This window comes from Octopus sinensis, linkage group LG10, assembly GCF_006345805.1.
Source record: "Octopus sinensis linkage group LG10, ASM634580v1, whole genome shotgun sequence".
In the NCBI taxonomy this organism is placed as follows: Eukaryota; Metazoa; Mollusca; class Cephalopoda; order Octopoda; family Octopodidae; genus Octopus; species Octopus sinensis.
In genome coordinates this window covers 51,622,141-51,766,319 of record NC_043006.1, presented here as the reverse complement: position 1 = coordinate 51,766,319, position 144,179 = coordinate 51,622,141, and the positions used below count along the sequence as shown (strand labels likewise).

General features: G+C 37.5%; 3 protein-coding genes and 1 long non-coding RNA gene across 7 annotated transcripts; 2 read left to right on the top strand and 2 right to left on the bottom strand.

Annotated features, from left to right (window-relative positions):
- Nucleotides 1–4,477: 4,477 nt before the first annotated feature.
- Nucleotides 4,478–25,311, bottom strand: LOC118765221 (coiled-coil domain-containing protein 189-like). Its single transcript, XM_036506953.1, has 8 exons — nt 25,196–25,311; nt 22,010–22,075; nt 20,571–20,740; nt 17,547–17,617; nt 13,380–13,496; nt 10,748–10,805; nt 6,777–6,881; nt 4,478–4,659 (listed from the first exon to the last, which is right to left on the bottom strand). The coding sequence occupies exons 1-8, from the start codon at nt 25,309–25,311 to the stop codon at nt 4,478–4,480; spliced, it is 885 nt and encodes a 294-aa protein (XP_036362846.1).
- A 33,414-nt stretch (nt 25,312–58,725) lies between these two features.
- LOC118765131 lies at nt 58,726–70,492 on the top strand. Its single transcript, XR_005000984.1, has 3 exons — nt 58,726–58,860; nt 65,362–65,567; nt 70,431–70,492. It is a non-coding gene; the product is annotated as an uncharacterized LOC118765131 (long non-coding RNA).
- Nucleotides 67,117–115,567, bottom strand: LOC115216806 (coiled-coil domain-containing protein 189-like). 3 transcript variants are annotated; one of them, XM_036506653.1, is made up of 9 exons: nt 115,511–115,567; nt 104,011–104,042; nt 101,665–101,730; nt 98,545–98,714; nt 91,068–91,138; nt 87,564–87,680; nt 77,591–77,648; nt 73,511–73,618; nt 67,117–68,005 (listed from the first exon to the last, which is right to left on the bottom strand). In XM_036506653.1, exons 1-9 carry the CDS (start codon nt 115,550–115,552, stop codon nt 67,794–67,796), a joined length of 876 nt encoding a protein of 291 aa, XP_036362546.1. In that variant the 5' UTR covers nt 115,553–115,567; the 3' UTR covers nt 67,117–67,793. The 3 variants fall into 3 exon arrangements, with proteins under 3 accessions (XP_036362546.1, XP_029642246.1, XP_036362547.1); XM_029786386.2 differs by lacking the exon at nt 115,511–115,567 and adding an exon at nt 105,094–105,237 and having other exon boundaries at nt 73,511–73,624; XM_036506654.1 differs by lacking the exons at nt 104,011–104,042; nt 115,511–115,567 and adding an exon at nt 105,094–105,234 and having other exon boundaries at nt 73,511–73,624.
- Nucleotides 105,220–137,305, top strand: LOC115216216 (coiled-coil domain-containing protein 189-like). 2 transcript variants are annotated; one of them, XM_036506651.1, is made up of 9 exons: nt 105,220–105,665; nt 116,476–116,507; nt 118,735–118,800; nt 121,079–121,248; nt 124,133–124,203; nt 127,457–127,573; nt 130,821–130,878; nt 132,987–133,097; nt 136,811–137,305. In XM_036506651.1, the coding sequence occupies exons 1-9, from the start codon at nt 105,603–105,605 to the stop codon at nt 137,059–137,061; spliced, it is 939 nt and encodes a 312-aa protein (XP_036362544.1). In that variant the 5' UTR covers nt 105,220–105,602; the 3' UTR covers nt 137,062–137,305. The 2 variants fall into 2 exon arrangements, with proteins under 2 accessions (XP_036362544.1, XP_036362545.1); XM_036506652.1 differs by lacking the exon at nt 116,476–116,507 and having other exon boundaries at nt 105,221–105,665.
- Nucleotides 137,306–144,179: the final 6,874 nt, after the last annotated feature.

The following is a 144,179-nucleotide window of genomic DNA, read 5'->3' as shown; positions in this document are numbered from 1 at the left end:
GTTTCTACCTACACCTTTCCTACAGATCGAGCAGGGCCACCTGCCCGATGGGGTGTGTGCTAAGTTTGCCTTTCTGCTTACTATAACTTTGGTCTTCGCTACATTTATTCTAAGGCCCTTTGATTCTAACCCTTGTTTCCACACCCGAAATTTCTTTTCTAGTTCCGGTAGTGATTCTGCTATGAGAGCCAGGTCATCAGCATAGAGGAGCTCCCAGGGGCATCCTGTTTTGAATTCCTCTGTTATTGCCTGGAGGAGTATGATGAATAAAAGGGGACCGAGGGCTGAGCCTTGGTGTACACCTACTTCTACCCGGAATTCTTCACTATATTCGTTGCCAATCCTAACCTTGCTGACAGCCTCTCTGTATAGAGCCTGTACAGCACTTATTAGCCATTCGTCAATCTCCAGTTTCCGCATCGACCACCAGATAAGGGATCGGGGAACCCTGTCAAAGGCTTTCTCCAAGTCCACAAAAGCTATGTAGAGGGGTTTATCTTTAGCTAGGTACTTCTCCTGCAGTTGTCGGACCAGAAATATAGCATCAGTGGTGCTTCTACCCGGCACAAAACCGAACTGCATCTCATCTAAGCAAATTCTCTCCCTAATGAGATGGGTTATGACTCTCTCTGTGACCTTCATCACCTGATCCAACAGTTTAATACCCCTGTAGTTATTTCTATCTAGAGCATCACCCTTACCCTTGTAGCAGTTGACTATGGTGCTGCTACGCCAGTCATTGGGTATGACTCCATTATAAACTACCTGGTTTACAATGCGGGTGACTAGGCCATAGCCCACATAACCAGCTGTTTTAAGCATCTCAGCAGTGATACTTGATGGGCTGGGGGCTTTACCTGGTTTCATACCCTTAATTGCCTTAACTACAAGGGAGCTGTCTATTTGGATAGCTGGTCCCTCTACTGGGTCAACATTTGGCAGACTCTCCTCCTCCCATTCATTCTCCACATTCACCAGTCTTTCATAATGGCTTCTCCAAGCCTCTTTCTTTTCACCAACATTAAAAGCAAGTGCCCCATCATCCATGCGGACACATTTCTCTCCTGTGACATCACTATTTTCTCTCACACACTGTCTAGCAATCCGAAATACCTCAGTTCTTTGGTCCTCACGTCGCTGGACATTGGCAAACTTCTTCTTTTCTGCTATATCTTTGGCTATGTATACCTGCCGCCCGGCCTCCCTTTTGGCTACTTGGTACGGTTCCCTGCTACCCCCATCCCTCCAGGCTCTCCAGGCCTGTTTCCTTGCACTAATGGCTTTGTCTACTGCACTATTCTACCACGACGTAACTCTAGGTCTGGAAGGGACTTTGCACCATCCACAGACTTGGTCTGTGGCACTCAGCAAGCTGTCCCGTAGGAATTTCCAGCTACCTTCTATGTCCGACGTCTGTAGCTCCTCCTCCCTCTCATCAAATTTCTTGATTACAAATCCGTTTTATCCTCAAAAATTGGGATTTCGAATAAGATGATGTGGATGATCGAAGAGGCAGTGGAGATAAATGTGGGATGACGTGGGCTTGCAAAATAACTCCGTCACTATTCTGTCTCCAGAAAACTTGACTTTTGTGTCCAAAAATTCAACGTTAGTTTTTGTAAAACTAGACGTAAATTTTATGTTGGACAAAAAAGTCAAGTTTTCTTGAGGCAGAATAGTGGCAGAGTTATTTTGCAAGCCCACGTCATAAAGTCCAACATAAAATTTACGTCTAGTTTTTCAAAAACTAGCGTTGATGATGATGTCATTCCATCAACGTGAGGACACTGGTTGCTCTCGTTCATACTTTACGTTTAAATTTCTGTAATTTTGAATTTTTATCACTTCTTATTTTGAACTTGACAAAGACAGACGTACTGTTGAAATATCATTCAACTAATAAAATATCTTACAATCGAATCGCGCTCTTCGTCTTGACTGTTTACCTTTGTGAAGAGTTACGTCAATCCTTTTTAAAATATAATAATAATAATAATAATAATAATAATAATAATAATAATAATAATAATAATAATAATAATAATAATGAAACCTGAAGACTAAAACAATACCTGTTGTCACAGGTGCCCTGGGAAGGATAGCAAACTCAGATACCAGGAAACCCCCAAAATGGCAGAAATTCAAAAGATAGTGCTCATGGGAACTGCTCATATCCTACGCAAAATACTTTCTATGTAATCTCAAGTTTTAAAACAAATATAATTTTCGTATGATTTTTTAGACTTTCAGTAGTACAACACTAAGTTTAAAACCAAATATATGGCACCCTAGGCATAACACCAACATGAACTTCTAACTTGTCTCTTGAGGTCTCTGGGTGAGACTTGGAGCCAATTTGTACAAATGTAAAGCAAAAGTCAAACATAGAATAATAATAATAATAATAATAATAATAATAATAATAATAATAATAATAATAATAATAATAATAATAATAATAATAATGAGCTACAGCAAATATTCTGCTCAATACCACAGATTTGCTTGTCAGTTGCTCGACCTTAACCAGCTGAGCATATACCTCAGTGGCTGACGATATGTGCATCTCTGCTCACAAGCAGAAGTAGTGGGGAAGCATCATAGTCATGTGTCTTTGGGGTTTGGATAATTCACCTTTAGAAACATGGGTGTTTCGTTCCCTAAACAACATTAATTCAGGGACCTTTTGAGTGGGATGGGCTACTCGACCTGAAGAAAATTCTAACTGGATCCCACTTGCAAAATCATGTGCTGCTTATCTTGATATGAGATAACCATGTCGCGCACATGTACCTGATGTACCCTAATCAGACAGATAGTCATGATAGGTACACTGGGCTTTGTATATTTTACCCCAGTGTCACTTTCATGGTATGCACTGCTCTCTCACTCAATAGTTGATGATCTTACTAGAGATGGTGTCTCGATAAAAATACTGGTTGGTGGCTAACCTTAAAGCACAAACCTCAATGTTGAATGAAAATGTCTAATACAAATGTATCAAATAATGGTGTTAATGAGGCTGGAACCAAAAGTGAAAGCCTTTCGCCCAGCAAGTGCCCTGTGGTTGAGCAGCGCAGGCCCGATCATCATCCAGAGACTGCTTATACACAAAGTCAGAGGCAGAGAAGAAGGTGGGATAAGGAGGCAAACCGAACAGGAATTGACTGCTGGATCAGGTATGAACCCAGTAGAAGGGGGTTTCAACAATGTATGACAGTAAAATGGAATGAAATAGGACCCTTCAAAATGGTTAGCCAACCAAGCAAGAGCAATAAGAGCAAAAGGGTGGTTAACAGACGTGGAAATTGAAGAGATAAAAAGGAAAGTTGAAAATAGAAATAATACTTCACCAACAGATAACGTGATCATCGAGGAAAGAGAAATGAACGGCAGCAGTGAAGGCGTAGAGCAAAGTGCAAATGTAAATTCATTCTCAGTAAATGAAGCAGAAGTAATGGGAAGAGCTGTATCACAAGAATATGATGATGACCAAGACACAGTGAGGATGCTGTGCCAATATATTAGAGAAGACCAGGATCAAGCACCCTCCCCACATCAATCTGAGGTACATTGATCGACGCATGCTCAAAGTTGAAACCCAAAAGATAGATTTGGTATTTGGGCTATACTAGATGAGAAATATAACTGCATCTAACAAGATTATTTGGGTTTCAGCTTTGGTTGCCACAGATAGAGTTAGATACAAAAGAAGAGAACAAACAGAACGTAAAAAACCATACTGACATAGGCGCATTTGTGAGAAACAGAGTTAAAAAGAAATTTAGGACATGTTGATCGACTGAGTAGAGGGGAATTGCAAAACGAAAGCATAAGAAAAATGCTAGAAAGTTCCGTCCTCCACTTTGCCATACTTTTTCCAAGCAATCGCTCAACATGCATCACAACCATCTGTGCACAACATAGTGATCTTATATCAACATGAACAGCACATAACCTTGCAGGTGAGGCCCAGTTAGAATTTCCTTCAGGTTGAGTAGCCCATCCTGCTCAAAAGGTCACTGAATAAAGATTGTTTAAAGATGAGGAGCAAAACACCAATGTTTCCAGAGATGAATTATTCAAACCCCAAAGAATTCTTCTCAACACATGGCTATGATGCTCCCCTACTACTTCTACTCATGATCAGAGATGCACATATCATCAGCCACTGAGGGACATGGTCAACTGGTTAAGGTTGAGCAACTGACAAGCAAATCTGTGGTATTGAGTAGAATATCTGCTCTAGCCCATCTTTTATACCAAGACAAAACAATGTACATAATAATACTTTCAATCAGTTAAGATCAAAAGCCATGAGAGCCACTGCCTGGTACTGCATATAATTATTATTATTATTATTATTACTATTATTATTATTATTATTATTATTATTATTATTATTTACTGTAGCAAAGAATAAAATGCCATCACATATTTCCATTTATATTGTTATGGTAATTTATTTAGATTTTTGCTAGTGTCTTGCAGATTTGCCTAATCTATGTCTTCCTCGTTTGAGGTAACCTGCTTCATCCAGTTTAGCATGCACCATTTTTTCAGAATCTTTCAACTTTCCTTGAACTGACAATTGTATTTCCTTGATCTTTCCTTGTAAGAATTCTGTAATCAGGTTTCTCAGGTATGCCCTGGCTTTTTCTAGAATGTGTATAGGAGAGACGGAGAGATGAAATGAGAAAGAAAGAAAGAAAGAAAGAAAGAAAGGATGGAGGGGCGGAGGGATGGAGGGAAGGATGGAGGGACGGATGGAGGTAGAAAGAAAGAAAGAAAGAAAGAAAGAAAGAAAGAAAGAAAGAAAGAAAGAAAGAAAGAAAGAAAGAAAGAAAGAAAGAAAGAAAGAAAGAAAGAAAGAAAGGGATGGAGGGACGGACGGACGGACGGAGGGAAGGATGGAGGGATGGATGGAGGGAAATATGAAGGGAGGAATGGATGGAGAAAGAAAGAAAGAAAGAAAGAAAAAAGAAAGAAATTAAAAGATGAAATGATAAGAAAAGAAATAATTGTTTAGTTATCATTAAGAGGCAGGTAATGTGATGATCTCAAACACTGACCACACAAATTTTTCTCCAGAAATCAACATTTAAACAGAACATCGACTGTATCAATCTCTGCAGTCTTTGAAGTTTGCAAAGATCAAGGGAAGTGCCTCTTCATTTTGACTAAGATATAAAATGCAGGGTGAGTACAAGTAGTAGCCACAAAAGTAGCACCCAGTTTCTGGGAAAATCATGCCTTTCTTTGTGTTGTCTTGCTGACAGTTTTGAATGTTACTAAATCTGGACCAAGTATCATGTTGTTAATACACTTTGATATCCCAAACAATAAAACAAGAATTATGAATCAAAAGTACCTCCCAACTGGGAAGTCATACATATCAACTCTAAAACAGGAATTGGGCACTACTTTCGACTCACCCAGTATGTTTAAATATCCCAGTCAATAAATAAGGATAAGTAGTCAGACAATCTTAACAACCAATGGGATATCAATAAGGAGCCAAATGAGCTCAGTATTCTGACTAAGATGCATGATCAAATGTTTTCAATAAGCTACCTGGGAAACATATTCACATTACATAACTCTATTTGCAATTCTTTTTTTACTCTATTGTATAATGTATGTACAACATAGCATAATACAAGGTAAGTGCACTCAACAGAAGAAAAACCCAGCAGCACCAGCAGAGAGCTCCTTGAAATGCAGTCACTGTATGCATGACTGCCACTCCATTTGTGGGCTTGTACAGCCACAGCAGATGAAATGCCAGCGAAATGTCGGTGCCAGTTAATCACTAAAAGAATTCTGTCATCTAATATATTGTTTGCTAAAATTATGCGTGTAGGTTTGACTATCTTTGCTAATCTTAGCTATTTCATTTGCTATTTTTTTTAATCTTGATTCACTGTAACCGGGTATGACATAATTACATACAAAAGCATTTGCATGTTTCCATGCTTTATTCAGGCACAGATCCATGGCCTCTCAAGACTGATTGATGCCAACTACAGCTAACAAGCTGACCTGTCAACTTTTTTTATATTCCAGATTGAAGGAGCTGGATTTAAGAGTATTTTGAACAGACCCCACTAAACACTGTTTGTCATAGTGGACTAGTTTGCAGAATGCAAACAAATCAGGATGTGAAGACAATTTAGAAGCTTGCTATGCAATAAAGTTTTGTTAAACTGAGCAAAACCACTACAAAAACTTATGAAATGCTTCACACTGCTTATAAATTAACTTCTTTGAGCTGAGCATCTATTTATTGCTGGCACAAGAATTTCAAGAATGGTGGAGAAGAGGTGAGAGATGATGAGAAATGACAAGTGATGTAGAAGGGAGAGGGATGTCGGAACATCAGAGAAATTTTATAATACAAAATTGTGTTATGTAACTTAACAGGAGACAAGATATAATGAGCAACTACATATAGGTTATTGCAATATTGTGTTATATAATGTAATAGATTGTACATGACCACAATATTACAAAGTAGTCCAACTACCACGTTTTTGACTGCATAGATAGAAACTTCAGTGGCTAGTCCCTCTGTTGAGTCTGTATGAAGAAGGCCCTCACTCTCATAAATTTCCTTATTAATTTCCTTGTACTAGCAGTTCCATGACTCTTTGTTTTGATACCAATCAAAAAATCAAAATCTAGTGTATATATAAATATTGTAGATATATAGTCTAACTATTAAGTTAAAAGTATGGAAAATTATCTCTATCTATTTAAAGTGTTAGCTAACAAACCTTTTTCAGAAATCCTTAACAATTCCATTTGTTTTTCAGGACTTAAAATTTCTTCTTTGGAACCTTCAGCTTCAGATTTATCTTCCTCCAATGAAACATCCGGGTCTTAAATTTGAAATTTAAAAAAGGAAAAAGAGAAGGTGTCTTGAAGAATTTTCCAAAACAATGTTTCAGAAAGATAGCCATTTTACATCTGATTCACAACTATTTACTATAAATAAACACCTTACAAACAAAATATTATTTAAACTACCCTCGATTTAGTTTTACTTATTTATGAGTGTCTTTTTGTTGTTATTTCTTTTTTTTTTATGTAGTACCATCATTACATTCTAGAAGAGATAACTTATAACTTATAACAATAGAATTATTGGTTTACATAGGCATACAGAAGTAAAATGTAGAAATTGTGAACAATCCTAGTCAACAGATGGAATAATTTAACTCAGTCACCAGAATGTAACATTATTAAATCACAAAATCATAAAGTCAAATATTATTAGTTAAATTCACATATACAAGTTTGGCTGTATAAATCCTCAGTCACTTAGTTACAAGCTTGATTTCAGTGCACAGCATCTTAGTCAAGTGTCTTCTAGCATAGCGTCATGTTCACCCAGTATTTTTGACAGAATCTAACAAAAACTGTGAGAAAACCTGGCAGACAGTACCTGATCTTATTCTGAATGCTTAATCCATCATCCAGTTTAAGATCACAGTTTAACCCTTGCATATTTTAAAAGAGTTCGTACTGGTGAAATTATTGGGTTGTCCAGAAAGTTTGTGCCGATTTTTAAAGGAAAGAAAAAGGTCAATAAATACTTGCCATTACATTTTTAATCAACCAAATATGAACCATCTTGTTGCACAATGTGTCTCCATCTTTCCTTTAACTTGAAAATAAACCTCTTCCCAGAATTGAGGTGATTTCATGGCAAAGAATTCATCACAGTATCTTTTTACGTCATCCTAGGAACTGAAATTTTTACTATTAAGACTATTCTGCAGAGACCTGAATAAATGGAAATCCGAAGGAGCAATATCTGGTAAATATGGAGTGTGGGGTAACACATCCCAGCCGAGCTGCAGCAGTTTTTGTCTGGTTCCCAAAGCATCAAGAGCCGAAAATGAACTTTCTTATCTTCCATTTTAAAAGGTTACAGAATTAACACAGGTTATAGGAACATAAACCTTCTTCCATGAAAAGATAGCTTAAACTGTACCCTAAATGGAGGTGTAGTCAAATCCTATTTTATGGACTCAACCATGTTCTAAAATAAGTCAAAACACAAGCTACTATAAATCAGCACGAACTTTCCGGACAACCCAATATTTAAAGTATGTCTTAATATATTGTTGCAATTCTTCCAACTGTTTCTACCTATAAGCCAGGATTTAGCAGAGTTCACGCAGAGTAAACATACAAGTCACAGTATTTATTATATATACACAGACAGACAGATAGATGGACAGACAGACACATGTGTGTGTGTGTGTGTGTGTAGAGTTGGATCTGTCTGGAGAAAGGAGCATTACCCATAATCTCAACAGTCTCTCTGAGAATGATGAGTTAGATATGGTTAAGGTTCTATTTAAACTTTAGCAGGTCAACTCCTATGGGAATGACACAAGCAAGGAGAAGATTCCAGAGAGTCAATATTCTTGGGAGAAAGGGCTGGACATAATGATTAGTGTAGAACTGAAGTGGTTGGGCACACCAAGCATGAGTGGTGATGGAAAAAAAAAGAATGAGTCAGAGGTGGAGCTGAGTGGTGGTGGTATACAAAATCAGGTAGCTCCAAGAAACAACATAGGCCATTGCAGTAGAGACAGAAAGCACAAAGAGAAAAGACAGTATATCTACCAGAGGCTGATGCATGTCCATAAGTGATTGAATGCCAACTAGTCAAAGTAGCACTTCACTGGTTACTGTCTGGTGCGCATAGTAGCAGCAAACATCATCCTGGACATAGGAGTAGCCCTCCATTGTGGACTTCACCAGCTATTGGGAGTTGAAATATTTTCTAGCCTTAAAGAGAAATGTGAGACTGTCCAAGCTATGCTAATGTATTTCCCCAGGAAAGATCCTCTGTGATAGTGAGACCCAGTATTTGCAGCAACTGTGAGGCCTGAAGCTGAGTATCATTCAAATTTAGTGGGTGGGGAAAGAGCAGTGGTATTTTCAGGATATGAGTAGTGCTTGAGTTTTTTGCTGTTAAAAGAAACAAGGTTGGCATCACCTCCCTGAAGGATTCTCTTACAGTGACTATTTACAGAATCAATACAGATTTGGTGTGTGATATCTAGGCTGCGTGGATGATAAATGGCTGCAGAAAATGAAGGAAGAATGAAGTGATGTCACCTACATAAAAGTGGCTATTGGTGGATGCAACAGCAAAAGGGTCATTGAAGTATAGAAAGAAGAGAGTTGGGAACAAAACAGAACTCTGAGCAACATCAGAGTTGATTGAGAGAAAGAAAGAAAGAGCTCCATCAAAACATGCTGTAATGGTGCAATCTAATAGGAAGTTGTTGATTCAAGATATGAGAGATGGGTGGAACCCGTAAGTAGGATGTTCTGATATGAGATTTTCATACCAGTTTCATGTCAGACATGTCTGAAGGCATTACTGATGTCTAGGACGACAACATTGCTTTTTCTAAACTTCTCCTCTAAACCGAGAAATCACTGATATGTGACATAAGAAAGTGGGTCACCACTAAGTCTGGGTCTGTGGGAGCTAAGCTGGTGGCCACTTAGGATGGGAAGATATTCAAGGTGTTGGAGAACATCAAAATTAATGGCAATCTCTGTTGCCTAAGTCGGCTGGATCGAAGGGGTTGCCTTTCTTTAAAATGGGACACGCTGAGTTGTGCTTCAAATGTCAGAGTATATCTACTTCTTTACTACCCACAAGGGACTAAACACAGAGGAGACAAACAAGGTTAGACAAACGGATTAAGTCGATTATATCGACCCCAGTGCGTAACTGGTACTTAATTTATCGACCTCAAAAAGATGAAAGGCAAAGTTGACCTCGGTGGAATTTAAACTCAGAACGTAACGGCAGACAAAATACCGCAAAGCATTTTGCCTGGTATACTAATGTTTCTGCCAGCTCGCCACCTTCACAAATGTCAGAGTATATCTTCATACAGAGTGAGAGATTGTATTGTAGAGTTTGGGGAGTATAAGAGATAAGTTTTGGGGTGCTACACTTAAGTGTAATGAAAGATAAGTTGTCCGGGTAAGTGACCTCGTTTGCTTCAAGCATCTGGAGAAGAATGGCTAAGGCATGTAGTGTGGAGTTAGATGCAAAGCAAGCACAAAAATAGAGGCTTTCTCCATAGTAGTACTGATTGTAAAGACATCATTGTTTAGAAGAGGAAGAAAAGAGAACACCACAAAGTTGGAGAAGAATCTTTTAGCAAGGACCAAAATTACTGACTGCAGTTTGAAAGGTGAGAATACTTGTTATACAAAATAATATCTTTTGCTCACTAGTTAACTAAATTTACAAAAGTTGCATTACTGAGTTAAGGCATATTAGTATAGCAACCCATGAGTTATTATTTATTCTTACACTTCCTACCAGTCTTAGAGGCTCTACAGCTTGTCATTTGTGCCATCCTTCCACTGATTAAGGCATAAAAGAGGAACCAACACATTGACCATTCTTAAATACACAACTCTGATATATTTCATGAAGGCTTATCATTTCATAGAGGAAACCAATGATAGGTTACATCAACAAAAACTAAATAAATAGTATTTATAAAATTATATAAACCACTATATCATGAGCTGAGGTGAGTTCTGAGGCTTCAGTCTGAGAAAAATTATCTATGCATATCAACATTTCATAGTTAACTACAAAGCATTATAAAGGTATAATTTCTATTGTTGTATAAATTTGTAGAATCATGCATCACATATGACTACGGAGAAAACATAAGCAATTGCCATTTACCTTGGGTTGCAGCAGAGGTAGTCTCCCCAACGTAGCTCAAAACTAAATCCAGCAATACCTAATATTGGTAAAGTGATCAACAAAATATTCATAAATTAACATCTGTGCTGTGGAAACAAATACATAAATCACAAATATATATATATACAGATATTTATTTGTATATTACGTGTTTTTATACATCATATATCATATATCATATATTAGCGCTTTCGTCCATTCTAGCGGAGTTGTCAAATTGAACTAAGTTCTTACAGTTCAATTTGACAACTCCACTAGAATGGACGAAAGTGCTAATATATGAGATATGATATATGATGTATAAAAACATTTAATATACAAATAAATATCTGTAAATATAAAACCATTCGAATTTCTGAGTATCTCATTTCTTCTAATATAAAATACCTGTACATTATCTCCAAACCTTCTAACATATATATATATATATATATATATATATATATATATATATGCTCACACAGGGTGTACAGGATAAATTTGACAGTTTGCATAGAAGGAAAGGAAAATACAATATCCCATCCAAATATAAAGGTGTTTTTAAAAAATCAAAAGATATCAGATAGATTATGGCAGGGAGATAACTGTTTACTCAAAATAGCTACCCTCAACTTCCATCACAGCCTCAAGACAGCTCTGGAACCTTGCACATGCATTTCTCATAGTGCCTCTGAGAAGGTCTTCGAAACATGTCATTGATCTGAGCCTTGCTGTTGCAGTCACAGTAGTTGATATCTTTCTCAACTGTGCCCCACACATAGTAATCAAGGGCATCATAATCCATATGATGGATTATATGAAGGAATTAGGAGGCCAGAAATTAGGGCTGAAGAAGTTATAGAAGTTCTCTGACAACCGCTTCTGACCCTTTCCAGAGCTACAGTAAGGTGGTGAATCCTGCTTCCATAGGCATACCTTCCAGCAGCAACCCCCTCCAACCAGGGTCTGACCACAGTCTCTAGCAGCTTCACATAGCCATCTGAATTGAGCCTAAGGCACTGTTCATCAGTTATTAGATGAGTTTCAACATACAGACAAAGTAAGAACACCAGCTGTGTCCCTTCTTGCAGACAATAGCTTTGTAGTCTCTGTTGCAGTTGTCCATGTCACATCTTACAACCTTTACAGTGTTCACAGAACATTGAGCAACAGTCATGATATCCAGCGCAGATTATCATGATACATTTTTCCATATTCAGATGGATTCCAGGCCTCCATGTCAGGTAACTTTTTCTCAACTACAATTTTAACCTTTATGCTCTCCAACACCATTGACTAGTTACCAATATATCAAGCTGTTCCTGAAACAAAGAGACATGAGTCATCAAATTTAGCTCAAATACTCTGTGTGCATGTGTATGTGTGTGCGTGTGTGTGTGTGCGTGCGTATGTGTGTGTGTATGTGTGTGTGTGCTGCCATCATCATCATCATTTAATGTCCATTTTCCATTCTGACAGGGTTTGACAGTTTGACAAGGGTTGGCTGGGCAGAAGACCGCATTAGGCTTCATTGTCTGTTTTGGCAAGGTTTTTATGGTTGGATGCCCTTTCTAACATCAACCTTGCAGAGTAAGCCACCTTACAGACTCTTCAACGTAATTCAAAACTATATCTACAGGAATCATACATGCATATATTTGTGTATACACAACAATATATAAGTATAAGGCAAAGAATATATATAAAAAGCACCATTATATATATTCTTTGCCATATGCCATATGGCAAACAACAACTAATAATACAAGCACAACAACAAAACAGGATAAGTTCACAATTAGTAATATTAGTTTGATGCTTATAGAAGAATTAACTGAAAAAACATTTCAGACATTTTCCTTCTTCAGATAGTGGTGAGAGAGAGAAGCTAAGATGTGGAGAAACTGTGTATGTATGCATTTGTATATATATATATATATATATATATATATATATGTGCATGTGTGTATGTATATGCATATATGTGTGAGTATATATATGTGTGAAGGTGCATGGCTCAGTGGTTAGAGCGTCAAGCTTACGATCGTGATGTTGTGAGCTCGAATCCCGGACTGGGCTGCGTGTTGTGTTCTTGAGCAAGACACTTTATTTCATGTTGCTCCAGTTCACTCAGCTGCAGAAATGAGTTGCGACGTCACAGGTGCCAAGCTGTATCAGCCATTGCCTTTCCCTTAGATAACACTGGTGGCGTGGAGAGGGGAGGCCGGTATGCATGGGCGACTGCTGGTCTTCTATAAACAACCTTGCCCGGACTTGTGCTTGGGAGGGTAACTTTCTAGGTGCAATTGCATGGTCTGTCATGACCGATGGGGCTCACAGCAGTACATGTGTGTATGTATATGTATATATGTGTGAGTATATAGATGTGTGTGCAGGTATATATATACATATACACTTTTAAATATGTATGCAGACTGAAACAGAATTATAAGCTTATATATATATATATATATATATATATATATATTCGAATCACTTTCAAAATGAAATTTGAATCTCTAGCCTGAAGTATATAGTAGGCCAAATAGACATATCTCTTCATATCTTGCCATAGTAGGGAACAAATTAGAGTGATTTAGAAGAGATCAATACATAAAGAGAACAGACTTACCTGAGGAGTGAATGCATACTTGTAAAGTTTAAAGTGTCTAAAATATGTGTCAACCATGTGGAAGGCTATTTTTTTTGCTTCTGGTATTGAAAACAGTTCCATGCTAAATGCTGGACGCTAGAAATACAAACCAATAAATAAATAGCAGTCAGTTATTGCTGTTTAGTAAAACCTGATCCTCTTTATGCTCAGATGGGGTCGGATTGCAGTCATCCTGTTTCTTAAAACAGATAGGGTGTGCCAAGGGTTATGTAATCCAATCAATTTATACAATGACTGTGATATGTCTCAGAAAGAAAGTGTTATATGTAATTTATATATTATGTGTAATTAATATATTAGAGGACACTCATAAATAGTAAAACATATACATCAGCAGAAAAATTGCCAAATTAGCTATTTTCCAACATCCAGCTAATCTACATCTAATATACTCTGTTAGCTAAGTAGCAAGCAACCACCAGATAAGATCCAACAAGTTCAAGCACTTTTCTATAGATCATACACTATACACAATGCAACTCACACAAATAGAAATGATAATGCAAACACAGGTAACAAAAAGGTATTTGATAACCATCATTATAAAATACAACCAAGAAGTTATGGACATAATTGGAACACTCATTGAAAAGGAATTTACAGTGTTCCATAAAGGACCAGCATTCATAATATTTTACAGGTACACAGAATATAGGATCACCATCTTGATAATAGCCTATAATATGCTGTGGATATAATATCACTGATGAGAAACCAATACCTTTCTTGTATGATAGGCATGTCAGGTTAAGGGGCTAATTTTGCTAAAACATTCTGAAAGCTGCATAGTTGATATATAAGCAATCCAACAACCAGTTAACCAAGGAATCCATTAACCAATTATGAAAGAATAAAAACATTATACACACACACATATATATATATATATATATATATATAATAAATAAATAAATGCGGCCTTTTTAAAGTCTAGCCATGCTCATGGGCCCGGTTTCCTGGTTTCTATGGCGTATGTGTTCCCCAGCTGGACGGGACGCCAGTCCATCACAGCGTTACTCATTTTTGCCGTCTGAGTGGACTGGAGCAATGTGAAATGAAATGTTTTGCTCAAGAACACAATGCATTGCCCGCTCCAGGAATTGAAACCGCAATCTTACGATCATGGTTCTGACACCCTAACCACTAAGCCACATGCCTCCACACACACACATATATATATACATATTATGTCTGGGGAGAGTCATTTCATTCTGTTTTAAAGCCTTATTAATTAACACACTCACCAGTTCGATTTCCATTCATATATATTTATTTTGGCTAAAAAATTTTCATTGCTTCTTGCAACCTCTTCAATAGTTGTTTTGTGAAATATGCCTCAACACAAATTCACATAAAAATCTCGCAAACCAATTACAAAAACGAAATATATATATATATATATATATATGTATATATATGTGTATATGTATATATATGTGTATATGTATATGTGTGTATATATATATATAAAGCCCCATTTGAGCATGACCGTTGCCAGTACTGCCTGACTGACCCTCATGCTGGTGGAATGTAAAAGCACCCACTACACTCTCAGAGTGGTTGGCATTAGGAAGGGCATCCAGCTGTAGAAACTCTGCCAGATCAGATTGGAGTCTGGTACAGTCATCTGGTTCACTAGTCCTCAGTCAAATTGTCTAACCCATGCAAGCATGGAAAGCAGACGTTAAATGATGATGATGATATATGCATACACTTACTAACATTGTGAGGAACCAGAATAATGACCTGTAGGGAGGCAAACAGGCAACTCAACAGTAACATATACAAAAGCTTCCTGGCACATTATTCATCTATCTTAAGATTTTATAGCGTATAACCCTTCCTCCCTCTCCACCACAAAATATCCCTCATTATCTAGGATGACTCAAAATACACCTGATCATCACATGCTACAAATCCTCACACTGAAAATCAGAGTAGTTCCTTACATGGCTACTCAAAACTCTCTTTAAAATCACAACAGTACCTCTGGAAAGTGTTGACAACTGATAGTTCTCCACAAGAGGCATTAACTCCATGTAAACTAGAATATCACCAACAGAAGATATAAAATTGTCCAGCCACAGCTGGAAAGAGAACACAGATTTGCAGTAGACTTCCCCTCAACAAGCCACATCTTCATTCTGGAGTTCTGTGCTGCTAACATGTTCTTTACATCTGCTAACAATCCAGTAGCCTTCCAATTGGATACAAATTCTGTGAGATCTTAGATCCCTTGCACTGAACAATATGGAACATGCAGCATTGCAACTACAGATGGTTCCTCACACTGCACTGAAAAAACATAGGCAACACCCTTGTGATGACCAAGTATTGAGATGTGATTATAAAAGTTCACAAGACATTTAATCCCTGCAACAACAACTTCAAATTTATGCAACAGCCTATTCGACTTCACCAGGTCAGAGTAAACCAATCTTTAATTCTGCAAGAAAGAAGCAAAAAGGGGTATCAGATTCTAAATGTTCACAAAGTCTGAAATACCATATAAGGATGAAAGAACTTGTCTGCTGTCTGAACAGAGGTGACACAATTACTCAAGCAGGATCAGTATCGAAAATCTTTAGAGAAATTTTGTCTGCCAAAGACTATACACCATGTTTTGAGAAATGTGTGTTTATCACAAGAAAAACACAAATACACAAGACAAAGTACAAGACTACAAAGACAAGTAGCAAAGATAGTGGTAGAAAGAAAGAAAATGAAGAGAGATACAAAGAAAACTAGGATTATTTCAGCCAAACGATATTAAGTGAACAAATGGAAGATCAATGGAACTTGTCTAATGAAGACTAATTTTCCTGACAAAATAACAATGCACAGTTTGACTCAGATACAACACCTGTCATTAAACCAGGACAAAACACAAGAAACATGTCATTTTAGTTGATTTTTAATCAAATCAGAGAATGAATAATCCAGGCAGTATCTAATTAATATGTTAAAAGGAAAAGTCACTTATTATTTAATATTCTTTAATATTCCAATATATAGAGACATACATAAAATAGATCAGCAAAGCAGCAGTTACGTCTCAGAATATATAAACATTTTAGAAGGCAGTACAGAGTAACATAGTAAAAACATATACAAATGCAGGTGTTAATTGGACACATCATCATCATCACTATGATCATTTTATTCTTTTATCCTTTTACTTGTTTCAGTCATTTGCTGAAGCACCACCTTTAGTTGAGCAAATTGACTCCAGGACTTATTCTTTGTAAGTCTAGTGCTTATTCTATCAGTCTCTTTTTGCCAAACCACAAAGTTACAGGGACATAAACACACCAGCATTGGTTGTCAAACAATGTTGGTGAGACACAGACACACAGTCATACATGCACACATACATATATGTGTGTGTGGGCCTTGTATTAGAGAAGTCACAGATAATGCAAAATATATTATTTTCTACGTATACTGTGACATATATAAGGGACATGTCATAAACAATGTGCAACTGACATCGGTAGTGTGGCATACAGTAAGGAGAGTGTAACTAATCGGACACTGTGACATATAGTAGAGAGTGTGTCATAGGGAATATAAGCGACATGAGAAGAAGTTTGTGGTAAGTAGCTTGCTTACGAACCACATGGTTCCGGGTTCAGTCTGCGTGGCACCTTGGGCAAGTGTCTTCTACTATAGCCTCGGGCCGACCAAAGCCTTGTGAGTGGATTTGGTAGATGGAAACTGAAAGGAGCCCATTGTATATATGTGTGTGTGTGTGTGTGTGTGTGTGTGTCTGTGTCTGTGTTTGTCCCCCCAACATTGCTTGACAACCGATGCTGGTGTGTTTATATCCCCATAATTTAGCGGTTCGGCAAAAGAGACCAATAGAATAAGTAATAAGCTTACAAAGAATAAGTCCTGGGGTCGATTTGCTTGACTAAAGGCAGTGCTGCAGCATGGCCACAGTCAAATGACTGAAAAAGTAAAAGAGTAAAAGAGAGTAACATATGTTAAAGAGTGTGTTAGAAGTATTTAAGCTATGAGGAGTGTCATAGATAAAGTGACATAATTGAGGAGTGTCATAGACTGTATGATTTGTATTAGAGGAAATGTTATAGTATGACAGATATTAGTGGGAGCTTAACTTACGAGGATACAATGACGGATGAGGAGATCTTCAAAATAGTCGAACGTTTCTTCGATTCTAACAAAGGAGTTTTCTGAAAAGGATAAAATAGATTTTGGATGAAGTGCAATGTCTTGACATATTAAAATGATTTGTTGCTATGAAATTAAATAGTAAATGACATTGTATTGTTTAACTTAAAATTTAATAATTGGTTGTTCTTGTTTAAACTATATAAAATAAACATTTTTGGTGCAATTTTTTCTTTAGATTAGACTCTAAATGCTGGATGTGTTTCACTAAACGTTATTAGTGAAATTATACTTAGTTTAAATGTTAAGTGTTGGTAGTTTTGTTTTATGTAGACCAAATGAACATGGTTAGAAAAATTGTATTGGTTGACTTAAAATATAAATATTAAGTGTTGGAGGTTGTTTTTTCTAAATTAGACGTAGACCAGATAGGCTGATTTCACCTTTGAAGAAATTTTAAAATCCTGTTTTCACTTGACATTTGTAACTATTCCCCACAATCAACTTATTTCAAAATTCACATCATTAGGAAATCCTATTTCCAAAAAAAAAAAAATTAACTCCTTTAATATATTTTTTATTGAAATACACCAATATGTGTAAGTCAATTAAATTCTGAAACAATCATTAATCTAGATTGATTTCATAAAAACATTTATTTAATGATAGTTATCTTTTATTTATTGATAGCTGGAATTTTTGTCTCAAAAGTACTCTAATTACGAGTAAAAGTAAAATTTAAAATATAAAGTTACTTTAATTTTATATAAATATCACCATTTTAAATTAATTGTTAACCAGCATTGTATAACATTACATTATGTCATATTATACTAGATTAGGTGTCTTATATCATCAAATTAGAATGACTATTCAACCAAAAGCAGTCTGTTTGTATCAATTAAATAAACGTTATACTGAAGGCACATAGCCTAATGGTTTGGGTGTTGCAATCACAATTGCTAGATCATGGTTTCAATTCCTGGACTAAGCGGTGCATTGTACTCTTGAGCTAAAACACTTCATTTCACATTGCTCTGCAATCATTTCAACACCTGACACATAACGCACTTATGTACCTGTACAGGCAATGGGTATTTGATGGAGAGAATGAGCTAATGTACAGCAAAAACATTTAATCACTATAAACATATCATTTGTGCAGGTTGTTCAGTAAACACTGAACACTCATACGTCATCTTTGACAGGAGAGTCCATCACACTTTTACTCTTTTACTTGTTTCAGTCATTTGACTATGGCCATGCTGGAGCACGGCCTTTAGTCAAGCAAAGTGACACCAGGACTTATTCTTTGTAAGCCTAGTACTTATCCTATCAGTCTCTTTTGCTGAACTGCTAAGTTAAAGGGACGTAAACACACCAGCATCAGTTGTCAAGCAATGTTGGGGGGACAAACACAGACACACAAACATATACACACACACATACATATACATATATATATATAAACTGAAAGAGGCCCATCGTATATACACATATATACAACAGGCCACTTTCAGTTTCCATCTACCAAATCCACTCACAAGGCTTTGGTTGGCCCGAGGCTATAGAAGACACTTGCCCAAGGTGCCACGCAGTGGGACTGAACCCGGACCCATGTGGTTGGTAAGCAAGCTACTTACCACACAGCCACTCTTACACTGAAAATTTAATTTTTATTAAGGTGCTTTACCTCAATAGTTGTTGGTTTCAAATGAATGCAACACAGTATAACAAACATGAGACATGGTGTTTAGTATACAACTGATTGCTATGTTAATGTATATGGTCAAGTATTGCGGTATAATTTTCCATCTGACAGATATCATTCATACGAAGTGCTATTGCTACATGTTGTTACCTTGTAAAAAACCTAGTAACAATTCTAGAAAACAGTTTTGTAAAAAAGATGTTTGCAGCACCTAAACCACCACTTATCAGAAATCCAAACCATGACCTAGTGTTTATTGTTGACTCTCTGAAACAATTACTTTAAGCGTGGGTTATAAGCCATCAAATATGGGACATACAGTATTCTATACTATATCGATATAGTGTCCTATATTGTGTACACATAGTCCTATACTATACAAATAAGCATCCTGTTGTTATGTTAACTAATACTGCAGCAGGCAAGGGATTTTGATACTGTCCTACACTGTGTATACATAATATAATGAGATTGACTAGACATATATTGACAGATTGTGAGTTCAATAACTATGTAGTTTATGTAGGAAAATACCTCAGGCAAATATCTAATTATCAAAGCAATTATCATCAACATCATCGTTTAACATCCGCTTTCCATGCTAGCATGGGTCGGACAATTTGTCTGAGGACTGGCGAACTAGATGGCTGCACCAGGCTCCAATCTGATCTGGCAGAGTTTCTCCAGCTGGATGCCCTTCCTAATGCCAACTACTCTGAGAGAATGTAGTGGGTGATGCCACCGGCACGCGGGCCAGTCAGGCAGTACTGGCAACAGCCATGCTCAAATGGTGCTTTTTACAAGAGCCAGTCCAGTGGCACTGCAGTTGATTTATGATGATCATCTACTCAGAAGGTAGCAACATGATATTAGAACTTATACATGTAAACAGTGAAGAGTAAAATTGCCAGATCATATACTATGGATTATATGATATGGTATCAGATAAAACCGAAACATATCTGTAATGTAGGGACCCTGCATGTGTTGTGTGCATGCGCACACACATGCACATGTGCATGTTACTTCCTAACATATTTGTGATACTGAATCTGGTGACCCCTAATATATTTGTGGTACTGAGACTGTGTATGATGGTCCCTAATATATTCTCTAGTACTGGAACTAAGTATGTGGTATCCCTAACATATCTTTGATACAAGAACTATCGTTTCCATAATATATAATTGACCAACTTTGTCATACATTAATATCCAACAGAATCTCTGTCTAGAAATTGTCGATAACAACATCAAAACCAAAGTGACTAAAAGACATAAACAGATAAAATAAAATAGACTTACCCACACAGAATTCATGAACATCTTTCACAATTGAAAAATAAACAGACAACTGTCTAGTTGAGAATTCTTTATCCCTTGCATATTGTATAGCATATACATACAAGTGAAGCAGAATCTCTTCTTGGAGATCTTCCTCATAATTAGTGAGATCGAAGATTTCAGCAAGGATACTAAAGAACAACAAAAAGAATTGAAAGAGAAAATATTAAAACTGTTTTTTTTTTTTAATGTTTTATGTATTTGTTTGGCAAGATTGAAACAGATATTGCTATATTTAGGAATGGTAATCTTTTGCCAATTAAACACACACCATTTTTTGATCTTCTCTTTAGTTTCTTCATCATCATCATCATCATCATCATCATTTTCAGTTTATTTGCCTGTTAAATTTCTTTTATCATATTCTGCAACATCCTCAATGACTCTCTGTGCCATGTGTCCCCTCTTGCTCTGTCTATTCAATGTTGTCCTTAGGAGTTGCTTAAGAGATCACAGAATGTGTGACAAAAGACCTTTGACAGACAAATAAGCTAAAAATAATAATACTAAAGCTAAAATGAAGATCAACTAAGTAGTGTGTGTGTGTTTAATTGGCAAAAGATGACCATCCTCAAGTACAACAATATTAAAAATGTTAAAAGAGATTCAAGTACCACTAATTTTATTGCTAAAACTGTTTTGATGTTTCTGGTAGGGCACCTTGGCATGTTTACCCATTACCTAATCCTAGGGTATGCATAAAAGCTAAGAATTTTAAGGAAGGAGGAACAGTCACAAGAACATTTCTGAGTAAATTTTATAGCAATGATATAAAATGTAAACAATGTATAAAAGTATTTTATAGACTCAGTTTTGTTCTTTTCCTGCATCAGCCTTCATGAAACTGACATGTTCTATTCCTGAACATCCTATCTATTTTTTTGTTTGTTTCAGATCTTCAGATACTGGGGCTCACTGAGGAAATAACAAGGGATGGAAGATGTGGCAATTTGCTATGTCAAGCTAAGTAAAATTGCTGTCTTACACACATACAGGCTTGTCCTTACAGGTACTGGTGCCACACAAAAAGCAACCATGCCAGTGCTGTATTGACACACCCATGCTGGTGTTGCATGAACATACCTGTGCCAGTGGCACATAAAAAACACCCAGAGCACACTCTGTTAAGTGGGTGGCATGAGGAAGGGCATCCAGTCATTGAAACCATGCCTCAACAGACGGCTCCATATATATATACATATATACGACGGGCTTCTTTCAGTTTCCATCTACCAAATCCACTGACAAGGCTTTGGACAGCCTGAGGCTATAGTAGAAGACACGTAGGTGCCACGCAGTGGGACTGAACCCGGAACCATCTGGTTCATAAGCAAGCTACTTGCCACATAGCCACTCCTATGCCTTTATGATGAAATGTAATATTTAAAATAAATACTTACTCTCTCACATCAATCAGTGTTGGAGCATCTAAGAGTTCTTGTGCTTGGTCAGCATTCAAGTCATTCCTGTGGTTATTTCAACATAAACAACAAAAGATAAAATTATATATACTATTCAAGAAATCCCAAAACATTCCATTTATTGGGTTGTCCGGAAAATTTGTGCCGATTTATAGTAGCTTACCTTTCGACTTATTTTAAAACATGGTTGAGTCCATAAAATAGGATTTGACTACACCTCCATTTAGAGCACAGTTTAAGCTATCTTTTCGTGGAAGAAGGTTTATGTTCCTATAACCTGTGTTAATTCTGTAACCCTTTAAAATGGAAGATAAGTTCATTTTCAGCACTTGATGCTTTGGGAACCAGACAAAAATTGCTGCAGTTCGGCTGGGATGTGTTACCCCACCCTCCATATTCACCAGATATTGCTCCTTCAGATTTCCACTTATTCAGGTCTCTGCAGAATAGTCTTAACGGTAAGAATTTCAATTCCTTGGATGACATAAAAAGGTACCTTGATGTATTCTTTGCCATGAAATCACCTCAATTCTGGGAAGAGGGTATTTTCAAGTTAAAGGAAAGATGGAGATGCATTGTGCAACAAAATGGTTCATATTTGGTTGATTAAAAATGTAATGGTAAGTATTTATTGATCTTTTTCTTTCCTTTAAAAATCGGCACAAACTTTCCGGACAACCCAATATATGCAGAACTTTTTCTATACTAATAAATTCTCTTTTCTAAAATATTATTTAAATAAATTGCAAAAAGTAAAAATGTCTTTCTCTAAATATAATTATAAATGTATATATATTTCTTCAGTGCAATAGTATCCAAATGGAGTTAACTATTTGATACTGCATGATTAAAGATAACTATTAACTGGTCATAATAGGATTTTGTAGTGTTCATTCATTTACCAAAAAATATTGGTTTCAAATTTTGGCACAAGGCCAGCAATTTCAAGGGAATTGGTAAGTTGGTTACATTGTCCCGTGCTCAGCTGGTACTTATTTTATTGACTCTGAAAGGATGAAAAGCAGAGTCAACTTTGGTGGAATTTGAACTCAGAATGTTCGAAGATGGACAAATTGCTGCTAAGCATTTTGCCCGGCATGCTAATGATTCTGTGTTGTATAGTGAAACTGTACACCCCTCCTGGTAAAAAGTGGTAGCAACCAACCATTATAAATATACCAGTAGCCAGTCGACAGGAGAAGGTTGGAAGGTCAAAAGTATGTGTAGACTGTGTTGATAGTCATGTCTGTGCTGAAAAAGTAATTATACTGTGATACTGAGTGGACGTTATATCAATCCAACATTTTGAGGATAATAACACTGTATGACTGGAGGCCATGCAGTGGCAGATAGAACCATTCTATCGACGACTTTCGAATATAACAATATCTGTCAGAACGACAACCATCGTTAAAAGACAGATACAACAGTGGCAAAAGGCCACTTTACAACAGTGGTGACGAGGAAAAACAAATTTACATGGAATAAAAAAAAAAACATTCACACAGAGAGTTTGAACTAATTGATGCTATAGTAATGTTCTGCTGTGTTGTTAGTTTCTTTAGCTGAGAATGAAAGTTAGAGTGCTGCTAGCAATAGATACAAAATACTTCAATTAGATGTAGTTAACAATAGACTTACCAAATAACAACTTTGCCAGTGAAAGAAGATAGCTAGAGAAAATGAAGCAGTTAATGTATAGCTAATTAATTCAAGATTTAAGCACAGTTAAAAATTACTTCTTTTTAATTATTTAGTCAGTGTAGGAGTTATCTAAATATTACAAAACTAATTGTTACATGATTTAAGCAAAGTTACAAAATGATCTTTTAAAATCATTTAGTCAGAAAAGAATGTATAGCACCTGTGTCCACTCTTGACTGTCTCCGATTGATACAGACTTAGATTTCTGCATTTTTATAAGAAAAATGCTGACAAAGGAGGAGTTCCAAAGGGATGTATCTATGAGGCAACAGGATTAGCTGAAAACATTTAGTGCAATTAGATACACCATACAGATGATCATAGAAAGAAATAGGTGGGCATACCAGTTGGGTTAAGGGACATAAAAACCTTTGTGACCAACTTTTATGTTAGAGATAAGCATAAGGCAACACACACCCTCCAAGTGGCTAGAAAGAAATGATGCAAGGGCTATTTCAGTATGGGTGGTAGATAGAGATGGAGGAAACAACCCATCTATGGATTATTTGCTATAGCCTGCAGGGGTAACAGTCTTCCTTAACCTGTCAGATGGCTTAATATGATGATAGCATTTATATAAGTGTTTATAGACAGTCGACCTATAGAATTCACAGTATTTACAGTTATATCATGACTCACAGAGCCTTGAACAAGGTTTACTATCATCATCAAGAATCAAAACATACCATTCATAATATCAATACTCCAAAATTAATATATCCATCACCATCATTATCATTTAACGTCCATTTTCCATGCTGGCATGGGTTGGATGGTTTGACACGAGCAGGCCAGCTGAAGAGCTTCCCAGGCTCCAAGTCAGTTTTGGCATGGTTTCTAAAGCTGAATGTCCTTCCTAATGTCAACCACTTTACAGAGTGTACTGGGTGCTTTTACACAACACCAGTATGGGTGCATTCATATGGCACCAGAACAGGTGCTTTTTACATGGCACCAGCACCTATGAGCCTACAAGATTAGGAATGCTCAGCTAGAGAAGGATTCAGGGGACAAGTCTGTAATCAAGTCACCTTCATAGTTCTTGATTTGATGGGCATTAATCATCACCTTATTTTAAATGTGTGCAAACGCAAAAAAAAAAACACAAAACAAAAACAGGAAAAGAAAAGAAAACTTATCTAACAACAAACCTTTTTAGGTGATAACTTTGATTTAATTAACTTCCAAAAGAAATCTTTATTTTCTTCCTAAATGAAAATAACTCCCAAAAATTATTCTTGTGCAATTAAACTTCTTCATATCATACCAAGAAGAAGAAGAATATTAAACTATGTCTGAACACATGAACATATAATAATAATAATAATTAAAAAACATTAAAAAAAAAACAAAAAACATCATATAAATATGTCTATGGCTTGGATTGACTTTTAGAAGGCATATGATATGATGCCTCATTCTTGGATCGTTGAGTGCCTGCAGATATTTGGTGTTGCTGACAACATCACAAATTTTCTGACGCATAGCATGAGAGTGGAAAACCAAATTGTACTCAAGTAATGTATTCCTTGGAGAATTTCAATGGGGAATCTTCCAAGGTGACTCATTTTCTCCATTACTATTTGTAATTTCACTAATACCCATAACAATGACACTTAGGGAAAGTTAAGATGGGTTACCGATGTGGGAAGAAAGGCCCATCATTGAACCATCTTCTGTTTATGGGTGATCTGAAATTGTTTCGGAAATCTGAAAAACAGATAGATTCCTTAACCAAAACAGTCCAGAGGTGTGGTAGGGACATTGGCATGGAATTTGGGATTACCAAATGCTCAGTACTTAATATGAAAAGAGGGAAGAAAGCAACCTGCAGAGAATTGCAGTTACCATCAGGAGAGACCATGAGTGAACCCGACAGTAGTGGGTATAGATATTTAGGGATTTGGGAGCTGGATGACATTCTACACAGAGAAATGAAAGTCAAAGTCAGCGGGGCATATCAAAAAAGGGTGAAGACGGTGTTGAAATCCAAATTGAATGCCAAAAATTTGATTACCACAATGAATATCTAGGCAGTTGCAGTGGTCAGATATAGTGCGTCCACCCTCAAAGGGACTAAGGAGGAAATATCAATACTGGATAGAAGGACGAGAAAGTTGATGACGCTGTATGGGGCACTACACCCTAAAGCAAACGTAATGAGACTGTATATGAAAAGAAAGAATGGTGGCAGAGGACTAATTAGTATAGACAATTGTATAAGGAGTGAAAGGAGACCGCTTGCCAAGTATTTATATTATATAATAGTGATGAAGATCTGCTGCAATACACCGCAAAAGATATGGGTGTAAATGCAGATGAAATGATAGGCAAGGAAGAGTTTAACCAAGAGCTGAGGAGAAGAGAAAAGAAGACCTTCCTGAAATGACAATGCATAGACAGTTTGAAAGGAATAGACAGGACGTTAAGGATAATACAGCATCGTGAGCATGGCTTGAGGGAGGTGATTTGAAGCATACCACCGAAAGCCTGATCATTGCTGCACAAGGCTAGGCTCTTGCTACCAATTCATGAAGTATAACATCTATAAAACTTCTGACACCCAGAAATGCAAACTCTGTGGAAAGTGTGTGGAAAATGTGACCCATATGGTAAGTGGATGTGAGAGCCTCACACAAAAAGAATACAAGTGCCGCCACAATAAAATGTGTGTGTATCTTCATTGGCTCTTATGCCATAAATACCAATACGAAGTAACAGAGAACTGGTATGAGCATGTACCAAGTAAAGTTATGCAGGAGGATGGAAAAGTAACGATACTCAGTGACTATGATTTTCAAAGGGATTGTGTAATCAAACACTGTCAGCTGGATATTGTTGTATTGAATAAGAGAGACAAATACTGTCAGATCATTGATGTAGCCATACCAAATGACATGAATGTTGTGAATAAAGAGGTTAAAAAAATCACCAAGTACTCCGAACTGAAAGTGGAAATGGCAAGACTGTATGGAATGTGACAAGGTAATGTAAAAGTGATACCAGTGATGATCGAAGCATTGGGCTCAATCCCATTGAAAATTCAAGACTTCTTAAGGCAACTGGAAATTCTATGCAAGATTGATGTCTTGCAAAATGCAGCCTTATTGGACACGGCACACATCTTAAGGAAATTATTATCTGCCTAATGTCCTTGTTGTGATTTGACACATGACTAAAAACTCTGGTGCATTTTTACTTACACTGTGTTACGAAGGAATAATAATAATAATAATAATAATAATAATAATAATAATAATAATAATAATAATAATAATAAACCTACAAAAACCCAAAAATTACTGAAAAAATACAATATGAAAACTATACTTGATATTGATGCCACCATAGAAACCATCAAACAAAAGGTATCTGCCAAAGCTGCCCGCATAGCGAGGTATGAAAAGCGTGTTAGATTTTTCAAGGACAACAACATGTTCAAAAATAACACCAAGAATTTTTACAGGAAGATAGGAAAAACAGCGTTTACTGCAGGGTCTGTACCATCAAAAGAAGAAGTGCAGAGATTTTGGAATAAAATCTGGGCAGAAGAAAAAACACACAACGAAAAGGCCCCCTGGATTGACAGAATATCTACAGAACTGGACCCCTTAGAAGAGCAAAAGTGGAGGGTGTCAAGGTAGAAGATATAAGATCTGCTCTCAGGAGGTCAAGCAAATGGAAGTCTCCAGGAAAGGATAAAATTCCTAACTTCTGGCTGAATGCCTTCCCAGAGAGCCATGAACTGCTAACAGAACTGTACAATGATGTTTTGCAACACCCTAGTAGGATGCCTCCTTGGCTAGTTAATGGGTTAACATTCCTGCTTCCAAAAAGTGAAGAAACAAATGAACCAAAAAACTATAGACCCATAACCTGCTTAACAACTATGTACAAAACACTAACATCTGTCCTGACGGAATATACCTATAGTTTTTTAACAGACAGCAGCATATTCCCTAATGAACAGAAAGGATGTAAACGTGGATCCTACGGCTGTAAAGACCAACTACTCATCAATAAGATGATCTTAGAAGATTGTCACAAACGACACAAAAACTTATCAATAGCCTGGATAGACTATAAAAAGGCTTTTGATAGCCTACCACATAGCTGGATTAGGAAATGCCTTGAAATGTATAAGATAGCACCAACTCTGCGAAACTTCTTGACTGTAAGTATGAGATCATGGAGAACCACACTAACTCTGAACAGTGACAGTGAATCCCTAAATGCTGGTGATGTAAAAATTTCGTGTGGCATTTTCCAGGGTGACTCACTGTCACCACTCCTCTTTTGTTTATCCTTAATACCTCTCTCAAAGCTGCTCAATGATGCGCAGTACGGGTATAAAATGTTTGATAAAAATATAAATCATCTCGTTTACATGGATGATTTAAAGCTTTTTGCAAAAAATGATCAACAACTCAAGGGCTTACTAGCGATAGTCAAACAATTCAGTGACGACATCAGAATGCAATTTGGCCTCGATAAATGTGCAAAGGCTACCTTTATCAAAGGAAAAATGACAGAAACATCTAACGTTAACCTTGACCAACAGAATGTCATAAAAGAACTAGACCCAGCGGAGAGCTACAAGTACCTAGGGATAATTGAAGGGAACGGAATAAGGCATTCAGAGATGAAGGAAAGGATCAGGAGAGAATGCTATCGAAGAGTGAGAGCAATACTCAAGACAGAGCTGAATGCAAGAAACAGGATCGAAGCAATCAATGCATTAGCTATACCAGTCGTGACTTACAGTTTCAATATTGTTAACTGGTCAATTACTGAAATATGTCAGCTCGACAGAAAAATAAGGAAACTGTTGACAATGCATAGAATGCACCACCCTAAGGCAGATACAGAACGACTCTATCTGCCAAGAAAAGAGGGAGGCCGTGGTCTTTTGCAACTGGCAATAACAATGAAGATTGCTACAATTGGCCTAGACACCTACCTGAAAAACTCTGAGGACTGGATGCTAAAACTTGTCTCAAAACATGAAAACAAGAAAGCATCATACTCAGTCACAAAACAGGCAAAGGAATATCTAAGTGAATTCCGAATACAACCAATTTCGGAATTAGAGATAGATATACAAGAAACAAGCACAGAAAAAGCTAGGCGCATGAAAACCCGTGCCAAAACTGCGGCCTTAGATATTCTGAATAATAAATGGCAAGAAAAACCTCTCTATGGCAAATACCCAAAGAGAGCGAATAATGCAGATATCGACAAAGCCCTGACCCATCAATGGCTAATGGCCTCTGGCTTAAAATCTGAAACAGAGGGGTTTATCATAGCAGCTCAAGATCAATGCCTACCAACAAGAAACTACCAGGCCAACATATTAAAGATCAGAAGCAGTCCAACGTGTCGTGTATGCAAGCAACAAAATGAAACCATTGACCATGTGGTCTCCAAGTGCAGTCTTCTAGCGCCTACAGAGTATCTCAACAGGCACGATAGAGCTGCACAATATATTCACTGGGTAATCTGTAAAAACCTGGATTTGCCCCATGAAAAAAACTGGTAGGAACACAAACCACCCGCAGTGCTTGAAAATGACCACATCTCACTCCTCTGGAACTTCACCATTCAAACTGACAGGAAGATAGATGCAAATAGGCCAGACATCATATTGAAAAACTTCAAACAAAGAACATGCCTCCTCATTGATATGACTGTCCCAATCGATATAAACGTATCTGTCAAGACCTACCAAAAACTGAGCAAATATAAAGATCTTGAAATAGAAATCAGCAAAATGTGGAAGCTGAAGACTAAAACAATACCTGTTGTCATAGGTGCCCTGGGAATGATAGCAAAAGGGGCTGATAGCTACCTAACTCAGATACCAGGAAACCCAAAAATGGCAGAAGTTCAAAAGATAGTGCTCATGGGAACTGCTCATATCCTACGCAAAATACTCTCTATGTAATCTCAAGGTTTAAAACAAACATAATTTTCGGTTTAAAAAAAAAAAAAAAACCTTTTTTTTTAGACATTCATTAGTACAACATCCCCACCCCCCAAATATATGGCACACTAGGCATAACAACAACATGAACTTCCAACCCTGTTGTCTCTTGAGGTCTCTGGGTGAGATTTGGAGCCAACTTGTACAAATATAAAGCAAAAGTCAAACATATAATAATAATAATAATAATAATAATAATAATAATAATAATAATAATAATAATAATTACACCGGGGACGTTAAACATGTGAGAGCGTTAAAACAGCGCTCCAAAATCTATCCACAAACATCGAATACAAAGACATCGTATGGAGCCAAAAATTTACTGACAAAGGATTGGACTATATCTGAGTAAGTGATACCCATTGAAATTAATTACTATTTTCGAAACGAAATGATGTATTTTAACTCGATATCATCTCCACCTCGAACACAACACATGTAAACATGCACGAAACATTATGACCCATCAACACCAGATCATCTCCGACCCCAAACACTATGTACAAAAAAACTACGAAGAAATTAAATAACACCGATATTATTCAACCCAAGAAAAGCAATCGGGAAGTACATACATTAAACTTACAACATAAAATGTATGAAAAACTACACGTGCAAAACAATGTGACAACAGAAATGAATGGACCAGTACTCTACGAAAATGACGACCGTCAAAATAATGGGCCGGACGTTGTTCCTCATGTTCCGCAAATAAAACCCAAAAGACATAAATGGACACGTGAGGAATACATTTCTATCCTACATACCTATTTTACAGCAGTGCTCTACCCAAAGAATAAAAACACAACAACACATACATATAAAATATGGAAGGAAAACAACATAAATATAGACTTGGATATAGCAATGAACCCTAACAAACTAGCAAATATACGGAGATATATTCTCAACGCAAAAAAAATATCAGAAATAGAAATAGAACATCTAAAAGAAAAAATACATCAGGAAAATGTAGATAGAAGCCAGACAACAATGCCCAATAATATAAACACTGAAACAGTAAAACACGAAGACAAACGTAACACGACAAACAAACATACAAATAAGAAAGAAAACGACACAAATCTAAAACCTGGAAACAATGAAGGGGAGCCTAATGAATATGATAATATAAAAAGTAGAATAATCAAAGAACTAAAAACCACAGAGCTCAAAATGGACCATCGACCATACCTCCCAAAAATCAGAATAGACGAAACAACAACACCAATTATAAACAGCATTAACCTAGCTGTCACGGAACTAATAGCCACTGAAACAAAAAGCGATATCACTGAGCTAAATAACTTAGTATACGCAGCAGCCACTGCAGCCACAAAAGAAGCTGGATACTCACTCAAACCCGTCCAAACAGGAGTACCACCACCCAAACAAACCCTGTGGATAAATAACATCCAAAACAAAATACAAAAAATAAGAAAAGATCTGTCGATTCTTAATGAAATCAGTAGACAATCAACGCTACTGAGCAACAAAAAGAAAACAAAAATACTCCGCAAATACAACATCACACAAAAAGATTTACCTGAGATAAAAGAAAAGCTAAAGCAAGATATCCTTGCCAAAGCTCAAAGGATCCGCCGGTACGAGAAATGCCAGCGCTTCATTGAACAAAACAAAAAGTTCAACTCCAACCCCAAAAAGTTCAACCAAGAACTTGGCAAAAATAAAATAGAAATCACTGCAGCACCAACAGCAGAAGAAGTGGAAGAATTCTGGAGAGAAATATGATCGGCGAACGAACAACCAAAAAAAAGGAGTATTGAAATAACAAACTCAGCATCTGAGCAACTTTGGACCCCCATAACAACTGAAGAGGCCACCCAGGCACTGCAAAGACTAAGCAACTGGAAGGCATCTGGGCATGACAAGATCCCCAACTTCTGGTTGAAATATCTAACAGGAATGCACAAAAAGCTGGCTGAAAATTTTAACAACATACTAGCAGAGCCAGAGACAATGCCTGAATAGGCTCACGAAGGGGAAAACCATCTTAATTCCCAAATCAAATGAGATAGCAAAACCAGAAAACTACAGACCAATAACCTGTCTCCCTACGATGTACAAGGCATTTACTGCAGTGATATCGCAAAGGTTGAACAAGCACCTAGACGAAAACAACATGTTTCCAGAAGAGCAGAAAGGATGCCGCAAAGGCTCATACGGCTGTAAAGATCAACTAATGATCAATAAAGCCATAACTGAAGACAGCCACAGAAAGAAGAAAGGCCTCAGTATGGCCTGGATTGACTAAAAAAAGGCGTTTGATAGCATCCCCCACACATGGATCCTCGAAACACTAGCCATTAACAAAGTAGCACCAACAATTATAAAATTCATTGGGCACTCTATGAATAAATGGCAAACAGTGCTACAGCTCCAAACAAAAGAGGAACTCATGAAAACCAAAGCCATCCCCATTAGAAGAGGAATATTCCAGGGAGACACGCTCTCTCCACTCCTTTTCTGCTTGGCACTGTCACCTCTATCTGATATGCTAAATAGAACTGGATGCGGATATAAATGTTACGGCAAAACGATCAGCCACGTTTTATATATGGATGACCTAAAACTATATGCTGCAAATGACAAACAGCTGGAAACACTATTAAAGACAGTTCATGGATTTACCAAAGAAATAGATATGAAATTTGGATTAGAAAAATGCGCCAAAGTAACCATGAAAAGAGGAAAACTAGTTAAGAGTAGCAACATCACACTAGATAAAACCAATGAAATAAAAGAATTAGACCAAAGCCAAACTTACAAATACTTAGGAATCCATGAACTAGATAAGACACAACACACACAAATGAAAGAGAAAATAAAAAAAGAATATTATAGATGAGTTACATCAATATTAAAAACAGAGCTCAATGCTAAAAACAAGATAATAGGTATTAACACTTTAGCTGTCCCAGTTATAAGTTACAGCTACAATATCCTTAACTGGACACTAAATGAACTGACCAAAATAGATAGGAAAACAAGAAAAATAATGACAGGGTCTAGGATGCATCACCCAAAATCTGACATAGAAAGACTATATATACAACGTATAGAAGGTGGTAGAGGCCTTCTACAGCTGGAAAACTACTATAAAATAACCACCATAGGACTGCAAAAATATCTACTTCAGAAGGAAGGAAAACTGATACAAATAGCGGCAAAACACGAGCAAAACAAAAAACTGTTCTCAGTATTTAAGGAAGCTGACAAATACAAACAAGAAATCATACCACCTAACAAATATAAAGAAGAAGAAGATGAAGAAACAACAAAAGCTATAAAACAAATGAAATCCAAACTAAAACTAGAACAGCAAAGAACCATGATAAAACGATGGCAAGAAAAACCCCTCCACGGTAAATACTGGACTAAACTAAATGCAAAAGAAATAGACAAAGAAAAATCCCAGCAACAATTCTTGAGAAGCTCAGGACTCAAAGCAGAGACAGAGGGATTTTTAATTGCAGCACAAGACCAAAGCCTCCCCACCAGAAATTACCAAAAACATGTAATGAAAAGAAATATAACAAGTAACTGCAGAATATGTGGAGATGGACAAGAAACAATAAATCATATTATCTCTGGCTGCCCAGTCCTGGCTAAGAAGGAATATATTCACAGACATGACAGAGTTGGAACCTACATACACTGGAAGCTATGCCAACATTATGGAATAACAACAGAAAAAAGATGGTATAGGCACACACCAGAAAAGGTCACAGAAAACGAGAAAGCAACCATACTCTGGGATATGCCGATACACACAGATAGAGAAATTAAGGCCAACAGACCAGATATAGTTGTCAGAGATCATGAAGGAAAAAAATGCTTTCTAATTGATGTATCAATACCGGCAGATGACAACATGTCTCTAAAAGAAATGGAGAAACTTTCAAAATACAAAGACCTTGAAATGGAGGTAACCAGAATGTGGAATCTAAAAACAGAAACAATTCCTATCATAGTAGGTGCATTAGGCATGATAAAAAAATATTCAGACAAATACGTAACAAAAACACCAGGACTTACAAACACATATAACATACAGAAAATTGCACTACTAGGCACTGCACACATCCTACGCAGAACACTTTCCATACAATAACCATAAGAGCATCACAAAAATCACAGCACATACCCAAGACACACAGAGCTGCACTCGGTAGTAAAGTGAAAGCACGCTATAAAAAAATAAAACTACTGAATAATGATAATAATAATAATATGCATTACCAGGCAGTGGCTTTCATGGCTCTCAGGTAGTCATGATGGGCATACTGGGCTTCGTATATTTTACCCCAGTTTCACTTTGGTGGCATGCACTGCTCTTTCAAGAAGAAGGAGGGGGAGGAGAATATGCAGTGCCAAGCAGTGGCTCTCATGGCTTTTGATCTTAACTGCTTGGAGATGTTATCATGTACATTGTTTTGTCTTGGTATAAAAAATGGGCTACAGCAAATATTCTGCTCAGTACCACAGATTTGCTTGTCAGTTGCTTGACCTTAACCAGTTGGGCATGGCCTTTGTGGCTGATGATATGTGCATCTCTGATCATGAGCAGAAGTAGTGGGGGAGCATCGTAGCCATGTGTTGAGAGGAATTCTTTGGTGTTTGAATAATTCACCTCTGGAAACATGGGTGTTTTGTTTGACATCCTTAAATCACCATGACATGCACATATGGTTGTGATGCATGTGCCTGGTGTACCCTTATCAGGTGGGTATATTGGGTTTTGTATATTTGTACCCCATTGTCACCTTGATGGCATGCACTGCTCTCTCGCATAATAATAATAATAATAATAATAATAATAATAATAATAACAACCCTTTCTACTATGGGCACAAGGTCTGAAATTACATCAACACCTCTGTTCAACTGGTTCTCATTTTATCGCCCTGAAAGGATGAAAGGCAAAGTCAGGTTTGGCAGAATTTGAACTCAGAACAGAAAGATGGACAAAATATCACTAAGCATTTTTTCCAGCATGCTAAGACCAGAGGAGATCTTATAACAAAATAAATAGTGGAGAACAAAGTACTGAAGATGAAAAACCTAATGCAGAAGAAGTTAGAAAGTTCTGGAGTAATATTAACAAATAAGCCAGCCAATCATAATGGAGATGCAGTATGGTTAAAGAAAGTGAGGGAAGAATTAGTGAGTGAGAAGCAACCAGATCTAAGACTAACTAGTGCATTAATGAGTAAAGTGCTAGAAAAATGCCAATTTGGAAAGGCCCAGGACCAGATTTAGTTCAAGGGTACTACATAAATAAATTTAATAGTTTACATGGAAGGCTGCGGGAACAACTTCAAGATTGCCTTAATGAAGGAATAATACCAGATTGGATGACTAGAGGGAGGACAATACTCATCATGAAAGATAAAAGCAAAGGTAAGACAGGTAGAATCTATAGACCAATCCTTTGCTTAGCATTAGTGTGGAAGCTGTTAACAGGAATGCTTTCAGAAAGCATTTACAAGCACTTTGACAATCAGAATTTACCGCCAGAACAGAAAGGTTGCAGGAAGAAGGCTAGAGAAACGCATAATCTATTATACATAGACAAAGCAGTTCTAAATGAAAGAAAAGCTAGAAAGAAAAATCTAACAACAGCATGGATAGATTATAGGAAAGCCTATGACATGATCCCACACTCATGGATAAGTGAATATCTGAGTATATTCAGTATAGCAGACAACATAAGAGAATTGATTACCTTTAGCATGAAGAAATGGAAAGTATATCTCTACTCAGGAGACACACACTTAGGGAAAGTTAATATCAAAAGAGGAATTTTCCAGGGGAACTCGTTGTCCTCTTTAATATTTGTCTTATGTTTGTTCCCTCTCAGTTTAGTATTAAGGAAGGCAAAGGCAGGGTATTGGTTCAGAAACAGTAATGGAAAAAATAACCATTTGCTCTACATGGATGATCTGAAGCTTTTTAATAAGAATGAAGAGATCAATTCCTTAATACAGACTGTAAGACTCTTCAGCAAAGATGTAGGCAAGGAATTTGGCATAGATAAGTGTGCAATACTAGTCATGCGAAGGGGACAGGTATCAACAGCGAAGGCATTTAATTACCAGATGGCCAAACATTAAAATCATTGAAAGGAGGAGAGAGTTATAAGTATCTAGGAGTATTAGAATCTGACAGGGTACTAACTACAGAAATGAAAACGAAAATTGAGAGAGAGTGCATCAGGAAGGTGAGGAAGCTAATGAAGTCAAATCTAACTGGTCCGAATCTAGTGAAGGTTGTAAATACTTGGGCAATATCATTACTTAGATACTCAGCAGCTTTTGTATATTGGACAAAAACTGGATTAACAAAGCTAGACAGAAGAACTAGGAGGGAATTCAATATGGTGGACTCTATCCAAGGGCAGGAGTAGCAAGATTATCTACAATACATTAAAAGTGAGCTTGAATCTTGCTGGCTTGCTTGCTTGCAGTGTTGCCCAGCCAAACTGGAGCATAATGCGAAAATACAATGAATTTGGTGTCCCATGAAATGTGAATACGAACGGAATAAAAAAAGTTTCGCTTAAATTGGACTAGTGGTTGTTGAGATATTAGCAGTTTTTAGGGTATAAATACCCAAAACAGTGCATTGGTCATACATATGTTGCTGGTATCCCCTAAGATGAACACCATTTTTGTCTACAGGGTTGCTCAGGTAGTAACACTTCATGATCACAGCATTAACTTGTTTGTTCCATCTGCGCTGTGTGTGCTGGTCCCTTGCTGGATAACGACAGGCTAACTTAACCCTGGAAGGGAAGAAACTCTTACCTTTAGATTAGATACAGTGACTTGACCACGAAAACATACAATCTGGTTCTTACAGTAAATGTTTCTATTTTCGCTTTTGTTAAAAACAATATTTTAATCATTAAGAAATATTTTTAAGTGAATGTGATTTCAAAAATGTAAGTTGTTTGTACAGTAAGTATTATATTTTAGCTTTTAAACAGACAATATTTTAATGTCTTTTTATTATTATTTTCAAGTAAATACCATTACAAAAATTTGGGGGCGGGGGGGCATATTTAGAGAATATTTTAAAGTCAAAATGACCCGTTTGTAATAAATAATTGTTTTCCATAGGTTTTTTCGAGTGCATTCAACGTATCTCACCTCCAAATATTTGGCTGCTATTTCTAGCACGTCCTTCTACCATGTAACAGCTATGTGCGATAAAGCATGCAAAATACCTGTTACGTGGTAAAAGGGCGTGCAAGAAATAGCAGCCAAATTTTTCCTTTTCTGGGGAAAGGAGCTGTTTACGCATGATTTCGATGTCACATTCGCTGAAAGTATGTGAAATAACCTGGAAACAGTGTTATTAGGGACAGCTAAGATACTTAGGAAGGTTCTTAGCATCTAAGATTACTTGTTTTAGCCTGATAGAAGGGTTATTGGCATTGAAGGTTATTTGATGTAGTCTGATGTTAAGATTTTTTCTTTTCAACAGTTTAATCTATTGAGTGTATATGACAACAACAACAAAAACATAATAATGATAATAATAATAATAATAAATGATGATGATGATGGTGGTGGTAATAATAGTGATAATAATAATGATAATAATAATTTAACCCAAACTTATGTCAGATCAGAGGAAATATTAACAATGGCAAATAGTAAAAAAATGAAAATAATATCAGTGATGATAATAATAATTATGAAAGGAAGCGGTTGGAATCTCCCTATGCTCTGATTGGTGATACATCTAGTGATGGTGTCATAATAAAAACACTGGTAATTGCGCAACCTGATAATCACTACCTCAAGTGAGTGACTATGAAAAAACAAAATATTGTGAATAACGATGGTAATGAAACTGAAGCCCTTGATGATGATAGTTTTACACCTGGCAGGCTCGGAGAAACTGGTCCGACTCCAGCCTGTCGTTATCCAGCAAGGGACCAGCACACACAGCGCAGATGGAACAAACAAGTTAATGCTGTGATCATGAAGTATTACTACCTGAGCAACCCTGTAGACGAAAATGGTGTTCATCTTAGGGGATACCAGCAACATATGTATGACCAATGGAGAGAAAAAGGATTGTTTCAACTCACGGAACATAGATTATTTGATCAAGCTGGAACAATAAGAAAAAAATCATTGGTTCACAGAAGTAGAGCTCAAAGCTATCAAAAAACGAGTACTGGAAAACAATAGTAGAGGAGACAATGAAAATACAGTTCCTACTGATAAAAGTAATCTCATAGCAGAAAACAGGGCTGTAATCTCTAATAAACCACAGGAAAGGAACAGTGATAGTTTTCTTGATGAGAGACATGTAACTGTTTGGAAGAGGACAATAAAACTAATGGTGTAATGACAGATGGGCATAGGGCAATGTAGACAGAATAAAGACAAGCCTACAAGAAAACGATAGCGACATTATTTGCAACCTTAAAAATGTTGATCAGTGGAAATTGAACCAAGAAACGAGAAATATGCATGAAATTCTGAAATACATCAGAACAAGCAACAACACAGAAACAAACAATTTGATCCAGGCAGCAAGTATTGTTGTAGTAGAAAATGTGGGTGTTGACGTCAAGAAAAGGCAATATAATGGGAGTGACAAAAGAAAGGATCCATGGCGGAAAGGAAGAATACAGGCGGAGTTAAATATGCACTCAAAAGAATTTCTGTGTTAGACGGAAAAGAGAAGGGGAAGCTTAAAAGCGAACAAAAATACAGGGCACTAAATAGGAAGTATGGTATTGAAAGAAAGGGCCTGAAATTGGTAATGGAGTAACTGAAACAGCGCCTTGTTACAAAGAAGTCAAAGATGGTAAGATACGACCAAAGAATGAAGGGATACCAGCAGAATAGGTTATTCAGAGTAGATAAGAAGAGATGCTACAAAGAAATAAATGGAGAGTGTACAGATGAAAAGTTGATGCCAGGTAACATTGAAACATCAATGCTAAATGTTTGCAAGAACTAAAAGAAACAGTAATCTGTCCGAAACAGGCAGAACTAGTCATTTCAGTTAGGGAAGTGAAGGAAATCAGCAAAGAAACGGGCAACTGGAAGGCCCCAGGACCAGATGGAGTTCAAGGCTACTGGTTCAAAAGATTTGGTGAATGTCATGCACGAATAGCTGCGCACCTCAACACCTTGTTAAATGCTAACCAAGTAACAACAGAGTAGTTGATGATGGGTAGGACTGTGCTGTGCTTAAAAAACATCGAAAAAGGCAATACGGTAGACAATTACATGCCAATATCCTGCTTGCCAATTATGTAAAAGTTATTGACTGGAATAGTCGCACTGTCAATGTACGGATATCTAGAAAAAATGGAGTCCTGCCACATGAGCAGAAGTGTTGCAAACATAAGTACAGAAGTACCAAGGAACAAACCCTGGTAGACAAAACTGTACTTAGAGACTGCAAGAGGACGAAAACTAACTTAGCCACACAGGGATCGATTATTGTAAGGCGTACGATATGATCGTACATTCTTGGATTATGGAATGTATGGACCTATTTCGTATTGCACTTAATATTGAGCGGTTGCTTGGAAAAAGTATGGTGATGTGGAGGATGGAACTGACAGCATACGGAAGAAGTTTAGGGACAACAGAAATCAGGAGAGGCATTTTCCAAGGGGACTGCCTATCCCCACTGGTCTTTGTACAGTGTATGATGCCATTAACACTGATTCTGGGTATGTATTCAAAAGCCACCCAGAAAAAAGTCAACCACTTATTATTTATGGATGACCTCAAACTTTATGGTGAAGATGAATAGCAGGTTAGTTTCCTCGTTGATACAGTGTATACTTTCAGTGCTGATATCAGAATGGAGTTCAGACTGAAAAAGTGTGGTGTGTTAGTCTTGAAGAGAGGGAAAATCGAATGTATGGATGGGCTAACGATATCGTCGGGAGAGGGGTGTTATGAAGCAGATAGAAAAGACGAGCTATAAGTACTTGTGGATATTGGAAATGGATAAATTGATGGAGAAAGAAATGACAGAAAAATTTAAGGTGGAGCACTTGAGCAGGCTGAGACTGATCTTTAAGTCGAAATTAAACGGACGGAATAAGATCGAAGTTATCAACACCTGGGCGGTTTCACTACTTAGATATGAAGCAGGGGTAATCACATGGATAGTATACGAACTAAACAGCTTAGACAGAAAGACAAGAGAGTTGCTGACTAGATATGGGATTCTCCACCCAAAAAGTGACACTGACAGACTGTATGTACCAAGAAAAAGAGGGGGAAGAGGACTGAGTTGATGTGAACACAACACAGCATTAGAGCAGAAGAAAACAACATAACATGGTATGTAAAATATGCCACAGGACTGCTATTATTAGAAGTAAGAAGGTCAGGATTGTGTAGGATGGAAGATTGCAAAGATAAATCACTGTACAAGCACTTGAGAATGAATGAAACTGAAAATAGGTGGGTAAAGAAAAGAATGCATGGACAATTTCATAGCGATGTTGAAGATAAGACAGACAGAAAAAAGATGGCTATGGATGACTAAAAGTGCTTTAAAACCAGAAACGGAGGCTCTAATCTGTGATGCTCAAGAGCAAGCATTAAGAACCAATTACATCAAATACAGAATAGACAACACATTTGAAAGTGATAAGTGCAGAATTTGTAGACAAAATGGTGAAACCATATGACATATTACCAGTCAATGTATGCCACTAGCTCAGAAAGAATATAAGAGACATCGTGACAACATAGCAAGGATTGTCCATTGGACACTTTGCAACAAGTATGGACATGACAGCAAAAAAGTGATACGAACATAAACCCAAAGGCATCATTGAAAATGATAATGCAAAGATCCTTTGGGATTTTATAATTCAGTGTGACCATGAGATAGAAAATAGGAAACCAGGCATAGTGTTAATTGAGAAAGAAAGCAAACGATGCTGGATCAGAGATATAGCATGCCCAGCTGACAACAAGGTATTCAATAAGGAAGAAAAAAAAACTCGATAGATATCACAGGTTAGCTTGGGAAGTTAAGCAGCTGTGGTTGCTGAAAAGGTGGTAGTAGTACCAATAATTGTCGGATCCCTGGGAACAGTGAGTAAAACTCTTGAGAAGCACATGGAACAAATAGGGGCTGCAATAAGGGTGGAGCATTTGCAGAAAATAGTACTGCTTGGAACCGCTCAAATACTCTGGATGGTGCTCGAAAAATAAGAGGTGTTACCTTAGTTCACTGGTAGTGAACAGCTGGTACCGTAGTACATCTCCAGCGTTAGAAGCTGTGCAAAGACAATAATAATAGAGAAGAAGAAGAAGAAGAAGAAGAAGAAGAAGAATATTTGAAGCGCCTCAAACTTCTCTTGAAAACAAAACTCCAGGAAACTTGTGATTGCCATCAACATATGGACTATTGCTGTAGTCCGTTATAGCGCACCCCTCATGAAATGGACACGAGCTGAGATTAACCAACTCAATCACACTACCCGAAAGACAAGGACAATGCATGGTACCCTCCACCTTAAGGCAAATGTACACAGGCTCTACATGAAGAGGTGCAACGGTGGATGTGAGTTGATTAGCGTACAGTAGTGCATCAACAGTGACAGAAGAAACATGACAGAATATTTGGTAAACAGCCAACAAGACTTGCTACAGTAGGCTGCTAATACAGAACGATTTACCAAAAATGGACTTGAGAGTGCAAATGAATTCCAATCATGAATAGCCAACGAGAAAGAAGAAACTCTACTCCGAGTGGAATTACATAGTCAGTTCCACTGTGAAACTAACAACTTAAATGACCAGGAAGCATCATGGAGATGGCTCAGCAAGGGTGACCTAGAAAAGAAGATTGAAAGCCTAACTATCGTTGCCCAGGATCAAGTATTGAATAACAACTCAGTGAAAAAGGATATATACTACATAAGTGCAACGAACCTCTGCAGAATGTGTAGGAAAAAGGTCGAAAGAGTGACTCACACTGCTAGTGCTTGTGAAAGTCTTGAGCAGAAAGAGTACACACGCAGACACGACAAAGTAGCCCAAAACCTTCACTCGTTACTATGCCGGAAGTATTATAAGGTAATGGGTGCTTGGTACCAAAATACACAGGAAAAGGTAATGGACAAAAAGGGGAAGGCAAAAATCCTCTGGGACTTTAACTTCGAAACAGACAAGGTGTTAGAGCACCGAAGGCCAGATATAGTAACCTTTAGGAGGGACAAACGTGAGTACCTAATAATCGACATGGCAGTGCTAGAAGATCAACATATCATCATGAAAGAAAGAGAAAATATTGATAAATATGAAGACTTGAGAATTGAGATCACCAAGATGTGACAGCTATGAGAGTCAAATATAAAGGGTGTCCCTATTGTCATTGGAGCATTGGGTTTAATACCACCCAACTTGAAGAAACATCTGGAGGCTTTAGAAATACCCTATAATCTAGATGTATTGCAAACATTGGCATTACTTGGAACTGCATGCATATTGCGTAAAGTATTGCCTGTCTCAGGTGCTTGTTGTAACTTGACAGGCAGTACAAATCCCTGGTAGACACAATATCTTCAACCAACAACATCACAATATTGGATATTGTGGGACATATTAAATAATAGTAAAAATATTGAATTGACAATGAAGATTGCTGCAATTGGCCAAGACACTTACCTGAAAAACTCTGAGGACTAGATACTAAAATTTGTCTTGAAGCATAAAAACAAGAAAACTACATACTCAGTAACAAATGAAAAAATAGAAAAAAAAAAGGAAAAAGTAACAACAAACCTTTTGATTATATTCAATTACTGTTTCACTATCTTCTTCCTGTGTGAAAATAAGTCCCGAAAATTATTCTTATACAGTTAAACTTATCCATATTGTACCATGGAGAACAATATTAAAACTGTTTCAATACATAAACAGTTAATAATAATAATAATAATAATAATAATAATAATAATAATATACCAGGCAGTGGCTCTCATGGCTTCTGATCTTAACTGATTGGAAGTGTTATCATGTACATTGTTTTGTCTTGGTATAAAAGATGGGCTACAGCAAATATTCTGCTCAATACCACAGATTTGCTTGTCACTTGTTTGACCTTAACCAGTTGACCATGTCCCTTAGTGGCTGACGATATGTGCATCTCTGATCACGAGCAGAAGTAGTGGGGGAGCATCATAGCCATGTGTTGAGAGGAATTCTTTGAGGTTTGATAATTCACCTCTGGAAACATGGGTGGTTCTTTCAGCATCCTTAAACAACCCTTATTCAGGGACCTTTTGAGCGGGATGGGCTACTCAACCTGAAGAAAATTCTAACTGGGCCCCACCTGCAAGGTCATGTGCTGTTTATCTTGATATGAGATCACCATGTCGCGCACATATGGTTGTGATGCATGTGCCTGGTGTACCTTTATCAGACGGGTAGTCATGATGGGTATATTGGGCTTCGTATATTTTACCCCAGTTTCACTTTGATGGCATGAACTGCTCTCTCACTCAATAATAATAATAATAATAATAATGATGATGATGATGATGATACTCGTTGAAAACCATGAAAGATACAAGAAGCTTCATTCTGTTATGAAGAAGAGCAAAAAATTTTCAAATGAATTTATGCATAATACCCAGGTTGAACAGCATGATGGAAGTGCAGCAATTGTAGTTGCAAAGAAGGTGAAAACAATAGCAAAGCAAAATGCTTTTCAACAATTGAATGATAGGTGAGAACAAAAACCTCTGCCTGGCAAATATGTGGCCCGTAGCAAACAAGCTAGTGTCCAGAAGTACACCCATCAGGAGCTCAGGACTAAAGGCAGAGACTGAAGGCTTTATCTTGGCTGCCCATGATCAGAGCTTATTAACCCGGAGCTATGAAGCCAATGTGATAAAAAATTATGTAGACTTAAAGCACTGATACTGCAATGATGGGATTGAAACAATGGACCACCTAATCTCTGGATGTAAGGTTTTAGCACCTGTAGAGTACAAATCAAGACATAACAGAGTTGGCCAATATCTTCATTGGACAATGTGTCGGCATTATAAAATCAAAACTGCTGACAAATGGTAAAAGCATCACCCTGAGGCTGTAACTAAGGGAGAAAATGTAACTATTCTTTGGGACTTCCCAGTATGTACAGATTGGTCCATCAAAACAAATAAACCAGATATTGTTGTGGAAGACCAAAACAATAAAGTTTGTTTATTGATTGACATGAGCATAGCCTGGAGACCATAATATCTCAGCAAAAGAATTTGATAAGCTCAGAAAATATAAAGTTGTTAATCGAAATCGAAAAGATGTGGCATCTCAAGACGGTTACGATACCAATGATTGTAGGAGCACTTGGAATGATCAAAAAAGGGATCTGAAAATTATTTAAGAATGATCCCTGGCTTACCATCTATGCAGGAAGTGCAAAGGATTGTTTTAACTGGTACGTCACACGTACTGAGAAGAGCATTGTTGCTGTGAGTTTTCTTTTTTTTTTTCCATTTTATTTTCTTTGTCTACCTTTTTATATTTTATTTTTATTTTTTCTCTGTCTTTCTTCCCCTTTTTTTTCTATCACATGACTTTGTAAATGAACAATCTGGTGTTTATTTTAATGGCCTACATATGTATACAGTGCGTTTTTCTGCCCTAGGTGTCAAGAAGACACTCAGCAAGAAATGGAAATAGAACTGAAAGATTATAATGAAAATAACAGTAATAATAATTGTTGTGTGGGAAACAGTAAGCAAAGATATAGACAAATGGCTGAAGGAGACTGGAATAGAATGCCCAGTAGAGCTCCTGCAGAAAGTTTGTCACTTAGAGACATCAAGGATTGTCAGGAGAATAGAATGAACCACCATAAGACAGATGTAGAACGACTTTACTTACTAAGAAAAGAGGGTGGCCGTGGACTTTTACAACTTGAATTGACAATGAAGATTGCCACAATTGGCCTAAACACTTACCTGAAAAACTCTGATGACTGGATTCTAAAACTTGTCTTAAAGCATGAAACAGATGAAAAAATAGATGAAAATCAGAAAAAAGAGGAAAAACTAACAACAAACCTTTTCTTTTTCTGAATTTTCTATTTCACTGTTTTCTTCCTGTATGAAAATATGCCCCAAAATTTATTCTTATACAGTTAAACTTCTTCATATTGTACCAAGGAGAACAACAACAGCAACAACAACAATAACAATAACCATAATAATAATAATAATAATAATAATAATGATAATATTCTGCTCAATACCACAGATTTGCTTGTCACTTGTTTGACCTTAACCAGCTGAGCATGTCCCTTAGTGGCTGATGATATGTCTATCTCTGATCACGAACAGAAGTAGTGGGGAAGCATCATAGCCATAGTTGAGAGGAATTCTTTGGGATTTGGATAATTCACCTTTGGAAATATGGGTTTTTCGTTCAACATCCTTAAACAAACCTTATTCAGGGACCATTTGAGCGGGTTAGACTACTCAACCTAAAGAAAATTCTAACTGGGCCCCACTTGCAAGGTCATGTGCTGTTTATCTTGACATGATATCACCATGTCGCGCACATATGGTTGTAATGCATGTGCCTGGTGTATCATTATCAGACGGGTAGTCACCATGGGTATACTGGGCTTTGTATATTTTAACCCAGTGTCACTTTGATGGCATGCACTGTTCTCTCACTCAATAATAATAATAATAATAAACAAAAAAATGAAATGAGAGTGTAGTGACGCTATACAGCGGCGCATGCGCGAAGCCCCGGAAGAAGGACCATTTGCCTACGTGGCAGTTAGCCGAGGCAAGGGGATCGTAGGACGTTGACCAGCAGCAGTCATCGACTTGAGACATGGCTATCGAAGGTACAACACGTATATTCTCTCTGTCCATTTTTGATAGCAGTCGGCCGAAGGCTTTAACCAAATTGTTGCCGACCACATCATCTTCCTTTCTCCGGACGTCATCTTTGACAAGTGTCGTTTTGCATTTGAACACTTTCTTATTCTACAACGATAAGGTTCAGCTGAGACACATCTATACCAAAGGGATGCCAGATACACCAATTATCTGTTACCACATAAGAGAATAAAGTAGATATATATATTTTACGTCTGCGTCTTGTTGTTTCTGACTGGTAGAGAATCTGGATTATTAAAGCAACGGATAGTGATTGCTTCTCGCACCCCCAAAAGGTCCAGAGAAGATATTCACACTAGTTCGTTACACTGGTGACCCCCGACGTGATTCTGGTCTAAACCCAGAGATCACTTAACAACAAAGAAATCCAGTTTTCTGCAAGTCGGAACACGATTAACTCTACGCATTCATCTTTCGACGATTTGTTTTCCTGTCACCACAAACAGTTATAGAAGGAGCCTCTTTTTTATTCTTCAACATAATGACGGACGCCATCATATCATCGATGCTTTTTCTCTGCCTTCGTCATCATCATCGTCGTCTTAGAACTTCACGTCGTCGTTATCTTCGTCGCCATCAACACTAAGAACAATGTTGTCTCAAGTCCACACCACAGTCGCCTCCACCACCGTCGCCTTTCAACACCGTCGACCAAGATGTACATAGCAACTCGCGGAACTTTAGCTTTCACGCTGTTCGTGCATAGCGCGCCAAGGATTTACAGCACAGTCTATCTGCGAGATTCTTCTGTAACGATTTAACCTGTCACAGCATCGAAGCTACAACCGCTACACATTGTGTTCAACCGGCATCTGCATTTGTGATTTCAACATTCTGTTACAGAACGAACTGCTATTGTGCATCAGGCTATTACGGACTGGTAAATTAACTCCATTGTCTGAGATAGCCCTGAGAGACTTTTTCTATGCGCTGTATTTTTATTTTTGCTCGCATTCACCTTGTATGTATTTCTGTCGCACACACGTACACACACATAAATGCTATCTCTCTCACATACATACGTCACACATGCTTTTCTCGCTTGTTTTTTCCATGCTAAATTTGCCTTTTGTGGACACACCTCATTTCTATAGACCCTAGGGGTCACGTATACATAGAGAGGGTTGTTTGTCCATTATAACGCGCCGACATGCCATACTTTTGTTCCTGTACGAACGAGGCATATAATCGCTCAACCACTGGCATATTCATTGCTGTTTTTTCGGTCTGGCAAGCCCTATTGCATTTCATGCGCCTTTGCTTCGCACGTGTATTGCCTTGTTTTTGCAACACGTTTGCGTTAGCTTAATTCTTTTCCCTGTTAGACCCCTGTTGGTCACGTAATTAACAGAGAAAATTATCTGTGTCGCGCATCACACCAGCATGCTTGCACTTTTGCCTTTGTGTTACTAGCGATCTATCTGTCGATTCCATTTCCTCTCCTGCAGCAATTGATTTAACTGCTATTTCGCAGGACCAACCACCTTTAGAGGAGTTGGATTTAATTTCGCCTAGGTACATTAACTGTGAGTTTTGCTTTCCTTCCGCTGGTCAGCGGAAGGCTTTTTACTTTGTGACGTATCCACTTTCATGCATGCACTTTTGAATTTTGCTCATTTTGAGTATTTTTTCCTTTTGGTGAATTTCTTATGTATGATGTAAAATTTTGCCATTTTTATTATATTGTGTGCTATTTGGTTATCTGGTGTCCACCTTGAGTTTTATAGTCACTACAGGGAATTTTGTGTCGTGCTTCGCACTGGGGTGGAGCTCTGTAGTGACGCTATACAGCGGCGCATGCGCGAAGCCCCGGAAGAAGGACCATTTGCCTACGTGGCAGTTAGCCGAGGCAAGGGGATCGTAGGACGTTGACCAGCAGCAGTCATCGACTTGAGACATGGCTATCGAAGGTACAACACGTATATTCTCTCTGTCCATTTTTGATAGCAGTCGGCCGAAGGCTTTAACCAAATTGTTGCCGACCACATCATCTTCCTTTCTCCGGACGCCATCTTTGACAAGTGTCGTTTTGCATTTGAACACTTTCTTATTCTACAGCGATAAGGTTCAGCTGAGACACATCTATACCAAAGGGATGCCAGATACACCAATTATCTGTTACCACATAAGAGAATAAAGTAGATATATATTATTTACGTCTGCGTTTTGTGTTTCTTTGACTGGTAGAATCTGGATTATTAAAGCAACGGAAAGTGATTGCTTCTCGCACCCCCAAAAGGTCCAGAGAAGATATTCACATTTCGTTACAAGAGTGTCCCAAATAGTACAAGAAAAGTATTCGAAAGGTTCTTGAAAGAAAACTGAATGGGGATAGGGAGGGTGAGAAAGGTTTCATCAGTTGCCAGGATTGTATAGAAACAGAGGAAAACAGCTTAGGGTGGTATATAAAAAATACCGTGGAACCATTGTTGAAGCATGTGAAGAAGTCTGGTGTCACTGCAAGAATTCTTCATAGGGTTCTTGAAGCATGGCCAGTAAGCAAGCGTCACCTTAGTCTGCTGGCTGTGAACAGCTAACATTTTCCATCATACCCAGCAAAATGAGCTGAGAGTTTTCATCATATAATAATATAAAAAAAATAGCTTCCTTCATATGCGCCGCCACAGCAAGACATGCGTGGAAATGTAAACATGTGGGCTACAATATCTCTGTACCAAAATTGCAAAACTGTGAGTAAACATTTTATGATGTATGCAACCATATCTCTACAAATCCTCTATACATATGCATATTGCTGTTTCTCGGATTCTCGCTTATACATCAACGATAATTATAAAGTTTATATAACCCACACACGGATGCGTGCAGGGAAGGATAGTGAGCTGTCTGGGAAGATATATCAAATCTGAAACCATCACGAAGCAGGAATGAAGAAGCCACAAGAACAATGAAAGAAGATCATGTTTTAATACAAGGCATCTCAGTAAACCGAAAGATTTTTCTTATATGGAGTATATATATATGTAGTGCATCTTGCAGGTATGAAGTGGATTCGATCCACCATAGCCAGATTTAAATTAACATTCAATAGGACTCTTCTCACGGTGGAACAATGTTTTGTTTTGTTTTTTTTCAGTGACAGCAGTTTTACATATGCCAGATGCCTTTAGCTAGGCCGAAATAATGCCTTCACCATTTCTACTTCACCAAAAGCTAGAATAGAGATATCGCAGTACCACCAACGAAGCCCATTTTTCTCAACGATATGTCTATCCTTCTGGATAGTTATAAAAGCAAGACCCACAAGCAAAAACCAGTTAGTGACTTGGAGACAACTGAGTTAGTCACCTTGGGGACAAACTCTTGAGTTTAGAGAGAGCTAACATCAGTTAGTGAACCGACCACTAGAATCATGGAAGCAGGCAGACAAACGACCAGAGGGGAAAAGAAAGACACTAGCTCTAATTCTGTTCTCTTACAACCTCATTCTCTCTCTCTCTCTGTAATTGCTACTAAACAATGACGAGAACGCAAACACAAATTATGCAAGGAAAATCTATATCTATCTTTACTTCGCATGCTTTACGATTTTATCACCTGCCCGTCGAGGCAAGGTATTGTATAATGTAACCGGTAAAAATAAATATTTCCTTAAAACTTCATGCATTGTTCATCTTTCACATCTTACAATATGCTGTTACACTAATTAAGTCCACCGTTACATATAATAATAATAATAATATAATAATAATGAAATTATTGTATACAGTGCTCAGGTGCACCACAACTTGTCAGAAAGTGCATATAAAGTACATGCAGTAGTGTAGAAATGTCTGGGTGTATGGAGGGGAGAAAATCAAGTGTAGTGTTGGCGAATCTCAGGAAGCATGGAAGTCTTGAAGGAAGCAGTGCTCCGACAACTAACAACCGATGTCGGCAGTTTGTTCCACGCTTCAGCAACTCTCAGCGTGAAAAAATGTTTCCTGAAGTCATGGGAGCTGTGCTGTTTTCTTACTTTGTAAATATGTCCACGGGTGTTAGATGGGTGGAGTTTGAAGAGGTGCTCAGAGTTATTGTTTGTGCGATGGTTGATAATTTTATGGGTGTCTGCCAAGTCAGCTGCCAGACGTCGGAGTTTCAATGTGTCCATGCCCAGGGAGGTAAGGCGTTCAGGATATGGCAAATGCCTGATGGAGGGTATTCTTTTGGTTGCACGTCGCTGAACGGCTTCCAGACGATTGATGTCCTGGGCAAGATAGGGGCTCCAGACCGGCGATGCAAACTCCAGGTGAGGTCTTACCATAGCTATATACAGCCGCAGATAGATAGCCGGAGAGCGGCTCACAAAGGATTTGGTGAGTGATGCCAAGACACCCTCAGCCTTCTTGACAATTTTACCGATGTGTTTTGTCCAACGCAAATCGCTGTCGACAATAACACCCAGGTCACGTTCACTTGAAGACTTTTTGAGACTAGTGTTGTGGAGGGAGTAGGTGGACGCTGGGTTTCTCCTCCCAAAATGCATGGTGGTACATTTGTCCACAGCCAGCTTGAGTTGCCAGTCCATGATCCACTGCTGCATTGTGTCCAGGTCTGCTTGCAATAGAGATCCATAGTGTATAGGATTTGACCTCTTTATTTCGAGGTACAGCTTGATGTCATCTGCATATTTCAGCACTGTGGCATTCTTTAAGTTGGCATCTATGTCATTAACATATGCAACAAATAAAAGGGGGCCAAGAACAGATCCCTGCGGCACACCAGATGTCATCTCATAGGGCGAAGAGTGCTGTCCTAGAACTGTGACAACCTCTTTTCGGCCGAAAATAAAGGACTTTAACCAGTTATAGAGTTCGTCTCTTACACCCAACGCAGAAAGCTTCACCATAAGTCTTTTGTGTGGCACAGAGTTAAAAGCCTTAGCAAAGTCCAGGTAAACAACATCCACCCAGGATCCGCGATCAGTGATTTGGGTAACATCTTCAAGAAACTCGATGAGTTGATTACAGCAGCTGGAGTTAGGAATAAATCCGAATTGTGACGGCTGGATGAGGCTGTGAGACTTCCAGAAGTTCCAGGGGGTTTCTCTGATACAGGATTCCATCAGTTTGGCGATGCAGCTGGTATATATATATATATATATATATATATATATATATAATAGTTTCACTCGGGTACGCTGCCACAGCAAAACGTGCATGAAAATGTAAACACGTGGACTGCAATACCTCTATACAAAAACTGTGAGTAAACTTATAGTCACATATGCATCCATATTTCTACAAATCCTCTGTACATATGCACACTGTTGTTTCCCAGTTTCTTGCTTATGCACTAATAATAATTATAAAGTTTATTCTACCCACACATGGACACATACATTATTTAAATGTCTTCAACCAAAGAGGCAACGAGCCTCATTCCTCTGAACTATAAAGGAACAACTATGATCAGTGTTAGGGGGGAAAATCTAGAAATAGAGAACAATGAATAAAGGAGAAAGTAATAGTACTGAATCTCGTCCAGTGAGCCCCGGGTAATCACAATTCGAAAGAAACTTCAACACATGTCCAGATGCGGTGTTTTGTCAAAATAAACCCTGTAAAGGCCGACCCATCTTTTAATGTCACTGTCCAAATGAATAATAAAACCAAAAACGAGCGAGAGACGGATAACCATGACTACAGTAAAGTGGTTAACGCATGCTACAGTACAACACTTCCCCCAAAATCATACAGGAATAAACTCATACAATAAGTACTCAATAAAGTGAACAAACCCCATAATATGTACCATAGAAGCCCGATACCCAATAGAAGAACACAACCTGTACTGCACAAGCAACACACAATGCAAACACTAATACAACAGAATAGTGAAACTAAACCCCATGACAAAAGTTACTGATACAATACAATACAATATTCCCCAAACGTAACAAAAGAAAAATGCTGCACACACCTCTCCCGCAGAAAAGTGCAGCAAGTGATGCAATAGAAGTTACTTGAAACTACCAGATGTCAAATAAAAAATATATAAACTTTTGCAAATTAGAATAAACATAAAACGATGTTTTATGGGGTGTCTATTTACTTCTGTCATGTCTGTGTACACACACACACACACACACACACACACACACACACACACACACACACACACACACACACACACACACATACATACATACATACATACATATGTGATACTCTGTGATGGAGTTTTCAACATCACGGGGTACAACCTCTTCCGTAAGGACCGCATTAACCGCCGTGGTGGTGGTGTGATGGTCTACGTTCGTTCAAATTTTTCGGTAATTCCTTGTGCCGATTTGAACGAATCACAAGAAGTTTTTTTCTGTGACGTACGTATGACCATGTCAACACTCCTGCTTGGCGTTGTTTATCGTCCCCCAAATTACCATCAGGACACACAGCTTTGCAATATCCTCCGAGCTGCTGCCAGGAAAACAGCCACTTATGTTTTTATTGCAGGCGATTTCAATCATCCTGAGATCAATTGGGAAACCTTCCATTGGCCACAGAGTGCAAACGATTTTGTTGAGCTTGTGCTGGACTCAAACTGGTCACAAGTAGTCACCTCTCCAACAAGAGGCGACAACACCTTGGACCTGCTCTTCACCACAACTCCTGAAGCGGTTATCAATTGCACTACGGAGGAACCTCTAGGTGACTCTGATCATGCTATGATCATCGCCAATCTGGCTCTTGCGGGCAACAAAAACCTGAACCATCTCCAATCTGCTTCCTTCGATTGGAAGAGAGCAGATTGGAACCTGTACCACACTGAACTACAGCACCCAAACTGGCGTGAATTCTACAACTCTGGAGATGTGAATGCTATACTCCAGAGTATCCTGGACTCAATATGGGCAGCATGTGCAGCATCAGTGCCACGTAAACAGAAAAAGAAGAACCGCCCCAAAAGGGCAATTTGGGAAACTTCAGCGGTCCGACTTGCCAGGAAGGAACGTCGGACTGCTGAACGGGAATACAAGTTGCATAAATCAGACGCCAACAGGAAGAAGCGGAATAAATCCTCCAACCATCTCAAGCAAGTAACAAAAAAAGCAGTGCTTGAATTTGAACAGTGCATAGCAGCCAATCCTGACAGCAAGGTTTTCTGGAAATATGTGCATTCAAAGCATAGACCTCACTCTCCAGTGGGCCTTCTTCGCAACCCTCACACAAACCAGATCACTGACGACCCCAAGGAATGCGCAGAACTCATTGCCGAGTGCTATGCAAACATATTCACTGTTGAAAGTCAAAATGTACCATCTTCACCATCACTAACAGCAAATTCCATAACAACTATGGAATTTACACCTGCAATGCTGCGACGTCACCTTCAAAATAAGCGCAACTATGCCTCCCCTGGTCTCGATGGAGTTACATACCTGCTTCTCAAACGTGGCAGGTACTTCCTTTTACACCAGCTTTCTATTTTCTTCCAGTACTGTCTCAACAATGGTGCTAGTCCGGAGCAGTGGAAAACTGCCAGTGTCATTCCTCTGTTCAAAAAGGGCGACCGCACATCACCTGTCAACTATCGCCCAGTCAGTCTCACTAGCTGTATTGCAAAACTGATGGAATCGTGTGTCAGAGAAACACTCTGGAACTTCTGGAACTCTCACAGTCTCATCCGACCCTCACAATATGGATTTGTCCCTAACTCCAGCTGCAGTGATCAGCTTGTCGAGTTCCTTGAGGACATTACTCAGATCACTGACAGTGGCTCATGGGTGGATGTTGTCTACCTTGACTTTGCTAAAGCTTTCAACTCTGTGCCACACAAAAGGATTATGGTGAAACTCTCTGCAATGGGTGTGAGGGATGACCTTTTTAACTGGTTGAAATCCTTCATCCTCAGCCGAAAGGAGGTAGTCACAGTTCTAGGACAGCACTCTACACCATATGAGATGTCATCGGGTGTACCACAGGGATCTGTTCTTGGTCCCCTCTTGTTTGTGGCATACATTAATGACATAGATGCCAATCTAAAGAATGCCACAGTATTGAAATATGCAGACGACATCAAGTTGTACCTTGAAATCAAGAGGACAGATCCTGATGTCTACAACTCTTTCCTGCAATCAGACCTAGACACAATGCAGCAATGGATCACAGACTGGCAACTGTACCACCATACATTTTAGGAGAAAAAACCCTGCGTTCACATACTCCCTCCACAACACTGATATCAAGAAATCCTCTTGCGAGCGTGACCTAGGCATCACTGTCAGCAGTGATTTGCGTTGGACAAAGCATATCTCTAAAATTGTCAAGAAGGCCGAGGGTGTCTTGGCATCACTCAGCAAGACTTTTGTTAGCCGCTCTCCAGCCATCTATTTAAAACTATATACAGCTATGGTACGACCACACTTGGAATTCGCATCATCGGTTTGGAACCCCTATCTTGCTCAGAACATTGACCTCCTGGAATCTGTCCAGAGACGTGCAACCAAACGCATACCCTCCATCAGACACCTACCATATTCTGAGCGCCTTGTTTCCCTGGGCATGGATTCACTGAAGCTCCGGCGTCTGGCGACGGACTTGGTAAACACCCACAAAGTTATCAACCACCTCACCAACAACAACACTGAACACCTTTTTGATCTCCATGTGTCTAACACACGTGGACATGCCTACAAAGTCAGAAAACAACACAGCTCCCATGACTTTCGGAAACATTTTTCACGCTCAGAGTTGCTGAAGCATGGAATAAACTGCCTGCGTCAGTTGTTGACTGCCATGACACTGCATCCTTTAAGGCCCTCATGCTTTCCGAAATCCGCCGATTATATATACACTTTAGATTAGTTGTAATGCACCTGAGCACTGTACACAATTATTATTATTATTATATATATGAGTTCTATTTCATCCTTTACTTTGCAGGGTTCCAAAGATTTCTAATGATTCTTCATCGGTAGCTTACTATTGTAAGTATTATTTTTAAATATGAAAATGCTACAAGTATAAGGTTTGTTATGAGCATTTATAGAGCACGTATCCCATATAAACTCAACAAACAGTTAAAGAAGGAGAAGAGAGGGCGTTAGAAGTCTTATAAAATTTTAATCCATGCATACGATCGTTTCCAATGGTAATATTAACATGTAATAAACATGGAAAAAAATCAAAAATTAATTTAATTAAAATCATAATTAAATTATTTACATATTACTGTTCTCCTCAGTGCGAAAGAAGAATACATCAAAAAGAATAAATCAGAAGGATATTATATTGTTACAGAAGTCTAGGTGGAGTGAGTGTCATATAACATATTCAGATATTCATAATATTATGAAAGATGAAATATAAAAACATGCTTAGGTAGTGTTGAGTCTAGTTGTGCATGAACTATAACTGACGCGGCTAACGGATATTATGAAATATAAGTGAACTAGCAAACGCACCCGTCCTTTGGACAGTTTAAGTTGCTTTCGTGGTATTTTTTTCACCAAATAATTGAACTACCGAGAAGGTTTATGTGTAGCACGGCAATCTGTTTCCGATTAACCTAGGAACGGAAAATCAAACTGAAGGCTGGTTATTATGGAGGTCGTTGCACTCTTAATGATCATTGAACATATAAGTTTGCAAGCGATGTAAAGTAGAGCTACTGAAGTGTTTTGGGAGTAGATTACGGATAATGACTACAAAATATAGTTGTTCTACACGAAAGCGAAATTTCTTGTCAGAAACAGCCACATAAATGGTGTAAGGAAATTGAACGAAAATGTTGAAACTTCCCCTCTGCGAGTTTCTTTTTTTTTCTTTTTCGGAGAGAAAAGCTAACAAAAGCCCCTTCATTCTATCTTCCCACATAGCGTGCACATAAACTAACAATGAATGCTGCATAAAGTTAAACTGTTATGGAGCTTCCTGAAAGATACGTATAGCTTTCGCTAGTGGAAGCAAAACTCTTATTTAAAGGTTGATTCGTTGGGACGAATCATATGTGAGTTTTTAAAAAAGGCTAGAATGACAATGCTAAAACGTATTTGAAACAATGGATAGTAGTCGAAATATCATAATGGATGGGTAAATAAGCATACTTAAAGTGAAACAACGATATCAAAGTTTTAAAAAAAAGGTATCAACAAACAGAAGAGAGGGAAAGGGACATCACCTTTCAAGTAACTCAGAATAGGTAAAGTTTAATGCAGTTTAAATATGTAGATTAAGATAGTTTGGTATTGGATATTCATCATGTATACGTAGTTTTCCTAGTCAATTGAATTACCGTCGTAAGTGGACAGCAGAAATAAACAGACAAAATCCTTTCACTTTTATAAAAAGAAAGATTAGTTATCGGCAGCTTGCATGAGCTTGCTAGCGCTTTTGGTTTCATAAGTTTATGCAGCCGTGAAAAAAATCGATAATGCTTTTGCAGCAAAGTTGCATCTCACAACGATGACGTCATTTGAAGTATTACGTGCCAGGAAAAATTCAACATTTTTGTTTAATTTTCAAACTTTTTTCGAGCTTAAAAGCAAAATTTCACAGCGACTAAAAATGTGAATTATAGCCCTTCTCAAGGGCTACATGCAGATGTAATTTCTTTTCCTGAAGAGGCTTACAATGTGATCAGAAAAAAAAATTAAAAGAAAACTCGTTTTTTCAACAATGAAAAATCTTTGCTTAGTAGCCTGAATTTCGCGACAAAATTCATGATTATAAAGCACAACAGCCCAAAGTGCATGCTGTTGAGCGTTAGATACCAATCTGGAGGGGCTTAGAGCCCCCTTGAATCGATAAAAAATCACTCTTTTCACCATAGCAACAGCATATTTCCAGATGGCGAGTTTAACCTACTCAACTCTCTGCCTCATCACGCCTTCTATGCCTGTGTCAATTTTCAGCTCGATCCGACCACTGGTCTGGCTGCCAACCTCTGACGTAGCAAAATGTGCACACAATTTTGACCCAAAGCCTCTTTTATATATATATAGAAAATGTTTTAAAAAATAATCTCTCTATATGAAGATAAGCAATATAGTGATTTACATTCCATATAAAGCATGGTATACAATGAAAAAAAATGAAAATAAATTATGGTGTATATTAAAAAGAAATTTTTTTTTAATTTCTAGAATAAGAAATATAAGTAGTTAGTATAATTTTATATAAGTTACTTGAAATTTAAAAGACAAAAATATTTAGGGTTGTTGGGGAGTGATTATTAAGTTAATATAATGGGGAAAAAAGTTTTATTATTAGTTAAAAAGCATTATATTCGTTTGTGTGAAATAAGTCTAAGCGGAAGGATTAAAAAAAAAAGAATAGTTGTTAATATTACAGAATTGAGAGAGAAAATACGTGCTGTGGTTAAAAATATTGAAAAAAAACGTACAGTGATAAAAGAGTTTATTTGAAATGTTGAATAAGGTAACAATGAAGGGGAGATAAGGCTAAGGTAACTTCGTAAGAAAGATTTTTCGAAAAAATACGTTTCTATATTTTAATATTAACTATGTTAGATATTTTTAAAACATTACAATATGAATTGAGAATCGTACTGTAGAGTTATTATATACCCTACAAGAGCAACCTGCCTCCTCCTTTGCATAACATAAAAAATACTTTATCAAGTATCCACAATGCAAGGGAAGAGGCAGGTTGCCTCTTGAAGGGTATGTAATAACTGTCCAATGCGATACCTAGACCTAATATCTGTAATAACAGTAATGAAACATCGGACAGCAGATTAACCACGTCTCACACCAATCCAGTTGCCACGCCCAGAGATAATAACCAAACCGGGACCAGCATCTCAGAGAGCGTCACCGAAGATCTCGATACCACCGCCACAGATAATGAACAAACAATAGATGCAGATAGAGTGACCAGTATAGACGCCGCACCTGGAAATAATGATCTATCAAGAATCAACGACTTGGAGGGGGTATCTGCCATTCCCAGTTCCGCCACCTCAGTTGAGGACCAAACATTCATCTTCGACACCGATGAGATGACCAGCCCCGAGCCGTATGTTGCCAGGAGTGCGAATAGGGCCACATCGATGTTTATAAATATATTGGTTCGGCGAGTACTTCGTTCAAGAAACGTTTTTTTAACCACTAGTCCTCCTTCAGAGTTCCAGAAAGACGGTTTGTCACGTCCCTGGCCCGCCATGAGTGGTACCTCAAAGATCAAAGGACTTCGAGTGATGTCAAGTGGAAATTAATTGATTTTCCGGGCCCGTGTAATAATAATAATGAAATTATTGTATACAGAGCTCAGGTGCACCACAACTTGTCAAAAGTACGTATAAAGCATGTGCAGTAATGTACAAATGTCTGGAAAGTGAACAGTGTATGAGTCAGATACGTGCTTGCGTGTGCATGGAGGGGAGAAAATCAGGTGCAGTGTTGGCGAATCACCTGATTTTGTATTAATGGAAAATCTGTATCGCGGACAGAGCCAAAATTCTTAAATATTTTAAGAAGCCTGGCGCATTAAACAGCCGTAAAGAAGTATTTTCTAAATGTATCCACTTCAAATGCTACTTACTAGAAAATTGGATCTCCCCGTTTGATCATTAGGCCATTTAAAAAAATTTTTATTATCTCTCAGTTTAAGGGAGATAACCCGTACTCATTAACGTTTTTTCGTATTCCCCAAGCTCTGAGCGTTTCCTCACGTCTGCGATGTAGACATTTTAAAATTTTGTATTCATATAGAGCCTAAAGAGCTGTCCACAAAGCTTTAGTTTTGTGGGTGTGAAACCTTGGGTAACTCTATGTCCAAGATATAAAATTTTGTTGTAATAATTCCTGCTCTATATTTTTAGAGTGTGCTTTTATTAACTGTGTGTGTGTATAAGCTATAGTTTGTGACTTACCGTCGAGTCCGTTGAAGTTTTTTTTGTGAAAGAGTGCATGGCGGAAAGACAGTGGTAGTAGTTATAAAGTGGTTCTATAAAGTACTAAAAAGGAAGCGAGAGGATAGATATTTCTGACGTGTTTATAACCTGAAATATTTTTTTTAAATGCTTTGTTGTTAATGACAACAAATATAAGGGAGATAACTTGACGTATTTAAATGAAATTGTCCAACGCTTTTGTACGATGTCGGAAGCTATCCAGCTTGATAAGTTACGTTGAACACCTGCTATCGCATCTGGAACGAGTACAGCTATCAGCTGGATCTATAATAAAGATGATACCACCAACTGGACTCTCAAAGGAAGGTAAGGCATATTTTTACTGTACGGTTGCAGTACTGAAAGCGTGTGTTTGGAGGACTAGAATGGAAGGTTCTGTGACAGGGTCCTTCATCTCTGGCTCCGGTTTGCTGTCTTACTTCAGATACCATCTGAAGAGCAAGATGGGGTTGGAGAGGAAGACCCTGCCACCGAGTGAATACGAGAAACGATGGAAGGATGTGATGAGAAAGGTGGGTGTTAGTAACCCAGCTTAATCATTGATGAAAGGAAAAGATAGTCGCTGGGCCTTATAGGCTGCCGGGTTCGATCTTTTTGAACTTTTATTCGTTTTCTTTCTTTGTTTTTGTTTTTTAAAAAAAGTTCTAGTTTAAGGTAAAAATTAATCGTTATATAAAATATTTTCTGAGCAAATTTTTAACATAATGCCCAATCGAACTCATTTAACATATTTGTATTTGTTTGTCTTGTAATGCCCTTTTCTATGTACGATCTGTTTGATCATAATAAAGATTTTATGTCATATGGCCTCTCGTGTATAGGTACATTTGTGAGTATTTGAGGTATCATTCTGAGGGAATGATTTACCATAAAATACTGCAAAGATGTACACTCTCTCTTGTGTAAATTTCTGCTTAGTTAAGGTAGTTCCTTTATAGAATGATTTATTGCATATATGACAGTGAAATGGCTTCTCTCCTGTATGAATGTGTTTGTGTCAAGTTTCGGATCAGGACTCTCACATAACTTGGATTTTCTCCGTTGTGACGAGGATTTTCCCATTTTGTTTTATTTATATATATATATATATATATATATATATATTATATATATATATATATATATATATATATACACACACACACACACAATGGCTTCGAGATGAGTAGGGGAAGCATCTTTTTAAACAAAAGCCCTTTGGAAAAACGTTTAATTTATTTTTCACTTCATCCTTCTTATTGTCCCACTCCAGATCGATTTTAGCCAATTTTTTTGGCACTACGCACTCAAAAACCACGGGGAAAAGCCTTTACAGGTAAGAAAAAAATTGTAAATATTTTCAAACGAAAATGTGTGATTTAAGGGAGAGTTTGCTGTTGTTTCTCGTACATCCCACGACCACCTTCCTCGTCTTTCTATGTATTGATGTTTTTCAATATTTTTCTCCCTATAAACCCATTTACGCTATAAAAACAATTTTTGAAAAATTACGATTTTTTTCAAACCCTTCCTTCCCGGCTTGTTTCTGTTTATAATATTAGAGAGCCTGATAAAGTTAATGATAATAATAATGAAATTATTGTATACGGTGCTCATTTGCACCACAACTTGTCAAAAGTGCATAAAGCATATGCAGTAATGTAGAAATGTCTGGAAAGTGAACAGTGTATGAGTCAAATACATGCTTGCGTTGTATGGAGGGGAGAAAATCAGGTGTAGTGTTGGCGAATCACCTGATTTTGGAAGTTCTGAAGGATGCGGTGCTTCGACAACTAACAACTGATGCCGGCAGTTTGTTCCATACTTCAGCAACTCTTAGCGTGAAAAAGTGTTTCAGAATGTCATGGGAGCTGTGCTGTTTTCTGACTTTGTAAACATGTCCACGGGTGTTAGACAGGTGGAGTTTGAAAGGTGCTCAGAGTTATTGTTAGTAATGCTAGGATTTAACCACAGTAATTTAAAAGAAAGGGGGTTGTAAAAGATAATATATTTTGATAGCATACCTTTCTGTTTGTAAGTATGTTTTTCTTACACACACGCTCACACTCGCTTGGTTCAGGTGAGAGCTTAAAAATTTAGATTACTTTTTCCTTTTTTTTATTTTTGTTGCTTATATCCCAGTATTGAACCACTTATGTGTTAATTCCTCTTCACCATTACATAAAATGTGTTTATGGGGAGAAAAATATTGAAATATATCAATGCATGTGGGAGTAACAAAGAAACGAGGAAGGTGGACGTGGAATGTGCCAAATCTCCCTTAAATCTCACACATTTTCATCTAAAAATATTTACTATTTTTCTACAGGAATGACTTCTCGCATGGTTTTTAAGTCCGTAGAGCCAAAAAAATTGGCCAAAATTGGGTCCGAAGTGGGGTGAGGAGGTAAGAGGCAAAGTGAAAAAAATATCATAAATCTTCAAAACATTTTTTTTTCCATAGAGAGATGACTCCTATCATTTCGAAGGTCATGGTGAAAACAAAATTGGAAAACTCCCCCATCAGAACTGAGAAAATCTAGCTTATGTGGGTGGGCATCCTGATACGAAACTCTACCCCCAGAAGCATTTAAACATACCAGATCACTGCTACAAGGTCAAAACCGCCAGAACGACTAGGCAGACCACAATGTTAATACAGTACCAACAGTACACAAGAGCACAGGCACACACTAAGACACATCCACTTTAACACAATACCAAGAACAGCTACTGCCCCACCAATATACACGGTCATTACATTACCAATATAAACGCAACATAGCTACACAAGTGTGTCAAGCCCCCGACTTTGTTTCCTCATAACTTTCAGAAAAATTAATATATTTGATGAAATTTATCTACAAATATGCTTCAGATGGTGTAGATTCTGATTAGATTGGAATTTCCCACAAGTCTGTTTTGTTTTCTTATGACTTTCAGATAATGGCTATCTTTTATTTATTTTTTTTATTTTCTACAAATATTTTTTCAGATTATGTACATTACAGTTATATTGGAATGTAATGTAGAAAATAATGCTGGACACCCATACATACATACTGACACAAATTTTTCAAAATTTCAATTTTCATCACTGTGTTTGTAGTTAGAGCCCACCTGTTTTCTTTTTCATATGAAATGTTGATACAATTGTAATCTACAGTATCTGAAAGGTATTTGTAGAAAATTTCATTTAAAAAAATATCTATTTTTCTTAATGTTACGAGGAAATAAAACCCAACTCACAAATTTTCCCACCACGCAACAAATTGTAATATAAACAGAATCTACACCACCTGGAACATATTTATAGAAAATTTTATTTTAAAATATACATTTTTCTGAAAGTTATGAGGACGCAAATTCGGTGGGGCACACATGTGTAGGAATGTCTATAAAAGCAACCCCTGTAACATAAATATACATAGTCACTATCTCATCAATATTTTAACCACCATGAATATCAAAACATTACTCAAAAACTACTACAGTAACAATACACGTAGCCCACTCTACTATAAACACACACACACAGACACACACTATATAATCAAGATCAGTTGTTCTCAAGCAGTGCACTATAGAGCACTAAAGTAGTGCAATGAGTAGCCAGATGCATTGTGGATAAAAAGCACTTCCCACCTCGCCTGTGTTTGTGTCACATAAAAAGCACTAAATCCACTCTGCTTAGTGGTTGGTGTTAGGAAGAGCATCCAGCTGTAAAAATCTTGCCAAAACAGTCACAGAAGTCCAGTGTAGGCTTCAGCCTGGCTGGCTCTTGTGGTACTGTCCCACTCATGCTAGCATGGAACATGGATGTTAAATGATGATGATATTAACTCTATAAAAAATTCAAACTAAAGCTTCAGTGTCTTGAACATGGCTGTGTTATGTACACAAATATGGTTAAGCTAAATGGCATACTTAATGTATGGCATCTAGATAGCATACTTAATGTATAAGTATTGTTGATCAGCCAGTTACCACAATATTTGACCTGAGCTAGAATTTCTTGTTGATTTGTTGTGTTGAAAACGCAATAAATATCAAAGAGAGATGAAAATTCACCCCAGCATAGGTCAGTGAGTGCCATGACCAAGGGGGCCCCCAAGTTCGGTGCCACTTAAAAAGCATCCAATCCACACTGTAAAGTGGTTGGCATTTGGAAAAGCATCCATCTGTAAAAACTATGCTAATACTGACCTCGCCTGTGCTTGTGCCATGTAAAAAGCACTCAGCCCACTCTGCCAGGTGGTTGGTTTTAGGAAATACATTCAGCTATAAAAACCCTGCCAAAACAGACACAGAAATCTGGTGCAGGCTTCTGCCTGGCCAACTCCTGTCAAACTGTCCAACCCATGCCAGTTAAATGATGATGATGGTGGTGATGATGCAAAAGGCCACATGTTGTATTTGTATTTGAGGCAATTTGCAATTGCTTTGTAAATTTTTTACTTTAAAGCAGTTTCTTATTAACCTTCCATGAAGGCACACCAGTAAATTTTATATTTCATCTCCAGTTTGACAAAAAGATTGAGGAACTCTGTTCTAGATGCATCAACAATACAATAGATCAGTGCTTCTCAGACTGACAAATACCAGACACTATCAGCCAAAATATTATGGGAAATATTTGGTTTCACCCTTCTTTAATAATGAGAAAATAAAATATAGTTTGCATCAATATGATTTTTCTTCTTTTGCCATGCTGATGGACAATTTTAAAGTCATCTCAATTTTTAAATATGGCATTTTGTCTGCCCCTTTTCAATACTCACCAGAACCATAAGAGAACAGCCATTCCATCCTCCTTCACACACCTCCCACCATGAGAAGCACTAAACTAGAACATGAGATACCATGAGGCCTTCTTAGCATTCACTCAAACTGCTCAACAGAACTACCGTAAATCTTCAAGTATAGTCCGCCCTTGAGTAAAATACGCAGGGGATTTTTAGGGGGCTGTACTTCTGAAAAACCTAAACCTTGTGTATAATACGCACTCCTTCTCTAACTTGAGTCGTGTGTAATTAAACCAGCAGCACCTAGTCGAACAAACACTTTCGCGCATGCGTAATACAATAATGGTGATGTTCTTAACTGTTATATGGGAATGTAGGTATGTTTGCAAATTGTTTTTTTTTTTACATGTTATTCTGTGTTCTGAATACTTTTATTTTAATAAATGTTGCTTACTGCAAGTTATGGATGATTCTTTTATGACTTCATTGCTTTTAGGCTTAGATTAAGGTATTTTCGCGCCCGACATCCCAAAATGCATCTGAATAAACATTGCCAGACAGCAAATAGAGACTCGGACATTGCTTAGAAAATACTTTTATTTTTTAACCTCGTATATAGTATGCACTAGGGATTTTGACCATTAAATTTTGGGAAAACAGTGCGGATTATACTTGAGGATTTACGGTATATCATTCTTTTCAAAAGCAACTTACCATCTTACAAAACAAAAAAATATTGAAGGTTACATTGCATAATGTCATCCTAGGTGCACTACATCTAAGGAAAGACTGGACATTCCTGGCTGGAGCATTTTTTATCTTATGTCTGTTTAATAAAAGCTGAATTGTTGCTAAACAGTAGTTCTACTTTTCATGAACCCATTAACTGCAACATATCTTGATTTAAATTCATCTCTTGCGTACACAGTTCTCTTATTTGTTGCTCTTATGTAGTTTCTCTTGCTTAAACTTCAGCAAGAAGTATTCTTATTTCTTATTTCCTTATTGCCTACAAGGGGCTAAACATAGAGGGGATAAACAAGGAAAGACAAACGGATTAAGTCGATTACATCAACCCCAGTGCGTAACTGGTACTTAATTTATCGACCCCGAAAAGATGAAAGGCAAAGTCGACCTTGGCGGAATTTGAACTCAGAACGTAGCGGCAGACGAAATACTGCTAAGCATTTTGCCTGGCATGCTAACGATTCTGTGGCCATTTGAATAGTCATTTTCTGACCCACAGAATTCATCCATTCCATGTGTCCTTACAAAGATACATAGTCCCAATACCACAGATATTTGGAGGACCATCACAAATAGTCCCTGCACTATACATTCATAGTATTTAACTCTATATGAATAAAATATGTCACTATATCACATATAACATGACACAATTCAGAGCACCATAATAACAATACAATCACTAAAGTAGCATAGTATATAGGATGCTGTGTGTACATGCTACTGTACACTATGTCAACATAGTATAGGACAGTAACATTGACTGGACACTACATATATGTTAGGGAGGGCGTCCAGCTGTAGGAACTGCCAAGCCAGCCTGGAACCTGGTGTAGCTCCCCAGCTTCAGTCAAACTGTCTAACCTATACCAGCATGGAAAGTGGACTTTAAATGATGATGATGTATATGGTTTAAGGCACTACATGTACTTGGTATAAAGCACTGTATTTACATATTATATGATACAATATCAAGGTAGTATAGCTTATTGTATTAACATAACATGTAATATGTTTGCATTGTCTAGGACATTATATCAACATAATTCAAAATCCAGTTTGTACATAGTGTATATGGCATACTATATGAATATAGTATAGGATGCTATTTGTACATAGGATACTATGCACATATAGATTGGAATGACTGTGATAAAGCAAAATGTTTAGCATTTCATTTAACAAACTATAGACCTTAAATCTTCACATTATGGCTTCCTCAAGTTGAGATTTCTTGTTTACAGAAATTGTAAAGTGTAACCACTAATTTCAGGATACAGTCTATACAGAAACTTGAATAAATTTTAACTATTTCAAAATTATACTTTCTTTTTAGCCAAAAGACCATTGAACAATTTGAAAAACTACAATCTCAATACATGCATGCATATTGTAAGAAGGTAATGTGAAGCACAAGACATAAACAAAGATCGGACTCAGTAGTGAGTTTCACATTCCACTGAGGGTAGCATAATGTTGGGTGTCAACCTCAGGATAGGCAAGAATGCAAAATACAAGCCAGAAATAATATACAGAAAACAGGTATGGTATTTGATACTTTATAGAACATACACACATTTCAACAAACCACCATAATAATTACGTAACAGATGTAGAAACATGCAATCTTGCACTTTACTTCATCAATGCTCTGCAATAAATACAATGACTGATGTTTAAAGCTCCAAATATATACACTTTTCCCATTATGCAAATTAACAATTTCACATGCCATACCATATAGCAAGAGACATTCATAGTATTTAAGTACATCATAAATGTACAAGATTACACCCCTCCCAAATTTATGAAGATGCAACCAAGTAATTTTTTTTTATAAAAACAACTAATGTAGTTATTAAATAACTGTACCATAATACAGCTATCTGTGTATGTATATCATATTAGAGTGCTAACAACAGGTTCCTAAATCTATCTTGCTAATTTGTTACACTGTGGAAAGGGGATGGTAAAAGTGCATGATGGAGAGAGAGAAATTCAGATGAATGCTGCTGGCACACATAATCACACAGCTGTTTCTCTGGTATCTTCAGCTACATTAAAATACCAAAGGGGTGATGAAATGGTGTGCAATGGATAGAGATTCAAACAATTATCGGCACATTCACACACACATACAAATGCTGATATGCACATGCACACATAACAATTAGCTGTGTGAGATAATTTGGGGTATGTGTATATATGTGCATGTCATTAGTATTTGTGTGCGTGTGTTCACAGTCTTTGAGTTTCTCACAATTCACCTGATGATTTAATGCCTCCATCTTCAGGCAAGCCCTTGTGAAGATTGAACAATAGCATTATTTCACAATTTTCTTGTTTTTATATATATGTGTGAGTGACTTATAACATTTAAAATGTTATATCGATCTTTAATATTGAGAAATGTGTATTGATTTAACAAACAGCTGGAAAATTTATTATCTAATTAAATGTGTTGTTCATATTCTTTAACCTGCTTGATTAGTGTAGAAAGAAAGTGTAGTATATTTTCTATATTTGAGGAAGAAAATATTAATGAATTTTTCAGTTCTATATTTAAGAGATGAGGAATTATGCACATTATTTACATTCGACAGATATATGTCATCTTGTTAGTTGTTAACACACTTCGGGTGATATACCCTCCAGCCTTCTTCGGGTGTCTTGGGGAAATTTCAAACCTGGGTTCTAATTCCTAAGGTATTTTTCTATGTTGTTGTTGTTCAGGTAACTGCTTGGAATCGAACTTGGAATTTTGGGGTTAGTAGCCCGCGCTCTTAACCACTATGCCATATGCCCATGGGCATATGGCATAGTGGTTAAGACACCTGAAGAAGGCTGGAGGGTATATCTGCCGAAACGTTATGTTAACATCAAGCAAAATGAGGACAAATATCTGTTGAATGTAATGAATTTTTGTTCATGCATGCAACCATCTTCAGATTGATGGTGGTAAAATAAAGTTGTAATCAGTTTGTTGTGAATTGATAAATAATTGAATGCACATACAAATAGGTGAATAAACTACTTGAGTAGTGTCTGGAATTATTCTTTATATAACTTAAGAAGAAAAACAAACAAGAGATAAAGTGAAGTAACAATTTATTGGGATCTATTCATGAGGAAAAATTGTTTTGTGATTGGTTAACAAAAAGTAACATGAGATTATAAAAAAAAAAGTTTACACATTAATGGGGATTTTACAGCTGAAGAAACAAAATTGCAAACTTTTGGTTTAAAAATATTATTATACTTCATTGGCTGTAGTATATAAGATCAATACAATTTAAACCAACAAAATTAATGCTGTTTCTGGACAAATCATATCAACTTTTATCATTGAAAAATGACAAAAATATATAGGTTCTATTTTAAGAAGAAAACAGAAGTTTAGCAAAACAAGCATTGCGGTGGAAAAAGGAAAAGAGGGTATTATAAAGAATCTAGATAAGTAGTAAGTTAAAAGAATAGCTAGAGAGAAAGAGAAATGGCAGGTGGTTTCTAATGGCATAAAAAACATAAGATTTTAATAATCAATAGTAACACATTCAATAATTAATCATAATAGGCATGATGCCTTTGAGGACAACATGAACTTCATATATTTTCCCAGATATTTTACCTAATTTGTTTATAAGTAACAAACTATTATAATTCTTTACCTTCACCATAAAACTAAACAAGAAATGTTTAATTTTATAGGTTTATATAGGTTATACTACTAGAATGCTTCTACCTTCTAAATTAAATTCCATTATATAACTAATGTTCACAGAGGGTTGATGGTCTTTTCCCAGTTTTGCTAAGTCTCTTTGATATTTTTTTAGTATAGTCACGGTATCCAGCATCTTCCAGTTTATTATTCACTATCTTCTCAGATTCTTCCAACTTTTCAGCCACTGCCAATTTCAATTCATTGATTTTTTGTTGTAAAAATTCTGTGATCAGCTTTCTCAAGTGTTTCTTAGCTTCCTCTAAACCATGTAGGAGAGAGAGTAATTAAATGATGGAACAGTAAAAGAAATAATTATTTAATTATCTTTGAGATTAAAAATCAAATTATTTCACAAACTAACTGCAATTCTAACAAAAAATTTTCTACAGACATTGATTTACACAGATTACCAGCTGTGTCAATCTCCCTGGTCTCAGATTGTTTGGAAGCACTGCCCTTCCATCTTAGCTAAAACACAATAATTAAAAGATATAACATCCAATAAGTAAGTGGTCAAATGAAATTAGTATTCTGGATAATTTTTGGTCAGTAAGTGGCCAAATGATCTCAATATTCTGGCCAATAAGTCATAGCTAATAACCAGTCAAATGATTTCAGTATTCTGATAAATAGATCAGAGCCAATAAACAGTTAAATATTTTCAATGTCCCGATCAATAGGCGACAACCAATAAACAGTCAAATAATCTAACTTTTTTTATTTATAATACACACAATATACATAAAGATTTCTTCAGCTGACTTGAAGGAGACATTTGAACTAGATTGACTTTGTACCCCAGTATATAGCTGATATAGAGATGAAATAACTGAGTGTATAAAGTAGAATAAAATATTGGATTAGCTGTTAATGCTGATAGGTGAGGGGTTTAGATCTAGGCTGATGTTTCATGCAAAAAACTCTTTATTCTACATTACTACAGTTTATCTTGCTGCCAGAAGAACTAAATAAGAGATCAACTGGAGGTGTTTGCTAAGATGGATTGCTATACTATCCTATTCAGGTGGATACATAGTTCACATCCAAGTAATACCATATATAAACAACATCATAAAACTACATCTTAGTGTCTGCTGCCTAGAAAACATTTACATACACATTTTTTTTTTGTTTACTTACGCATCCCTTTCATTCCTATTTCACTTGGTTTGACCCCCCACCCTATAACCATTCAATGTCTAAAAAAAATTCTATTCTATTTTTATAACTAAATAGTATTAGGAATTGTATTTTTAAAAATGTTAAAATATTTTGTGCATTGTAGAAATATGACCAATTTATTGCACATGAATTTTAACTGTACTTGAGAGAATCTGTCGAGCCAAGTGAGATTGTAGACATGGCTGATGCTTGTGTTTCATAACTGGCACCCATGCTGCTGGCATATAAAAAGTATCCACTACACTCTCAGAGTGGTTGACATTAGGAAGGGCATCCAGCTGTAGAAATCATGCCAAATCAGATTGGAACCTGGTGCAGCTCCCCAGCTTACCAGTTTCCGGTCAAACCATCCAACCCATGCCAGCATGAAAAACAGGCATTAAATAATGATGATGATGATTTCACAACATTATTTACATTTCTCTTTCACAATGTATAATGTGATCATCTAGTTTATTAATGGAGTGCATTAGCATATTGCATTTCATTAGACAGCAATATCTAAGTCTCTAAAACTACATTATTCAATGTGTTCTTCCTTTCTTTAAAATGACAGGACATGATATGAGGTGGGGTTTGGCTGCAACCCCCAGCAGGTTGCACAGCAAGTTAGAAGCTCCCTTTTTGTTTGGTGTGTACAATAAATGCCTACACACTACTTATTGTGTATATGTTGTTTGGTATGAATAATGTGCAAGTTGTTTGGTGTATATATTTGTATATGTTATTTATCATCATCATCATTTAATGTCCATTCTCCATGCCGCTATGGGCTGGACAGTTTAACAGAAGCTGGCCAGCTGGAGAGCTACCTGGGCACCATTTTGTCTCTTTTAGCAAGGTGCCTTTACGTGGTACTGGTACAGGCGCATTTTACATGGCACCAACACAGGCACTCTTATGTGACACTGGCACGGGTGCTTTTACATGGCACTAGCACCCACAAGCCCACAAAACTAGGAGCTCTCAGCTGAGAGAAAGCCATATAGGAGATGCCTGTATGTATGGACAGCCACAAGTTTACTTAGTTTGACATGACTTCTCAAGCAGAGCAAACTGCCAGAAGTCTTGGTCCCTTACTCATTGGTGTGTAAGTGGGTATACATATTTTTGGTGTGACCATTGTTTAGTATGTAAATGTGTATTTTGTTTGGTTAGTATGTGTGTGCATGTTGTTCAGTATGCCTAAAGTGTGGTGTATATGTCATTTGGTGTATACAATGTGTACATATATTGTTTGATGTGTATAATGTCAGTATATGCTTTTTGATGTGTTCATATATATTGCTTGGTGTGCATATGTTGTTAGCATGTATGCATCCTGTTCGGTGTATATAATGTGTGTATATGTGTATATAGTGGCAAAAAGGCAAAGCAAATAGAAATATACACACACAAATAGACACCCCATAAAACATCGTTTTATGTTTATTCTAACTTGTAAAGGTTTATATTTTTTATTAATTATTATTTATTTTATTAATTATTATTTTACATTTCAGGTTCTATATGTGAACCTCTTGACAGGACCCTTCTCTTTGCTAAGAGAAGTGTGGAGTATAACCCTCATTGCAAGGCCTCTGACATAGCAGAACAAATTTATGTCAGTCCCAGAACAGATGTCAGGCATCTCCACAAACTTGGTTACTATGGCAGAACAACAAGAAGGAAGCCACTTCTTCAACCAGCCAACATCAAGCAGAGAAAAGATAGAACTAGTGTGATGGTTGAGAGGTCACTAGCATTTTGAGACACTGTCATATTCTCTGATGAGTCTAGATGCTGTTGTGTAAGGATATATATGTATGTAAGGTAAAAACTAAGAGAAAACAGTCATTCTAAACATAAATGAAACATTTATTTTATACATTAAATGTCTAAATATCTGTGTTGTTAAGTTTATAATTTATCAGAGTACCTTCAAGAATGTATAGTTACAAGATATATATTACAAATAAGAAAATGGAGAAACACATTAGTTGGGTTATCAGCTTTAGGATATTAGAATGTTGTCTTATTTAATTAACAAAACTACAACCACAATAACATACATATATACAGTATAAAATTCAATACATTTAAGATAAGAATACAAACAGTTATTAAAAAAACATTAATATAAATTGTTAACTATTTGTATTCTTATCTTAAATGTATTGAATTTTATACTGTATATATGTATGTTATTATGGTTCTAGTGTGTACAAAGGGCAGGGACGTGATCGACGTGGGCTGATGACCTACGCCTACCGGGAATTCCTCGTTCACGGGGTTGGTTCCAGGCCCCGATCCCTATCACGGGAGGTGATTCAGAGGTTTCCCGACCCTCTCAGGCCGGGGGGAGATGCGCCCGCTGATACCTCCAGTGTAGCGAAGGTATCTCCAGGGATACAGGCATCCAGTAACAGGACCTCCGTAATGCTATGATGGACCGTGAAGTCTGGCGTAACACAGTAAATTCCATTGTCTCGACCACAGTCGAACAATGATGATGATGATGGTTCTAGTTTTGTTAATTAAATAAGACAATATTCTAATATACTAAAGCTGATAAACTAACTAATGTGTTTCTCCATTTTCTTATTTGTAAAATAAATTAATGGTAAAATATTTCTTTACCTTCACCCATTTAATACAATAAGTGAGTTCATTGCATTGCAATTAAAAACACTTGTGTATTAATAATTTAGGTAGTATACCAACAGTATATTGGATAAGTATTATCCCTTAGTAGGTTGGATCCACAACCCCTAACTTATTTGGTATATATATATATACACACACACACCCAGAACCACGCTAATAGCTTAAGAGTGAAATTTAGGATTTCTCAGGTTTCTGAGAATCGATTTTAATAAAACTTTTCCCAGCCGGTTTGCACACTATGCAACACCATTGTTATGTTTTGATTATTCTGTGTAACATCCTTTCTGTTTTTACTTCAGATTCTTCAGCTTTTGAATGAAAATAGCCCATTAGGCATTTTTTTTCTCCAGAAAACGAAAGGTAATGATACATATTAAGCATACATTGAATATATATTTAACAGAAAACCATAACAATATTATAACATTTATTGACATAATGAATTATTTAGCCACGTGAGCACCATTTCGACAGATAACTTCAAAAACCCTATTAATCATGGAATCTGTCAATTTCTTAATAGTAGCAGGTTGGACTACCTTTGCTGCAGCTTTGATGATCGCCCATAAGACATCTTTCAATGTAAATTGGTGTCCATTGGCATAAACATCTTGTTTAATGATGGACTAAAGATTTTTGATAGGGTTGAGATCCAGAGATGCTGGTGGCCAAGCTATCAACCTTTCACCTTGTATGATGTAAAGACCTAGTAATGTTTGGGTGGTCCTAGCAGAGTGAGAGGGAGTGTTGTCATGCATGAATATGAGATTCCTTAAAAGCGACAGCAGTATGTCATCTAGCCAGGGATCCAAGACCTCCTTCAGGAGATTGCAGTAGGTGACTGCAGTCACTTTAACCCCTTCAGGCACCCTGACTGAGCCAACAAGTCTATCTCCAATGGTACCAGCCCACAACATGACTCCTCTACCCTATTCTTGACATCGTAAATGTTGGTGTCGCTCGTCTCCAAAACAGACCCAAACATTTGCCTAAACTATCAGGTCCATTAAGGGTCGCCCAGGTGTCATCAGTGAACAGAACACAACTCATGTCTAATGTCATGTACTTTTGTGCCCATTGAAGCCTCTCCAACTCCTGTGACATGGCATTAAAGGAAGCAGTTTCAAGAGTTCTTGCATGGAAGCCATGGTCCCAGGGATGCGATTTCTGGTGGTTTTCAGTACATGAGAAAGTTCAGAAATACATGAGGAAGTCCAGTGAAAATGGCTTTGTTTGTTTCTCCAGGTTTCCCATGTAACTTATGGCCAATATTCCTTAAGGTCCCACAATTGGATCATTTCTTCCGTGGCGAAGGGTTCTTCAAGAATCGTCTAACCATGTCCACATGACAACCTAGCTTCTCAGCAATGATATGAAGAGAGGTCCCTTTAGCACTTTCCTTGATGACGACAGACTTTACTTCATCATTAATGCTTTTTCCACTCAATGTTCTCATAAAGGAAAGATACTATTAGCGCGGTTCACCCAAAAAACGAAGAATCTGAAATAAAAAAGAAAGGACGTTACACAGAATAATAAAAACATAACAATGGTGTTGCCATAGTGTGCAAAGCAGCTGGGAAAAATTTTATCAAAATCAATTCACAGAAAACCAAGAAATCCTAAATCTCACTAAGCTATTAGCTTGGTTCTAAGTGTATATAGGCAGACACACACACACAGAGTCACTATGTTTCCATTGATAAACTAATAGTAGTGGCTTAGTGGATATGAACATTACTATCCTTAATTTAGAAATATAAATCTCTAGTTCAAACCTAGTGTGGAATTATGTACGTATCTTAGAATAAAGGTACTTGATAATGATTGGAGATAGAACCAATCAAAATACTGTGTAGATATGCATAATGTAAATATGAGATTAATAGTCTGTAAAAATTATCTTCTGAATCTATTTAAGGTACTGCTAACAAACCTTTTTCAGCAATCTTTTCCAACTCCTTTTGTTCAATGTTTTCATCTCCTGAAACAAAATCTGAATTTCTAGATTTCATGTTCTTCCTCTCCTTTTCAGGATCAAAATCTGTTTCTTCATTTGAAATTTAAAAAGAAAAAAAAATCTTGAAAAGCTTTGGAAAACAAATTTTCAGGAAGACAGCTGTTTTATATTTGATTCACATTTATTTTCTCTAAATAAAAACCTTACAAATGAATAACATCTAACCTAACCTCAATTTAGTTTTTACATATTTGTGTCTATTTTAGTTTTCTTATAACCTGACTACATCATCATGTGCTAGAAGGAATAACTTGACAGTGTTAGAAGTTATAACAATAGTATTAGAAAGTGCATGGGAGGAGAGCCTGTCCAATATGAACCTGACAGAGGGGTTGGCTAACTGAATCAACTGTAGCTTAGCAGATAAAGCAATTAAGGACATGAAGACAAGGAAAGCCTCTGGCCCATTGAAAGTCACTGCTGAGATGCTTAAAATCTTTGGTGAGGTGGGGTGGGATATAACCTGGTCACCCATATAGTTAATCAGGCTGTCCACAAGGGAATCATACCCAATGGTTGATGTAGCAGCATTATAAGTCAACTGCTACAAAGACAAAGGTAATGCCCTAGACAGAAATAATTACAGAGGTATCAAATTACTGGACCAGGTGATGAAAATTGCAGAAAGGGTCTTGGCTCAATTAATTAGAAAGAGAGTTAGCATAGATGAGATGTAGTTTAAACTTGTGCCAGGGAGAAGCACCACCAATGCTATCTTTCTGGTAAAGTAACTGCAGAGGAAATACTTGGCCCAAAATAAACCGCTGTTTCTGGTTTTTGTTAACATGAAGAAAGCCTTTGACAGGTTTCCTGTTCTCTGTTCCCTTATCTAGAGGGATAGATGAGTGGTTTGTGAGAGCTGTATGAGCCATGTACAAGAATGTTGTTAGTAAGGTGAGAGTTGCCAAGGAGTTTAGTGTACAAGTAGGAATCCACCAGGATTCAGTCCTTAGCCCCCTCTTATTTATCATGGTCCTCCATGCCATAACGGAGGAATTTAAGACTGGCTGCCCTTGGGAGCTCCCCTATGCTGATGACTTTGTTCTTATTACTGAATTACTACCAGAACTAGAGAAGAAATTTCAGGTATGGAAGCAAGGTCTGAAATCAAAGGGCCTTAGAGTTAATTTAGCAAAGACCAAAGTATTGATAAGTAGGAAAACAGGCAAATTGCAGATCCCTTCAGGGAGATAGCCCTGCTCAATATGTAGAGATGTCAGGAGAAACTCCATAAGATGTACCCAGTGCAAGTTATGGACACATAAGGGGTGTAACAGTATCACTGAACGACTAATGGAAAAGGTAACCTTTGCATGTGGCAGATGTGCAGGTACATTAAACACTAAGAATGTACAAAAAATAGACTCCCTCATATGCCAGTGAGGATCCCTAGAAGTAGTAGACAGTTTCCATTACTTAGATTACCAAGTTAGTAGTGGGAGTGGTTGTTCCAAAAGCATAGCTGCTAGGATAAGAATAGGTTGGGCAAAGTTCAGAGAGCCTCTCCCTCAGACTGAAAGGCAAATTGTATGATGCCAATGTACTAACAGCTATGCTACATGGCAGTGAGACATGGGCTGTGGCTATTGAGGATATGCAAAGATTTGAAAGAAATTAAACCAGTATGCTTCGTTGGATGGATATATGACAGTATAAATGATTTGAGAGAAAAACTGGGTATACGTAGCATCAGATGTAGTGTGCAACAGAAAAGACTGCACTGGTATAGCTATGAAAGGTGCCAATTTCTAATTGTATGGGGAACATGTGGAAAGGATAGACCCAGGAAGACATGGGACAAAGTGGTGAGAAAGGATTTACAGACACTGGGACTCAAAGAAGGGATGACAGGGAACTGAGACTCTTGGCAGTTTGCTGTGCTTGAAAAGACACATCAAGCTAAGTAAAAGCATGGTTGCCCTTGCATATAGGCTTGCCTCCTGCAACCCTTTCCAGCTGAGCATCCCTAGTCTTGTGGGCTCGTTAGTGCTGGTGCCATATAAAAAGTACCCAGTACACTCTGTAGAGTGGTTGGCATTTGGAAGGGTATCCAGCTGTAGAAACCATACCAAAACAGACATGGAACCTGAAGAGCCCTTAAGCTGGTCAGCTCCTGTCAAAACCATCCAACCCATGCCAGCATGGAAAATGGGCATAAAATGATGATGATGAAAGTAGTAAATTTCAAATTTTGGCCAAGGCAGTAATTTCAGAGGAGGGGATTACATCAACCCCAGTGATCAACAGGTACTTATTTTTTCAACCCTGAAAGGATAAAAGGAACAGCTGACCTCAGCAGAATTTGAATTCAGAATGTAAAGATGGATGAAATACTGCTAAGCATTTTGCCTGGCATGCTAACAGTTCTGCCAGCTTGCTGTCCTATGAACAATTGTAATCATTATCATCATCGTTTAACATCCGTTTTCCGTGCTAGCACCAGTTGGATGGTTCGACCGGGTTCTGGGAAGCCAGGAGGCTGCACCAAGCTCCAGTCTGATCTGGCAGTGTTTCTACAGCTGGATGCCCTTCCTAACGCCAACCACTCCGTGAGTGTAGTGGGTGCTTTTTACGTGCCACCGGCACAGGTGCCAAGGGAGGCTGGCAGCGGCCACAATTGGTTGCTGCCTTTTATGTGTCACCGGCACAGAAGCCAGTCAAGGTGGCGCTGGTATCGACCATGTTCAGATGGTGCTTTTTACGTGCCACCGGCACAGGTATCACAGAGAGAGATCTAACTTCATATCCTAGCCTGTAGTTGGAATCAATATAACTAAATTACCAATTAGTTGAAGGTTAATATATTATTAAATCACAAAACCATTAAGTCAAATATCATTAGTCAAATCTACATATACAGACCTGACTGTGTGATTAACAAGTTCAATTCTCAGTCACTTAGTTACAAATTTGATCTCAGTAGACAACACCTCCCTGAAGTCTATTCTACCATAGCATCAGAATCACCGTCTTTGAGAAAGAAACTGGTTAGAAGCTGAGTGGAAGCCAGTCAGACAGTACTTATTCTTCATCTGAACACTGAATCCACAATGCAGTTGAATATCACGACCTTACCCATGACCAGGTAGAGATATTGAATTGCTGTAAATACTTAAGGCAAGTCTCACTAATTTGTTGCAGTTTCTCCAACTGTAGCAATACATGAGTCATATGTTAGCAGAGTCCTCACTGTGGTAAACATTCAAAGCAGGTTTTAATATATTATTATGGTTCTTACTATAGCAACCCACAAGTCATGTATTAGTGGAATCCACCCTGCACAAACATGAGATTAAGCAGAGTCTATACTGTTGTAAAAATTTAGAGCAGGATTCAGGAAATAGTTGTGTTCCTTCCTGTTATAGTAACCCATGAGTCGTGGTTTCTTCTTCCATTTCCTATCAGCCTCAGAGGTCCTACTATGGGATGAGAGAGAGAGAGAGGGTGATATTATCCTTAAGGGGAGAGAACCGATTTTAAGTTTATATTTTATCTGGTGTTTTAGTTTTTTATCGTAAGAGATCTTTTTCCTATGAGTGAAAGAGCAAATAATGTATCCATATTTCCATGAAATCCATTTATTAGATATTTCAGTAGCAGTAGATAATGCCATTTTGCCATCATTATGGGCCCTTCAGTACAACATAACTTGATAATTTGAAATTAGTCTATAGTCTTTTAGTCAGTGCTTTATTAACACGTCATCAACATGATATATTATCTCTGGACATTAACAGTTTAACACAATCTAAACACATCCATTTTAAGTTAGATGTGTTAATTATCAAATTAGTAAAATTTATAAATTAACGTAAGTTTATGTGCTGTGAAAAGAAATGAGTCTTGAGACCTTATATGAGGAAAAATATTTATGAACACTATCCTTTCATAATTGCAAAGTATTATGAAGGCTGAATAACTTGTGCAAATTTATGAATTTGCAGAATTAGCTAACACTTGCTACTGTTTTCAAAATATGAAACAATTGCTGCTTACCTTGGTTTGTAGTGGAATCAGGCTCTCCAATATAGCTCAAAACTAAATCAAGCCGCACCTGATATTGATAAAGTGATTAATACTTCATTATAAATATATACATGATCATAAATTAATGTGTGTAGTTATGCACAATTAAATATATACATTTTATATATATATATATAAAATGTGTGTGTGTGTGTATATATATCATCATCATCATCATCATCCTCATTTAACGTCCGCTTTCCATGCTAGCATGGGTTGGACGGTTCAACTGGAGTCTGGGGAGCCCGAAGGCTGCACCAGGCCAGTCAGATCTGGCAGTGTTTCTACAGCTGGATGCCCTTCCTAACGCCAACCACTCCGAGAGTGTAGTGGGTGATTTTATGTGCCACTGACACAGGTGCCAGACAAGGCTGGCGAACGGCCACGCTCGGATGGTGTTTTTTTTTATGTGCCACCGACACAGGTGCCAGACGAGGCTGGCAGACAGCCACGCTCGGATGGTGTTTTTATGTGCCACCGACACAAGTGCCAGATGAGGCTGGCGAACGGCCACGATCGGATGGTGTTTGTTACGTGCCCACAGCACGGAGGCCAGTCGATGCGGTACTGGCTACGGCCACGTTCGGATGGTTTTCTTGTGTGCCACCGGCACTGGTACCACAAAGATACAAATTCCATTGATGTTCATCTATTTTGATTTGGTTTGATTTTCACTTGCCTCAACAGGTCTTCACAACTGTCACACACTTGCCTCAACAGGTCTTCACAAGTGTCACATACTTGCCTCAACAGGTCTTCACAAGTGTCATAAGAAGGAAGGTATGCACAGGTAGACTGACTACGTCCCAGGTAGGGGCCACGGGTTATGGCCTGACTAGTCTTGCCGGGTCTTTGGATGGTGTTTTTATGTCCCACCAACACAGGTGCCAGATGAGGCTGGCGAACGGCCACGATCGGATGGTGTTTGTTACGTGCCCACAGCACGGAGGCCAGTCGATGTGGTACTGGCTACGGCCACGTTCGGATGGTTTTCTTGTGTGCCACCGGCATTGGTACCACAAAGATACAAATTCCATTGATGTTCATCTATTTTGATTTGTTTTGATTTGATTTGATTATGATTATGATTATTATTATTATTATTATCACTTGCCTCAACAGGTCTTCACAAGTGTCATTTGATTTGATTAGCACTTGCCTCAACAGGTCTTCACAAGTGTCATTTGATTTGATTAGCACTTGCCTCAACAGGTCTTCACAAGTGTCATAAGAAGGAAGGTATGCACAGGTGGACTGACTACGTCCCAGGAAGGGGCCACGGGCTATGGCCTGACTAGTCTTGCCGGGTCTTCGGACAGGTGCCAGATGAGGCTGGCGAACGGCCACGATCGGATGGCGTTTGTTATGTGCCCACAGCACGGAGGCCAGTCGATGCGGTACTGGCTACAGCCACGTTCGGATGGTTTTCTTGTGTGCCACCGGCACTGGTACCACAGAGATACAGATTCCATTGATGTTCATCTATTTTGATTTGTTTTGATTTTTTGATTTGTTGATTTGTTGATTTTCACTTGCCTCAACAGGTCTTCACAAGTGTCACAAGAAGGAAGGTATGCACAGGTGGACTGACTACGTCCCAGGTGGGGCCACCACGATCGGATGGTGTTTGTTATGTGCCCACATCACAGAGGCCAGTCGATGCGGTACTGGCTACGGCCACGTTCGGATGGTTTTCTTGCGTGCCACCGGTACTGGTACCACAAAGATACAAATTCCATTGATGTTCATCTATTTTGATTTGGTTTGATTTGATTTTCACTTGCCTCAACAGGTCTTCACAAGTGTCACACACTTGCCTCTGCCTCAACAGGTCTTCACAAAGTGTCACACACTTGCCTCTGCCTCAACAGGTCTTCACAAGTGTCACACACTTGCCTCAACAAGTGTCACACACTTGCCTCAACAGGTCTTCACAAGTGTCATAAGAAGGAAGGTATGCACAGGTGGACTGACTACGTCGCCGGGTCTTTGGATGGTGTTTTTATGTGCCACCGACACAGGTGCCAGATGAGGCTGGCGAACGGCCACGATCGGATGGTGTTTGTTGTGCCCACAGCACGGAGGCCAGTCGATGCGGTACTGGCTACGGCCATGTTCGGATGGTTTTCTTGTGTGCCACCGGTACTGGTACCACAAAGATACAAATTCCATTGATGTTCATCTATTTTGATTTGGTTTGATTTTCACTTGCCTCAACAGGTCTTCACAAGTGTCACACACTTGCCTCAACAGGTCTCCACAAGTGTCACACACTTGCCTCTGCCTCAACAGGTCTTCACAAAGTGTCACACACTTGCCTCTGCCTCAACAGGTCTTCACAAGTGTCACACACTTGCCTCAACAGGTCTTCACAAGTGTCATAAGAGGGAAGGTATGCACAGGTGGACTGACTACGTCGCCGGGTCTTCGGATGGTGTTTTTATGTGCCACCGACACAGGTGCCAGATGAGGCTGGCGAACGGCCACGATCGGATGGTGTTTGTTGTGTTCACAGCACGGAGGCCAGTCGATGCGGTACTGGCTACGGCCACGTTCGGGTGGTTTTCTTGTGTGCCACCGGCACTGGTACCACAAAGATACAATTCCATTGATGTTCATCTATTTTGATTTGTTTTGATTTGATTTTCACTTGCCTCAACAGGTCTTCATAAGTGTCACAAGAAGGAAGGTATGCACAGGTGGACTGACTACGTCCCAGGTAGGGGCCACGGGTTATGGCCTGACTAGTCTTGCCGGGTCCTCCCACGCACAGCACACCCCCATAGGTCTCGGTCTCTAGACATTTCCTTAGTGAGACATATATATATATATATATATATAAATATATATGCATGGAAGATGGACGTTAAATGATGATGATGATGTGTGTGTATGTATTGGAATTACTAATGGATTATTTATTTTTTTATTAAGGATTTCCTTAATTCTTCAGTTATGGAACTACCAACCACTATTATCTTTTTACAATGAACACTCCTTAATTCTTGAACGAAATGGTAACTACTAATATCCTTGATTAAAGATATTTTTTATTTATTCCTCTCTCTCCGACAACGGAATAATTAGCTTGTGGAAATCCTTGGTTAATAACATATGCATCACAAGATTAACTATTCTAGAAATAGCTGTAAGAGACTTAATGTATTTACTATAACTACTGTTATATGTTTAAATCATAAATTAAATATTCTAAAGTGATACCCCATGTTTTGCTCATTTATTATTTCTCTATTTCTAATATATATATCTGACAGTGTCGGCTATAGCCTGGTCACCCGTATAGTTAACCAGAGATACACGAAGCAGTCATACCCAATGACTGGTGTAGCAGCACTATAGTCAATTGCTACAAAGATAAAGGTGATGCTTTAGATACAAATAATTACAGAAGTATCAAGTTGTGGATCAGGTAATGAAGGTCACGGAGAGGGTCATAGCCCAACTAATTAGGGAGAGAGTCAGTTTAGATGGGATGCAGTATGGGTTCGTGCCAGGGAAAAGCAACACTGATGCTGTATTTGTGGTAAGACAGCTGCAGGAGAAATACCTAACCAAAGATAAACCTCTGCACCTGGCTTTCGTTGACATGGAGAAAGCCTTTGACAGAGTCCCCAGATCCCTTATCTGGTGGTCAATGAGGAAACTAGGGATAGATGAATGGTTAGTGAGAGCTGTGCAAGCCATGTACAGGAATGCTGTCAGTAAGGTGAGGGTTGGCAACGAATACAGTAAAGAATTCCAGGTAGAGGTCCACCAAGGTTCAGTTCTCAGCCCCCTCCTATTTATCATAGTCCTCCAGGCAATAACAGAGGAATTCAAGACAGGATGCCCCTGGGAGCTCCTCTATGCTGATGACCTTGCTCAAATTGTTGAGTTGCTACCAGAACTCGGGGAGAAGTTTCAGGTGTGGGAACAAGGATTAGAATCGAAGGGCCTTAGAGTCAACCTAGCTAAAACCAAAGTCCTAATAAGTAGGAAGGCAGGCAAACCACAAATCCCTTCAGGTAGATGGCCCTGCTCAATCTGTAGAAAAGGCGTAGGTAGAAACTCTATAAGATGTACCCAGTGTAAGCTATGGACACATAAGAGGCACAGCAATATCAAAGGAAGGCTAACTGGGAAGATAGTTTTTGTATGTGGCATATGCTCAGAAGCAATAAACACTGAAACTGTGCAGAGAACAACTTCTGCCACATTCCAGGGAGAAAAACTAGTAGTAGTTGATAGCTTCTGTTACCTAGGTGACCAAGTCAGTAGCGGGGGAGGGTGCGCTGAAAGTGTAGCTGCTAGAATAAGAATAGCTTGGGCAAAGTTCAGAGAGCACTTACCTCTGCTGGTGACAAAGGGCCTCTCGCTCAGAGTAAAAGGTAGACTGTATGACGTATATGTACGAACAGCCATGCTACATAGCAGTGAAACATGGGCCATGACTGCTGAGGATATACATAAGCTCACAAGGAATGAAGCCAGTATGATCTGATGGATGTGTAATGTCAGTGTGCATACTCGACAGAGTGTAAGTACCTTGAGAGAAAAGTTGGACCTATGAAGCATCAGATGTGGTGTGCAAGAGAGATGACTGTGCTGGTATGGTCATGTGGCGAGAATGGATGAGGATAGCTGCATGAAAAAGTGCCACACCCTAGCGGTTAAGAGAACCTGTGAAAGAGATAGACCCAGGAAGACCTGGGATGAAGTGGTGAAGCATGACCTTCGAATATTAGTGGACTTTTGGAAATATGCTGTGCTTGAGAAGACCCGGCAAGCCAAGTGAGACCATAACCACGTGGCCTATACTAGGGGTGTAACCAGCCACTTATGCATACCTTTCCTTCATTGGACACTAAACTCTGCTTGCAAAGACCTGTTGAGGTAAGTGAAATCGAAATCAAATTCAATGACTGGCATCCGTGCTAATGGAGCACTAAGAGCATCATCCGAGCGTGATCGTTGCCAGAGCAGCTAACTGGCTTCTGTGCCGGTGGCACGTAAAAAGCACCATTCAAGCGTGCCCATTACCAGCATCGCCTTACTGGCACATGTAAAAACATTCGAGCGATGTCGTTGCCAGTGCCGCTGGACTGGCTCCTGTGCAGGTGGCACATAAAAAACACCATTTGAGCATGGCCATTGCCAGTACTGCCTGACTGGCACGTAAAAGCACCCACTACACTCTTGGAGTGGTTGGCGTTAGGAAGGGCATCCAGCTGTAGAATTCTGCCAGATCAAGATTGGAGCCTGGTGTAGCCATCTGGTTCGCCAGTCCTCAGTCAAATCATGCAACCCATGCTAGCATGGAAAGCGAATGTTAAACGATGATGATGTCTACCTGCTCTTGAATGAGCAACTTCTAGCCATTTTTGAGGGTAGCATCAACACCAACTTTTTCTCAGCTGCAGTTCAAGCTTGAGTTTTAGAAGTAAATCAAACCAAGCACTTAAAGTACATACCTAATACATTACGACATCAGACGAATATCCATTCTGCATGCATGCATGTGTGAGTTGTAGGCAGACAGACCAACAATCAGACAGACAGATTTCTTTATTAGCCATGTAGGGCCGAATACAGAGGGGACAATATAATGTAGAATTTTTCTTTTTCAAAATCAATCAAAAGGGAACAGAAAACCCATTTTTTTGGACGCGTAAACAGAGAAATAACACAAAAGTCATAGTTAACAATTAGAGTTCCCAAAAGGGGGAAGAACTGTAACATTAACTAGGTTTATCTGTGGAAAGAAAAACCTACGTAAAAGAACCATGGTAACCTCAGAAACGAAAGGGCAAACATTAACATGAGAGCAAGATGCTCTTTCTCTCTTTGTTTTATAGGATCATGCTCAAGGTGGTTCCATCATCTATTCGTACCATCATTGCCACATTCACCCACCTTTTGTTGACCTTTTCATTAGACAAAACTTCCTTCTCTTTTCTCACTTTCCTCTTCAAGTGATACTTGAAGAAGTTGATGAGAGGTTGGCCAGAGAGGAAAGTGTTTGTCTCTAAACTTTTTGCATGAGTCCACCACACACATTCTTTCACCATAGCCACCAGTACAATGGAAACTACCTTGTCTTACCAGTTGAAGGAAGGTGGCAGGGCAATATTCACAAAAGACTCGGCTGACAACTGAATTCATCCAACACATGACAGCAGCTATTCGACATAAGCTCACAGATCTGAAATGCTTGGACATTGCATGAGTGTGTGCAAAACGGTTTCATTGCTCTGACCGCATCTCGAGCAAGTCAGTCCTGTGTTTCTTGACCCATGCCTGTAGAGCTTATCCCAAACGAACAATGCTTCCCGATAGCACTGCCAGGTCAGTGATCTCTGGAAATTGTCCATAGTTCCGGCCCAAAAGTGGTCCTGAAGAGGCAGGCCAGGTATTCCTCATTGGCACCCAGGTTGTCCCTAAGAATGTCGTCGCACCTTCACTAATCCTCTATAGAACGCCTTTATGGAATTGAAGTCACACAAGTTTGATCCCAGACAGCAGAGTTGCTCAAGAGCATGGCAACACTTGCAGTGCCATTCACCCAGCTTCGGTTTCTATTTGATCCACGATTGCAGTTCAGTCAAAGAGATGAGCTATGGGAAGGTATGTCTCACAAACAGCAACCAAACCTGTTTACCATCATCTATGAAGTGCTGGAAATGTCGCAGTCTCAGCACATGTCTGCACATCATTAACTATGGCATGCCCAACCCTCCACACATAGATATAAGAGTTGCAAGCATGGCTGTATGGTGAAGCTCATTTCAGCCACATATGATTCTTTTCAGCTTCTCAAACCCTTTAGAAAACTCATCCAATAGTTCTCTTGGCCTCTTTGCCAAGTAGCTAATGAATATCTAGCAAAAACTACATAGGGAGTTTTCACATACAAAATATCCAATTTAGAGATAGTCAAGTCAAAATGTTCACATCTTTCTATATACTCAAAGATGCTGGAACTCACTTGAGCTAACAAAGTCTTACATTTATGTGGAATTTTGTCCTGGTAATGTGAACTGTACAACATATACACTGCACTAGATATATACTACAAGATATCTTTATATATATCATCATCAGATGATGATGTGGTCTTTTGCAAAGACCACATGGTTTGTGTGAAATAGCTATTTGGCAGGCTGCACTTCTACATATTCATGAAAGCTGCTTACTGTCTCACCCTATGAACTGGCCATAACTAACATTTTCTAAATACTCTACTGTTCTATAACTCAGAGTATGCTTCTCTTTTGGATTTATGATTTAGTGACAATATATATATATATATATATATATATATCAGCATTGCCTATCGTTACCAGCATCGCCTTACTGGCTCCTGTGCCGTTGGCATGTGTAAAAAGATTCGAGTGAGGTCATTGCCAGTAACGCCTGGCTGGCCCCCGTGCCAGTGGCACGTAAAGGCACCCACTACACTCTTGGAGTTGTTGATGTTAGGAAGGGCATCCAGCTGTAGAAACTCTGCCAGATCAAGACTGGAGCCTGGTGCATCCATCTGGTTTGCCAGCCCTCAGTCAAACTGTCCAACCCATGCTAGCATGGAAAGTGGACGTTAAACAATGATGATGATGATGATATATATATATATATATAATATATATATATATATATATAATATATATATAAAAGTAAATAAATGGCACAACAAATACCGATATTTACTGGAAAATAGCGAACGTAATAAATACGACGCTAATGTATAGCTTCACTGCGTATGTACTAGCAAAAATGCGTGTGTGCAACAAACATGAAAAAATTGTCTTACCTCTAGGGAGAACATCTGAAAAATGAAATACCTAGAAATGGATAATGCGGTACCGGTTTCAGATTTTTCAAAATATGTCTGCCCACATATATTTGATTTATCCTCATCAGCCACATATACCTCGACAATATTTCAAATGTTGCCACATCTATGCCAGTACACTCGACTGAACGCCAAAACGTTGACAGAATGAGAACAGTGAAGAAGTTTCAAAGAAAATAGTAATGCAATACGAGAGTATTGCTTTCCAGTAATTTTACCCTCACGGACTATCCTTTACTGGAAAGCAATACTCTCGTATTGCATTACTATTTTCTTTGAAACTTCTTCACTGTTCTCGTTCTGTCAACGTTTTGGCGTTCAGTCGAGTGTACTGGCATAGATGTGGCAACATTTGAAATATTGTCGAGGTATATGTGGCTGATGAGGATAAATCAAATATATGTGAGCAGACATATTTTGAAAAATCTGAAACCGGTACCGCATTATCCATTTCTAGGTATTTCATTTTTCAGATGTTCTCCCTAGAGGTAAGACAATTTTTTCATGTTTGTTGCACACACGCATTTTTGCTAGTACATACGCAGTGAAGCTATACATTAGCATCGTATTTATTACGTTCGCTATTTTCCAGTAAATATTGGTACTTCGTTGTGCCATTTATTTACTTTTATGTATAATTTTACCCTCACGGGCTATCCTTTACTGGAAAGCAATACTCTTGTATTGCTTTACTATTTTCTTATATATATATATATATATATGGAGGCGCAATGGCCCAGTGGTTAGGGCAGCGGACTCGCGGTTGGAGGATCGCAGTTTTGATTCCAAGACCGGGTGTTGTGTGTGTTTATTGAGCAAAAACACCTAAAAGCTCCACGAGGCTCCAGTAGGGGGTGGTGGTGACCCCTGTTATACTCTTTAGCCCCAACTTTCTCTCACTCTTTCTTCCTGTTTCTTGAGTAATGCTGCAATGGACTGGCGTCCCGTCCAGCTGGGGGGAACACATACGCCACAGAAACCAGGAAACCGAGTCCATGAGCCTGGCTAGGCTTGAAAAGGGTGAAAAAAAAAATATATATATATATATATACACACACACACATATATGTGTGTGTGTGTGTGTGTGTGTGTGTGTAGCTAAATATATTTAACCACATGTAAATATATTACTGATCTATTCATTAGAGTGTGCTTGTTTTTCGAATACATGATGCATGGACAATATATATAATACGCACACAAAATCTGACATACACCTTACACTAAATATACAATACTTCAAAAGGAACATGTCAGTGGTAGCCTAACTAACCTATTGGCTAAAAGGAAAAGAAAAATATTTACTACAAATGTCATATAGGCAAATCTAGTTCAATGTAACACTGGTTTCATATTTTGGAGCAAGGCCAGCAATTTTGAGGGTGTTGGTAAGTGAATTACATCGACTCCAGTGCTCAACTGGTACTTATTTTATCTATCCTGAAAATCAGCAATTTTTGGGAGGAGTTAAGTTGATTACATCGAACTTAGTGCACAACTGGTACTTATTTTATCAACACCGAAAGGATGAAAAGCAAAGTTGACCTCAGCAGAATCTTAACTCAGAACACAAAGACAGACAAAATGCTTAGCAGCATTTTGTCCAGTATGCTAATGATTCTGCCAGCTTACCACCTTCTAGTTCTATGTAATATTAATACTTATACAGATGCTGTAACATTAGTCTGAAAGACAGCAGTCTACTGTTTGGTGTATATCAACAACACCAAGGAGCTTCGATATAAGTCATTCCACCTGCAAGAAATTGCAACCAAATATTCCTCAAATGTGGATGACACATTAAATAGTGTAGTATTGTAGAAAATAACAAGTTGGTTACCTTTGATTATAGCTCTTTGAGATTACAGCTGATCAAGAGCTAAACAACATTCTAATTTCCAGGCTACTATCAGAGCTGATTTCTTTGGCTGTTGATGGCATTGTTATTGATGGTCAAGTTGTTAGGATTATAATCCTGCAGGCCAATTGGACAACTGTTCATATCTTGCCATGGTAGGGAATATATTTGAGGTATTTAGAAGGCATCAGAAGATAAAGAGAAGAGCTTATATATATGTAAAAAAATAAACTTACCTGGGAAGTGAATACATACTTGTAGAGTTTAAAGTGTCTAAAATATGTATTTGTCATATAACAGGCTATTTTCCTAACATCCTTTATTGAAAACAGTTCAGTGCTGTATGGTGGACGCTACAAATAGAAACCAATAAATGACTGGTGGCCAGTTATTCTTGTTGTTTAGTTCAGGTTAGATCTGATCAAGTAGACCTATAATCGAAGGTGTTCCAGCTATGGCCATTCCATCTGTTATTCATACAGGGTGTATCTAGAGTAATTATCTAATGCATTCTTTTACTCAGATGGTAAGAAAGGTTAAAAACTCACACAAATTGTTCGAAATAGAGGCCAATGTTCCTTAGATTCCACTCTACTATCCTAGAAAATGACCATATTGAGAAATGTAGTCATAGATACACCATGTCTAATAAGTTGGAACACTTTTCATTATGTCAGATGGATCGATGATTACTTGGAGTCAAACAACAACTACTACAACAATTGCACACCTTACTTAGTATCACAATGACAGGACAACATTATCCATATCAAAACATTAATTTTACCTAGTTAACCCGATTTTCCAGTGTAAGTAAAGGGAAAACTGGAGTACTATCCTTTAGCTAAATTATAAGCACAGAAAGGAACCTGATCACTTATGCGGAGGCCAATATAAAATAAGATATCTGAGGACCAAGGACAGATTTATGTTTATAAAAAAACAGATAACTTTATTTATCAAAAATGCTATGACGATAAAAATAAACCTTCTTTTTTATAATGTTATTCAATAAAGTCACCTTCAGCTTCAACAACTGCTTCTATATGAGTGGTCCTGATTCATTTTGGACATTACTCTTGATTATGGCAGCTTTCAAAGAATCTTTAGTATTATGGGCATATTCACTGACCTTTCTCTCAAGAATGCTCCACATGTAATAGTCCAATGGATTGCAATCTAGGGAATTAGGAGGCCAAATGTTAGGGGTTATGTGATCATGAAAATTTTCAGCCATCCATTCTTGTGTTACTAGAGCCATGTGTAATAGTGCAGTCTTACTGAATGTTGCCAGGAGGATTGACACCAATGTCACTTGGCAGAGCATTCAAAAGATGGTCAGGAATTGTGATAGGTGTCAATTCATTGACCCTGCTCTGGATGTGCATGAGCAGAGAAACATCTCAGTAGAGCATAACTGGAGACGATTGGCAGTGGATGTGACACACTACCAGCAGGGGACATATCTCTCGATGGTCGACTGTGGGCCAGGTCGGATGGCCATTTGGAGGGAATTGAAGACAGGTACTGCAGACAAGCAGGGCCCTGAGGATGAATTGCTAATGGAAAACAGCACTACATTTCGTTCAGAGACACTGACGGAGATGCTTGATAAGTGGAATGTACACCATTTCTTCAGAGTAGTTTACAGGCCAAGTGGAAATGGAATTGTGGAAAGACATAATTGAACGATCAAGTATGGTGGGGGGGGCACATCTTGCCACTTGAAGCAGTGTTCTGGTACAATACGTCGCCTCAATCAGGATAGACTGAAGAGTCCGTGCCACACAGAGCGATGTTCAGATATGAATGGTGGCATCCAAGTAAACCATCAGAATGATCTGTGGAAGAGAGAGAGCCTGTCTTCGCGGAGGTGGGATATGAAGTCTGGATCAAGCCCCCAAAGGCAAGCTGCACATTTCAGTGGAAAAGAGGAACAGTGGTGGCTGTTAACTCCAAAAATAACATTTCTGTAGATGGAATACCACGTCATGTCTTGGATGTTCACAGGATTGTCACTTTGTCAGACAACAAAGATGGGCGAGAAGAAGAGAATGAGACTACTTTTCAATGAAGATCACAGCATGAGAGGTATCAACCTGGGTGGGTGGCAGATTTTGATGTGGAGTAAAGTGAGGAGGTGATCTTTGAGATCAGCGGAGTGGGTGGAAATGAAATGAGCCAGAAGGAAAAGGCTGTGACATCAACAGTCAAGGGGCTTGAATGGAACAGGAAGGACAAGAGAGGACATGAGGAAAGAAAGACCAGGGTCATCCTCTTTTGCCTTGGGGGTTCACAACAAACGGACATGAGGTGAGTGAGCTGATAGGGATAGGTACTAGCAGCTGCTATCATTAGGTGCATGGGCTGGGCACGAGTTTTGGATTGAATACAGCTGGACAGCAAAACGACAAGAAGGTAGGCGAATTCGTTCTTATTTCCCTGCATTACAGTTCCCTCATACAACAGGTACCAATGCATGACATTACAAGTCAGAACATTTTTGAAAAAGTGCAACAAGTTCTGCATGAACATAATTTTAATTTGGCAAAGCTTGTTTGTTTAGCTATTGATGATGCTGCAAACATGGCTGGTACACATAACAGTGTTGATGTCAAGTTACAGACAAAGATTCAAAGCACATGCCCAAATTCAATATTTGCCCATTTCCATGGTTTCATTCATCAGCAAAACTTGTGTTAAAAGATTTAAAAACTGGATCATGTTATCAAATTACTTACAAAGACAGTTAACTATATCCATGGCTGAGCATTGAACCATCGTCAGTTCAGCCAATTGTTGGAAGATGTGGAGTGTGATTTTACTGATGTTCAATAATACGCTGAAATACGTTGGTTATCGTGCTATAAAGTATTGAAAAGATTCCATTTGAGAAAAGAAACTATTTTGTTTTTAGGAATGAAGGCCAGAATACAGAGGAACTGAAGGAGGAAAGTTGGTTTCAGTAGCTGGCCTTTGCTGTGGATATTGAGACTCGGCAGTTAAGACATGCCCACTTTAAGATATATATATATACATACATACACATAGAGGTGTAAACAAACACACATATTTATAAACACTGACAAATATTTGTAAATGAGTTGTACAGATATAAATAATGTGACTGGCAGAATGAGATTGTGTATAAACTGTATAATCTGGCAGAATGAGATTGTGTCAGAAAAGGAAAATTAATGTACCTGCTGTGTCACTCAATGGAGGAACATAGGACTGTAATATATTTCAGAGGGATACCTGTCATTGAATAATCCATATAAATCATGCAACATATATTAGAGGATCTGTCACAGGTAGTAAGACATATATCAATGGGATAGTCATATACCACCACATAATATATATGGACACTGTAGCATACATTAAGATGTTGTGTAAATTATACAGACAGTGTGCTTATATGTTAAAGGATGTGATATAGTCACCATGACATGCATTAGAAGGAATGTAATAGACCGTTTGAGAAATATAAGCAGGGTATGTCATATCCAGTATCATATGTATTACATATCATAGACAGTGAGACATATATCACAGGTAGTGTAACTTTCAGTCACTTTGAAATATAATACAGAGTGGTTTAACTCACAAAGACACCAAAGAATATATTAGAGCGAGTGTCATAGTGTGTGATATTTTATAGGGAATATCACAGTATGATCTGTATTGCGGACAGTGTCTATGTATGATACATATAAAATAAAAGGATTTTAACTTACGCAAACACTGTGACATATGAGAAGGTCTTTGAAATAGGTAAATGTTTTTTCCATGTTGCCAAAAGGGCTTTCTAAAAAGAATAAAATAAATTTTGTATGAAACGCAGTCTTTTGACTAAGGGAAAAGATTAATTTACATAGATATACTGAATAGTAAATATTGTTGTTACTATAGTTGTTGTGAAGGTTGGACTGATGTTGGGATATCCTTGGTTAACTAGACAAATAGTAAGGAAATTGTTAAGTATTGGCTGTTTTTGTTTAAACTAGAAAAGAGAGATACTGTTGGTGAAATTGTATTTTTTGGTCAAGATTTTAAGTATTGACTGCTTTTGATCAAAGAGGTCTGTGATCAAAAATGTTCCAAAAGTCATCAGCCCATTTTCTTTTCAAATAGTAGAATGTGATTTGAAATAGATTTGGCTGCTATTACTAACAAACCAAGTGACTGTATAGAGACTTTGCTGTTGTTTCATACCAGGTTAATTGCTATATAGCCCCAGGTGATCCCTGATTGTGTAGATGCATGATTTAAATAATTCCAACTGAGATCATCTAATGTTTCCTCAGCAGAGTATATTTAGGTTCACATTATCTAATGTTTTTTCTAATGAGGTAGTGTATGATTTAAATAAATTTGACTGCTATTTCTAGCAGATCAAGCAATAGCATAGAGGCTCCCTTGATGATTGACTTACCAGAAAATTGTCTTTGATTGTAACATTGTAACATATAAGCAGGGTATGTCATATCCAGTATCATATGTATATTTAGCAGTTAGGGTATTCAGCTCACAATTGTAAGGTCATGAGTTCAATAACTGGTGGTGAGTTTTATCCTTCAGCAAGACACTTTATTTCTTGTTACTCCAGTTCACTCAGCTAGCAAAAATGAGTAGGCCAGCCTTGTCACACTCTGAGTCATACTGAATCTCCCTCAGAACTATGTTAAGGATACATGTGTCAGTGGAGTGCTCAGCCACTTGCAAGTTAATTTCAGGAACAGGCTGTTTCGTTGATTGGATCAACTGGAAACCTCATCATTAAAACCAACAGAGTCTCAGTTGTTGTAATAAAGTATATTATGACATAGAAACGGATATTACTTCCACAGACCACAATGATCAGCTGATTCCTATGATGGTGCACACAGATGAAAGATAAATCATCTGGACAGAATACCAGTTTATATTTTGTATATGTAATGTCTTGTACAGAATACATACAATATTCTATGCTAAATTAATATAATATCCTATACAATGTACATATAATATCCTCTCCTTTTTTACTACTCTGTTGATATAGAATCCTATACTTGTACATTAGTGTATAGGTTATGCTATTCCAAACTATATTGGTACAGATTCTTACATTTTGTACATATAATATAATTCTTACACTATTCTATACTTTATTACAGAATATATAAATAGCTAATACTGCATATACATATAGAGATAAATACCTTGTTTTATATACACCTTCATGGACATAAAAAGAGAGATCAGTTAAACTAGTTTCCATCTTGTGAACCTGAGTAGAATCTTCAATTGTTTGACTGTCCCTGGAGACAGTACTAGCTAAAATCTATAGATATATTCTGTAGTATATATAGCACTGAAACAGAACACAAAGATCTATTACTCTGCTATACTATGTACCATGATTACTTTATTTTCCAGAATATTGTGCCAGATAATATTCACAGTAAGGGTTAGCAACAGAAAAATTATCTGAGCATAGAAAAACTGGGACAATGAAATTCCATCTGACCCACTGAAATTATGTATGTATATATATGTGAATTAATTCTCTCTCTCTCTCTATCTATCTATCTATCTATCAAAATAAATAAATAAATAATGATATATAGTTATTGATGAGAGATTATCAATCCAGGCAAAATACTTCATAAGCTCTCTGTTGGCACACTAGGCTAACAATATTGTTTGGATTAGCAAAAAACTCCATGGTAGAGTCTGAGGTTATAGTTCATCACCATTCTATAATTGTCAATTTATGATTGCACTCCCAGTCAAACTAATCAATAGACCAATTGAGAAACCTATCAGTAACAAACCTATAATAACTATTGGAAACAGATGTAAGTTAAATTTACTCTTATAAAGGAAAAATATGTAATGACCACTATTTATATCTTATCTTGTAAATTGTGTGTGTGTGTGTATAGATATGTGTGTAGGGTGTGTGTGTGTGTGTATATATATATATATATATATATATATATGTGTGTGTGTGTGTGTGTGTATTAATAATAATAATAAAGAATATGGAGACTATTATTAATATCAAAATACACACCAGACAATGCTTACTGTCCAGTGAAGAGTACAAGGAATTACCCATTAGAAGAATTCACGATGTGACTAACAACTAAGTGTAGTCACAAACATTAGATAGTGATCGTTGTGGTTAGCCATTAACTGAAACTTAACTGAGAGCTAATACGAAATCCACCTGGATAATATGTCCCTCCAAACTCACTTTGATATATATATATATATATATATATATTATATATATAATGTATGTATCTTTGTTCTGTGGGCAATGTCATGGCAGTCCTATAGACCCTTACAAAGAGAACCAAAATCCTTTGTGGCAAAACATATTCACCTTTCAACTTTGAGGTCAGAAGAGTTTGTACAAGTCACTGTGTAACTGAGATAAAGGGCTCAGTGTACTTTAGGGGCTCTCCATATATGTCAGAGGCTCAGGCTCTCTCAATCTATTAGGCATGGTGGGAGCTGGTAGAGCAGGTCAGTTTTTGAAGTATTGATCTTGAAGTCTGCTGCACAAGAAGACTGGTCCACAATGTTTTGCATGTCCTCAACATTGCTGGCCATAAATGCTGACTCATCTGTGTAGAAAAGCTCCCTAACATACATTTCCTTGATTTTGGTGAATGCATAAAGACACGCCAAACTGAAGAGCTTCCCACCTGTTTTGGTGTGGATAAAAACCAAACCTGGGCACCAAACCAGTTTTCTGTTAATCATTAATTAACAAAGTTAACATTTTCTTTAACGATTTAACTTTTAGGTTAACTTTGGAAATCATTATCAGACTAATTAACTTCTGTTAACTCAAGTCCACTAACCCAAAAATTTGGTAAAAACCAGTAAACATTTAAAAGTTTCTATTATTTTCAGATAATTGTAATATTTCATAATCATAATTTTATTTAAAAAAACTTGTCTTTCTATTCCAGGACTACCACAGACAATGGTAGCAACTTTGTGAAGGCCTTTGTCCAGTTTGGAGCAGAGGCAGACAGACTGCCAGACCTGATGATGCTGCTGAGTCTACTCTGTGGATGAGCAGGAGTTAGAGTGTGTCTCCCTGGAAGACTTCGTGGCTGTGCGTGTGGCTAAGCCTGACGATGTCGACACGGTCGTTGGCAATCCCATCAACCTGCCAGCACACATGAGGTGTGTTGCCCATACCTTCAGCCTAGTGGCCAGCAAGGAATGCAGATGCTGCATTGCAGAGTGGAATGTTCAAGAGGCCCTACAGGGCTGCCATGGCCAAGGCACATGCCTTCTGGAACCAGCAAGATCATAGCACTGTAGCAGCAGACAGCATCTATGCTGAGGTGGAGAGGAGGCTGGTTGTCCCCAACACACAAGGTAATAAATTATTAATAAAATAATATTATATCATATTATTACAATATATATATTATATATGAGGCGTTTAGTAACAGACCATCATAAGCGCCACAACTTAAAAACCAAGAAAAACACAAAGTTTCACAACTTTCAGAATACGATATCTTGGCAAGGAATGAAGTTAGGGAGCTGGTTTTGGTCTTAAAATGACCGTGAAAACCTCCTCTAATTACTCAACCTATGTAAAAATTATTTTGTATGTATCTGAAAGCTGAAACAATGAAAAAATATGTATGTATCTGAAAGCTGAAACAATGACTGCGTCTTACTCATTTTGTAGAATATACAGGTACTACAAAACAGTGTATCACATTGCATATTTTAGCCATAATACCTAGAAAAAACAGACCCTCAAAGGTATTGCTTGAGTTTTAATATACCCAGGGAAGTATCTTTAATAGGTAAGTAAGACAAGATAATAGCCCATTGTCATTATGATGGTAATGAGGAATATTAGAAAATGAGCCATAACACCTCAAAATTGATACAGGGATCTCACCAAAGTTATTGATTGAGCATGTGTGCTTAGGATGGTGCTTTACTAAACTCTCTGGTCCGAGTTTGGGTGAGCAAGAGTCATGTCAATAGTGTCAAGGTGCAAATTTTTTCAGTCGGATTTTCGACCTTATTGCAAACCTTACCAGTCCTTCCTCCCAACTTTTTCGGATTCTAGACGGTGAGACAAAGAAAATGATATACAAACCTCAAAAATGGCTGGGGTGGTGCTTACGACACTCTGTTACTAAATGTATCTTATAATATTATATTTTAGTGGCTGCAGCAATCACTTGTGCACAAGCTATTGGTAGAACCAGTATGTAATATTCGGAACACTTTGATGAACTTCAGCTTCTAGACACATATTATATTATAAATCCTTCAAAACACATATCATATTATGTTAGGAAGGGCATCCAGCTGTAGAAACATTGCCAGATAAGACTGGAGCCTGGTGCAGCCTTCTGGCTTCCCAGATCCCCGGTCGAACCGTCCAACCCATGCTAGCATGGAGAACGGACGTTAAATGATGATGATGATGATGATGATGAATATAATACTAAAATAATATTATATATACTAAATTATAAAATAAATATTGACATTTGATTTGACAATATATTTTTTACTAGCCTGTTTCCTTACAAATTTGAATTTCTAAAATTTGCTAATCTCTACATATATAAAGCTGAAGTTGTCTGTGTATGGCAGGTTTGGTAGCCTTCAACTAACACTATCTCCTCTGAGACCCTGTGGCGCAAGTTGACCAAAATTGAGAGTATGATAGAAGAAGGCTTGCTCTTCCTTCCATAGAAGAAAAAATTCAAATCGGACCACGTTAACATCAAAAATTATTTACATCAAAAAAGTGTTTTTTCTCTATGAAAATCCCTATTTTTTACAATATTTGGACTGCTGTGTCGCCATTTTTTGGTGTATTTCAACCAAAAGAATATTCACTTAAAGAGAATAACAAGCTACATAATGCAAAAATTTTACTTTTCAAAAATTCCAATTCTAAAGGGTCGAAACAAACCCGAGCAATGCCGGGCGATACTGCTAGTTCTCCATTATTTTATTTCCAGGTCATATCACCTGAGGCTAAAGCACTCGACAAGATCCAGGGGAAGAAACAAGCCTACCTTGAGACTCTGTGCCAATAGCAGCTGCGACAATTTGAAGTCCAAGTGCCTCATCTACTGCAGCCCCTTAGTCAACACACTTTTTGCAGGCATTGACAAAAGGTTAGGACCCTCCTGGAGGATGAGGAATACCAGCTGGCTGCTGCCTTCCACCCGTTTCACCTCATCTGGTTGTATGACAACATCAAGGTCGCTTTATCAATAAACATTTAATACTAATATTGTTACATTTGAGTTTTTTTACCCTTTTCTGACTCTAAAAGCCTTTAAAAACCTAAAAAAGAGCCAAAACTATGAAATTAGCCTTTTTTAGGTCTTCTAAAAGTTAAAACTATAAAATTAGCATTTTTAATTCTAAAACAAAAAAATTATAGTCTTTCGGTTCTAAAGCCCCTAAAGAGGCCAAAAAAAAGGCTGATTTTATAGTTTTGGCACTTTTTAAAGGTGTTTTTATGTGTGGCTTTCGAGCAAAAAGTGATTTTTTGTTTTTGTTTTTTCTATGATAAAAATTAATTTTAAGGGTTTATTGATAACTTACATTACATTTTTAAAGAATTAACTGATTAACAGTTACTGAAGTTAACTTTTTGGTTAATGGATTAATGGTTAACGAAGTTAACTTTTCAACTAAGGGTACCCACCTTTGGTAAAAACCCCCTGGTGCAGAGTGACCATTATGGTGTCAAGTTAGCTGCACTGTAGAGAGAGAAGAGTGCAGGAGCAAGCATGCACCCCTGCTTCACACCATGGCTTCACTAAATTCTCCATTGTATCATGTAGCTTTACCTGCAGCAGATGTCATCACTGCTGTGGATCAAGAGCAGGTCTTAATAGCCCACATGTAAGCCTGCCAGAGACAATTACTGAACACAAACAGTCAACATCAGCATACAATGGACAGCCGATATATATATATAGGAAAAAAAGCAACAAGAATGGATTAATCCATTCTTGTTGCTTTTTTTCCTATTTGTAATCACCCCACTTGTCGTATGGTTAACACCATATAGATTTCCGGTGCATCCTAGTTAAGGACCATATTCATTTGAATTCATTAGAATTCACTTGAATCTCAATTACTTAAACCATATATATATATATATATATATATATATATATATATGCATACATATACATACTTACATACATATGTATATACATATGCATATATGGGTACAGGGCATAAAAAAATGTAAGCAACAAGAAAAACGAGACAGGCAAAATAAAGAACAATCCGTTCATCAGTTATCCACTGTTTCATCTACTCCATATTTTGAACATTATATATATATATATATATATCACCTTGATCACCTTGACCGACCAGTCCGTCGGGCGTACATTTGACACCACTGGTCACAGCATGCCTTTTTCGCGCCTTTTTCATCCATGTGATCCCAATCGTCCTCCTGAAATCGTAACTCCACCGTCGTGGAGGCCTTCCGAGTGGTCGTTTCCGTTCGCGCAGGTACCATTCAACAACTGCAGGTACCACTCGACAATATATATATATAGATATATATATATATTTATATAAAGGGTAAAGATTCCATCCCCCTTCGGTCATGAATGACTACGGGACTGCACCTAAAAAGTTACCCTCCAAACAAGTCTGGGCAAGGTTGTTTATGGAAGACCAGCGGTTGCCCATGGATACCAGTCTCCCCCTCCATACCACTGATGTTATCCAAAGGAATACAGCTTGGCACCAGTGACATCAGAACTCATTTCTATAGATGAGTGAACTGGAGCAATGTGAAATAAAGTGTCTTGCTCAAGAACACAACACACAACCCAGTCCAGGAATCAAACTCACTACCTCATGATTGTGATGCTCTATATATATATATATATATATATATATATATATATATATATACATATACTGCGAATATTGTCTGGCATCACATTCTGGAAAATAAAGTAATTATGGTATTAGCCTTCCTGAAGTACCCAAGATTCATTAATGAGCAATGGTGAGGGCACCTTTGGGGCCACATACCCATCTTCATTATGTAGTTGTAATATGGAAGAAGAAGGAGGAGGAGGAGGTCATCATCATTATCATTCACAACAACAGAATCAATATGACATAAACTGATAGAAATCACTCTATATCTCAGCTTTTGAGTATTTAACTTACCCACACAAGCTTCATGAACAAGTTTTACAATGGAAAAATGGGCAGACAACTGTTCAACTGTGAACTGTTCTTCTCTAGCAAATTGCACAGCATATGTGTAAAGGTTGAGTAGAATTTTTTCTTTGTGTTGTTCGGAGGAATTACAGAGATTGAAAATTTCAGCAAGGATACTGAAAGACAGAGATTTGAAAAAGAAAATATATTATCAGACCATCTTTCAAAACAAATTATGCAATCCAAAAAATTTGTTACTGATTTTATTTAAAATTCACTAAAACTTTTGTGATATACCAGGAGTTGTATCTTGGCTTGCTTTATTTACAAAGTAAAGACCCCCACCATCCCCACCCACCACCCCTTGGTCATGAATGACCATGGGAGTGCACATAGAAAGTACCCCTCTGAAGCACAAGTCTGGGTAAGATAGTTTGTGAAAGACCAGCAGTCGCCCATGCATACCAGTCTCTCCTTTCCATGCCACCAATTTTGTCCAAGAGAAAGACAAAGGCCGATACAATTTAGCACCAGTAATGTAGCAATTTATTTCTACAGCTGAGGGAACTGGAGCAACCTGAAATAAAGTGTCTTGCTCAAGAACACAACACACAGCCCCATCTGGGAATCAAACTCACAACCTAATGATTGTAAGCCCAATGAGTCATGGACCTTCACTCATAAACCTTATTTAGGTACACATATATCCTAAAAATTTTGAAGGAAGAAAAAGATACAAGTATATTATGAATATAATCATCAATTGATGTCTGTTTTCCATACTGGCATTAGATGTTTCGTTTTTGGACTTGGTTTGCAAGATTCTTTATGTGAGTTTGTGTGTTGAAGCATATTTTGCTGTGTCTGGGGAGTGTATTATTTAATACACTCACTGTTAAAGTTTCCACTCATTTACTTATTTATTTTTTCTGGAAAAACCTTACCAGTGAGTGTGTTAAATAATAAGATACTAAAAGAGAATGACGTACCCCAGACACAGCAAAATTAGTTAGATGGTTTGACAGGAAGTGGAAAGCCATAGAACTGCATCAAGCTCCAATGTTTATTTTGGCATGGTTTCTATGGCTGGTTTCAGGGAAACAAGCACCATGGAACAAATATTTAATCACAAAGTCTTTGGGGGATAATACCTAGAACATCAAAAAGAATTATACATGTCTTAAATGATGTCTAGAACATCAAAGAGAATTATACATGCCTTCAATGATTTCTAGAACATCAAAGAGAATTGTACAAGTCTTCAATGATGTCTAGAACATCAAAGAGAATTATACATGTCTTCAATGATTTCTAGAACATCAAAAAGAATTACACATGTCTTCAATGATTTTTTAAAAAGTCTCTGACGAGGTTTGGCATGAAGTGCTAAGGGCCACAATGAAAAAGTACAACATCAGCCCATAACTGATTGAAGTCACCAGACAGCCACTCCTGCGCCTAATGTGTTCATTATTTAAAACATGAGATGCAATTTGAAGAAGACTTGGTTGTTATTTGCAGCAAGTCGCATAGATGTTCCTTTGTTGGCTCATGTTAAGTACAGTTTGTTACAGCATAATTATAAGTAAATAGCAATGATGGAAGTAGAAATATTCCATCTAATGTAGAAATCTAATATATTATTTAAAGAGACTAAGGTGGTGAACTGACAGAATTTTTAGCAAGCTGAAAAAATGCTTAGCAGTATTTCATCCATCTTCACAACTTAAGTTCAAATTCCACCAAGGTCAACTTTGCCTTTCATCCTTTTAGGGTCAACAAAACAAGTACCAGTTGAGCACTGGGAGGTCAATGTAATTTGCCTGAAATTGCTGACCTTGTGCCAAAATTTGAATCCATCATTTATAGACTAAGGCAGTGAACTGGCAAAATCATTATAGGCGCAGGAGTGGCTGTGTGGTAAGTAGCTTGCTTATTAACCACATGGTTTCGGGTTCAGTCCCACTGCGTGGCACCTTGGGTAAGTGTCTTCTACTATAGCGTCGAGCATTGTGAGTGGATTTGGTAGTCAGAAACTGAAAGAAGCCCATCGTATATATGTATACTAGCACTATGACCCGGCAACACCAGGTCATAGTGCTAGTGCATGCATGCGCACATAAACGCGAGTACTGTCCAAATCTCCAACCAATCACATACAGCTAGCTGGCATTCAATTGGCGTATCAAGTTTCAGGCATTTTGATTGGGTTTTGGATAGAAAATTCACAAAAAAGTCACTTCTATTGATTTTTTAATGGCTTTGCAGAGTGACTGGGGAAATGTAAAGATGTGCACGACCATCCTTGGATGGTTTTGAATGACCATAGAAAGTGCGAGCCCTCTAACTGAAAAATTGTGGATTTGTAGAGAGGACACACACACAGACATTTTACCGTTTATATATATAGAGATGTATATATGTGTGTGTGTTTGTCCCCCCAACATCGCTTGAAAGAAACTCATTGTATATATACGGAAACTGAAAGAAGCTCATTGTATATATATGTATATGTATGTGTGTGTATATGTTTGTGTGTCTGTGTTTGTCTCCCCAACATCACTTGACAACCGATGCTGGTGTGTTTATATCCCCATAACTTAGCAGTTTGGCAAAAGAGACTGATAGAATAAGTACTAGGCTTACAAAGAGTAAGTCCTGGGGTCGATTTGCTCAACCAAAGGTGGTGCTCCAGCATGGCTGCAGTCAAATGACTGAAACAAGTAAAAGAGTATGCCGGACAAAATGCTTAGTGACATTCCATCCATTTGGGTTCAAATTCTGCTGAGGTCAACATTGCCTTTCGTCCTTTCAGGGATTGATATAATCACCTAGCCACCACTCCCAAAATTTCAGGTCTTGTGCCTATAGTAGAAAGGATTACCAATATATACTAAAGCAATCCCACTTTATTACAATAAGATTATAAGGAACAGAAGATGGTACTAGAGAGCATTGATAAGCAGAAATGTTCTAAAGTTGAAATTAATGCATTAAAGGTACTAATAAAAGCAATCACTATTATAGCTAGAAAAGTAGCCCCTAGTATGACTGGTTCCTTTACCTAAGATAAATTTGCAGAAACACCAACATAATAAAAGCTAATTTTCAATAATACATACTTACTTTTTTACATCATTCAGTTTTTCAGCATTCTTAAGCATTGCAGATTGCTTTGGGCCCAAGTCTGCCCTGTGGTAATTTCAATAGTAAAAACATTAATATACTATTCAGCAAGTCCCAAGCCATTCCAGTCACATGTAAAATTATTTCCCTACTGATAAAGAGCAATGAACAGCAAACAATATATTAATCAAATACAAGCTAGGAAATAGTTGAAAGAGCCACAATATTTAATTTTTATTGTTTTTGCCTAATTTCTTTCCTTTATGATACTATTTCACACATCCAGTGTTCTCTAATATATTATAATTTTTGTTTAATTTGTTAAAATTTCTCTGTCTCTCTCTCTCTCTCTCACTTCTACTATCCCTCCAGCTGGGGTGAGAGTAATATTAGGCATAGAGATGGTGAGGGCGGTAGTAGATTGACAGTTGTGATGGTAATGGGGTGATAGTAACAGTATGAGCTGTAGTTGTGATAGAGGCAGAGGCAACAGTGGTGCTGGTGTTGGTGGTAATGGTAGCCGAGGCTGTCAAGGATGATGGTGATAGTAAGTGATGTGAAAGATAGTGGTGATGGTGGTGGAGGAGAAGGCAACGAAGTCAAAGGTATTGATGGTGGTGGCGTCAGAAGTCTGGTATGTGTATAGCAGTTGTGGTGAAGTTGGTGGTGGTACTGGTGATTGTTGAAAACAATCAACAGAAAGAGAGAGAGAGAAAGAAAGAGGTTAGACAGAAAAAAAAAATTGTACTGATCTTCAGATGGGAAGACAAAAAATGTTTATCATTCAGCTTTGTACTAAGTTCCAAGTCGACAAATTATATCATTGTTTTGATGAAAATTGTTCATTGCTTGAAAAATATTGGTCAAGTTTAATAAAATTTAATATGTACTCAATGCATGAAGTGTCATTGTTGGGCCCAAGGCCCAATAAAGTTCCCTCCCCAGGAGCTAGCTTAAAAGCCATCCAATAGAGCAGCTTCTAAGCTAGTTATGTCTATTTATTTTTATCATATCATCACTCAGTTTGAAAATATAGTTCTGTTTACACAAACTTTCTAATTAAAAAGAAAATGGGCCAGGTTGAAATTGAGGCAGCCACTTGCAACATACATTTCTTGAAGAATGCAGATGATTTTATTCATAACAACATAACAAACTTCATATTTCTATCTCAACACTATATAACACCAATATCTTCTTAGATTAAGTAGAGATTTCTGGTGTGCTGGTGCTGTGATGTACTAATGTGTTATTGAAGTGCCTTCAGGTGCAGGCATGGTTGTGTGGTTAAGAAGTTTGCTTTGCAACCATGTAGTTAGAGATTCAGAATGTTTTTCTTATATTCCTGGGAACTACCAATACCTTGCAAGGGAATATGGCAGAGGGAAAATGAGCAGAGCCCCTTGTGTGTGTGTGTGTGTGTGTGTGTATGAGTGTGTGTGTACATGCACACATGGCTTTATGTTTGTGTCTATATTTTACCACTTGGCAACTAGTGTTGATTTATTGTTGGTTTGTTCAAGTCCCCATTCCTTTGTGGATTGGTGAAGAGACACGATAGATGTTATCTGTCTCTTTTCATACCAGACCTAAAATATTACTGAAGCCAATTTCATTCACTAAACTCTTCAAATATTATTGAGGCCAATCTCATTCACTAAACTCTTCAAAGTAGTGCTCTAGCATGGCCACAGTCAAACGACTGATACACGTAAGGGAAAAGAATAAATACGTTTTGGAATGTTGCAGCGCTTGTGCATATTTTAGAAAGTTGACCTTATATAAAAGTTCCGATATGTTGTTCGTATGTTTAGATATTTCTGAGAGTGTTGGTATTGTAGTAGCATTCTGATATGTTGTCGATGTGTTTAGATATTTCAGAAGGAGGAAAGGTTGTAATATTATTCTATGGTATTACTCTCAGAAACATCTAAAGATACGAACAACATATCAGAACTTTTATATAAGGTCAACATTCTAAAACACGCACTGCAACATTCCAAAATATATTTATTCTTTTCCCTTACATGTATCAGTCATTTGACGGTGGCCATGCTAGAACGCTACTTTTAAGTGTTTAGTGAATGAAATACCATATGTAATAATATGTAATATTATTCTATGGTATTACTGATGTATTTGAATATACCTGGAAGTGTTGCAAAGGCGGTGTGTTGGTTTTATAGTAGTGTTCCAAAGTATTGTCTTTGTGTCTAAATATTTCTAGGGTGTCGCAGGGACTGTGTGTGATGCTATTGTTGTAATCTGCTTGTGGGTTTAGATATGCATGGGTAATGGAGTGGCTGCCTGTTGTGCTAAATCAGATCTAAATAAGAGTAAACTTACCAAATAACGATCTGAAGCTGACGACCAGGTTGCTGGAGAAAATTAAATAGAATGTAGTTAACCAAAGAGTTAATTAGTTAAAGATTTAAGCATATCTAGATATGACCCCCTTTTTTTAATCATTTAGTCAGAGAAAGTAGGATAACTCTAACAGACATTATAGGCTCTCCTTGATTGATACAGATAATGTTTAAAATGTCTGAACTTTTCAGTCTGTAAGAAACATATAAGACATATGAGGAAAAAAAAGTTGGTCTCAAAGTTTTGGGTGGAGGTAAAGATACGCACATCACCCGTTTTTGGCGTAACCCTAACCCTAATCGCCGAAAACGGGTGGTGTGCGTATTTTTTACCTTTGCCATATTTTGAGCATGTTAAAGTTCTTTCATATGCTTTTGGAACATGCAAGACATTTTTTTTTCTAAGACAGTAAGAAATACATAAGTGCAAGTGCCACTATGAACATCTGCTATGTTTGTAGATAAACAAGAACTTGCTGTTAGTTCCAAATTTTCTGCTTTCTTCAAAACAGTTCAAGTAAATCCAATGTTCACAAACACGCACAGCACACACCTCTTCTTTGACTTTGTTATCAATTTCAATACTGGGTAAACGACTTAATTTTCATCCTTAACATCATTTCCTGTTCCAACTATCTACAGTCAGTCAACCTTGCTTCCTACTTTTTTTTGTTGTTATTTTTAATTATTTGAATGCCGCATAAACATGAAGAAACTGGTATTCATTCATCACATTACCTATTTATTTCCGTTTTGAGCAAGTTTTTAAAATGATTTCCCAAGTGGTTTCTGTTAGAGTTTTTCTGGAGTTTTGTAGAAATATCTTTGAGAGAGAGAAAATAATGAAGTATCTTTCAATAGACTAACCAAAGTAATATTATTGCTTACTGACATATTGTAAAGTTAATTTAGAGATTAAAGTGGTGAGGGTGTACAGCAATCTGAAACATGAAAAATACGGAACGTTTACTTATTAAATAGAAATAGTTTATGTAGACCGCTCGACTTCTCCCGGGCCTATCGACATACTAATTTATTATATTTTGTAAAATTTTGCACTTACTGATTTTTGACTACAAGCCATAACTAGCTTCGTCTTATTCAACTGTTAACTGTAACGGTTTTTTTCTCAGTCGATGTCAAAGTTATCTCCCCTACACTTGTTGCTATTGACAACGAAGCGTTCTGTATTTTTCAGATTTCAAACAATTGATCATAAATATTTTTTATTCACTATTGCAACTACTCTGCAACTAGCTACCGTGGCTTTTTTTCACTATCACTGCACTATACACCTGCAATACCACTTACACGACATCACCACTACTCCTGTAACTACTATCACTTTATCACCATTGTCACGGCACCATCACAACTATCACTGTCAAAACCCCACCATTACCATTACAATTACATTCCCACTGCCGTGTCCATGTAACAATCTCACTACTAACAGTCACAACACCGCTACAACCACTACACCCACACTGCCACTACCACCACAAATACCACTATTACAAAATCAACACTACACTATACTCTTCTGTCACCACCACTACCACCACCACTCTAATGTCTACATTAATTGCTCTACCAATGGAAAGATCTGCCAGTTCATTGAACGAGGCACCTATTGTAAGTCTGTTGAATATACTTTATTTTCTTCTTAAAACACAGTGGGGTACTACTTAAGAAGAGTGGTCCCGGTGTGCGCACTCGCGTACTCGCGCATCCGCGCTAGCTAGTCGTGACTAGTCGATCCTACAATGACTACCTAGCAAAATAAATAAAACACAAAATAAATAATTTTGGTAATCTTTCGTTTCTAGTAGACCTTTCCGTCGATTTCCGTAAAAAACTTCTTTTTTTTTTACATATGGACTTGCGGGAACTTTTGAAGTAATGAGAGCGAAAGAGACTAAGAGAAATCGAGGCGATCTTTCGTTTGTAGTAGCACGTTTCCGTCGATGATTTCTGTAAAAAAACTTTTATTTTTTTACATATGGCCTTGTGGGAACATTTGAAGTAATGAGAACGAAAGAGACTAAGAGGAAGCGATTTTATGACGAGGGAATTTCTTTTGAAGTTATCAAAGCATTGATGTACATGTGTGTATGTGTGTGTGTTTGATGGGGTGTGGGAGACAGACAGTATGTTGTGTAAGTGAAGTGCTTCTGTTAGTGTGTGTGAAGAGACAGAGAGAGTAATGTGTGAAAGAGAGAGATAACTGAAATTTTTTACTCGGTGTATGTGTATATGTATGTATGCATGTATGTGTGTGTGTGTATGTATGTGTGTATGTATCTATGTATGTGTGTGCGTATGTATGTATGTATGGCCGATTCAGTGTAATTATTTACTCCGTGTATGTGTATATGTATGTATGTATGGCCGATTCAGTGTACACTGAATCGGCCATACATACATACACACATACACACACACATACTTACACACACACATACATAGATACATACTCACACACACATATATGCAGACATACATATATACATACACCGAGTAAAAAATTACACTGAATCGGCCATACATACATACATACACACACATACATAGATACATACACACATACATACACACACACATACATAGATACATACACACACACACATACATGCATACATACATATACACATACACCGAGTAAAAAATTTCAGTTATCTCTCTCTGTCTCTTCACACACACTAACAGAAGCACTTCACTTACACAACATACTGTCTGTCTCCCACACCCCATCAAACACACACACACACACACATGTACATCAATGCTTTGATAACTTCAAAAGAAATTCCCTCGTCATAAAATCGCTTCGTCTTAGTCTCTTTCGCTCTCATTACTTCAAATGTTCCCTCAAGGCCATATGTCAAAAAAATAAAAGTTTTTTACGGAAATCGACGGAAACGTGCTACTACAAACGAAAGATCGCCGAAAGCGATTGTATGACGAGGGAAGTTCTTTTGAAGTTACCGTGCATGGGAGCATTGATGTACATGTGTGTGTGTTTGATGGGGTGTGGGACACAGAAAGTATGTTGTGTAAGTGAAGTGCTTCTGTTAGTGTGTGTGAAGAGACAGAGAGAATAATGTGTGAAAGAGAGAGATAACTGAAATTTTTTACTCGGTATATGTGTGTATGCATGTATGTGTGTGTGTATGTATGTGTGTATGTATGTATGGCCGATTCAGTGTTTACATTATTTCGAGTTAAAACGAAAGATTACCTTTGCCTGTTTATGTAACGGTCTGCTATGTAGAAAATAATGAGGTTGACTCAATGGAATAATGACAGTGATCGAAGATATAGACAAAATTTTTTTTTTTAATCGTTATACATGCCTTGTCGACTGCTACTGTGCAGCCTTAATGTCTCTGTTGATGTGGTGATGGTGAAATGGTAAGAAAAAGACGGGAGAGTTATAAAATGAGGAGGAGATATTCTTCTCATGAGAAAAGAGTTGCATGTAAAGGAAAAAAAAGTTAATAGTCTATAGATGTGCACAGAAACTGGGTGCAAGCATGCATATATATGCATGTGTAAACATTGTGTTGTGCAGCAAAAGGAACGAACAGTACAAATGTGTAACGAAAAGTGACAAAATCCTATTGGTAATGTCCTGTGTGAAAAGTCTATGCTGAAAAGTGAGAAAAGGTTAGTTCTCTTGGTTGGGTAGCTGTCCTAAGTGTTGCATTTATGTATGGCAACTGTTTCCCTCGTGGATCTGTGCATCGGGTTGCAGTACAAGTGGAATGTAATTAGTGTGTCCATTGAGTCGGTGACTTCATTCCTTTCGTGTTGTGTTGGGCATGTGACGATGGCGTTGTGAAAGTTCGTGTCCTATAATTCTTGTTGATGCGACTGGCACGGACTGTAATTGTTTTCAAGAGTTCATGCGATGCGAAAGCAGTAAGTCTTTGAAGTCGAGCTCACCAAATGTAATGGATAAGGTAACGAAGACTGCAGTTCTGTGGCTCCGGGGTCAGCAATTGCGGCAGGGTTGTTGTGTTCGAATCACGTTGTGGGTAACCAGTTGTATCGTTGTGGTTGATGTATTCTAATAACGTCGGTCTGTCACCAATTGTCGATGCTCGATGCTGACAATAGAGAATGTGAAGGTGGCATTGTCACTTCTTCATTTCGGCCGACTGTAGAAAAAGAGGTATATCACTGTGACACCTATTGTTTTCGTGTGGTGTCTGTGTAGGCACGGAAAGGTTTTAAGTCAAATGGAAAGCACATCAATTGACTTAGCAAAGCCATGTTGATTCTTAAGTTTGGATGAGTTCGTGTGCCGTGGGGAGAAGAGGAATTTGGCATTTCGGAACTGTCCCTTCGTCTCAAAACAACACAAATCACTGTACCGACTAGACTGTCGGATGTTGCTACATATCGCTGGTCACAATGCGCTTCCTCGCATTGTTGTAGATTCTGAGTGATGCCACCCTGAGGCTAGACGGGTGGGGTTGCCCATTTAAAACTGTGTCGATCGTAGTAACGTGAAACGAAGCCTTTTGCTCAAAACCTTTTCCTTTACATGCAACTCTTTTCTCATGAGAAGAATATCTCCTCCTCATTTTATAACTCTCCCGTCTTTTTCTTACCATTTCACCATCGTCACATCAACAGAGACATTAAGGCTGCACAGTAGCAGTCGACAAGGCATGTATAACGATTAAAAAAAAAAAATTTTTGTCTATATCTTCGATCACTGTCATTATTCCATTGAGTCAACCTCATTATTTTCTACATAGCAGACCGTTACATAAACAGGCAAAGGTAATCTTTCGTTTTAACTCGAAATAATGTAAACACTGAATCGGCCATACATACATACACACACACACATACACACACACATACACACACACATACATACACACATACATAGATACATACACACACATACATACATGCATACATACATATACACATACACCGAGTAAAAAATTTCAGTTATCTCTCTCTTTCACACATTACTCTGTCTCTTCACACACACTAACAGAAGCACTTCACTTACACAACATACTTTCTGTCTCCCACACCCCATCAAACACACACACACACACACATGTACATCAATGCTCCCATGCACGGTAACTTCAAAAGAACTTCCCTCGTCATACAATCGCTTTCTCTTAGTCTCTTTCGCTCTCATTACTTCAAAAGTTCCCGCAAGCCCATATGTAAAAAAAAAAGTTTTTTACGGAAATCGACGGAAAGGTCTACTAGAGACGAAAGATTGCCATAATTTTTTTACACAAAGTAAATAACTTTTTGGCACTGTCATGCTTCTTAGCTGTCAGAAGTGAAAGTAGAAAAATCTGACGTCAACTTCGTGTATTTACGTCAGGTTTATACCTTCGTTAATTTACGCCGTTTATTTACGTACCACCACGCTGTTAGGTTTATAAAACAATTGAAGTTCAGTTTAAAGTTTATAAATAAATACATTTCATTCCATGTTCTGTTTAAACTTTATAAATAAATATATTCTTGCATTATTCATATTATTGTTTTTAAAAAAGAAATCACACCAAATCTGCACAAATGACCATCCCCACCACCACCACCGCAATCACACACCAATCATACACACGTGTGTGTGTATATGTGGCTATATGTCTGACTAATGTGTGTGTGTCTGTATTTATTGTGTGTGTATAAGTAGTTATATGCTTATATTATCCATTATAGTAATATTTGTCTGTTGAAATCCGTTTTAAGGCGGTCAATAGTTTAATTAAAGATGTGTCTATATATATATATATATATATATATATATAGCAGCAAAATTAAGGAACGGCCATAATAGGCCGTTCAACCCACTAGAAATAGCAGCCAAGGCTTCAACCTGAATCTTTTGCTACCCTATATTGAATAATTATATATATATATATATATATATATATATATTATATATATATATATATATATATATATATACATGTGTATGTGTATATATACATGTGTATACATATATACATTTGTAATGTATACACATGTATATATATATATATATATATATATATATATGTATACACATGTATATATATATATATATACATGTATAGACACATCTTTAATTAAACTATTGACCGCCTTAAAACGGATTTCAACAGACAAATATTACTATAATGGATAATATAAGCATATAACTACTTATACACACATACAATAAATACAGACACACACACATTAGTCAAATACACGAAGTTGACGTCAGATTTTTCTACTTTCACTTCTGACAGCTAATAGCATGACAGTGCCAATTTTTTTAAAACAAAGTAAATAAAACACAAAATAAGGATCGACAAGTCACGACTAGCTAGCGCGGATGCGCGAGTTCGCGAGTGCGCGCACCGGGACCACCGCTCTTAAGCAGTACCACACAATGGTGGACTGACGAATTGTTAGAACTCTTCGTTCGATGATCAAACCCCGCCAGCATCATCTTTCCCCTTCCTCCTTCAGGATTTTGATAGCCAAACATTAGGATTGATGGTATCGACTAGCATAACTACAGGTGCATATCCCCACCCGACTTTGTTGCCTCATAACTTCCAGAAAAATAGATACTTTTTAACGAAATTATCAACAAATAATCGCTGAGATCCTGTAGATAGAGAGTATGTAAAGATTTGTTGGAAAAACATTTTTGGGGGGGTTAGGGAGAGGAGTTTCGGAAAATTCACACGACCCGACATTTTTCCCTTCATAACTTTCAGGAAAATGCGTATTCTTTATTGAAATTTTATACAAATATTTTTCAAACGCTGTAGATTACGATTACAAAGAAATCTGTAGGCAAAACTTTTTTGGTAGGGGGCTTGGTGGGGAGTTTCTGGAAAACGGAATTTCGGATCAAACGGCCCGCATAAGTTGGAATTTCTCAGTTTTGAAGATTTTTTCACATCTTTTCATGAAATATAGAAAAAAAAATTTAACCAAAATTTTCTTTAATTCATGATTTTTTGTCTTTCACTCCAATCACCCCAGTCCGGACCGATTTTGTTAACTTTATTTTTCTTCACTACGCCCTTAAAATCGTAAGAGAAAAATTTTCGGTTAAAAAAAAAAAACTTAATAATTACAGAGGAAAATGTATGATTTAAGGGAGATTTGGCTGTCATTTCTAGCACATCCCAAGACCTCCCTTCTCTTTCCTTTCTCACTCTCACATCAATTGATGTTTTTCCATATTTTTCTCCCTATAAACATGTTTTATGGATGATGCCAAAGTAAGACACGCGTAGTCTATTGGACACTACTTAAATGCAGAGGTCACGACGCATCTATGTAACGATATTTATATCGTTACATAGAAGTAATCTAGTTTTACCAACATGGTTAACAGTATTGTATTTCGGGACGGTCATTTCTTCTTTTTTTTTTTTTGCCAAATAAACACACACACTATATTTTTTCTTTCTTCACTCATTTATTACTGTTCTTATTTTATTAATAATAATAATAATAATAATAATGAAATTATTGTATACAGTGCTCAGGTGCACCACAACTTGTTGGACAGTGCATATAAAGCACATGCAGTAATGTACAAATGTCTGGAAAGCGAAGAATGCATGAGTCAGATACATGCTTGTGTGTGTATGGAGGGGAGAAAATCAGGTGTAGTGTTGGCGAATCTCAGAAAGCATGGAAGTTTTGAAGGATGCAGTGCTCCGACAACTAACAACTGATGCCGGCAGTTTGTTCCATGCTTCAGCAACTCTCAGCGTGAAAAAATGTTTCCTGAAAGTCATGGGAGCTGTGCTGTTTTCTGACTTTGTAAATATATCCACGGGTGTTAGATGGGTGGAGTTTGAAAAGGTGCTCAGAGTTATTGTTTGTACGATGGTTGATAATTTTATGGGTGTCTGCCAAGTCAGTTGCCAGACGTCAGAGTTTCAATGTGTCCATGCCCAGGGAAGTAAGGCGTTCAGAATATGGCAAATGCCTGATGGAGGGTATTCTTTTGGTTACACGTCACTGAACGGCTTCCAGACGATTGATATCCTGGGCAAGATAGGGGTTCCAGACCGGTGATGCAAATTCCAGGTGAGGTCTTACCATAGCTATATAAAGCCGCAGATAGATAGTCAGAGAGCGGCTCACAAAGTTTTTGGTGAGTGATGCCAAGACACCGTCAGCCTTCTTGACAATTTTGGCGATGTGTTTTGTCCAATGCAAATCACTGTCGACAATAACACCCAGGTCACGTTCACATGAAGACTTTTTGAGACTAGTGTTGTGGAGGGAGTAGGTGGACGCTGGGTTTCTCCTCCCAAAATGCATAGTGGTACATTTGTCCACAGCCAGCTTGAGTTGCCAGTCTATGATCCACTGCTGCATTGTGTCCAGGTCTGCTTGCAATAGAGATCTATAGTGTACAGGATCTGACCTCTTTATTTCGAGGTACAGCTTGATGTCATCTGCATATTTCAGCACTGTGGAATTCTTTAAGTTGGCATCTATGTCATTAACATATGCAACAAATAAAAGGGGGCCAAGAACAGATCCCTGTGGTACACCAGATGTCATCTCATAGGGCAAAGATTGCTGTCCTAGAACTGTGACAACCTCTTTTCGGTCGAAAATAAAGGACTTCAACCAGTTATAGAGTTCGTCTCTTACGCCCAACGCAGAGAGCTTCACCATAAGTCTTTTGTGTGGCACAGAGTTAAAAGCCTCAGCAAAGTCCAGGTAAACAAAATCCACCCAGGATCCGCGATCAGTGATTTGGGTAACGTCCTCAAGAAACTCGATGAGTTGATTACAGCAGCTGGAGTTAGGAATAAATCCAAACTGTGATGGCTGGATGAGGCTGTGAGACTTCCAGAAGTTCCAGAGGGTTTCTCTGATACAGGATTCCATCAGTTTGGCGATGCAGTTAGTAAGACTAATGGGGCGATAGTTGACAGGCGATGTGCGGTTGCCTTTTTTGAACAGAGGGATAACACTGGCAGTTTTCCAGTGTTCTGGAGTAACACCATTGTCAAGACAAAATTGGAAGAATAGAGAAAGTTGGCTTAGAAGAAAGTACCCACCGCGTTTGAGAAGTACGTATATAACACCATCGAGACCAGGAGAGGCATAGTTGCGTTTATTCTTAAGGTGGCGTTGTAGCATTGCTGGTGTAAATTGCATAGTAGATATAGAGTCCGATGTCAGTGGTGATGAAGTTGGAACATTTTGGTCTTCGACAGTAAAGATGCCGGCATAACATCCAGCAATGATTTCTGCACATTCTTCGGGATTGCCAGTAATCTGTCCTGTGTGGGGATTGCGAAGGGGACCAACTGGAGAGTGGGGTCTCTGCTTTGAGTGCACATACTTCCAGAACACTTTGCTGTCAGGGTTAGTTGCAATGCGTTGTTCAAATTCAAGCACTGCCTTTTTTGTCACCTGCTTGAGGTGGTTGGCTGACCTATTGCGCTTTTTCCTGTTGCCCTCTGATTTGTGCAATTTGTATTCCTGTTCAGCATTACGGCGTTCTTTCCTGGCAAGTCGGACTGCTGCAGTCTTCCAAATTGCACTATTGTGTGTTTTTTTGTGCTTGCGTGGTACTGATGCTGCACATGCCGCCCATATTGAATTCAGAATGTTCTGGAGTATAGTGTCCACATCTTCAGAGGCATAAAATTCGAGCCAGTTTGGGCGTTGCAGCTCAGTTCAATAAGAGCTCCAGTCTGCTTTATTCCAGTCAAAGCGGGCAGTCTGAAGATGGTTGTGTTTTTTGTTACAACCAATCAGAGATAAGTCGACCATGATCATGGAATGATCAGAGTTACCTAAAGGTTCTTCAGTAGTGACACTAATGATTGTTTCAGGAGATGCAGTAAGTAGCAGATCCAAAGTGTTGTTGCCCCTTGTTGGGGAGGTAACAACTTGGAACCAATTTGAATTCAGCACCAGTTCAAGGAAATCGTCTGCACTTTGTGGCCAACGGAAGGCCTCCCAGTCAATCTCAGGGAAATTGAAGTCGCCCGCAATATAAACATACACGGCTGTTTTCATGGTAGCAGCTCTGAGGATATCAAAAAGCTGTGTGTCTTGACGATAATTTGGGGGGGGCCGGTAAACGACTCCAAGCAGAAGTGTTGACATGGTCATGTGTATACTGCAGAAAAATACTTCCTGCTGAGATTGGTTCAAATCATTACTTTAACTCGTGTCCATTGTCCAGAAATATCTGTGACTTCTTCAGCGACACTTCGTTTTCGTGTGTGTTCTTGCACCACTTCAAAGGTTATTAGGTTTTGGTAAAACTAGATTACCTTTAGATGGATGGATGAATGGACGGATTGGATTGGATTGGATTGGGTGGCTGGATGGATAGGTCTGGTGGTTGATGTATATATATATATGTATGTATATGTTGTTTATACATTATGTAGATGTCCTGTTAGACCGATCATATCATGATAGACCGGATGGATGGATGGATTGGATTGGATTGGATTGGGTGGATAGATGGATGGATAGGTCTGGTGTTTGATGTGTATATATTTGTATATATATGTTGTTTATACATTATGTAGATGGTCTGTTAGACAGACCTATCATATCATGTCTACTTAATATAATGAACACCAGTAAAGTACTGGGGTTCATCATATTAACTAACCCCTCCATTCAAAATTCTTGGCCTTGTGCCTAAATGAGAAGTCCAAGGCTGGTGGATTGGTAGAATCATTAGCGCATCAGAAAAATGCTTTGCAATGTTTGTTCCAGCTCTTTACCTTTTGGGTTCAAATCTTACTGAGGTGAACTTTGCCTTTCATCCTTTCAGAGGCTAATAAAATAAATTGCAAGTCAGTTACTGGAATTGACGGTATTTACTAACTTGTCATTACCACCACCCTCAAAATTATTGGTCTGATGCCTAAAACAGAAACCATTGTTGTTATTACTATTGCTTAGTAACATTTCTTCAGCTTTTTGTGTTCTGAATACAAACTCCACTGAGGTTTACTTTACCCTTTTGTCCTTTCAGAGTGATAAAATAAGTACCAGTTGAGTACAGTGGTTGATGAAATCAACTCCCACCACCACCACCACCACTACTACTAATACTGCTACTACTACTAACAAAACAACAACAAATGCCCTGATGCAATTCCAGCCATTGGTTCTCAGGGCTCCTGATCTTAACTGATTGGAAGTGTTATCATGTTTTGTCTTGGTGTAAAAGATAGGCTACAGCAAATATTCTGCTCAATACCACAGATTTGCTTGTCTGTTGCATTTGAGCATCTCTTAGTGGCTGATGATAAGTGCATCTCTGATTACGAGCAGAAGTAGTGAGAGAGCAACATGTGTTGAGAGCAATTCTTTAGAGTTTGAATAATTCACCTCTGGAAACAGGAGTGTCTTGTTCAAATGCTTAAGCAACCCTTATTCAGGGACCATTTGAGCAGGATGGGCTTGTCAACCTGAAGAAAATTCTAACTGGCCCCTACCTGCAAGGTCATGCACTGTTCATCTTGATAAGAGATCACCATGTCATGCACATATGGTTGTGATGCATCACTATTCATCACAACTACCAGGATGCTTTCTTCTGTTTCCCTGAACTAGCAGGTTATGCATCACTTCTACCATAATCCACCTGACGCTCTGATGTGCCTAGATTTCCTATCATCATCTTTACTGTGTCCATATGCTAAATATTGGTTTGTCCGGAAAGCTCATGCCAATTTATAGTAGCTTGGTTGAGTCCATAAAATAGGACTTGACTACACCTCCATTTAGAGCACAGTTTGAGCTATCTTTTCGTGGAAGAAGGTTTCTGTTCCTATAACCTGTGTTAATTCTGTAACCCTTTAAAATGAAAGATAAGAAAGTTCATTTTCAGGACTTGATGCTTTGGGAACCAGACAAAAATTGCTGCAGCTTGGTTGAAATGTGTTACCTCACCCTCCATATTCACAAGATATTGCTCCTTCAGATTTCCACTTATTCAGGTCTCTGCAGGATAGTCTTAATGGTAAAAATTTCAGTTCCTTGGATGACGTAAAAAGATACCTTGATGAATTCTTTGCCATAAAATGACTTCAATTCTGGGAAAAGGGTATTTTCAAGTTAAAGGAAAGATGGAGATGCATTGTGCAACAAAATGGTTCATATGTGGTTGATTAAAAATGTAATGGCAAGTATTTATTGACCTTTTTCTTTCCTTTAAGAATTGGCACAAACTTTCCGGACAGCCCAATACTTTCAGTTAATCATCCAGCTACAGAACTACTTCCATGCTTTATCTGCATTTTCTTTATAAACATATGGGTATTTAAGTTTAATATCACTTCTGTCAATCAGTCTGTTGTCCTTCATACTCTAACAAAATAATTAAAAAGCAGTCATTTCTTACTATATATCATGTAATAATTAACAGTTTAGTTAACTACATTGCAATTTATTTCTCCAGCCAAAATCTCACCGTATCAAGATTGTTGTTTGGTAAGTTTGTTGTTATCTATATCAAACTTAAGTATGTTCTATCTGTTACAATACAACAGGCAGTCTCTGTAATGCCTCAAACACATCTAAGTAAATCAGTAAAACACCAGAGCTCTAATAAAAAACACCAAAAATACAGACACTGGAAACAACTCCAGTCAAAGCTAGACACATGTACAACATACAATGATAGCTCAACATGCTAGAAATGGCAACTAGATCTCTCTTATACAACACCCTACCATCTTAAAATAAAAGTGAACACATTGGACAGTCCTGGATTTTTTGCACACAGGAAAAGGAGTAGATAGTCATAGGTATTCTTCAGTTAGGTGCTGATAAGGCATATAAACACATCAACAACATGCAAGAACTCTACTACGGCAACAAGACAAATCCCACTGAAACACTACTACTGTACCAACAACACACCACCACATTACTACAACATAAGCACCACACCAAAACACTACTACAACACCAGCACATAACACTGTTATAACACCAAAGCATGTATACATGCACTACAACCCAACCTACCCCTTCAAACACCCAGACGCACTGACACTATACAAGAACACCACTGCTGCAATATCAATCCATACTGCCACTATAACACTCCGGAAATATCTAGGCACAAATAGGATAATCTAGAGCACTAATATAACACCAATACATACAGTCACACAATCACTACATAACCAATACATAAAACCACCACACCACCAATTCACATGGTTCCTACACCACCAGTGCAAAGCTTGTACAACACCAACACACTAGCAGGCTATCCAATGCTACATAGCTCATTCAGCACCCCAAACGTCTAGATATAGCAATATACAAGAGCATTATGGACTAACAAGGGAGCTTCTCTGTGATCATTCAACATACTAGAAACAGCAGCCATATTTCCCTCAAACCTCAAATTATCTTAAAAAAGAAGTGCACATTGGATAATGTAATATTGAATATGTTGTCTGAAAATAATATTGGATGGCTATGTTTGGAACATCACTGCACGTAGCTCTGCATAATTGAGAGTTACTCTGTGATACACAGTAATAACAACAAGACCTCCAACTCTATACTCAAAAGGCTGGCATCAAGTATTTGAAATAGATATGACAAATTTAATTTCTGTCAATACTGTTTGATATATAAATGAATAACACAACACCCTCTTCTTCTGATCAATTAATTGGTATTTCTAGTCATCAAATATCAAACAGTTGACTCTAGTTAGCCACTACTACACAAAAATATCTGTCATTATATTTAGAGATATTTAAGGCTGCAAGCTGGAAGTGTCATTAGCGCGCTGTGTAAAATGTTTTGCGGTATTTCGTCTGCTTCCACGTTCTAAGTTCAAATTCTGCTAAGGTTGATTTTGCCTTTCATCCTTTCAGGGTCGATGAAATAAGAACCAGTTACATACTGGGGTCGATGTAATCAACTAGTTCCCTTCCCCAAAAAATTTTCATGGCCTTGTGCCTAGAGTAGAAGTAATATATTTAGAGATATTTAGCTTGGCAAGCTGATAGAATCATTAGAGTGTCAGAAAAAAGATACCTTGTGGTGTTTGTTCCAGCTCTTTATATTATGAGTTCAAATCCCACTGTGTTTAAATTTCCTTTCATCTTTTCAGGGTTGATAAAATAAAGTATCAATCAAGTACTGGTGTCAATGGTATTGACTTAAACTTTTCCCTCAAAATTACTGAGTTTGTACTTAAATCAGAAACATTTATGAATTTACAGATAATACCTTGTGTGTACACAAATAGATGTACAACTGCTACTATTGTACTTAGAGTTCCATGTAGTTTATCATATTCCAGTCTGCTACCAGTATGGTAGTTAGGTAATTACTGCCTCTCCATCTATCCATCTCTTGACATTAGTTCACTGTAACAATGTAATAAAGTTCCTTGATGATCCATTCTGGTTAAGCATCCATATGTGCTTGGAATGCAGGTTCCAAGCAACCATAATAGTGAAATGTACATAAGAACTAATATGTAAACCTGTCTTTATTTTTATTTCTCCTACATTTAGTGATATAAAAAATTTACTTGTCCAACTTATTCAAATAATATTTTAGGAGAGAGAATTTGTTTTTATAATAAATGATTCTATGTGTGAATGGAATGGTTTGAAACTTCATGAGATATATATTTAATTTTTCTCACTTTTGTCTTTTGTTGCCTATGTTGAAATAACCACAGGAATGACTTGGACCCAGAACAATCAGAATCACTTATGAAAGCTCCAACACTGAAAAAAGTAAAAGAGTAAGTATCTTTTGTTGAAAACTGGAATTCATCATACTAGCATTTCTGCAGATTCACCCTTTGCAGTGGAACCAGGTATAGTGTTTATTTTCTGTCCTTCATAGTTTTCAGTTTAAAGGAGAGTTGCTTTAGCATCTATAAATGAACAATGCCAGAAATTTGTGGGGAGGGTTTGATTAAATCAACCCTAGTTTTATCAACCCTGGAAAGATAAAAGACAGAGCTGACCATGGCAGGATTTGAACTCAGAATGTGAACAGCCATAAAAAATATCACTGTGTATTTTTATTTTCTGATGCTTTAACTATTTTGCCACCTTGTGCCTCTATAAATAATGGAATCTCTTCTGTATTAGATAATATTTCCACTTCCATCTAACTCTATCCTCTGCTTCTTTTAATCTTACTGTAACAAACTCTATTTAAGCCAACACAGAAACTTCTACACATAATCCAAGTACAGATCCCTTGTATGCTTACATGTCTTGCTAGAAATAGTAGCCAAATATTCATTAAATCATATTACAAAATCTTAGATAATGACAAACATAATGGAAAATGTGATCCTAGACAGACTATGTTTAAATAATGAGCATTTAATCATATGTCTGAGTATTTGATAATCTATCTGCTTGGGGAAAGCTGAACTGAGGTTAAACAACAACCATAGCACTGCTTTTCATGAACCAGTTAGCTGCATCATACTTTGGCTTAAGGGCACTTAGCACACAAACAGTTCTGTTACCTGGTCATCTTAACTCTGTCATAGTAAACTTCAGCAAGAAGTAATCTGAGAACATTTTAATTTTTATTCTAAAGAACCTTCTCTTTAACCCACACTTCACCAATGCCCTCACACTTTTTCTCTTGCACATCATGTCTAGCAACACTCAGTTTTGAACAGATGAGACCATCCCCATAATGTGTCCATCCCCTAAGTCCTGTACAAACTATTATGTCCAGTCCTTCTTTCCCAGAATGTCAGCTCTTTGGAATTCTCTCCTTGTGCATATCTTCCCTACAGTCATCAATGTTATTAATCTTATACATCTCAGAACACATGGAAGAGTTATGGGCATGACACTTTCTTCCCAGACTTGGCAAATAAAAAAAATATTTCTGAATAATCCATTATTAGGTTGGTATTTCGACATAGCAAAAGGTTCTTAGATTAAACTAAGAAGATTCAATTTAAATATAAATATTTTAAAATTGACAGTTTTGTATCATACCTCCAATGACAAACACAGGTGGGTCGGTATTAAAAGTTTTAAATAATTGAGCTTATTTTGGTCCCAAACTGTTCCCAAAACTTGTTCCTGATAAACTGAGGCTGTAATATATTTAAGTTACCCAACTGGTAACTGGCATTCCATCAGTTACAACAACAAGGGTTCCAGTTGATCCGATCAATGGAACAGCCTGCTCATGAAATTAATGTGCAAATGGCTGAGTGCTCCACAAACACGCGTACCCTTAACGTAGTTCTTAGGGAGATTCAGCATGTCATAGAATGTGACAAGGCTAGCCCTTTGAAATACAAGTATTACTCATTTTTGCCAGCTGAGTGGACTGGAGCAACGTGAAGTAAAGTGTCTTGCTCAATGCACCACTGGGAATCAAACTCATGACCTTACAGTTGTGAGCTGAATACCCTAAGTACTGAACCACACACCTTCATCCATTCCTACTGTGTTTACATTTTACATCATTTTCATAAAATGTTCTCCTTCCCTTAAAATTCTTTGGTTGTATATGTCTGAATAGGGTGGTGGATCTCCACCATCTGATGATGACGATTCAGTTATTTGATCAACTGAATTAACATGTAAGCATCTGAGCATTCCTCAAACACGTGTGCCCTTTAATATAATTCTCAGGCAGAGTCAGTGTGACACGATATGTTACAAGGTTGTACCTTCTAAATTTCAGATACAATTCATCTGACAGGCTTTTGTGCAGTTTCCATCTACCAAATTTCACTCACAAGGCATGGGTTTACTCAAGGCTATAGAAAATGACATTTGCCCAGGATTCCATTCTGTGAGATAGAACCCAGGACTTTGTCATTCTTAACCATTCAGCCACACTGTACCTACATGGATTAGATTATAAACAACCATACCAAGGTACTTTCCTGGAGACTTTTCAGCAGTTTTAACAAACCTCAAATAAAATTTGAGATACATTTTTAAGATTATAAAATTTCATTTTGAAAAATAATCTGATAGTGTATATTATATATTTTTTTTCAATTCTACTTTCTACCTGTTTTTTAGTATTCTTGCTGAAATCTTTAAACTCACTAATTATGCAACAGTATATAAAGAAAAGATTCTACTCAACCTTTACACATATTCTATACAATTTGCAAAGGAAGAAAAATTCAAATCTGAGCAGTTATCTGCCTATTTTTCAATTGTAAAAAGAGTTCATGAAGTCTGTACTGGTAAGTCTTTGAAGGTGTGGTTATTTGGTTTTTCATTCATTTAACATTTGTTTTTCCATGTTGGCATGAGTTAGACAGGGATGTATTTGGGGAAGAATTTTATAGTTCCATGCTCTTCCTATTACTTCCACTTGTTTTTCAGGTAAGAGATTTTACCTTATTCCATATATCTTTAAAACTTCAGAGCAACTGGTCATAATGTCAATGAAGAATGTAATATTATTCACCAATCAAAATAGATGAACATCAATGAAATTTGTATCCTTGTGGTACCAGTGCCAGTGGCACACAAGAATCCATCCGAACGTGGCCGTAGTCAGTACCGCTTGTGGTACCAGTGCCGGTGGCACACAAGAATCCATCCGAACGTGGCCGTAGTCAGTACCGCTTGTGGTACCAGTGCCGGTGGCACACAAGAATCCATCCGAACGTGGCCGTAGTCAGTACCGCATCACTGGCCATCCGATCGTGGCCGTTCGCCAGCCTCATCTAGCACCTGTGTCGGTGGCACATAAAAACACCATCCGAAGACCCGGCAAGACTAGTCAGGCCATAACCCATGGCCCCTACCTGGGACGTAGTCAGTCCACCTGTGCATACCTCCTTCTTGTGACACTTGTGAAGACCTGTTGAGGCAAGTGAAAATCAAATCAAAACAAATCAAAATAGATGAACATCAATGGAATCTGTATCTTTGTGGTACCAGTGCCGGTGGCACACACTTTGTGGTACCAGTGCCGGTGGCACACATGAGAACCATCCGAACGTGGCCGTAGCCAGTTCCGCATCGACCGGCCTCCGTGCTGTGGGCACGTAACAAACACCATCCGATCATGGCCGTTCGCCAGCCTCATCTGGCACCTGTGTCGGTGGCACATAAAAACACCTTCCGAAGACCCGGCAAGACTAGTCAGTCCACCTGTGCATACCTTCCTTCCTTCTTGTGACACTTGTGAAGACCGGTTGAGGCAAGTGAAAATCAAATCAAATCAAATCAAAATAGACAAAATAGATGAACATCAATGGAATTTGTATCTTGTGGTACCAGTGCCTGTGGCACACAAGAATCCATCAGTGCCGTAGTCAGTGCGGTGGGCACATGACAAACACCATCCGATCGTGGCCATTCGCCAGCCTCATCTAGCACCTGTGTCGGTGGCACATAAAAACACCATCCGAAGACCCGGCAAGACTAGTCAGGCCATAACCCATGGCCCCTACCTGGGACGTAGTCAGTCCACCTGTGCATACCTTCCTTCTTGTGACACTTGTGAAGACCTGTTGAGGCAAGTGAAAATCAAATCAAATCAAATCAAAACAAATCAAAATAGATGAACATCAATGGAATTTGTATCTTTGTGGTACCAGTGCCGGTGGCACGTGGCACATAAGAAAACCATCCGAACGTGGCCGTAGCCAGTACCGCATCGACTGGCCTCCGTGCTGTGGGCACGTAACAAGCACCATCCGATCGTGGCCGTTTGCCAGCCTCATCTGGCACCTGTGTCGGTGTCACATAAAAAACACCATCCGAGCGTGGTCGTCTGCCAGCCTCATCTGGCACCTGTGTCGGTGGCACATAAAAACACCATCCGAGCGTGGCCGTCTGCCAGCCTCGTCTGGCACCTGTGTCGGTGGCACATAAAAACACCATCCGAGCGTGGCCGTCTGCCAGCCTCGTCTGGCACCTGTGTCGGTGGCACATAAAAACACCATCCGAGCGTGGCCGTTTGTCAGCCTCGTCTGGCACCTGTGTCGGTGGCACATAAAATCACCCACTACACTCTCGGAGTGGTTGGCGTTAGGAAGGGCATCCAGCTGTAGAAACACTGCCAGATCTGACTGGACTGGTGCAGCTTTCGGGCTCCCCAGACCCCAGTTGAACCGTCCAACCCATGCTAGCATGGAAAGCGGACGTTAAATGATGATGATGATGATGATGATTTCACACAAGCAAAACTATGGAATGTCAACATTCTCACACATTCTCTCTCTCTCTCTCTCTCTCTCTCTCTATCACACACAAAGGCTTACTATAGTTTTCATCTCCAAAATTCCTTTAAAAGCATTGATTATAGATACATACTGCAAGCTGCAGAGTACTATAAATTTGATGGGTGTCTAATTAACTTCCAGTGTTAATTTTATGTAAAAATAAAGACACATGCATTAGACTAGTATGCTATCCAGGTGATGATTTATTTTTCATCTGCGTAGCATCATGAGAACCTGTTGGCCATAGTGGTCTGTGAAATAATATCTATTCCTCTAACATGCATTACTCTCTTACAACAACAGTGTTATCACCAAAGACAACTAATCTGGTAAGTAAACCTGCAAGGAATCATTTATATAGTTACTTGGCATGCTAGAAACTGAAACCAATATCTCTCAAATTGCACATTACCATTTGAGAAGAGAACATATTAAATAATATGAATCTGTATAGACAAAAGATTGGTGGGTTATGATTGAAACACCTTTGGTCACAGACCTTCTTGATCAGGGCTGTCTTTGGGCTAAACAACAAAAGCAACTGATCTAGTTGAGACAACTACAGTGAACACTTAAAATTTAAACTAAACAATACAGTTTCTTTAACAATGTCTATATCAGACAAAACAACCAATACTTAAATTCTAAATTGAACAATTTCATTAACAATGTTTAGTGACTTTTTCCTTACTAATTGTCTATTTATCCAGAGATATCCCAACATCAATCCAACTTTCACATTATCAACAACATTCACAACAATAATAGTAGAAACCACATTTATTTTTCAGTATACCTATATAAATTTGTTTTTTTGTTTTTTGAGGTTTTTTTTATTACTTTCCCAAAAGATTGTGTTTGATGCAAACTCTATTTTTATGCTTTTCAGAAAGTCCCTTTGGTAACTTGGATGACACATTTAACTTTTTCAAAGATATACTCCTACATCATAGCGTCAGTGTAAGTTAAACTCACCCTTACGTTTGTCATACTGTGACGTTTTCTCTAATACATGTCATGACATACCTTGAATATTTCTTGCACTGTTTATGGCACACACACAAATACATGTCATAGTGACTGTAACACTCCCTTTATGACATACTGTTTCTGTAATTTTCACATATATGTTACAATGCTCTTATATTGGGTCATCCCATAAATAATATTTTTCTACCATGCTCTTCCATCTATCTGGTAGACTTGCAAGGCCCCTCTTCCAAAATTCACTTGTCTGTGATGAAAAATACTCCTCCAGTACTAGTCTGACCTCGTCTATAGAATTCATATTTTTTCCATCCAAATGATTTTGAAGACTAAGCAGAGTAAATGATAATCAGATGAAGCAATGTTTGGCTAATATGGTGAGTGGGGCATCATTTCCCATTCAAATTACTCCAGCCTTTGGAATGTTATCCTCACTGTATGTGGCTGAACGTCATCCTTATGGAAGAACACCTTTTGTCTTAAAATCAAAGAGTCATTTTTCTTATAGCATTGACTTAAGCTGCTCACAGTAGATCTCCTTTGTTATCATTTGGTTTGGGTTTAAAAGTTCAAAGTGGACTAAACCTTTCATATCCCACCAAACAGATAACAACACCTTACATGGATGAAAACCTTCTTTAGCCTGGGGTGCTGGTATTTTTCCTTTCCCTACCCACTGTCTTTAGCACTTGACATTTTTATGGAGAACCCATTTCTCATCACCAGTCACTATTCCAAAAAAAGGTTCATTCATGAGACGTGGCTACAAAAAAGAGCACACGTTCACATGATTAGACTCGGAAAGTTTGTGAGGAACCCATTGACCCAATTTGCTGACTTTTCTGATTGCACGCAGGTGTTGATAAATGGTTGAATGACCAAATCCAACCTTCTCTGCTAGTTCCTCAACAGTTACGATGGGATTTCGTTCCACCAAGGTTTGCAGGACATCCTTGTCAAGCTCTACAGATTTTCCGAGACAAGGCTCATCTTCTAAGCTGTAGTTTCTAAGCTGGGAATTTCTAGAACCACCATTGACACTGGCTTGCATTTATTATCTGATCCCCATATACTGCATTAATATTCCTCACACATTCCATTGCATTGTTGTCTTTATTGAACTCATAAAGCAAAATATGCTGAATATGCTCCTTTGTCACTTCCATTATAGCTTTGAAAAAATAACTCTTAAAATCGAACTGCACTCTTCAAAACTTTCACTAAGAATAAGGACAAGGTAAAATGACTACCTGCTTTTATAACAAGTTGATGCAGATAGTTTATCCCATCCCCCTCTGACTTTTAGTTAATGCAATTGAAAAAACTGCATCATTTATGGGATGACCCAATAAATTACTTTGTGTATTGCAGTCCCACTAATATATGTCTTACTGTCTGTATTAGTTCTGGTAACCTATATCTCACCACCTGTCTCAATTACTTTATGACACATATCCCTCTAAGATGTGTCACTGTCTTGTTCTTCCATTAAATGAAACAGTATCTACATTAATTTTTCCGTATGTAATTTTCCTTACATGTATCACACTGTCTCTCACTCTGCCGGTTCCCTTTGTTAATGTCACATTGTCTACAACAGTACAAGTCCTTTATATTTCTTCAATGTTTGTAAGTATGTGCATTTATTTACACTTCTGTGTGTATGTATGCATGGTCATATTTATACTACATATTAGAGGCAATGACGAAAGACCGAGATCTCTGGAGATATGCTGTGACTGCGAAGACCCGACAAATAACGTGAGTTCATGGTTGTTTCCTGCACCAGCTTCACATAGCAGCCCCAGCCCATCCAAAGTACCTTGGATCTCAGGACGGCCTGCTGTGCTTACCTTGGATCGTAGGGCAACGTGTTGTTCTTGAGGAGACCTACTGAGTCAACTACATCAACATCAAAATAAAAATCAAATGGAAATTATAGTTGTGACACCCGTGCTGGTGGCATATAAAAAGCACCATCCAAACGTGGCCAATGCTAGCCCTGCCCTGACTGGCTTCCGTGCCAGTGGCATGTAAAAAGCACCAACCGATCATGGCCATTGCCAGCCTCCCCCGGCACCTGTGACAGAAGCACATAAAAAGCACCCACTACACTCACAGAGTTGGCATTAGGAAGGGCATCCAGCTGTAGAAACACTGCCAGATCAGACTGGGGCCTAGTGCAGCCTCCTGGCTTCCCAGATCCCAGTTGAACCGTCCAACCCATGCCAGCATGAAAAATGGATATTAAACGACGTCGACGACGACTACTACAATGACTATTACTACTACTACTACTACTACTACTATTACTATTACTATTACTATTATTATTATTAGCCTCCACACAAATCATGAAGTTCCTTTCTGTGATCAATATTAAGTCAAAGTATCAGTAAGGCACTCCAGTTTTTCCTATTCCCAAACTGGAAAATGCTTGATATAAATACTTTTGCTCTGTTACTGTTTGATTCTTATGCTGAGTAATGTATGCAATTGTTATGATGGTTGTTGTTTAACCCCAGGTAAACATTGCTCCAGTAGACACTTGATCAAAGGTGTATTAATTATTTAATCAATGTATCTATAACTATATTATCCAGTGTGTTCTTCACTTGCTAAGATGGTGGAGTAGAATATGAGGAGCATTTAGTTTCTGTGGAAACTTCCTTGTTTTAATAAAAGAAATGCATATTGGATAATGTGACCCAATAGTAATAGACAAGATGGTTGCAGATGAAATATCTTTAATCATAGGCATAGGAGTGGTTGTTTGGTAAGTAGCTTGCTTACCAACCACATGGTTCCAGGTTCAGTCCCACTGCGTGGCACCTTGGGCAAGTGTCTTCTACTATAGCCTCGGAGCGACCAAAGCCTTGTGTGTGGATTTGGTAGAAGGAAACTGAAAGAAGCCCGTCGTATGTGTGTGTGTGTGTGTTTGTGTTTGTCCTCCTAACATCGCTTGACAACTAATGCTGGTGTGTTTACGTCCCTGTAACTTAGCGGTTTGGCAAAAGAGACCAATAGAATAAGTACTAGGCTTACAAAGAATAAGTCCTGGGGTCAATTTGCTAGACAAAAGGCGGTGCTCCAGCATGGCCACAGTCAAATGACTGAAACAAGTAAAAGAGTAAAAGTGTATATGTCTGCTGAATTAGATCTAACCTGAACTAAACAACAACAACAAATGAGTGGCCACCACTCATTTATTACTTTCTCTTTCTAGCGTCCACCATACAGCACTGAACTGTTTTCAATAAGTGAAGTAAGGAAGATATCCTATCATATGATTAACACATATTTTAGACACTTTAAACTATACAAGTATGCATTCACTCCACAGGTAAATCTATTGCTTTATCTATATGTAAGCTCTTCTTTATCTATGTATGTTCTTTACATTCTGCTCCTATATGAAGCCCTCATATATGTTCAATACCATGGCAAGATATGAACAGTTGTCCAGTTGGCCTTTAGGATGATAAATGTAACAGCTTGACCATCAATGACAATGCAAAGGTCTGCAAGAGAAATCAGCTTTGATAGTGTCCAGGAAATTAGTCTGTTATTCTTTTTTGGCTCTAGGTCAGCCCTAATCCCACATATTTTTAATTAAATGTAACCAACTCTTATTTTTTATGTGATATAGTCTACATAGTATTACATTATTTACTGTGATTGTATCTTTCATCTTTTAAAAGTTGGGTATAATTTAGGGGATATTTGGTTGTTGCCTGTAATAGAATGAGTGACTATGTAAGAGCTCCATGGCAGTGTTGAATTCTACAGACAGTATTTAATTAGTGTTAACATATCTGTAAGACTGGGTAAAAAGATTTACTCTTGTGACATTCCTAGTAATTTTTACTTTTATGTTATACTTGGGGATGGTCATATTTTTTGCCAATTAACTGCACACCTTATATACTTGGTTTTTACTTCAGCTTTATTATTATTCTTATTTTAGTGTTCTTTGTCTGAAATCTTTCGTCATACATCCTGTGACTTCTTCAGTGACTCTCTATCCCACATGTCTCCTCCTGTTCTGTTTAGTCCATTCTGTTTTTCTTTAATGTATAGTTTTTCCTTTTTCTGTTAGTCATTAGGTTAGTTGGCTCACTACTGAAGCATTCTGTTTTATGAAGCATCTCTCTAGTGGAAGGTTTAAGTCAAATCTAGTATTATGTTTGATAAAGTATATATTAAGAGTAATGTATATCTGGAGAGTGCGTATGGGGATGTGTATGTGTGTGTGTGTGTGGTGCCACGTTAAAAGCATCCAGTCCATACTGTAACATGGCTGGCGTTTAGAAACATCCAGCTGTAAAAGTCATGCCAAAACTAACCTTGCCTGTGCTAGTACCACATAAAAAGTATTGAGTCCACTCTACGGAGTGGTTAGTGTTAGGAAGGGTATCCAGCTGTAAAATCAAAGCAAACACAGTAGCCTAGGGTAGTTTTTCTACCTGGCTAGCTCCTGTCAACAACTGTCCTACTCATGCATGCATGGAAGATGGATGTTAAACAATGGTGATGATGATGATAATAGATATATACATATATATAGAGAGAGATTTATATATATATAAAGCTTCTGTGTTTCTAGTACATACTTCGCCTTTTGATGTACTTATATATGAATAATATATGGCCTGTGCTAGAAACACCAGCGATAATAATTAATTTTATTTTATCGCACTTCGACTTTGTTTACATATTTCTCGATAAATTTTGAGCGTTAGACAATATACCAGAAATCCCTAGTTTGTCGGGTACGTTCTGCGTCTGCGCAGTGATTTGATTAGTTAGAGAGAGCAAATTATTAGACGCACATGTTTCTAGTGAGGTGCGATTTCACAATAACAGGGCTCTTACCGATGAATTCTCCCTGAGTAATTAAATTATTTTTATTACTGAAAAGAACGAAACTGCAGTCTAAGAGGAACCGAGTTAGTAAACGTTTTTATTTTCATTTCACTAAATTTATCAAGCTTCTGTGTTTCTAGTACATACTTCGCCTTTTAATGTACTTATATATGAATAATATATGGCCTGTGCTAGAAACACCAGCGATAATAATTAATTTTATTTTATCGCACTTCGACTTTGTTTATATATATATATATATATATATATATATATATATATATATATATATATATATATATATATATATACTGCACCAAATATACACTCTACATTAGTTGTACACAGCAACAGATATGTGCTATATTAGATATTTACAGGGTAGTGTATATTCAGTAATAAAGAAAGCATTTTGTAACCATCTGAGCATCATTTGACCTGACAACTATGAGATCAAGTAAGATTTTTATAAAAGTAATGAGATTTTATTTGGTAGATCAAATTGAACGTCACTTCTTGATTTAAATGGAAGAAAATGAAAGAAATAAAAGGAATGCAACATGAAAGATGATATGAATGAGCTTGCTATATACCTTCTTCATCCCACCTGATTCATTTGACATCAAAATCTTTAATGTAACTACAAGGTGGTATCAAAAAGTTCCCAGACTTGTTATGTTTAATAAAAAATAACTTATTTACCTAAGATTTTAACATCATCTCCTTTGAAATAGTCACCTTGTGCAACAATGCATTGGTCTCAGTGTTTCTGCAACTTTTAGAATTTGGCCTGGACATTGTTTACCTTCTGCAATTTGCTGTTGATCTCGACAATGGTGTTAAAACGGTGACCTTTGAGCTGCCTTTTCATCTTGAGGAAAAGCTGGAAGTCTGTAGGTGATAAATCTGGCAAATAGGGCAGGTGTGGAAACAATTCAATGTTGTTCTGGGTAAGAAACAGTAGTAATGCGCTTTGTTTATTTACAGCAGTATATAAATGAAAATTCCACCTTATTTTGTCTTTATTTTCTTTTAATGATTCTTTTTAAGTTTCAAGATTACAAATTAACCATTTCTAAGTAACTCCTGTTAAGTCTTATAACTCGTCTGTGAATGGTCATTTATGTCTCTTGTTAATTTATATAGAGAATTTCATGTGGCTACAACAACAAAACACCTTATGAGAGTAAATGCTTGTTAGGTAGGTGTATGATGTATATATTTGTGTGCGTGCATGCGTGTGTGTGTCAATTGACAGATTCATTAGAGCATCAGACAAAATGCAGCATGGTACTAGTCTAGCTCTCTGCAGTCTGAATTCCAATCCCACCAAGGTTAACTTTGCATTTCATCTTTTCAAGGCTGGTAAAAAAAGTACCATTGCAGCCTTTGCAGGATATGACAACTAGGGATAAGCTTGAGAGATGAGAAGGTGCATCTGTATCTACTCATAACTATAAAGGAACCAAAAAGAATTAGGGAAAAACCTACATGCTACCCAGTCATTCTCAGTTGTGAGTGACAGCCATAGTAGTTTATTATCCATACACACACACACATACACACACACACACACACACACACATATATATATATATATATATATATATATATACACAGAGAGAGAGAGAGAGAGATGGACACACAAACATAATAAATAAACATAAACATAAATAAAATTTATTTATTTTACTGTGAACTATTAATCATTTTACCAATGTCAGGTGCAGCTTGATTTAGCTTTAAACTACATTGGAGAATCTGAATCCATGACAAGCCAAGGTAAGGAGCAATTGTTTATGTTTCCACCATAGTAAATATGTATTGGCTGATTCTAAAAATTGCAAAAATTGTTACAACCTTTATAGTTAACTTTGTAGTTGACTATGAAATGATAGTGATTCATGAGTATTTTTTCTTTATACAAGGCCTCTCTTATACAACTTAGAACTCACCGCTCCTCATGATACATAGATTTATGTCATTTTATAAATTTTATCAATTTTGTTTTAGCAAATACAAACCATCATTAGTTTCCTCAGATACATTTTTTTATCAAAGATATTTTAAGGGTCAGTGTCTTTGTGTATTCAAGATTGATCAATGGAATGCTTCTGTTTTTTTTATGATTTAATCAGAGGATGAAGAGTAGCACATATAACAGTAATAGGGCTTCTAAGAACATTGGATCATGATAAAAGAAACCATGTCACATTCACTATTTTAGGAAAGAGCATAATATAGAGAGATGAAGGGCAGAACACATAACAGTTATATGGCTTCTAAGAATGTTAGGTAAGGGTGGAAGAAATCATGACACACAGTCACTATTATAGGAAGGTGCATAATATAGAGAGACCTGCTCTAAATGTTTATAACAGAGTAGACTCTATCAAAATATGACTTACAGGTTGTGACAGTAAGAAGGATCACAACAGTATATTGAGATTGACCGAATGTTTACAACAATATGGACTCTGCTAAAATATGACACATGTATTGCTACTGCAGGAAGGACTAAATATCATACTGAGATCTGCTCTAAACATTTACAACAGTATGAACTCTGCTACAATATCCAAGGTTATGGTAGTGATATCAAACTGGTTAATGGGTTAAGTGTACGGAATAAGAACAAGTAGTTTTTTTTGACAAAATTCCACAGTTTCTGTCCAGTTTATCTCAAAAACACTGTGTTATTTTGATGTTATGGTAGAATCACATGACCAGTGTGTTCTGTGCTGAGATAGAAATCTGTATCAAAGTGATGAGGAAGTGCAGCCAAGTTTGTATCTCTTTATCTTTTACTCTTTTACTTGTTTCAGTCATTTGACTGCGGCCATGCTGGAGCACCGCCTTTAGTCAAGCAAATCGACCCCGGAACTTATTCTTTGTAAGCCCAGTACTTATTCTATCGGTCTCTTTTGCCGAACCGCTAAGTGACGGGGACGTAAACACACCAGCATCGGTTGTCAAGCAATGCGAGGGGGACAAACACAGACACACAAACATATACACACACATACATACATATATATATATACATATATACGACAGGCTTCTTTCAGTTTCCATCTACCAAATCCACTCACAAGGCATTGGTTGGCCCGGGGCTATAGCAGAAGACACTTGCCCAAGATGCCACGCAGTGGGACTGAACCCGGAACCATGTGGTTGGTAAGCAAGCTACTTACCACACAGCCACTCCTGCGCCTATGTAGATTTGACTAGTGATATCTGACTTTATGATTTTTGTGATTTAATATGGTATTAACCTTCAGGTAATTGATAGCTGAGTTGTACTCATTCCAACTATTGACTAGGACATGAAGTTAGAAGAAAACCCTTCATTACAATCGTTCACAAATTTCATAATTTACTACTTTGAACCTTTATATACAGTAATACTGCCATTATACAATGTCAAGTTATTCCTTCTAGCACATGACAATGGTGTCAGTTTATAAGAACACAAAAACAGGCATAAATAAATGAAAACGAAATTGAGACTAGGTTAAATTTTGCTGAAGCCTGGAATAAACTACCTGCATCAGTTATCTGTCAGGATATTGCATCCTTCAAAACTTCCATGATTCCTGAAATTCACCAACAGTACACCTGATGCCCACTGAGCCCGATTATTTTTTTTTCTGTTAAGATTTATTTACTGTTCACTTCTTGTGCATATTCTATGTACTGTTCATGCAGTTTTGGTTACTTTTTCTGGTGAGTTGTAGTGCATTTGAGCACTGTATACAATAAGTTCATTATTATTATTAATAATATTCATTTGAAAGTTGTTCACTTGGAGAAAACAGATGTAAATGAGATGTAAGCCAACTGTCTTCATGACAATTTTTACCATGTTCCTTTTTCTTTTTCAAATGAAGAAATACAAGTTGATTCGCTAAAAGAGAAGAAAGTGAAAAGTGAAACTGAAACTGCACTGTCAGTGGCTGAAAGCATTGACGAAAAGGAGATGGCCTTGATTTCTGAGAAAGGTATGTTATCAACACCTTGAATAGATTCAGAAGTAATTTTTCTGACTGTTGACCCTATATTTAAATTATATATAATTATATTATTCATATGTATCTGAGGCTTTATATAGCTATGGTGCAGCCTCACCTGGAATTTGCATCACCGGTCTGGAACCCCTATCCTGCCCAAGATATTAATTGTCTGGAAACCGTTCAGCAACATGCAACCAAGAGAATACCCTCCATCAGGCATTTGCCATATTCTGAATGCCTTACTTCCTTGGGCATGGATACATTGAAACTCCAACATCTGGCAGCTGACTTGGTAGATACCCATAAAATTATTAACCATCTTACTAACAATAACTCTGAGCATCTTTTCAAACTCCACCTGTCTAACACCCGTGAACATGTTTACAAAGTCAGAAAACAGCACAGCTCCCATGACTTCAGGAAATATTTTTTCATGCTATGAGTTGCTGAAGTATGGAACAAACTACCGGCATCAGTTGTTAGTTGTCGGAGCACTGCATCCTTCAAAACTTCCATGCTTCCTGAGATTCGCCAACACTACACCTGATTTTCTCCCCTCCATACACATGCAAACATGTATCTGACTCATACACTGTTCACTTCCCAGACGTTTGTACATTACTGCATATGCCTTATACACACTTTTGACAAGTTGTGGTGCACCTGAGCACTGTATTCAATAATTTCATTATTATTATCATTATTATTATATTTAAACTACATTTTGATTGGTTTCATTTCCTGTCATTATCAAGTGTCTTAATCTTGAGATATGTACATGACCCCCAAACTAAATTTGAACAAGAAAGTTATTTCTACAGTAAGGATAGTAATGTTCATATTCACTAAGCCACTACTGTTAGTTTATCAATGAAAACATAACATATTATTAAAATTGTAACTACACATTCTAAAAGGTTAATACTCTGGTGCATTATAATCTTAATAACAACCCATGTCACGTATTTAAACATTAAATCTATAAAATAGATGTTTCATGTAAAGTCTAGAAAGACTGATTTCTTTTAGTTTTCACTTTATATATATATATATATATATATATATACCAATTAAGGACTGAACACGAAAAAGTGGACAGTCAACATGCTAGATATAGACGTCAAATCGCCATTCTCCACAAAAAGTCTATGTGGAGAATGGCGATTTGACGTCTATATCTAGCATGTTGACTGTCCACTTTTTCGTGTTCAGTCCTTAATTGGTATATATAAATATTTTAATCTTCGGATTCTTTCTTTAATATGCTAGACCACTGGTTCTAATTGATAAATATCAATTTTTACCCTAAATTTAATGTTATATATATATATATATATATATATATATATTACAGAGATGTACTTGCATAGCGAGTGACTTGATCTGAGATCGTGTGCTGGAACAAAAACAATTGCAACGTGGAAGATGTTTATAAGCCATTTAAAAAACACACAAAAACCGTTAAATGTTGAAGTGAATCTAACGGTTTTTGTGTGTTTCTTAAATGGCTTATAAACACCTTCCACACTGCAACTGTTATATATATATATATATATAATTAACCGAAGACTGTTTGATTTCATTATTTTCCTTCTTTTTTTGCCTGTGTGAGTTACAGAGAGGGTTGTCTGTGGAGTCATATTTTGTAGCGAAAAGAAATAACGGTCTTTTGGCTGCTATTTCTAAATTTTTCAGTATGTGGTCAAGCAACTTGTTGCTAAACCCTTAATTATTGTTATAATTATATATAAAACTTTTTGTATAAGTTTTTACCGAATATGGTTCCTTTCCATACCGAAACTACTTGGTGAAATTTATTAATTATAAATTAATAATTTAACCCACAAGAGTAAACAAGAGAGACAGAGACAGGCAGAAACAAGGAAAATACCACTTGTATTTGAACACTATACAAATATCCTTTTAAAAAACTTTTCTTTGAATTTTTCTAAATTTAATTATTTAATTGTTACAATTGAAAAAGTCTCAATGACTGAAACCGGTACTGAAATGTTCTTTATAAAATTATTTTAGCATTTTCTATCCTGACTTGCTTTTTCATATATATATATATATATATATGAGAGAGAGAGAGAGAGAGAGAGAGAAGAGAGAGAGAGAGAGAGAGCGTTATGGCCTGTTCGTAAGGTTACCCAAGATTTCGTATTCATTAAGCGTCCATTCACATACATCTCGTTAGACCCTAATGGGCAGTGGCCTATAACCTCTCTCCTAAATGGAGGAGAAACGGTCTCATGGCTAGTTTTTGTACACACAAAAAAGATCAAGCGCAGTGCAAAGGATTATCTCCCTTAGACCACTACCCAGTAAGGTCCTATATAGAATAGCTGGAGCCAACTTTGGAGTTATTGTATGGTCATTGAGAACAATGGGTGAGTTTCAGTTTAGTGACTGGGAGACCTAACAAGGTCTACCAGTGTCATTAGATCGAACAAGGGAGTTTCTATGTAGTTACAGGAGCCAACCAGGGAGTCAATGTAACCACTGCGACTAAGCTAGGAAATCTCTTTATGGTCACTGGAGCCTTTTCATTGTCAATGGATTCAACAAGGGAGCTTGTATGAGACTATTGGAGGGAAGAAGGGAGCTTCTTTGACAGAAAGGTATAAACATGATATATTCCCTGTGCCTTTTCATGAGTTTTCTTTTTCTATATTTTGTTACATTATTTCCTATTTGAAAATGGTTTCCTTTTATGGTACTAATGGCTTGGGGAAAAACATAAATATCACATATTCCTTTTGTGTTTGCATTAGATATTGTACTTTTTTTTATCTTGTTACTGTAATAGGAAACTTCTACTACAAGTCAACAAAGAAGCTTCTGCATGACTTGCAAAGGCTCAAGAGGAACATTAAAGGCATTGGCCCTACCACTCTGTGAGAGCTTGCAATGGCTATGGGCACTGTCCTTCCTTCAGACCTACTAAATTAAAAATTATGATGTTTTGTAAATATTATACAGTGTAAAATAGAAAAGTGAATATTGTTATGTACTGGGTATATATATTTACTAGGCAACAGAAACGAAGCAACTTTTACGAAATTTTGTTTAGCTGTGGTTTTATAGTGCTATATGCATTTCAGAGATATTTATCCACCTGGACAGGATGGCAATCTATTTTAGGTAATACTCCCAGCTGATTTCTTATCTATTTCTTCTATCAGCCAAATACTCTGAAGGGATGTAAGAAGTGTTCTGTACTTGAAACATCAACCGGGAATAGATGAGCCAATAGTTCATCCACTCAGCTAGCTCACCTCTGTCCCAGTTAGGTAGTGATTAACTAGATTTACTAGGATTAATTGAATTTAAATATCAACAGAAGAATTTCTTACATATTTTGTCTGTGATTTATTAGTCAAAATACTGAGAATGTTTGAGAACTTGTTGACTGTTTTTATTGGCCAGAATACTGAAATTATTTAACCACTTATTGATTATGTCATACTGGTCAGAATACTAAGATCATTTATTTATTGAATGTGACACCTGAGACCAGAGAGACTGACATATTTGGTAATCTGTTTAAATATGTGTAAATCAATGTATGTGGTAAAAATTGTTTGTGTGATGGTCTAAATGTAAGATCAATTGATTTCTAACTTCTCAAGGACAACTAAATAATTATTTCTTTTCTTACCGTTCTATCATTTAATTGTCTCTTTCACATATCCTAGAGGAAGCTAAAAAATACTTGAGAAAAATCATCACAGAATTCTTACAAGCTAAAATCAATGAGCTGAAAATTACAGTAAACACAAAGTTAAAGGAATCTGAAGTGATGTTGAATAATAAACTGGAAATTGCTGGCTACAATGAATATCTTAAAAGACATACATCAAGAAAATTTCTCAAATTAGGGAGAAGAATAACAACCATTGAAGGATGTATCAAAACAAAAGACAAAGACAAAAGTTCATACTACTAAGGTGACAGGATATTTTTTGTTTGTGACAGTTAAATATATAAGAAAAAGAATAGTAATGAGAAAAAAATTAACAAGGAAAGAAACTTATTTTCTGTTCAAAAATATTTACTAATATACTCCAATTTCTAACATTGTAACAAGGGGTGATGGCGAATAGAATCAGCATCAGTCAATGACTAGAAGGTATCTATTGACCCTGGAAAGATGAAATACAAAATTGACCTTGGTAGAATTATTACAGGGGGAAAATAATGCATCATGCAACACAATAAAAATAAAGGTTTAGTTTTATGACAAAAATGAAAAGATTATAATGATTTACTTTTTTGATACTAACTTTATGTAAAATAAAATTTAAACAAAATTATGAAAAGTCTTCAGCTTTTAAATCTATGGTTAAATCTGTTTCCATTATTTACAAAAACTATATATTGAACTTATATTTCATAGATAATACATTTTTCTAGTGCCATCAGATATGACCTGTCATTTCTGTCTCTTTCACCCACCCACTCTCTCTCTCTCTCTCTCTCTCTCTCTCCATCCATCCATCCATCCATCCATCCATCCATCTATCCATCTATCTATCTATCTATCTATCTATCTATCTATCTTCCTTTCTATTCTTCTAACTCTCTCTATGTTTAAATTTGCTATGAGGCTGTCTTTTCCTTCTTCCATATATTTCCCATTCAAAGCTTGTTTGTTAATCTTCCTTCACTCTGTTCTCAAATGATGATCTTTATATTTTCATTATCTTTTCTTAATTATTGGTGATATTATGGTTCACCAAACAGACCTCAGTTTCAATAATAATTTTATATTTTCAATTTCAGCAAGCTTGTGCTTTAAACTCCTTTGTCTTAAATGCAGTTGAAGTATTTATTTTTAAATGAGGCTAATTGTTCTCAAATTACTTGATCATTTTTTACTGTTCCAAGGACATTATTAATTAGATATAACATCTTAAACTGAATTTAAATTTGTAATTTTATGCTTCAGCTATAAATATAGATTAACTCCATTATGTGCATATTTTTAGAATCTTTTATATATCTATTTTCAATATTCCCATTTGTCAACCAATTACAACAATTTCTTATATGGTCCAACCACAATATGCAGATCAATTTGTAGGTATAGCTGATAGCCTTTGTTGCCTTAGTGCCCTAATTAGCAGTGGAGATAGGTGTTCTGAAAGTATAATAGCCTAAGTAAGAATGAGTTGGAAAAAACTTGGAGAGCTATTACCTCTTCTAGCAACAAAAGATTTCTCTCTTTTAGTGAAGTGCATGTTGTATAGTACTTGTGTATGAAGTATGATATTGCATGATCAATAAATGTGGGTCCTGAATTTGCAGGATTTGCACAAGCTGAGAATAACCGAGGCTGAATGTGTAATGCTGGTGTGCAGAAACAAAGTGAATAAATGAACTGATAGAAAAGGTGGATATAAGAGGAGTCAGATGTAGTATGCATGAAGAAGACTGCACTGATGTGGATGTGTGATGGAGATGGAGGATATTTAAAGATGTGGCCAGCATTCTAAGTTGTTGAAGTTATGAGTTGAAGTGATAATTATCGAATTCAAAAAACCGTATTGTAGTATTGAATGGATGTCTATGTAAGTTGCAACATGTAGGAAAATGTAGGAAAAGTTGAGTGCTCCAAGAAAAGGAAAACATTAACATGAAATACATGCAATGAAAAACAAAGTGTAATGTGATGACATTATGGATTGTATGTAAAAGGCATAGGAGTGGCTGTGTGGTAAGTAGCTTGCTTACCAACCACATGGGCAAGTGTCTTCTGCTATAGCCTCAGGCTGACCAAAGCCTTGTGAGTGGATTTGGTAGACGGAAACTGAAAGAAGCCCGTCATATATATGTATTTATATATATATATATGTGTGTGCGTTTGTGTGCTTGTGTTTGTCCCCCCCCCAACATCGCTTGACAACCGATGCTAGTAGGTTTACATCCCCGTAACTTAGCGGTTCAGCAAACGAGACCGATAGAATAAGTACTAGGCTTACAAAGAATAAGTCCTGGGGTCGATTTGCTCGACTAAAGGTGGTGCTCCAGCACGGCCACAGTCACATGACTGAAACAAGTAAAAGAGCAAAAAGAGAAAAGAGCAGCATGAAAATGTGTATGCACATAGATCAAACATCAGGTGCATGTGAAACTGCAGGTTATGAATGAGTTTATGCACAAGGTGGACTGCAAAAAGTTGAAAATTGCTGTGCAGTAAGTTGCTCCAAGTGGTCAACATGAAATTTGCAGAGAGAAAATTGCTGTCGTCAGTATGAATGAAAAAACAAGCTGGTATTATATACAAGCATTTGAAGTGTGCATGTGAATGCATATGAGATAAAAAGCAGAGAGGACATGTTAATATGTATGTGAAAAAGAGTATTTATACTCTTTACTCTTTTACTTGTTTCAGTCATTTGACTGCGGCCATACTGGGTCACCGCCTTTAGTCGAGCAAATTGACCCCAGGACTTATTCTTTGTAAGCCTAGTACTTATTCTATTGGTCTCTTTTGCCGAACCACTAAGTTACGGGGATGTAAACACACCAGCATCGGTTGTCAAGCAATGTTAGGGGCACAGACACAGACACACAAACATATACACACTCATACATATATACATATATACGATGGGCTTCTTTCAGTTTCCGTCTACCAAATCCACTCACAAGGCTTTGGTCGGTCCGAGGCTATAGTAGAAGACACTTGCCCAAGGTACCACGCAGTGGGACTGAACCCAGAACCATGTGGTTGGTAAGCAAGCTACTTACCACACAGAACAAAATTAAAGTGTTGCATGCCCAAGTAAAACAAAATATTATAATGCAAAATGAAAATGCAAGCAATCTAAACAAATGAAATAAGAAAGACAAAATTTTCCTTATATGCATAGTTTGTTGGAAGCTTGTCCTGAAAGATATGTGAAAAGGTTATAAAAAGTGTATGGAAGCCAGATAAGCAAGTGTCTGTGTGGAATCCAAGCATGGAAAGCTGATTATGTGCTTTTCGGCAGGAGGTGCACTTTGTGCGCCTAATTTTCAATAGTTTTCCATGTCAGGTTTCCATATTTTTGGCAGTGTAATCCTTATGAATGAAAACAATTCATTGCAGGACTTTGGCACAATCATAAACTTGCAGTGTTTGAAAAAATGAGGGGCACATGCTGTAAATGTGTTTGTTGATTGTCACCATTTAAAATATTTATACGCTGTATATTTTTTCTGTTCCAAGTAATGGCAGAGTAAGGCTGCATAGGCTTGTTTCATCTTCAAGGGTCATTAATTTAATCTGAAAATGACATCATCACTACGTTAATGATGGGAAATGAACATGTTCCCACATTAACAATGAGAGGAATAAAAAGGTAGTTATCTTTGATTCATCATGTGTTGACTGTTAAAAGACTATATTGGATGTGATAGTCCAATACAGGAAGTTCTTTTCAGGTAATGGCTGGGCAGAACAGCTTCTGTGGTTATGAGTAGAAGAGAGAAATATAGAACAAATTTATATGAAACATCACCTAATTGCCTAACTTCGTCCATCCCCTTTCTCTCTCTCTCTCTCTCTCTGCATTTTGTCTCTGAAAAAGAAACACTCTCTAAAGCATTAGAGCTGTAATGTACTTTTGTTTAAGAAGTTAAGAGTTATGGCCAGTCATAGAGTGACCATTAATTTTGCACCTATAAAATGCTTAGCAGTAAAGGCAACACATCAAACTCAAATGGCTGAAGGTGCATAACCTCTCTGCAGCTGATGGAAGAAATGCATAACAGTCAGTCGGTTTTGTAAGCAAAAAATAATTGTCCATACTGCAGGCATGACAGTGTTACCCTACTTCATCAATGACCTTATTAAAAAAACATTTCCTGCTTCAACTTGGAATTCCCCATTTGTTGAATAGTCCTTCCACAACTCCTCCGAATATCACCATTGCTAGATTTAATGTAACCCTGTCCCATCTGCAGCACTGATTACTTTTTTGTTTGCAAAACCGACTGGTCCTTCTATGTATATATACCAAATGGGTCTGAATTGCTAGAATCACACCATCAGCATATAACTTGAAGTGAAAATAAAATTTAAATCTGAGAACTTGTGGACCCTCTTACATCACCTGACGAGGCTCTTTTGCACTGTGTGTTTCATCTGGTGTTATGACATCATTCCATGCCCACTAGGGAGCAGAGCAAAATGAAGCCAAAATGATTATTGTGCTAATAAATGTTTCTTGTTACACTCCATCTTCTGTATTAATCTTTTAAAATATACCCGACATGCACCTCAGAATTTCAGGCATAGATCTAACAACGAATCCATAGTATCGCTGATGATGCTTGGTAGCCATAAGTGGTGAACATGCTCTATAGGTACACTACCTGGGATTTACCCTGAAACAAAGTTTGGATACTGCATTTAATTCCTACTTTCTAAACCTTCAGTCTTTAATTGTGAATTTGATATGTGTGTGTGTGTGTGTAATTGTCAGTAAATCATAAATCCGAAAGAGAAGCACACTCTGAGTTATAGAGCAGTAGAGTAAGTAGATAAAGATAGTTATCGCTGGTCTATGGGGTTACCCTAGGTTTAATGTCCATAAGCCACTTAGCTTTATAGCATCTCTTCATATCCTAATGGCCAGTGACCTATAACCACTCTTCAAAATGGAGGAAAAAAAGACCTCATGGCTATATATATATAGGGAGAATTCACTAAAAAACAAAAGATGAAGACAGGTGGTGTAGACAAAAAGCAGATGTATTAGTTTAACACTTGGGAAGTGAAAAAGTCTTTAATGTTTCAAGCCTACGCGCATCCACAGAAAGAAACAAAGAAAGGAAATAAAGAATGCGTAGTGGCTAGCGATCTATCATGGCAAATACCAGACAGAAGGGTCACACAGGAGACCTAGGAAAAAGGGGAGATAATAAAGAAGTGGTTATCTCAAAATGAAGGTGCGTGTGCATGTGTATAAGAGAGTATGTATGTGTGTGTGGAAGAGGGCTGGTGACTTTGACATGTGTATGTGTAGGTATGAAGATGTGGGGCTGGGAAGTGGTCAGTGTTAGTGTGTACGTGGTGGTGTGATGTAATGTGATGTGGTGTTGTGTGATATGATGGTGTAGTGGTATGATGGTGTTGGGAAGTGGTGGAGGCAAGAGTGTGGAAAGCAAAGGTGGGGTGTGGGTTAGGCTGAGGGTTGGGTATGAGGGTGGGGTGTAAAGTATGGGGTGGGGTTGGATGGGAAGGATAGGGAAGGTGGGGTTGGAATGTGTAGGGGTGGGCTGGTGTTACGAGGGAGGGCTGACGATGAAGGGGGAAGGAGAAGGTGGGTAGGAGTGAAGAGAAGAGAGAAGGAGAATAGGAGTTAAGAGAAGAAGTAGGAGTCGGAGCAAGAGAGGAGAGGTGGGTGGAAGGAAGTAGATGTGAGGGGTGGGAGGCGAGGGGAGAAGAGTTGAGCCCATGTAGCGCAAAGGAGCGAAGAGAGAAGATTAATCCCTGTTCACGGCACAAATGGGAGTCCAGATGGCCCCTGTGCAAGGACAATCCAAGCATGGACAGGTGTTGCAGAGAGTGACCAGTAGAGTGGAAACGGCACAAGATCGGGGTGTCATTGCCAAGTTGGATGTCTCGGGCATGTTCTGCGAACTGGTCAGCCAAGCAGCATCCCATTTTCCCGATGTATATATATATATATATATATATATATATATGAGTTTCACGTTCCCATTCGTTGGACAGTTTTGTTAAAATAGAACAGAAATAACAATATGATCAAAACTTGTTAAAGGATACACCTTTAAATATGGATTTGTTTCATTGGTCCTTTCAAATAACAGTCTTAATCATGTGATAAACAAAATAAATAAAATAAACAAAATCAATGAATTCAATATAAATTCATCCTATTATAAAAAATTGAGGAAAATCCTTAAATCGAAGAGCAGATTCAAAATACATATTGTCATTAATTATATATGAAATATAATTCGATTAATACAATTAATGCATTCAAAATTAAAATATTTCACAATAGTGTATACGCATACTAAACCATCAATATACATATATACATCAAAATACACAGATGGATATACACAGACCACATATATATGCAGACATGTATATGTAAGACGTAAATATGCACACAAATATATATATATATATATATATATATAATATATATATATATATATATATATATACATATGTATACGCAATCTTGCCCGCATTCAAAAATCACTTAATATATACATATAGACTAGAAGTAAAATGCAGAGAGGGGGAAGAAAAAGAAAAAGAAAAGGTAACGATCTTATAAGCAACAGTTAACTAAAGAAGTGAGTAAGAGAAGGAATAGTAAGTAACGAATAGGGGGAGAAAAAATATTTTTCCGTAACGAAAGAAAGGAAGAAAGAAAGAAGTCTGAATATGCGTAATGAACGTACACAAAATAAAATAAAATTACCTATACATGTGTATAAAAAAGTGTATATTAGCAGTAAATACACATATAAGAACACATATATAAATATATAGAGATAAGTACGTAAATACACATCCACACAAATTCAAGTGAATACATGCATACAAATACATCCATGTATGTATGTGCATAAGTATAAACATACATGCTTACTTACACATATACATAGGCGCATACACATATATATATATGTGTATATATATATATATATATATATATATATATATATATATATATATATACACACACATATACCTCGATACCCTCACCACACATACCACTATACAAATGCCCATACACACTGTTCAACTCATTACTCACTTCACACACCATTACATACACCCACAAACACCTTCCCACTCTATACACACTAGCACCGACTACTTCAGAGCACCTACACCTCACACCTACACACAATCTTCAATAGTATCACTACACATGCTACTATATGACCAGCCATACACACTGTTTAACTCAGTATACACACCACGCACCATCATGCACACTTCCACACCCACACAAGCACATAATACCTGAACACAGACAATATATACACAACATGCAACACATAAACACATCCAACACACACAAAGAT

Bases quoted from the DNA above. Each gene is read 5' to 3' on its own strand.
- LOC118765221 (XM_036506953.1), bottom strand. From the start codon at position 25,311: ATGGAGAAAATGAGTCACCTTGGAAGATTCCCCATTGAAATTCTCCAA. The intron at 22,076-25,195 runs GTCAGCAACACC...AAATAACCACAG, and splicing joins GTCAGAAAATTTGTGATGTT to GAATGACTTGAATGCTGACC. The intron at 13,497-17,546 runs GTAAGTTAAGCT...TTGTATTTCTAG, and splicing joins TCATCCGTCATTGTATCCTC to CGTCCAGCATTTAGCATGGA.
- LOC115216216 (XM_036506651.1), top strand. From the start codon at position 105,603: ATGTCTACATTAATTGCTCTACCAATGGAAAGATCTGCCAGTTCATTG. The intron at 105,666-116,475 runs GTAAGTCTGTTG...TTATTTCTCCAG, and splicing joins CATTGAACGAGGCACCTATT to CCAAAATCTCACCGTATCAA. The intron at 127,574-130,820 runs GTAAATCTATTG...TACCAATGTCAG, and splicing joins AGTATGCATTCACTCCACAG to GTGCAGCTTGATTTAGCTTT.
- LOC115216806 (XM_036506653.1), bottom strand. From the start codon at position 115,552: ATGGTGATCTCTTATCAAGATGAACAGTGCATGACCTTGCAG. The intron at 104,043-115,510 runs GTAGGGGCCAGT...AATTTTCTCCAG, and splicing joins AACAGTGCATGACCTTGCAG to CAACCTGGTCGTCAGCTTCA. The intron at 101,731-104,010 runs GTAAGTTTACTC...AAATTACCACAG, and splicing joins CAGCTTCAGATCGTTATTTG to GGCAGACTTGGGCCCAAAGC.